The following is a 144,179-nucleotide window of genomic DNA, read 5'->3' on the forward strand; positions in this document are numbered from 1 at the left end:
GTTTAATTTCAAGGTTATTGTTTTCAAATTGACTCCTCACTTCCATGTTCTCAAGAAGATCAGGATGTGAAAGTAATAAGAACAGAAAAGTTCTGTCAGAGGAAAAACATGTGAGGAAGCAGAAATCAAAAGGCTACCTCCCCCCATCCTGATTTATTTTCCCTGGTGTAGCAGTGGGAGGGGGACAAATTCAAGGCAAACCTCTAATAAATTATTCTATACCTAGAAAATTATAACTAGTTTATAAATTGTCCATATATAAAATAAAATTATTGGGGATTCATCCTATAATCAGGGTTATCATCTATTCAAATAAATATAGTAGTATAGAGATTGCTGCCGCCATAACTGGGGAGTATAGAAGACCCGACATTCATTTACATCAACACTATTGCCTTTTCATCAAACTTGTGATCTTATTAAAAATTATATCAAGTTCATTTCCCATAAACCCATGCTAATTGGCCATTATTACATAAACCTCTTTATTAACATATCCTATCAGCCATTCCATTGCTTTTCTGGGTTCAGTTGATGCGGTCATTCCAATTAATACAATTAGGGTTGTTATAAAGAGGATGGCAGTTGATTGTTCATGTGTCCACATGGGAACAAGAAATAATCAGTTTAAATTGCAGCAAGGGAGATTTAGGCTAGATATGGGGAAGACCTTTTTAATCTGACTGTAGTTAAGCATTGGAACAAATTACCTAGAAAATTCTGAAATTCTATGCCTGGAATGTTTTACATCTAGTTGGAAACAGATGAACTTGCCTTGAATAGTGGGGGGTAGTAGCCCCTTGAGGTCCCCTCCAGACCTATTTTTTCTATTATTTTGTGTTTGAGGTGTCCCTTCTTTCAAGCACACTGACTGAAAAATGGCATTCGTGTTGCATCAAGAGTTATGTGAAATAGCAAAGAGCACCCAAGCAGACAGACAAATGGATTTCATTAGCTATTCGTCAGCAATGATAAAAGGCTGAGAATGTGTGTCAAAGATAAAATTACAGGAGCCATTTCTGACAATATGCTATGGACTAATCCAGGTTGAGTTGTCTTTTTATCAGTAATTGTATTTTTTGGGTCATGTCATTAAAGGAGGTTAAACATAACCAACTTTTTAGGAAAGGGATAATTTCACAAGATCCAATTTTTATGTGCTATGTTTTTGCTCATAGGAGTGGATTTCGTCCACCCAAAGTATCAGTTAAACAAGGCATTTATTTTGTGAAGAATTAAGAAGATCAGATTAACATCACATGTTTTCTGTTCTGGTCACCTAAAATTACTTTGCTATTATTTCTAAATGCAGTTAATGTCAAACATCTTAAAGCCTTCTTCACTTTTAGACAAGTTCATGTTTAAAACTCTGCCTTGGTAAGTTGCTGATTTCTTATCTCAAAAAACTATCCTTAGGTAAACACATGCGTTCTTAGCAGCTTTGAAATACATTCTGAGAGGATTAGTTTCCACCTCTTGCTGATAAAAGAAATTCGGCTCTGTAATTACCAGACTCCCTGTCTTCCTCTTAAAACTGTCATTTTTCAACAAATGCTTAAAGACTTATTGGGCTGAAGAATATGAAACTTAGTAATGGCTGAAGTTGGGGGTCCTGGGTTCCAGTCCATGTTCCAGAGGCCGTTTATATATTTTACAGTAAACACTGGTGAACAAAATACTTAAATACTCTTTGGTGCAAGGAGTGAAATACAGGATTCTTCCTCCCAACCAATAGTCTAGAGAATATCTAAGTATGCCATACAAGGTAGAATGGTTTCAATCCCAAAATACCTGTTTCCTGGTAGTTGGGATTGTATTTTGGTAGATGGAAGATTAGTTTCAAACAAAAAACAAAAGGAACAAAAAGGAACCTGAGCATCCCATGTCTTAGAAGGGTATTCTACTCACTGAGTGACTAGCTAGATGTCGGTTATCCCTCAATATGAGGATGATGTCAGCTGGTGGGATGGGGCATTACTGGTGAGTTTTAAGGTGGCTGAGGAGTCCAATGTGTGCTCTGCAAGTTTTTCTACAGATTTGACAGGTGATGCCTGGGCAGGGGGCACAATTTATGGGCAGGATGTGCTTTCCTTTCTCCTCTGCCATTTCTTGGCTTCCTGAGCAAATTGGTTCTCTTTGAAGTGGGCTGTAGCTTGTTGTATGGTACAAGGCCATTGAGACCTGTTACCAGCCACCACTTCCCAGTTTGTAAGGTTGATGCCACCCCTCTTAAGATGTACTTTCACATTGTCCTTGTAGCACTTCCTCTGTCCTCTTCAAGTCCTCTTACCATAACTGAGTTGAGAGAAGAGGATCTTGCTTCAGGAGATGAGTGTCAGCCATCCACATACAGTGGCCAGCCCAGCAGAGTTGATGTTTCATGATCTTTTCCTCAATGTTGGTTATGTTAGCTGCAGAGAGGATGCTAGCATTGGTGCGGGGATCTTCCCATCTAACGGAAAGGATCTTCCAGTGGCAACGCTAATGGAACAATTCCAGGTGCTTAAGATGGTTTCAATACGTTGTCCAGGTCTCAAACCCATAGAGGAGTGTGGAGATTACCACTGCATTGTGGACCAGGATTTTAGTTTCCATCGGCAGATCTCAGTCAGCAAAGACACAGCAAAGCAGTTTTCTGAAGGATTCACAAATCCAGTGTTTGATTTTTACATCAAGACTGACTGACTGGGAGAAGTGGCTGCCAAGGTATAGGAAATGCTCAACGTTTTCCAGGGGTTCTCCACCAATGGTAATTTGGGCGGGGAGGGGGAAAGCTTCTGCTGGGGTGGGCTGATGGAGCACCTTGGCCTTTCCAATATTAAGGGAGAGTCTCGGGCAATGATAGGCTCCTGTAAAAAGGTCCAGAGTAGACTGCAGATCAGTCTCAGTGTGCACGAAGATAACACAATCGTCAGCATACTGAAGGTCGGTGATGTTGATCTTGGTAACTTTCATTTTGCTCTGAAGGCATCACAGGTTGAAAAGCTGACCATCCATTTGATACTCAACCCCAATTCCAGGATGAAGGTGGTCAGAGATAAGAATCAAAATCATAGCAAGATAGATGAAGAAAAGGGTTGGGGTGATGATGCAGCTCAGCTTGACAACAGGTAAATGAGGCTGTCTCTTATCCATTGCAAAGGACTGTGGCAGTCACCCTGTCATGGAGTAGCCTGAGGAAGCTGATGAACTTCAGTGGACAACAACCAAACTTGCTAGCACCATGACCGAAACAGACTTGGGGGTTATGATTAACCACAAGATGAATATAAGCCACCAATGCAATACTGCAGCTGGTCAAGTGATCAAAAATCTGACCTGCATCTACCAATACATCTCAAGCAAGACCCAGGATATCATCCTCCCACTTTATTCAGCCTTGGTAAGGTCACAGCTGAAGTAGTGCATCCAGTTCTGGGCTATACAATTTAGGAAGGATGTGGAAAACTTGAAAAAGTCCAGAGGACATCTATGTGCCTGATCAGAGGGCAAGAGAACAGGTCTTGTGAAGAGTCTGTGGGACTCTTCAGCCTGGAGAAGTGCAGACTCAGGGTTGGCATGGTGGCAGCCTATAAGTACATCAGGGGTGTGCATTAGGATCTGGGGAAATACCTGTTCACCATATCACTCTAGGGGATGACACAGTCCAATGGTCACAAATTCCTGCAAGACCATTTTAGGCTGGACATAAGGAAAAACTTCTGTACTGTCCGAGCCCCCAAAGCCTGGAAGAAACTCCCTTAGAGGTGGTGCAAGCACCTACTCTGGAAACTTTCAAAAAAACCATTTGGATGCTTATGTTACTAGATCCTTTGACCCCAGCTGACTTCCAGCCCCTTGGGCAGGGGGTTGGACCCAATGATATTTTGCGATCCCTTCCAGCCCTAATGTCTATGAAATCTATGAAAAACCTTCCATAAGGCTTCATGACTGATGGAGTTAAAGCCCTTGGTTAGGTCAATGAATGTAAGCAGCTCCTGCAATAAAAATCATGTTGGGGGTAATTTGTCATGGGATTCTGGAAGGATATTTTTGGCAAGGGGGAGTAGGCAATTCAGAAGGATGCAAGTAAGAATCTTCCTGGCAGTAGAGAGGAGGGCAATGTCTCAGTATTTCCCCCACAGACTTGTCCACTTTCTTGAAGATGGTCACAATGTTGGCATTCTTAAAGTCAGGTGGGTCTTCCTCATTAAACCATATTTTGATGAGAAGTTGGTGAAGTTTTTGCACTAGTGCTGTCCCACCAACTTTGAAGACCTCTGTAGGAATGCCATCTCGTCCTGGTGTGTTATTGTTCTTGGTTTGAGTGACAGCACACCACACTTCCTTGAAGGATGGGGGATATCAGCAAGAAATTCTATTACTGGGTATTGAGGCATGAACTCAATGGTAGAGCTGAGACTGCAGATTCATGGTTGGGCAAAATCTTGAAGTGCTTCTTCTAGCATTGTTTAATGGATACACTATCAGTGAGAAGGGTGGAGCTTTCCTGGGACTGCAGAGGAGTTGGGCCATTGGAACATGGCCTATAGCTGGCTTTTATTGCTTGAAAGAAGCTTCTCATGTCACATTGATCATCAAAAATCTGGGTCTCTGTGGTCTTCTCCTGCCACCAGTGGTTCTTGATGTTTCACAGGTTCGTAGTTTCATAGTTTCTAGGGTTGGAAGGGACCTGAGTAGACCACCTAGTCCACCCCCTGCCATGGTGGGAAAGATTACTGGGGTCAAACGACCCCAGCAAGTGTTCATCTAACCTCCTCTTAAAGACCCCCAGGGTAGGAGCCAGCACCACTTCTCTTGGAAGTTGGTTCCAGATTCTAGCTGCCCTGACCGTGAAGTAGTGCCTCCTGATATCCAGCCTAAATCTACCCCCTGCCAGCTTGTGACCATTATTCCTGGTCACTCCTGGCAGTGCGCGGGGGAACAGAGACTTCCCCATTACCTGCTGGTCCCCTCTGACTAGTTTGTAACAGGCCACTAGATCTCCCCTCAGCCTTCTCTTGTAGAGGTTGAACAGGTTCAGGTCCCGTAGCCTCTCCTCATAAGGTCTGCCCTATTGCCCCCCGATCATGCGAGTAGCCCTCCTCTGGACCCTCTCCATGTTGTCCACATCCCTCTTGAGGTGCGGAGCCGAGAACTAGATGCAGTACTCCAGCTGCGGCCTGACCAGTGCTGCATAGAGGAGGAGGATCACCTCCTTGGACCTGCTTGAGATGCATCTATGGATGCATGGCAAGGTGTGGTTGGCCTTCCTGATTGCTTCCCCACACTGCCGACCCATGTTCATCTTGGAGTCAGTGATGATTCCAAGATCCTTTTCTGTCTCTGTACTGACGAGAAGGGAGTTCCCCAACCTGTAGGTATGGTGCCGGTTGTTCCTCCCCAGGTGCATCACTTTGCACTTGTCAGTGTTGAATCCCATCCTGTTCTCATCTCCCCACCCTTGTAACCTGTCTAGGTCCAATTGTAGCCTATAGCTCCCTTCTAGAGTGCCAACATCCCCCCCATATCTTAGCGTCATCAGCAAATTTGAACAGGGTGCTTTTTACTCCCTCATCCAAGTCACTGATGAAGATGTGGAACAGTGCGGGCCCGAGGACGGAGCCCTGCGGAACCCCACTGCCCACATCCCTCCAGGCTGAAAATGACCCATCCCCCACCACTCTCTGGGTGCAGCCCTCCAGCCAGTTGGCAACCCAATTGACTGTGTGGGTGTCAACACCACAGTCCTCCAGTTTCTTAATGAGAACAGGGTGAGAGAGAGTGTCAAAGGCCTTCCGAAAGTCCAGGAAGACTATGTCCACTGCTACCCCTGCATCTAATGATTTGGTGATCTGATCACAGAAGGCCACCAGGTCAGTCTGACAGGACCTGCCACTGATGAACCCATGTTGGTGGCCCCTAAGCATGAAATCCCCTGCTGGCCCCTCATGGATGTGTGCCAGCATAATTTTCTCAAACAGCTTGCCAAGGAACTAAGACTAACTGGCCTATAGTTTCCTGGGTTCTCCTTCTTCCCCTTTTTGAATATGGGAACCACGTTGGCCCTCTTCCAGTCCTCTGGCACCATGCCAGAGCACCATGAGCACTCCTAATGACCTCAGCCAATTCCTTTAGTACTCTACGGTGGATATTGTCCAGACCGGCTGACTTGAATATGTCCAGTCCCTCCAGAAGTTCCCTAACTAGTTCCTCACTAACCCTTGGCCCAGGTGTGCCTCCCCTGGGGCCTGACGGGGGTCTAGCGGGGAGGTGGCTGTTCCGGTCCCTGCTTAGGAAGATGGAGGCAAAGAAATCAGTAAATATGTTGGCTTTGTCATCTGGTGTGATGACCAAATTTCCTAATGTGTCCTGCAGGGGCCCCACATTACCCGGAACCTTCTTTTTACCCCCTATGTATGTAAGGACTTCTTATTGTCTTTAATCCAGGAAGCTAGTTTCATCTCTGCCTTGGCCTTCCTGACTGTCCCCCCTACATCCCTGAGCAACTGCAGTATAGTCATCCCTGGTGATGTCCCCTCTTTTCCATTGGGTGTACGCCTCCCTTTTAGCTAGGAGACACTCCCGGATGCTTTTGGTGAGCCATGGCAGCTTGTGTGCCCTCCTGCTCCCTTTGATCCTCATTGGGATTACCTCTCTTTGGGCTTGGAGGATCGTCTCCTTGAGGAACGACTGCTCTCCTTAGAAACCTGGCTCCCCTCCCCTCTGGGACCTCAGTGCTTCCCTGACTATTCTCCTTAGCTCGTTGAAGTTTGCCCTCCTGAAACCTAGGGTTGCTGCCTTGCTGCAGGCCTTTGCCACCTTGCACTGGATGGTGAATTCCAGCAGGCAATGATCACTGTCGCCCAGGTGGCCGAGCACCCGCAGCCCCTTTGCCAGGTCATCTCCCATGGCCAGCACCAGGCCCAACAAGGTGCCTCCCCTGGTGGGGCTGTGCACCTCCTGGGTTAGATGGAGGTCCTGCATTCTGGCTAAGAACTTACATGAGCGGTGAGACCTGGCTGACTGCTCTTCCCAGCAGATGTCTGGGAAGTTCAGGTCTCCCATGACTACCACATCCTTAGACTTCACTATCTCCATGAGCTGACCTAAGAATTCTTGGTTGAGCTCTTCGCCTTGGTTGGGAGGTCTGTAGTAGACCCCCACTGTTAAGTCTCTTTCCCCTCGACTGCCTTGTAATCTAACCCAAAGCACTTCAGAGTGCCCTTCCTCTGATTCTTTATTAATTGATGAGGATTGATGTCCCATAGCCTCTTCTGAAGTATAGCTTTATGCCAGTGGTCAGTATCTCATTTTTGCTGGTTGGAGGGTTAATTTTGCCAATTCAGAATGAGGTTCTCTTTTGATGAATAAGAGCTAGGATTTCCTCATTATTCTCATTGAACCAATCTTGGTTACAGTAAGTAGAATAACCAATTGATTCAGCACATGCCTTGTGAATAATGTTCCTAAGCTTCTCCCAATGTGCCTGAATGTCCTTAATGTCATCAGGCAGGTCAAAGAACCTCTCAGTAAGATGTTGGTGAGGATTCTTATATGTAGCTTGATCTTGGAGTGGCTTGCAGTTAAATCTCTTCTGCATTCCTTTCAGTGGTTTATGGTGTTGTGGTACAAGCTACATGTCTGTCATTGATCTGACTAAGTTGTGGTCTATCCAAAAGTCATCTGCTTCTCTCAGGACCTGGTTATATTGACATCAATATGATCATGGGCTCCAACAATAATAAATTTAAGAAGGTACCACTGATTGGCGCTTGGGTGTTTCCAAGTGGTCTTATATTTGTCACTCTGTCTGAAGATAGTATTCATGATGAGCAAGTCATGCTCTGCATAGTTGCAGAGGAAGAGGATACCATTGGAATTGACTTTCCCCAACCCCTCTTTCCCAGTGGTGCCACTCCACAGTTCAGAGTGTTGCCCAACTCTTGTGTTGAAGTCACCCATGAGGATACGTTTATCTTCCTTGGTAGTGGCAGTCAAGACTGTGTCAAGAGCACAATAGAACTGTTCCTTGTTGACTTCTTTATTCTCAACTGTGGATGTGTACACACTGATGACCATAGCCTACTGGTCATTATTAAGCTTGAGGTAGAGAATCATAAGGCATTCATTAAAACCCACAGGAAGTTCTGAAAGATGACTCACAATCTTGTTCTTTATGGCAAAGCCAACCCTGTGAATATGCCTCTCTTCACCTGACTTTCCTTTCCAAAAAAATGTGTAGCCACTTCCTTCTTCTTTCAGTTGGCCATCACCAGCCCAGCAGGTCTCATGTAGGGCAGTGATATCAATGTCATATCTTGCAAGTGTTCTAGGAAGTTCTTCTTTCAGGACACTCACTATTCATGGAGTCCATAAGAGTGTGGATATTCCATGTGGTGAATTTCAGTACTTTATTTTGTTGGTTTCAGGTGCAGGTAGAGTGCTCTGACTGGATGTGGCAATCCATATGGGGGCAGGGAGGGGGCTTAAGACAGCCTATGTTTAGGGCATCTTTTCTAAACCCTTCCATGTTCAGAGTAATCAGAAGGGATCCTAAAGAGGACTGCTTAGTCACAGCCACAGCTAAATTGTAATTCTGTTTCAGTAAGTGCAAAATGACCGTCACATGAACACATGTATATATTGTAACTAGGGACTCCCAGAGATCACTTGTCCTGTCCCTACCACCAGTCATCTGTTGCCACAGGACTTGGTTTGTGGGAGATGTTAACATCCTTGGCAGAAGCTTGTGTGTGACATCTTTTAATGTGGTGTAGTGAGTGTGCAAGTAACAACAGGAACTTGACAGGAGGGACCCCTGCACCCAATGACAAGGATGTTCAAGATAACAGTAAACCATATCCTGCTGCAGCCCTCTTCCACCTTCACAGCCACAGAGGACCAGCAGGTCTTCAAGTATGCCTGTTCTGCCTCTTCAGGAGTTTGGACCATTCTTAGTCTGGGACCTCGCCTCAAACCGGTTTGCTAGTTGACATCCTACCAGGAGTACAAGACTCCAGTAGAGATAGCTCTGAAGGTCTTTGGAACACACAAGCGTCTCTACCATGACAAGGTTACAGTCCAAGGAGAGGGCTAGCTAGAAGGACAGGTGGAGTGGCAACATCACTTTCTCTTCTCTAAAGATATCACCACATTACTTCCAGAAATTCAGTTCTATTACCTGAACAATATTTGGAACTTCACAGCAATACTTTTTCAGATAAAGAAGGGTTAAGATATATATGCCAGCCTTGGTAGCAATGTCCTACAAAAAATTATGGTAACTTATTAAAGACCTCTTAGAAAAACGTGCATCTGCAAATACTACACTTAATAAAAATTCCAGTGAGCTTCTCCCTGAAAATCGTGTTGTGATTTTTCTTGAAAGAATCTGTAACAAAAAGAATTGAATATTACCAGTAAAAGAGAATTTGTAATTAATCATTCTATCCTAGCCATCCAGCAGCACCAGTTTTCTTGTGCAGACATTTTTAGCCATTGCAAAACATGACCTTTTCTGTTCTAATTATACCTATAAACTTCATTGTTTAACTGAACTCTTTGCTTTGGTGCATTTTTCATTAAAATGTATATTAAATATCCTTTTACAGTTTCTTTTTTTTTCAAAAACCATTGGTAAAAAGTTGTTGTTGTTTTTTTTATTGATGTGCTTATATTTTCTGCTTTGGATCTTAGCCTCATCGAGGCAAGATCTTAAGATTTTTTGTAATTGTTTGAGTTCTACCATGATGTCTATGGATTCTTAGTAGGTAATATTGTTTCTCACTTGAACCTATTTTTTTGTTGCTGGGCAGTGTATTAGTGAAAAAAAATCTGAAATAACTCTATTGTATAGTTTAGGGAGAGTGTATTCTATATCTACAGCTCTTATAAGTTGCCTTTCACTTTTCTTATTTTCAGGTTATTATGTTACCAAATGTTTAACTGTTCCAGCTGAAATTTTCCATTTTGATGTCTGCCCCAGGGTGAATTTTATTTATTTATTTGCAAGCTTCATTTAACATGAATAAGCTATCTCTAAGAATGTTAGGGTGATCTTGCCCATGTTTAGAAAAAAATCTTACTCTGTATTTAACGAAGTCTAGTACTTCAGTATTATGGAAGATGAACATGAAGCTTGATAGGTTAGCTTAACTGTTTGGTTGCCCTGATACCAGGGCTAGGTCTTTTGCCATCCCTATGGAAATAGCCTAAATTTAGCCTATTAAGACTCTGAAACATGCAAATTTTGTAGTTCAGTAGAGACTGGCTGGATTTCAGGAGCTAAATTCTCTAAAGATTTCATCGGCATTGGATATGTTCCAGATAAGGGCTGAAGGAAATGAGCAAGAATTTTCCATTTTCATAAGGCTGGGGGATACTGTGGTATTAAACACCATAACTGGTGTCTAGGGAGACAGTTTTTCCTGTGCTCTTGATATCACAGAGCTGATTGCTTAGGAGCAAGATGTAATCTATTCCACACACACAAGAGAAGAGTGGGTTTGGGATAAGGATACAGGGGATGGGTGGGCAAAATGTTTTCAAGAACTAAAGGGAAAAATAGAAACTAGAGTGTACTGGAGTGGTTGATAGGTGTGGCAGTGTTGCACAAGGGGCCGTTCGAGCTCCTGGAGGCTAAGTTCCAATTTGGTCCCCAGAAGTGAGTAACACCACAAGCCACAGAGACAAAGCCTTTATTGCTTGCAAGCAGGTTGGCCTGGAGTCATGAGACTCAGATCAAAGCCGACCCCGAGTGCCTATTCTCCATTGCTTATATACTTGATTACAAGGTATTGGGAAAATTCCATTAGCGCAGGCATACTTTGGATTACATAGTTGTGAAATTGGTTGCAAAGTTTGGGACTATCTAGCTGTTAGCTTGTGGTTTGCATTCTCACACAACAGGGCGGAAAGACAAATTTCAGGTCCTGGGTACATTCTTGTGAAAGCATAAAGCGTTAAAGCAAACAGTTTTTAGCCCCCGCTTGTCCCACAGCAGGACCACAGGATTTAGATGCTGAGAGGTAAAAGGAGTTGGAAGGTTGGATAGAAGCAGAGCAGGAGGGAGCCATGCCATAATGTATTTATAACCATAAATGTATTTATAACCAAATATAAGCACCTCCAGACAGAAAAATTGATTCTGAAAATCCTCAAATTCCATGTTTCTCTGCTGTCAGGAAGAGAAACTTCTGTCAGGTGCTAAAATTGCTCATAAAATGAATTTCATGCCCTTTAATGGACAGTTGACACAGGATAACCACCTACTAAGACTGCCAATTACTGTATTAGTTCATGTGATAGAGGCCTAGAGCATTTGTAGATGACATGGGGGTTTAAATTGAAGCAATCATTTTTTAAAACCACTGCTTCAATTTAAAGTGAAGTAAACCCCCATGTCATGTACACCCGTGTCCTTACCTGCCTTTGGCAGTAGAGAAGGGAGAGCGAACTGCTGGTAGGTTGAGCAGTCCCTGAGCTGTGGGTGGAAGCTGGTGCTTCCTCCTGCAGCAGCAGCAGCATCCCCCTGCCCCCCCAGACAGCACCTGCCTGCATGCACTCAGCTCAGGAGATCCCGAGGGGCACCACAGCAGGGGAGGGAAGCAAAAGGCCCCCACATCGCTCAGGAAGGCAGGAAGGCTCCAGGGAAGAAAAAAAAATAAGACTTGCCACTTTTTTTTTTTCCTTCAGTTCAGCCTGCCTTCCTGGGCTCCTGCTGGGCTGCCTGCTGGGGCTGTCTGCACAGCTCCTGAGCTGCCCAGAGGCCGGTGATTCCCTCCATGGCTGTAAGGTAGCAAATTAAATCTCCTTAGAGGTGTTTTAGTTTGCTGTGCCCCAAAGTCATCTAAGGTGCATTACGCCACCAAATTTGCTACAGTGGCTGGAATTAACCTGCAATATGCTGCCGAATTTGCAAACTCATGCAAACAGCAACACCATTAAAGCGTTGCAAAAGGGCATTTAACCCACTTTTATGTGTCATCTGCAAATGCCCGGCTGTAGATTTGAACCTGGCTTATCACTTGTGGAAAAAGCAACATCATTCTACATTATGGAATTTGGGAGAGAGGGAAGGATCAAGGGGTTTTTTTCAACCCAAGAATATTAGGCATACAAAAAGGAAAAAAAAAGGTGCAAAGCTGAAAAGTTAGGGAATGCCTCCTTGCGCATAGTTAAAAGTGGGATAATAGCAGCTAATATCACAGGAGTTTTTGTGAAACACTCAGATACTTTACTATGAGCACCATAAAATATCTATGGGAATTTCTCTGTCCAGGCAGGTTTTGTGTGGCATGTGCTAAAGTCAGTGGTCATACCTTGAATTTAGGGGGATACAATGAAACAATATAAAATTACCCCTTCACTGAATAAGGTGGGGTCATATGCACTAAATAGTCTGTGATGTAAGTGAAGAATCTCATGCCCTGCAACAGGACTGAAATCATATTGTACAGACAACCTTAATTCTTTCTCATTTTCACAACCATGTTCACAATTAATCAGATCTTTAACTTCTTACTAGACCAGAACAAGTGCAACGTTAGATTTAAATTTAACAATTAGATAATTAACAATTGCCTCTTGGCAATTTAATTATTAAGAAAAAATTCTAGCTGTTTACAGACTGGAATGTTAAATGAAAACCTGAAGGAGATGATTTATCAAGCAGATAAACAGGAAATGATCAAATATTCACATGGTAATGATCAAATGATCACATGGTTTTGATAGTTCTATCCTATAAGCACACAAGGACCATAGTGGGTTTGTGTACATTATGTACATTACAGGTTTCCCTTGCCCACTGCAGGGGTTAGGTTCTGGAAAGTTGCTGTGGTTGGCAAACTGTGGTTGGTAAAATTAAAGGCTTATGCAAAAAATGAAGTTAGGGACTTGAATACTACATTCGCCTCTTACTCGGGAAAGGGAGGGGAGGGGAGGCACATGCCGGCTGGCCCCATGACACTTCCCTGCCCACACCCATCTGAATGGCAGGCAAGGAGATCCCAGTGCAGCTTCTCTGCTCCCTGCCATGCCAGGTCTTGAGGGAAGGAAGAAGGGCATCAGGGAACAGGATCCATGGCTGGGTTGGGTCATGGGACAGTCCGAGTCCAGCAGCAGCAGCAGCCACCTGCCCGCACCCCTGGATGAGCCATTGGGCTTGGATTGTCCCAGGACCCAGCTCAACTGGGGGTCCATTCACCAAGAAGCCATGCAGGGATCTCCTCACCCACCGCTGCTCTCCCTGAGCTGCCCCAGTGATGCACCTCCTGTGCACGGGGCTGCTCTGAGGACAGCGGCTATTCCCCAGATGAGCCACCCATGAACCCATCCTCACCCAGCTGGGGCCCCAAGCCCCAAGCACCACATCGCTGAACATCAGCCCCAGCCCTGCCCAGCTTCTTCCCTATAGGGGCCTCCATCCCCCTCCTCTCCCACTTACCTGCTGGAGGTGCTCTGCAGGCTGCCCGGGGCCTTGTTTATATACTGTCCATGCACGTGGCACCCCACATCTCACCACCTTCCCTCCATTCCCTCGAAGCTCCCTTCAGGCTGCAAAATTCACCAGTTTCTCTGGTAAAATGAGAAGGATGTGTGGTTGAGGTTTTTAAAATTTTTTTTGCCAAATAACAGCTAACTTCATTGGAGTCACAGGTACTATACTTCTTATTTTTCTCCTGATTTCTTCATGGTTTTTGCATTTTGCCCTTAATCATGACCTCTAGGCAAGTGAGTGGTGAAGGTGAGCAATTTGTGACGAGGACAAGGAAAGTGATGTCCTTGGAAACAAAATTGGAGTTGTTGGCTCATCTAGCACATTGAAAGAGTGTGGCAAATGTAGGGAGGCATTTTCATGTGAATGAATCCACTGTGAGAAACATTAAGAAAAGTGAGGCTGCTATTAGGGCTAATGTTGTGCGTGGTACACCAGGAAGTGCTAAAGTGACTTTTATGCTGTGCGATCATAGCTTAGAAAAAATGGAAAAAGCTCTTAGCATCTGGATTGAAGACCAGACACAGAGGAAAGTGCCTTTAAGCAGCCAAGTGAGAAGGCAAAGTGAATTTATGACCACAGCATCCAGACTTCGGGGGGTGAAGGCACAAGTGAGCATATAAGTTTTCAAGCCAGCAGGGGGTGACTTCAAAACTTTAAGAGGAGACATAGGCTCCACAGCGTGAAGCTTATGGGGGAATTGACTTCAGCAGGCCACGTCGCCACTGCCCAGTACCTACCTGAGCTGAAGAAGCGGATGAGGAAAAGGAAGCTATATGGGGATCTCCTCACCTGCCACTGTTCTGCCCGCATTGCCCTGGCAACATGCCTCCTGCACATGGGGCTGCACTGAGGGCAGCCTCGTGGGGCTGCACACCTCAAACCAGTGGCAGGCACAGGAGGTGCATTGCTGGGGAAGCACGGGGCGAGCAGCAGCAGGTAAGGAGATCCCCGTACGGCTTCTCTGCTCCCTGCCATGCTGGGTCATGGGGGAGGGAAGCAGGGCAGCAGGGAACAGCAGCAAGCGGGCCTGCTGTTCCCTGCCTCCATGGGTAGAGCAGCTCACCACCACTGAGAGCACCTCCAGCAGGGCTGGGAACCACCTCTGGCTGGGGGGGAGCAGGGGCAGTGGTGGGGAAGGAGAGGCATGAAAAGGACCAGGAGGTTGGCAGATTGATGTGCAGCCACAGAAAAACGTGGTTACTGAAAACTGTATACCGTAGTAGCCAAAATGGTATACAGAATATTAACCATGGATATGCAAAACCATAGTTGACAAAACCATGGTTGGCAAGGGAAACCTCTATAATATAACTTATCTACACATTTGTCTATGATCAATTAGGGATGTATAATTACAAGCTATCAAAACAGTACTTGCAGAAAGAGCTAATTAGAAATTCAAGTCCAACACTTCAGAGGTTACTTCCTCTAATCTCATCCTTAGGCAATGGAGGCATATCTTTTGTAATTAATTTTGACACTTTTTGACCAATCAGTTCTGGAATAGTTGTCACTCCAGGCTATTTATGTCTCAGTTTCATTGGATATCTTGTAGCTAGTTTTCATAAACTGTATTACCATAGCATAATTTAGCTGCAAGTTTCCATTCTGTTTTTCTTGTACTCTGAATCTATTTTCTTAAACAGATTGAAATGAAATATCATGTAAGTATGTATGTGTATATATATGTGTATGTATATGTATATATGTGTGTACACACACAAACATACACAATATATATAGGGACTCTTGTCTCCACCAGAGTGCATTCACACTAACTGCCCAGCAATCCATGAGGTTACCCCAGTGTACAAGTGGAAAAGGACAAACAGAAGCAGACTTGCTGTATTTAGGGGTGACACCACTGGCCAAAATCAAGATCGAGCTACTAATTTGTTTATATTGCAGATTTGGAGTCAGCACATTGTCTTACTCATACTCTCAGCAATATCTGGCACAAAGTCGGACCTTCTTAGATGCATGCATCTCTAGTGCATAAATAAAGTCAGTTTGTTAATCAACCATAAAAATACTTTCTAAAACTGTAAATCTTTAATCCCTCCCCCACCCCCCAACTCAAACTAGGAACACTTGAAGTTGCACTGGGACTCTGACTAAGAAACAACTACCAGTACTAGAATGTAGTTCTTACAAACATAACTTCATGCCCAAACTATTAAGTAAATCATGATGTAGTACAACAGGCTGTCATTTGCACATGGGTTGCTGCTATTGATGTTAAAGGCATATCAAAAGGCAGAACTCAGTCCAATAAGAGAGTCTGCAAATCAAATATTAGAAGAGAATCTGTGCAACTATTCAGCATCATTCAACTTTTATGTTGAAATAAAGCCTTAAGAACTGTAATTTATTCTGTTTTGTTTGGAGGGTATGCGTGCCCAAAAGATTGCAAAGAACTTTTTTCCAACTATTTAGTTTGTCTAATAAAAGATATCACATCTACCCAAAGACCCTTGCCTGATTAAAAATGTGGTATCCAAAGCTGAATGAACTACTCCAAAAGAAATGAGAGGAATGGCAAGTACAGTGGAATCTCTTCACTGTTTTACAAATGTCCTCAGACCTGACTATGTCCTTGGACCAACATAGCTACAACCAACAACACTGCAATATTTCTAATTAGGCATTAACAAAGAGGAAAAAGTTCAGAAGACAACAACAAAAAAAGATTAAAAGCTTGGAAACTTGGACCTATAAGGAAAGGTTAATAGAAAAGGGCAGTCAGACTCACAAAAAGGTGAAGGGAGATATAACTTTCTACAAATGGATAAAATGAACTAGGATCAATTAGCTGTATGGCCACTGTGCAAGGAACAACAACAGTAATCTGCAACAGGGAAAAATTAAATTAAATAAGACTATTGGGTTTGCCCATGAGGAAGGCTCAGAAATAAAGTGTCGTATTACAGGCTCTCTTTAAACACCAGTAGGCATTACAAGTTACCTTTAAAACATTCTAAAGACACTTTAAACTAGAGCATCCATATTTAAAGGAAGTTTAAATGGAGCTAAATATTAGGGCTGTGCAAAATTTCGCTGGCTGTTTCGATTCAACACTGTTTTGACTCATTTTGAGCTTGAAACAGCAAAATTGAATCAAAACAAAAGGCTTTGAAACATCCTCAAAACAAAATGAGGCTAGTTGAAACATTTAGAAAGTTTCCAAACATTTCAAGTTTCGAAACAGCCAAGAGCCAGGTGGTGGGACACAGGGAGAACCAGAGCTGTGCTCCCAGCAGCAGCCAGGAGCGCAGCCCTGGCTCTCTCTGCCTTCCGCAGCCAGACTGCAGGAAGCCAATCACAGAGCAGGGGAAGGGAACTGAGCCCAGGCTCATTTCCCCTCCCCAGCACTGTGATCAGGCTGGGGAAGGGAACTGAGCCTGATTGCCCAATTCCCCTCCCCAGCTGTATGACTGGGCTGGCGAAAGGAACTCAGCCCAGCTGAGCTGACTTCCCATCCCCAGTGCTATGATGGGGCTAGGGAAAGGAACTCATAGGGCTGGGAATAGGAACTCAGCCCAGCTTGGCTGAGTTTCAATCGCCAGTGTGATCACAGCTCGGCTGAGTTCCTTTCCCCAGTTGGATCTAGTGCTGGGAAGGGGAACTGAACTATTGGGCTCAGTTCCCTTCCCCAGCTCCCTGGTCCCAGGCAGCAGCACCAGGCTTCCCTCCCTTATCTGGCAGGCAGATTGGGAGCCCACAGCCCTGGGAGGACTGACACATCCTCCGCAGCCCTCCCGGGGTTGCGGCCCCCATCTGCCTGCCAGATGAGAGAGGCTGTTTCAAGCTTCCCCATTATAGCAAAAAGGCGAAACATCGAAACAGCGTTGAAACAGCCTCACTGTTTCGATGAAGTGAAATGGAACAGCTGTTTTGAATCAAAATGAAATTCAAAATGAAATACTGTTCCGTCAAAACCTTGAAAGTCAAGTCAAAATGGAATGGTGTCATTTCGCACAGCCCTACTAAATATCCCCTAAGCATCTTAAAGTTACACTGCTTCAAGCAAGGGTTATATTAGAGTCATTTTACCCAACTTGACCTAGGGTATTGGTAGTCTGGTCCTCAGAGGTACAGCAATCAATTTTCAATTATGCAGCATCCCAGGATGTATGATGTTCACCCTCTCTACCTGTTTCTACTCTCCCAAGCTCTACTGCCTAGGGAAGGGGCAGGCAAAATACAGCCCACAGGACCTCTAAAAAAAATTAGAAAGGGTATATTTATCTGCTTCTGGTTGCTTGTCCAAGATGACAGGAGCCAGGGGAAGCAGGACCCAGGGGAAGCCAACAGGACTCACCAGCAAGGCCAGCCTGGCACCTCCCCATACCCAGCCACATCCCATCCCCACCCCCTCAACCAGAAGTCTCTGCCTGCTGCAGCTTTGGGGCTGCTCCAGTATCACATAGCCCCTGGCTGCATTACTGGACCATGGGAACATGGGGCCAGGAGAAAGAGAGAGAGAGAAAGCGTGTGTGTGTGTGTGTGTGTGTGTGTGTGTGTGCGCGCAATGAGGTAGGGAGAGAGAGAGAGAGATTTTTTTATAGGGTGAGTCCCATCCCCCCACCATACACATGCACCACCCCCCTTGTACAGCCATACATGCAGACCCCCACACCCACCCTCCTCCTACACCCCCCAATTCCATACCCACCTAAACCCTCTCCCACACCTCACATGCCCACACATTAACACTCCTCCAAAAACCTATAGCCATGCCCCCCACCCACCCACAATATACAAGAGTAAGACTTCATTTTAAGCTATTTTGCAGTCACCTCTGTGTACACTATGCAAACACATGTCAATCTGGACAAAAATAGTTTGGAAATCAAATTAATAAATGCTGTACATATTTTCTTTTTAAAATGGAATTTGGTATTTTTCTGGTTCCAAGATGGCAAAACCCCTTGCTGAAAGGACTACTTCTGAGAGCAAGGGGAGGGACTTCTTGTAGAAAAGGTCAGGGGTTTGGGGGCAGGACTTCTGGTCACAAGATGGTGACCAGGGCCAGGGCACATATCAAGGGCTACCAATGCATCCCTCAACAGCTTGCCAAAAGTCAGTAAACAGCCCTTCACCCAAAATAATTGACCGCCCCAGCCTAGGGGTGGCACTGATCCCGAGCCAACACTTACTCCAGCCCATTTAGCACCACAATGCCAGCTCCAAGGACCCCAGAAGACCCATCTGGGCACCTAGGCTGGGGACCAGCCCTCCCCTAAAATGGCTAAGCCTTTGCCTCACATCTGGGTGGCTCTACCCTAGCCAGGAGAATTTCAGGTGTGGGGGGAGGAGGCTGAAGATTACTTCCCCAGCTTCCTGTGTTCTTAGAGGGCAGAGCTGCCTAGTCCTGGGAGGTATGATTCCCCCAGGGTCACTGCAGTTAATGCCTGGCTGTACCACACTGGAAGCAGAGCCACCAGGAAGAGAGAGGCATGCTTCCCCAGGCTCCATACTCTCACTATAGTTAACCTCCCTGTTCCACGCCTAGAGGAGGACCAGAGTCCTGGCTCCTGGCAACACCCCTGCTCACAGAGCCCTCTTGTAGCAAGCCACAGGTGTGCTGGTCTGAGACAGCATTAAGCTGTCAGGCTGTGGTGTTGAACCCAGGCCCCTGTCCTGCCTAGCACAGCTGCTCATCCTGGTCTGCCATCTCTTCAACAAAAAATGAAAGCAGAAACGTGTCCAGACCCCTCCATCTGGTCCTGTATTCTGCTGCTACCAGATCCCTGGAAAACTCTCCAGACACCTGAACTCACTTGCACATGGACCCCAAATTTGGCCTGACCTTTTGGATACCTGAACTGATTCTGGTTTGATTTCTGGATACCCAATCCAGCTGGCCTCCTGAACTCATGGTCTATCGGACCCTCTGCTTTAAGGGTCATGATTTAACTTATGAACTTCCAAATATTCTTCAATTTTACTTGCAACAGTTCAACTACCTTTTGGTTTGGCATATATATATGACTGCACATGACCATGTTTCTGATGGGAATGTCATAGCCTAATATTGGTGGGGGGTCAACCTGTGACATGGATGCCAGAAGTAGTTGAGGCAGCTCTGTGTGTGGCACCTCGCATATGAGAAGACAGGCACCTCAACAGCTAATTGGGCAGAAGAAGGGGAACAGAGTAGCACTGAGGGAGGGAGGCAGGGCTAATTTGTGGCACTCCTGCCAAAAAAGCTAGGACTCATTGGTGCAATGTCTCCTCTTGCATCTTCACTATATAATAAATTATCTTATTATAGCTTAACCAATCTGATAAAGCCAAAGATGATTCTGTGTTTCTGGGTTGTATGCAAAGATTTGCATAGCTCAGTAAAACAAGAGACAGGTTTATAATACGAGACTACACCTGTTGTAAAAAAGAAAGAACAAATAGGTGCATGTATGAAAAAGGAACATTTAATAGCTTTGGAAAGATTATTTATACTATTGACACTTGAAAGAGGTGCTTTAATACTTGGTATGAAAGGAAAATAATTAAAATATAAATGTTACCCACTGCTTAGGTTTTTAAATGGCTCTAACTTTTCTTTGATTAAGTCAGAAAGTTTTTAAAGCCAATTCTTGGATCAATGGGAACTTCTGAAACCAACTGATAAAATACTAAGTGGTGTATAATTTTGAGGCCTCTGCAAGTGTCTTAAATAAAGAGAAAAGACAGTAAATGGATACATGAAAGGGCCATGTTGCTTTGTCTGACATCACTGATACAATGACAGCTTGACATGTTTTTAAAACATTTGTCATCAGCTATTATAGTTCTAACAATGCTGCTTTGAAAAATGTGTATTAGAAGTATTTAAAAATATTTACAGAATTCATTGCATGCAGCTTTGTATATATTCAACAATGCACCACTCACTTTTTGTTGTATTTTTAGCTGTCATTACTATAATAAGCACTAAACCTGTATTTCAAGATAGTAATACACACCATACAGTAATTTCAATTTCTGTGTTTTATCACATTTGGACACATTACTAATACCCTGTACTAAGGGTGGGGTTAGGTGTAACTTTTAGCACATAGGGTATGGTCTAAAGAAATCAAGAAATTGGGATCCTATGACCCCAGCAGACTTCCTGCCCTTTGGGCGGGGGACTGGACTTGATGATCTTCCGAGGTTCCTTCCAGCCCTAATATCTATGAGATCTATGAAATCTATAAAATAATAAAAATGCTTTAGATCGGGGTACTACTAATTCAGAATTTGTGTAAATCTTGTCATAAAATCTGATTTTGAGATTATTAAGTCCCTGTGACAACAGTTATAACTTTCTGGATGCATTAGATTCCCAGGACCCTCTTAAAACTCTCTCTATAATATTTTGGGATATCTGTCATCTTGGAGTTTTTTTGGTGTAACAGTGAAGATTTGTCCATTCAAAAGGTCTACTGCAAAAACAGATAATATATATATAGGACAGATTGATATTAATATGCAAACCACTCAGCTGCCTAACATGAAGTATCACATTTAACATATTCATATCAGGCTTCTTAGACATTCTGGGGATGATAGTCATTACTTGCTGTGCCTGTGCCATATTATGAGCATATTCCAGCAAATCAAAGTGTGTCTGCACACTCCACTTATTTGAAATCTGCACAGCTATTCTGAATAACTAAGATATGTGCCAACCATATTTGTGCAAAAAGGCAATGAATTCTACTATAACTATAATGCAGTCCACTCTTAATTAGCTGTTTGTCTGTAAACCCAATTCTGAAACTTTCCATCTTGCAAGTAATCCTTATTCATACAATTAGTTTTATTGCCTCTTTTAGTCAGTATTTTTGATGAAACCATCAGAATCAATGTTGGCTAGTAATATGTTTAAGTGCTTCTACGGTCAGTGTGGTCTATTTGCAAGATATATTTTCTGCTGTTGAAAATAGAATAACTATTATAAGATTGTTGCCTTATAAGAATAAATGAATCCTGGTGAACATAAACATGATATTTACATAGGTATGGGCATATAATTAGCAACGCATATTGATTGGTTGTACCTATAAAAGTTAAACAACAACAGATCAAGACAATACTTTACTTTCATGTTATTGTTTGAAATGCAGGAAAGTCATGCATGATACTAACTTTACCCTTGCATTACCTGCTCCCCAAGGAAAAGGTTCTGCTGGATTTTTGTCATTTTTATTTCATCTTTCTTAACATATGCTATAAGAGAATAATTCTCAAAATAAGAAAAGGAAAAACATTTCTTATACAATATCTTGAAGACTGAGCTGAATATAGAAGCCAGGGATGTAACTGTGTGGAGAGGGCATCTGGTTACCTGGGAGAAGTGCTGGGGGCTTCTGTGAAGAAACAGAAATGGACAACAAAGATATAAGCAGAAAAAAACCTGTTATGATATTACTGTGTAGAAGTAATTGGCTTACTTGACTAGAAAAACAGACAAAGACCAGGCGTGCTGATACTGCTTAATTCAAATGTTCTGAGATAAGGAATCCGCATTCCTGCATTCCTTGGATTATCTTGATATCTTGCCCTGTGCATTCCTGCATGCCTTGGGTTATCTTGATATCTTGCCCTATGCATAGATAGTTTGTTTAAGTAAACTTCCTACGTTTCTGTGTAATTTACTATTGTTTTGTTTCTCCAAGGTGTATTTTTTATCCCTTTCTCTGTCTTTAGTATAAATATGCTTGTAAACTTAGAGAGTCTGAGAAATCCTTTGAAACAGACAAGTGGGTGATTCCCCTTGCTGTATGGAATTCTCCCTGAAAGAAAAGCTGGCTCTGTCAGTTCTGGTTCAACCACAATGCGAAGTTTGATTTCTTCCACAACTGGCTTCTATGAATGATATAGTAATACACAGCTTTGTAGTTAAAAGGAAAGGTAACATGGCATTGATGCTAGTTTTCAATTTCATTTTCCAAATAGGGCCATTAATCAGGTACACAATAATGTTGTGGAAGAAATCAAACTTCGCGTTGTGGTTGAACCAGAACTGACAGAGCCAGCTTTTCTTTATTTAGAGCTATACTGTGATCACAGGGAGAATTCCATACGGCAAGGGGAATCACCCACCTGTCTGTTTCAAAGGATTTCTCAGACTCTCTAAGGTTACAAGCGTATTTATACTTAAGCCAGAGAAAGAGATAAAAAATACACCTTGGAGAAACAAAACAATAGTAAATTACACAGAAACGTAGGTCGTTTACTTAAACAACTATCTATGCATAGGGCTATCCCAAGGCATACAGGAATACTCAGGGCAAGATATCAAGATAACCCAAGGAATGCAGGAATGCGGATTCCTTATCTCAGAACATTTGAATTAAGCAGTATCAGTACTTCTGGTCTTTGTCTGTTTTTCTAGTCAAGTAAGCCAATTAATTCTACATTCCCTAATGTTTTTTTTATTTTTTTTTACAAGTTAGATATTTATAGCCATTAGCCTTTCAACTTCTAGTTTTTCCTTTCTCTTTACTTTCTGCTATTTCAACATACAAATTATATACCTCATTTCTAGTTGATGGTCTGTTCTTCATTGGCTTAGTAGTATGGCTTATGCAACTTTGTATTATCATAAACACTAGGTATACTCCAATAAAAACAATAAATAATATCAACAAACTATGAATGACAGTAGAGCCTAAGGAACTAAAAATAGAGCTAAACCGAGAATTCAAATTCCAGTTATCTGACTTATGCAATTTAGCTGCTTCTTTTTTTTAATATGTTTACTTAAATCCTGGATTTCTTTTGAATTATCAGGAATATAAGTACAGCATTCTTTACCTATTAAAGCATAGACTCCTCCTTTGCTGGCTAGTATATAATCTAATGCAAGTTGGTTTTGCAGTGTCATTTGCCTTATTTCCTTCATTTCTGTATTTATTTTATCAAAACTATCAGCAGTAGCATTAACAATCTTTTCCAGAGATGCTGCAACTTTCTTTATCTCGGACATAGCTAAGCCTGCGCCATAGCTGGGGAACAATATACCCCAAATCTTTGATTTTCTGTAATTCCACAAACATTGCGAATTCTCCCTTTAGGTAAATGAGGTCTCATAGTAAAAGCAGGATACGCTGCGGAGACATAGCATGTTCCTCTGCAACCAGAGGGAAGATTTTTATAGGCCTTATCTCCACATACAAAATAGTGACCAGCTAATGCAGTATAACCACCTGTATTACAGTGTGGGGACATCATGCATTGCGAATAATAGCCTGAAAATTTACCTGCAGGGGAGTAGTTAGATATCCAGGAATTATTAGAAAACCAAGCACCATTTATTTTAAATTCTACCTCACACTTACCGACTCCTACTGCAACACGAGATCCATTACAGGTCCAACAGAACTTTCCAGGGGTGGCATAAACTAATCGTACATATTCAGACCAGTTCCAACTTACATTCTGCCAGGTTTCATTCCCATGAAAATTTGAATAGGAAGGGGCTAACATTTGAGTTGCATTCAAGGGTGCCGGTATCATGGGTATTCCTCCAGTAGAATAGATAGGGACATGACTACATATCCAACAACGAGAGACATTTAAATCTATTCCAATTTGATTAACTAAAGACAAAAACACATTTTCATGAAGTGATCTTCTTTGTCGGTGCAGAAGTGTAGTTTGGTTTACAGAGTTTCTTATAACTGATGAGTCAAGTTCATATAAGATGGCCCCAAAAGAAATACTGAGAACTATCCAAATCACGACTAACCAATTCCACCTCGGGAACCAGGAACTAGGTAGAGGCCTTTTTCCTGTCCTGAAGGGCATAGTGGTGTCGTTGGGGCACATCCTCTTTGCTATGTAGTGGCAAATCCTCTTCGCCAGTAGGCGCTTGGTTCACTACTGGTCTTGAGTTCTCCTGCTGGCAGGCTCTAGGCTCACTACCAGTCTGTGGAGGCTGATTACAAGATTGATATGGAGAAGACTCTAGGTCTAATGGGGCTGATGTTTTCTTACTGTGTGAAGCATGGATCCATGTCTGGAGTCCATGACACTTTATTGCAGTGTTGGTGGTCAGGAGTACCTGGAATGGGCCTCTCCAGCGAGGTTCCAGCGATGACTTTCTTTGATGGACTTTTACATGGACTCAATCTCTAGGCAGGATACAATGGCATGGCTCACCTGGTTCTTTGGGGAGAGCTGCCTGTACCTGTGAATGAAAAGCCTTAACACACTTCATTAGTGCTTTACAATAGTCTAGAATGGTATCATCAAGTGAATGTATATCGCAAAAGTGGGAAGCAACAAGTGGTGAGGCAGGGAGCCTCCTGGGTCTTCCCATTAGAATTTTATGTGGGCTAAGCCCAGTTTTTCAGTTGGCAGTAGATCTTATACTCATAAGGGCTATGGGAAGTGCATCTGGCCATTTTAGGTGAGTCTCAGCACAAATTTTGGCTAGATTATTTTTCAGAATGCCATTTTGGCGTTCTACTTGACCCGAGGCCTGCGGATGGTATGGGCAATGAAAGTTCTGTTGGATCTGCAGGACTTTGCAGACTACTTTCATTATTTGTCCAGTAAAATGAGTTTCTCTATCAGAGTTTAGGGATAAAGGAATACCAAACCTTGGAATAAAATCTCTGAGCAACTTTTTGCTTACAGTTATGGTGTCAGCTTTTCCACATGGGTAGGCTTCTAAACATACATACAATAACAAGAACATATTCATAAGAACAACATTTCTGCATTTGAATAAAATCTAATTGTAAATTTACAAATGGTCCCCAAGGTGGGGGATGTGCTGCCTTCTTTGTTTTTACAGGCTTTAAGGAGGTAGATGCCAAGAGCAAATCATCAACATATTGCACAAGCATAGAATTTTCTTTAAATATTATGTCATCTAGATCTTTTTTTCAAAATTTGAGAAAAGAGAGAAGGGGATTCAGTATAACCCTGGGGCAATCACGTCTAGGTATACTGAAGTCCTTGATAGGTAAATGCAAAGAGAAACTGGCTATCAGGGTGTATTGGAATAGAAAAAAAATGCAGAACACAAGTCAACAATAGTAAAATAACAAGCTTTAGGGGGAATACAGGCCAAGATAGTAGCTGGATTTGGTACAACAGGAAAAGTAGGTAAAACTGCAGAATTTACCGCACGGAGGTCTTGTACAAAGCGATAGGTATTCTTTCCAGGTTTTTTTACAGGAAGAATAGGCATATTACAAGGGCTCTTAGTTGGGACAATGATACCTTGCTTTAAAAGGGCAGTTATAACAGGGTGTATCCCTTCTTCAACTTCTGGACGTAAAGGGTATTGAGCAACTTTGGGTAAAGGCTTAGCTGGGTTTAATCTAATTTTTACAGGCTGGGTAGTATGGATTTGTCCTATTTCATTAGCATGCTGGGACCAGAGAAACAGAGGGACAGCTTTTATGATTTCTTCTGGCAACATAGAAAGATCAGGGAACTCAGGTTCAGGAGGTGAGCTAGCTAAAGCGGCAAGTACTGCTATCTCATTATCACAAGGGACATCTAAATAAACACCATTAGGAGAACAATAGATAGTACAGCCGAGTTTACAAAGCAAATCTCTGCCTAACAAATTAACAGGAGAACAAGGACTAAGGAGAAAGGCATGTTGATCAGAAACAGGACCAAGAGAAACATGTAATGGTTGGGAAACAGCATGAGGAACTATTTGATTTGAAATTCCCACAGCATTTACAACAGCAGAGGAGAGGGGAGTTGTGGAAAATTCTTCAGCTCGAAGAGTAGAGCAGCTTGCACCCATGTCTACTAAACATTTTGTAGAGATGCCATTTATCACGCAGGAAACAAAGGGATCATCTTGATTAAGTGGGAGAAGTGGGGCTGTGATGATGTTACTATTGATGGGGGTCCCCCTTTTGGTGCACCTTTCTGTTTAATTCCTTTATTTGAGATTTCAGTTTCTCTTAGGAGTCTTTAAGACTCCGAACTTGAGATTTTTTTTTTTCTATTTTATTTATTTTATTTTATTCTGACATCTTTTGGAAGCTTCTTTATATTAATAAAAAAAAAATGTGTCCCACTGAGTCTGTGGTATATTACTACTTTGTAACTTAAGGTCTCTGTGGGGATGAACAATTTTACTTAAATCAAATGTTCCCTCCAGGGAAAACTGCCGGCTAAAATCATCTCTGGTATACCAATTCCATTTGTCTAGAAACTTACAATTATGGCCATAGTGTGTGTACATGTACAATGCTGGAGTCCCTTTGGGCAGAGCCGGTATGTCTTTTAGACTCTCTGCTCCCCATATCTTTAAACTCAATTCACACAGGTCTTTCATACAGGAATGGCTTATTCAGGGTGTCCGGTCAGGTTGTGAGATTTGCTAGTAGCACAGAGATGCTGTGGCTAATGTCCAAAGACAAGACCCCACTGCAATAACAGCACACAACGCAGTTACTCACGGTTAGACACGGCTCATTTATGAGGGTGGGGAAAGGGTAAACCTGTCCACTGGGTCACGAGGTTCTGGTTGGGTCCCCTTGCATTCAAAACTGCCCTTCTGGCCAGCCTTGGGGTGGTTGAACCCAACCTTAGTCTCAGACCTGGTCAGTGGCTCATATTTCTCAGTTCACACAAGGGAATTTCTGTGTTGAGGCACGAGGTTCAAGAGCATTTCTCAGCCTTGGTCAACGCTTATCATGGAAAAACATTCACACTCTAAGAGTTTCCACCTTGCACCCTTGCTTTCGAAGAGCACACAGAACAAATCTGGTGTCTTCGGGGCAGCTGCACAAGGTTTCTACTTCTGGCCTCAGAAAGACCTCACAGTTCTTTACAGAACTGAACTCAATTTATACAGGGAAATACTTTCACTGACAACAGCAACACAGAGTCTTGACTCTTAACCTTGAGTCTTAACCTTGACTCTTAACCTTTCTACTTACCGTTAATACTTACACAGTGGGTCTGACAGTTCTGGCAGCAAAAGTTAGGATAGAGTGAGCCTCAAGTAGTGAATCAGGAAGACACAGAAACAGCCTCTCACTGAAAAGCCCCAGTAGAGATTTCAAAAGGTCTCTTACCTTGGTTTGGCGCCAGGGCTTCAGTGAAGAGATGTCTGTGTCCCAACTGATCACACCGAGCGTCTCTATCAGAGTCACGGCACCAAATTGTGGAAGAAATCAAACTTTGCGTTGTGGTTGAATCAGAACTGACAGAGCCAGCTTTTCTTTATTTAGAGCTATACTGTGATCACAGGGAGAATTCCATACGGCAAGGGGAATCACCCACCTGTCTGTTTCAAAGGATTTCTCAGACTCTCTAAGGTTACAAGCGTATTTATACTTAAGCCAGAGAAAGAGATAAAAAATACACCTTGGAGAAACAAAACAATAGTAAATTACACAGAAACGTAGGTCGTTTACTTAAACAACTATCTATGCATAGGGCTATCCCAAGGCATACAGGAATACTCAGGGCAAGATATCAAGATAACCCAAGGAATGCAGGAATGCGGATTCCTTATCTCAGAACATTTGAATTAAGCAGTATCAGCACATCTGGTCTTTGTCTGTTTTTCTAGTCAAGTAAGCCAATTACTTCTACATGGTAAAAATAATTTTGCTGGTCTTATACAAGCATCTCAACATGTGGCATAGGAAGAAACCAAGCATCCATGATGAAAAAATGCAAGATGCTCCACCTTGGGAGATAAAACCCACATCATACTTATAGGCTAAGCAGTGCTACACTCACTAGCACCATCACCGAAAGAGACTTAAGGGTCCTGATTGATCACAAGATGAACACGAGCCACCAATGCAATGCCGCAGCCAGCAAAGAAAATAAAACTATAGCTTGCATCTCCCAACGCATGTCAAGCAAGACACAAAAAGTCATCCTCCCACTTTACTCAGCCTTGATAAGGCCGCAGCAGGAGTACTGCATCTAATTCCACACTTTAGAAAGGATGTGGAGAAGCTTGCGAGAGTCCAGAGAGGAGCCACGCACACAAATAGAGGTCAAGAGAACAGGCCTTATGAGGAGAAACTGACAGGCATTATTCTCGTCAGCTTGGAGAAGCAAAAGCTCAGGGGTGACTTGATGGCAGCCTATAAGTATATAAGGGTGTGCATCAGGAACTGGGATAACATCTGTTCACCAGGGCACCCCAAGGGAAGACAAGGTCTAACAGTCTAATACTACTGGAAGACTGTTTTAAACTGGACATAAGGAAAAACTTCCTTACCATCCAAGTTTCCAGAATCTGGAATAGACTCCCCCCAGAAGTGGTGCAAGCACCTACTCTGGATACCTTTAAGAAACACTTGGATGCTTATGTTGCTGGGATGATCTGACCCCAGCTGACTTCCTGCCCCTTGGGTAAGGGGCTGTACCCGATAATCTTGCTTTAGCTTTTATTTTCTCAGAGCAAACTTTACTAACACACCTAAAGTTCTGCTACTGAATTTGCTCCAAGGCAGTGCCATCTTGTCTGATGTGAGTGTCTTGGCTGGGGTGGAGAAAATGGCCAATCCAGCTGGTAGCCAGAGTCCATATCCCAGCAGGCCCTGGTGACCCCAGCCACAGCTGTGCTCAAGGCTGGGGTTGCCATGGAGACCAGCCCCAGCCACACTGGCAGGAAGCACAGCAGAGCAGGACAGGGGGCTGCTTGGGAACTGCTGGGACCTTGTGATGGGGGCAGCATGCTCTGGAGCCAGGGCAGAGCCATGATCTGTAGCCTGCATGCTCTGGGCAGGGGTGCACAGGCAGGAGATTGTGGTTCTGCCCCTATTGCAGACCAGGCTGTCACTGTTGCAAGGAACCAGGGCAGAGCCATGATGCCCTGCCTGCACATGCCTGCTGGGAGCATGCAGGCTACAGATCGCAAGCCTCCCTCATGACAAGATCCCAGCAGCTCTGGAGCAGCCTCCTTACCTGCTCTGCTGCGCATGCTGCCAGCATGACTGGGACTGGTCTCCATGGCAACCCCAGCCTTGCACTTTCACAGGCAGCTGCAGCTGGGTCTCCATGGAGACAGCCCCCAGCCATGAGCAGGGGTAGTTGGGAAATGGAGTGCACTGCCCCCCAGATCCAGGTCCTGGGCAGGACTCTGCCTGTTCCTGGTCATCTTCTCACACCTATGGATGTTTGGGATTAATAAATTTAATAAGTTAATGAAGGTACGCCGCTTTGGAGTGCCTTCGTCTAAACCTTCATGTAAGAAGGGTTCATTTGTCACACAATTGGGCATTTAATAAATCACTCTGTAGCCGTGCACTTCTGTGAGTACATGGCTGTGGAGTGCCTGATTGTGCAACATAACATCACTTCTGCCAGTGCCTTCAGTCTATATGTCTGAGTTCCTCAAATGTAAAACAGGGATGAATACTTGTTTCTCTTACAGGTTGTTTTAAAGATAAATATATTATGGTAGCGGGGCAATATAAGCATGGCAATATAAGAGACACTGCAAGCATATTGTATAAGTTAATGCATTCAGATAAATGACAGGCTTAAACCCTAAGAGAATGAGAACATTTTTTATATACTTAAACAGAATTGCTATTACATTCTCTCCCTTCATACCTTCCTGTGAAGGACTTCTGTAGTGAAATACAAAATGTCCTTTGATTCCCCTTTTTTTTCCTGGATGAAAGAATCACAACACAAATCAAAGCAAACAGGATGCAAAACCTGATTAGCCAAAAAAAGTCAAAAGCATCCATCAAACTTTGTATAAATCATTCTAATTTTGTACATTCTTAAAAAAAGTAATTTCCAATTCAAACTCTAAATTATTTTTTATGTATCTTAAAGGGGAAAAAATGATAAAGGACATAGATTCGTTCACCCTGTTGGAATGATTTGTGATATGAAGGAAAGGCCACTTTAATTTTTAAATCTGCAACTCATTTCTAAGAAATGTCTTATGAACAAGAATTAAAGGCTCATTAGGGTTAACTAGCTCAAACTGTAAATAGTAATTACACCAATTTCACTAACTTCTTTCAGTAACTATAATAGCAAGTGGCATGCAGAAAAAAGAACAAATGAAGAATTGAAGGGGTAATAGGATGGAATGAGATGTACAAAGAGAAGAAGAATGGGGAAAGTATTGTGAAGCAGATTATCTGACAGACAAGCTGTCAGTCCATGAAGAAGTAACACATTAAATCTGGGTACACTGGTACCTCAGAACTAAGAAATCTTCTGGGCTGGAAACTTGCCATCAAGGTACATGTAACAGGCCCTGTAGATTGCAGGGGGAACTGCAAAGCTGTGTCAGGACTATCATATAGTGCTAAAAATCTAGCTTGCTAATAAGCACATCAGACTTATAAGCTTACCCAGGTTTTAATTAAAATCAATGAGGGGGAAAGAAACTTTGGAAAACTAAGACTACATAGTTGCAGTTTTCTGAAAATTACACAAAATACATCAGAGATGCTTGGATCAAAGATGGCTTCAGAGCTGAGCTGGGTCAGGTCCTCCTGCTAAATGGCATACAAGAAAAAACATTCATTTTCTGGTACCGTCACAAGCAAAGCCATGAGACAAACAGTTCCTGCTCCAAGAAGTACCAAGGACTCAGACACTGAAAATACATGAACACACAATCCTTTATTTAGCAGTATTGCTTCGTCTGAACAGCTCTAACGTCCTGACTGCAGGACCAGTCTCATCCAAGATGAAAGCCAAGGAGGGTATTGAATAGGGGATCAATCACTCTAGATATCTGGCTAAGTGCTCTCGCTCAACAGCATCACTTCTTCCACTGTCAGAGACAGGATACTGTGCTAGGTGAACCATAGGTCTAACCCAGTATAGAACCTCGTAGGTTCTTATGTCCAGTATTACGGGCTGAATGCACAAACTTTTAGAGTAGATCCATCACAAAACGATCAATAGACTAGCAACTAAGAAAGACAAGTTCAAAATCCCAATGAATTAGATAACTAATTCATCCTTTCGCAAAACTAGCAGAATTTGGGCCAGATCAAAAGAAGGACTTGGGTGGACTTCAGTCATCTACATCTAAAACATAAGTAATAATAATAATAATATGCCCTGCTAATTGGTTGCTTTCTCCTAAAGACACTTGTACTTTCTAGGTGCCTCTGCAATGAACAGGCTCCACAAACACAGTGCATACCTTTTACATTAGACAGATACTAGGGGGAAAAATCAGAAATAATTCTGAGACCAAAAGCTGGAACTCAGGACTTTCCCTCCCTGCTATAGATTTAGACTTCTTTTCACTCGCTTACCTTCTGGCCCTATGAATATTGCAATGTTTTTGTTGTTCATAGAATCATAGAAGTAGGGTCAGAAGGGACCTTGTAGATCTTCAAGTCTAACCCCTTGCCTGGGCAGGAGAAAAAACTGGGCTCAAATGACTCCAGCCAGGTAGGCATCAAGCCTCTTCTTAAAGACCCCCAGGGTAGAAGCCAGCACCACCGCCCTTGGAAGTTGGTTCCAGCTCCTAGCCGCCCTGACTGTGAAGTAGTTCTTATGGATGTCTAATCTAAACTTACACTCTAACAACTTATGGCTGTTATTCCTTGTTATGCCAGGGGGCGCTAGGAGAAACAAGGTCTTTCCCAAATCTTTCTATAAACCTAGTGAGTTTATAGACTGTCACCAGGTCCCCCCTCAGCCTTCTCTTGTGAAGGCTGAATAGGTTCAGGTCCCACAGTCTCTTATTGTAGGGTCTGCCCTGTTGTCCCCAGATCATGCAGGTGGCCCTCCTCTGGACCCTCTCAATGTTGTCCACATCCCTCCTGAAGTGGGGCGCACAGAACTGGACGCAGTACTCCAGCTGTGGCCTGACCAGTGTTGCATAGAAGGGGAGGATCACCTCCTTGGCCCTGCTAGAGATGCACCTGTGGATGCACTACAAGGTCTGGTTAGCCCTGCCAACCATGACCTCGCATTGTCGGCCCATGTTCATCTTGGAGTCAATAGTGTCTCCAAGAACCCCTTCTGCCTCCATGCTCTCATGAAGGGAATTCCCCATCTTATAAGTGTGCTGCTGGTTACTACGGCCCAGGTGCAGCACCCTGCACTTGTCAGTATTGAAACGCATCCTGTTTTTGTTAGCCCACCCCTGCAACTTATCCAGGCCTTGCTCCAGTCCCACTTCTCCCCAGGTCAAATATGACCTGTCAACCACCATCCTATGAGTACGACCCTTCAGCCAATCTGCAATCCACTTAACTGTGTAGGCATCAATGCCACAGTCACGTAGGTTTTTAATGAGGATGGGGTGGGAGACAGTGTCAAAGGCCTTGCTGAAGTCCAGAAAGATTACATCCACGGTAACACCTGCATGCAATGCTTTTGTGACCTGATCATTAAAGGCAATCAGGTTGGTCTGACATGACCTGCCCCTAATGAAACCGTGCTGGTTGCCCTTGAGCATCATCCCTGAAGCTGGCCCATCGCAGATGTGCTTCTTGATGATCTTCTCAAAGAGTTTCCCTAGGATTGAGGTAAGACTGATGAGCCTATAGTTCCCTGGGTCCTCCCTCCTCCCTTTTTTAAAGATGGGGACCATGTAAGCTATCTTCCAATCATCTGGCACCTGGCCCAAGCACCATGAACGCTCATAAAGCCATGCCAAAGGCCCTGCAATAACCCCTGCTAGCTCCCTCAACACCCTGGGGTGGAGAGCATCTGGACCCGCTGATTTGAACACGTCCAGCCCCTCCAGAAGCTCTCTAACCTGGTCCTCCCCAACCTGAGGTCTGGAGGAGTTCCCCTTGAGTCCATCTTGCATTACGGTGGGGAAGTCCTGGTCCCTGCACAAGAAAACGGAGGTGAAGAATTGGTTAAAGAGGTCTGCTTTCTCCTCTGGTGCAACCACCACATTGCCCAGAGAATCTTGCAGGGGCCCCACATTTCCTGGTGCTTTCTTCATCCTCCCTATGTATTTGAAAAAGTACTTTTTATTATCTTTGATTTTGGATGCTAGTCCTAGCTCTATGTCCACCTTAGCTTTCCTGATAGCCCCCCTGTAGGCCCGAGCAGAGGAAGTATACTCCTCTTTGGAGATAGCACCCCCCTTCCACCGGTTGTACACCGCGTTTTTGGCAATCAGGCATTCCCGTATACCCTTGGTGAGCCAGGGGGGCTATCAGGCACTCCTGCTCCCCTTGCTTCTTCTTGGGATGGTCACCCCTTGGGCCCGGAGTATCGTCTCCTTAAGGAACAACCACTCATCTTGGGCACTGAGTTCCTCTGCTCTCGAGAACCCCAGTGCCTCTCCCACTAATCTCCTCAACTCATTGGCCCTCTTGAAGTCTAATGCTACTGCCCTGCTGCAGGCCCTTGACACCCTGAGCTGGATGGTGAATTCCAGCAAGCGATGATCGCTATCACCCAGGTGGTCAAGAACCTGGAGGCCCTTTACCAGGTCGTTGCCTGTGGCCAGGACCAGGTGCAACAGGGCATTTCCTCTGGTGGGACTGTGCACCTCCTGAATTAAGTGGAGGTCCTGTATCTCAGCCAGGAGCCTTTTGGAATGGTCCAACCTGGCTGACTGTTCCTCCCAGCAGACATCCAGGTAATTTAAGTCACCCATGACAACTACATCCCTTGCCTTAAATGCCTCTGCAAGCTGGCCCAAAAATTCCCGGTCCAGCTCCTCCCCTTGGTTGGGAGGTCTGTAGTAGACCCCCACCATTAGATCCCTCTCCCCATGGCCCCATTGTATCTTGACCTGGAGCACTTCCTCTTGCCCCTCCTCTGACCCCATTCTGCTGGCAGAGGATGTGTATTGCTCCTTGACATAGATTGCCATACTCCCACCTTTCCTTCCTTCTCTATCCCGCCTGTAAAGCCTATAGCCCCTAATGCTAACTGCCCAGTCGTGGGATGAATCCCACCATGTTTCTGTGTCTGGGTCTGAACCAGCTATTCGGAGGGCGAGTTCCTGCTGTTTATTCCCCATACTATGAGCATTGGTATATAGGCATTTAAGGCCTTGCCTAGCTGTGTATGCCACCCCCTGATTCTGGAGACTGTCTGGACCCCTGTTTCTTACCTGGGCACTCCTTGCATTTGTCATGTGTCTTGCTTGGGTGGTATCTCCTCATCTTCTGCGGCCCCCTCCCCCGGCGAGGCTAGTTTAAAGCTCGCCATACGAGATCAGCCAACCGGGAAAAGAAGACATGCTTGCCTTTAGGAGAGAGGTGAAGCCCATCCCACCAAAGCAAATCCCCTGTCCGAAAGCATGTGTCATTATTTAGGAAGGCAAGGCCTGCCTGGCGGCGCCAACTGTGTAAGTGCCGGTTGACCTCACCAATGCAGGCCTATGTTGCCGTCCCTGCCTACTCACCAGAAGAAGAGAGGAGAATACCACCTGCACCCCCGTCTCCTTAAGCTTGTCCCCCAGAGCCTTGAAATCCTTCATAATGCGGTCAGAGTTGCCCCTGGCCATGTCATTCGTCCCCACATGGATGACAACAGTAGGGTACTTGTTGCTGATGCAAGCTGGGCCCAGGTAGGAAAGAATGAGGTTTCACTCAACCATAGACTTGAGAGATATGGGATGGGAGTTTCAATCTCTTCCCAGTGAAAGGATGTAGAACTGAGGTTTCATCCTCCCACCTGGGTGCTATATGTAGTTATGTAAAAATGGGCAACGAGACCATCCTATTTAAAAAGACTGAGTCCTGCTGCTGCCTGCAGAGATGCATTCCAGGCCATGAATCTCAAGTGGTTGGAGATACCTCCCTTGCAGCTCTGGCTCAGGCATATAAGTTCCAGGAAGAGGCAGGAAGTCAGACGTGCCGCTCTCCAATTTGTATTTCTGATGATTAGCCAGCTCTAGATGCCTCCCCATTGAGCATGGGGATTTTTTGGCTTGCTCTTCTCAGGTGCCTCACTTCCCAATACATAGTATTGAGAACCCACATGTCTGGGTTTTGAATTCCGTGTCCAGGGAGATTTAATGTTAAAGTGAAATATACATAACTAAACCAGGCTCTTGCCAAACATGGAGTCTGACCACTTGTGAGAAATGGCTAATAGAAAGCATTATCAAAAGAGAGAAGATGTGAAGCCATTGTGGCCAAAAGAAGGTAAGGAGAGAGTGACAAAGACAGCATTGGTCAGTGTGATGTGTAGCTTTGTCACACAAGTAGCCTAATGCTCTTTGTAGGCAGCATGGCAAAAGGTAGTTTTAAGGAGGCATTTCCAAAGCAATGAATATAAGTTTCCCTCGATTTATGCAGTGCATGCATTCCCAGAGAACGGTGCATAAATCAAATTTGCATAAAGCAAACCCACTTTGTAATGTAACAAATAGGGATAGGTTCCAATGGCTGTGAGGGAGGGAGGGAGGGATGGAGTGAGGCTGGGAGTAGGGAAGGGACAGGCCACACTAAATGCCAGGAACTTCCTGGTGCCGCTGCTGTTCTGGGGGCACATGCCCCTTGGGAAGAGCCTGTCACAGCCCCCAGCCCGCAGCCCTCCCAGGGCGTGTGGAGCAGCAAGAGGCACACCCCCCACCCAGCTGCTCCCAGGGCCACTGCAGCAAGGGCTGGAGTGAGTGGGGCACTGGCCTCATGGCCCATTCCCCTCCCCCCACAGACTTACCTGCTTGGGCGGGGGGGATGGGAGGGGAGACTTTGCCAATCATATAGGATTGAATTTACCTCGCATATAATGAATTATGGGTCTAAAAATGCTCATCACATAAGAGAAAATTCACATATACAGAACCTGCATAAATCAAGGGAAACCTGTATATTGTGGTTTATGGGGAGCAACTTTGAAGTATAAGGGGCATCACAGAAGAAAACTTGAAGCTGCTTGTTTGACATTTTAACAAGGAGGCTGGCATTTTGGGTCTATCAGAGGGAAAACTTGACCTTCAAGTACTGAATCATGAAATATACACCATTAAAGTATGACTAGGAAAAACTGTTTGACCTGGGAGAAAGGAAAGTGATACTACCATGCTGTTCAGCAACCTGTCACCAGATCAGCAATGGAAAGTAATGACAAATGTATGTAAAGGATCAATATGCAGTATATTTTTCCTGTTGGGTCAGACCAGCCCCTGACAGATAGCTGAGGAGACTTTTTCTTAATCTGGCAACATTTGGAGCTGTTTTGGTCAGGAGCAGGTCCCAGCCCCATGCCCCAATCAAGTGACCAAGGAACAGAACTTGGAAAGAGTAGGAGTAGGTCCCAGGCCCCCACCCTGATCTGCTCACTGCTAGATGCCCCACTAGAAGATTTGGGCACGGGGCAGGAGGCAGGGGGCTGGGACCTGCTCCCTCCCTGCTGCAGTTCTTTCCAAGTCCTCTGTCCTTGATTGGAGAGCCAGAGCCAGGAGCTCCCTGCTGCTGGGGCATGGGGACTTTGACTGCACTGCCCCGGCAGCAGGCAGCCCCTGGGGACAGGATGTAATGTCCCAGTGGCCAGAAGACAACTGTCTTCTGGCCTGGTACTCCCTGCCAGCCCCTGAGCTAGCACCCAGGGGGAGACTAGAGCTGTACATTCTCACTGCAGGGCCCCAGGAATTGGGGGCAGTTTGCTGCCATTAGCAGCAAATCTGCTTCTGCTTCCCCACATGTATAGACACCTGTGGCCTGGGAGCATTTACTCATGAGTAGTTTACTGATCCTGGTTCAAATGTATGTACAGATGTGCCCAGTTATACCTTAAATTTGTGAAACAGTAATTTATTTTTTCTTTAATCTGCCCCAAATCAGTTATCTTCATTTTAGAACAAGAAATAGAAGTACCTTTATTCTTTTTCTTTATAAGAAAATGTGATTTTGTGTTCCAAGCAGCTTCTTCCTTTTTCATCAAAGTTTGTTTCAACACATTGAGTTCACAGAGTTTTAATTACCTATAATATAAAGATTAGGCATGGGGTCATAAAATAGTGCCAGAGGTTAGTCGCTTATTTACAGCATGCAGTTTAATCTATCATAGGGTCTAATGAAGTAGACTTGACTGAAAATTTGCAGCAAAACAGATTTTTGTCAGAAAAAGACAAAAAAAAATTGTTTTCTTGATGTATAACAAACCACAAGCAGGTTTCTATCAGAAACTTCCATAGTTTACTGCTGTTTGGGCTCATGGTTAGGTCAGAAGCCAGACTTCCATCCTCTGCAGCTACAGTCATCCATAGGGACTAGACCTTGATGTGGTATCACAGAAGTTGTAAAATCCAAGGCTCCAGACTATCACAGGGTTTCAAGGCTCCTGCTAAGGAACTGTGAGACTCAAAGCCTTATTAGCCCAAGCTCTTGCCTTGGCTGGACTCTGGATCCATAACTAAGAATGTGGACGCCCTAAGAACTCTAGCCCAAGCACCCTAGCTTGTGCCAGGGCTTTCAAGTCTTTCAGACTCTCTGCCATGGATCTGGAAGCTTGGAAGCCTTAGGAAATCTCAAAGTTTTTTGTTGCAGGTCTGGGTGCCTCTAGATGCCAGCTCTACTCTGACTCCCAGGCCTTCTAGCCTCTCAGCTACCCATCAGCTCACTCCGACTGACTGGGATGTAGGAGCCTAGATGCCCTGGGAACCATGGCTGAGCCAATACCTTAGGGCTTGAATTCCCCAGCTGTTTCATTTCAGCATTTTCTAAAATAAAACACGCTAATCATTTCAAAATGGTTTCCCCCCTTCCCCCCCCCGTGGGAATTTTGGAAGGTCTACTTCTATTCTGAGATGGAACAAAAATTATAGTTTTAGAATTTTAGAATTTCCCACAGAATGAAATTTCTGACTTCCAGTCAGCTCTACCCGTACTTCCCCATAACGCTCTCTGACTGATTTAATGCTCCTCAATAAAGGATGCATGTGGGATTTTGAATCCAAGGCATGAAGGAATTCTTTCAGCACTGTTTCATATTACTTCAGCCTTGAATAATTAGTCTGTGGTCCATTTTCTTCCAACTACTTACCATAATCCTTGGTAGACAATCATCAACATCCACTGAATTTTTATCAGGCTGAATTTATTTGTTGTCCCAGGCAGAACATGAAATAGTTATAGTAATATTTCATGGGAAAGAATTGTATTTGATAAAACAATCTTTTGCTAGGGAGTAAACCCACATAAATGTAGTAAGGAACTATACACAGAATGTCATACTTCAGATCAGTGGGTGTGTCTACATGAGACACTACATCACCATAGCGATAAGCTACAGCAATAAAGCTCATTGCTATGGCAATGTAACAACTGCAGGCACAAACTGTGATGCGCCTCGTTGCTACTGTGCGGTAGGGTCAGAAACAACCTGTGTGCTGCTGGGACTGTGCAGTTATTGGACAGTCATTTAGTACCTGCTTTAGTAACAACTGCACAGTCGGGCACGTGTGTAGATGCACCCAGTATTTCCTAAATATGGAGGCCTGGAGGTCTGATTTTTTAAAAAACCTATGGTTGCTTTGCCTTTCTCCAAGAGAGGGAAGGGGACTTAAAATGTACCAAAACCTTTCTGTTTAATATTTTAGTTTATGATACATATATTACTTGTTAGTTAGCTTTACTGAGCTATTCTATAATGTATTGTTACTGTTTTGGAAAGAAAATATTCATGAGTGATGTTTTGACTCATAAAGCACAGTCTGACAAATCAATCAAAAAGGCCTAAAAGAGCTTCATAAGCTAAAACTTATCTACTTAATGTTTCTCTAATACCTAATACAATTGCATCTGTAATACCTTTTGCCATTTTTCCATTAACAGTATTTGAATGTCTTATTTTTCCCATTATTTTAGTTAACAATAGTTAATACACATTGTAAATTCCTTTTTCAAGAATGTTCTCTTTTTTGGGGCTGCTCCACAGATAGGACTTCAATGATGTCCAATCATGTATGCATAGTGCTCTCTTCTATCATAAAATACATGAGATCTATAATTTCAGCTTTGATGCATGGCTGTAGAAGTGCTGAGATTAAAAAGCCTTGAGGTGATGTTGAGTTCATTATAGGAAACTGGCAGTGCTTCTTCCACCAGATAAAAGAAATTTAATTACTGGCATCTACAGGAGACAGTTGTGTCTACTTTGAATGTTATGATTTCTTTTATAACCTAGCTGGTTATAATTTCCGAGCTGTGCAGTCTTCCCAAATGGATAGGGTACTTCAGTCAAGCTTTTCAGCAAGAAATCATCATAACAGAAACGTCTTTTCTTTATTTCCTTATCACAAAAATAAATATGAATCTGCTGCGTGAAAGGTTTCTGAAGCCTGATGGCAGAATTTCAAAGGCCTTATTTATTTGAGATTTTGAACAAAATTCACATTGTTTATTGCCTCTGTTCATTGACTCTTTGTCTAACATAGAAGAGAACAGAATCAAAATCTCTGTGGGAATTTGTTTATTTTATTTATAATGTTTAAAGAGTTCTTTATCATCATAATTCTACAGCTTTATAAATGGATTTCATTTTGCTCTAAAAGAAACAGCAAGGCACAATCAGAGTCAGCAGATAAACATCATGCCCGATAAATTAAATGTAAAGAAAAATGCAATCTGATGATCATGTTTTCCTAAAGAAATCAGACTTTTACATTCAGAGCTCTCTCTTCAAAAAATAAACAGAATCAATGGAAGTCCTGTCAAGAATAAAATGAAGGACCGATAGTCAGAAATTGACTACAAACTTACAATCCTTACAAACTATAGTGCAGGGTGAAATAAATGGCAATGTTTTGTTACAAGATGCATGCATATGTAGTTGTATATATTCTTTGCTTTTCCTGGGATTCTAAAAATCATTTTCCAAATCACTCTCAAAAGAACCTAAGTGCTTTGAATGAGGATGGACTTAAGCATCTGTTTACATTTTAAGCACTGAGCTTTGCTGTGTTGTAGGTATAGTGGCAGAATGATTAAGCCTTTCACTGGTGTAATATATGTGTGATTTTGAAGCCTGTTCTGAACTCAGTCCAAAAGCTGTGTGTGGTTGACCCAGCTATGAAAGGCTACTAGCCAAATCCTTTTCTCCTTTTCACTTATTTAAATGGTGATTTTGTAGCTGCATAATTAAGTTTTAATACATCTACATACTTTGGGATTCAGAGTAGCCATGCTGTCCTCATACTATGCATATTCAAAAGCTTCATTATCTCCCAGGGGGGATGGAACTGCCAAGGTCCACATGTAATGCCGGTCAAGTCTTGTAACTTTAGCTATAGAAAAAACTTAAATATTATAGCTGGTGTTAGATGCTTATTGTTTGGGGCACTTGCCCTGGAAGTAGGAGATAGGTGGTAGGCCAACTAGGGGTTTAAATCTGTATTTCCTGCTTCCCAGTAAAATACTCTAACCAGAACACAGGTTAGGCATTACCCAGAATACCCCCAATAGAGGTCAGATACAGGCCTACAGGTGTTATTTCCCCCATGAACCAAAAGCCAAGGTATTAACAGATACCACATGTATTTTATTGTGCTTATACATTTTGTTGTTTTATAGACAAAAATCTTACATTTTCCCAGGCTTGTCAACCCAGACCAAACTGACTAAGCTATGACTTTGGACAAGTAGCCCCTCAAACACTACTCAAATACAAAAGATGACTGAATTTTTACATTAGGGTCATTTACAGTGCCTTAAGAAGGCAGGGTGAATTTGCTCCTTACAGAGTGACCGTGTGTATATATGTGTATGTGTATGTGTGTATATATGTGATGGGCTAGCTGGTAGTGATTTAGCCCAGGGGTTTTGAAAGGGTAAAAGATGATTCAAGGGCTTGGGATTCCCTTTCCTCACCAATCAGGCCCCAGAGACCCACCCTCCATGTCCCCTGATTGGCCCCTTGGTTCACCTGGACGGGGATAAAAGGGGCAGTGCAGCTTACTCAAGAGAGACCAGCGAGGGACCACAAGGAAGGAGTTTCAAAGAGCTGGCAAGAGCTGGGCCAGTGGGGTAGAAGCAGTTGCCCCAGAAGAGCCTGAAGGAGCAGAACCTGCAGGCAGCAGTTGGACTCTTAGCAGTGTGGCATGCGACTGGCAGGAGAGGTTCCCCACTGGGCTCTAGGGTCCCCTATGAGAGGCTGCAGCCAGCAGGAGAGGCTTCCCAGCTCCAGCAAGGATCTGAGCAGTGACCTGAGAGGTTCCCAGCTCTGCTTCCAGCTCCTCCAAAAGAGGCCAGGCAGCTTAACATGAGGCTGGGACTCCCAGAAGGCCAAGATTCCTTGCAGCTTGGTGCAGTGCTAGCATTGGGGGCTGTGTGGTAGTGCTCCTGCACACCCTGTGGGAGATCTGAGTTCAAAACTGAGCTGGTGTGAGTGAAGTGAGAAGGAGAAATTCTTGTTGCAGTGGAAAGGGGTCATTGTGCTCTCCCCCCCTCTAGGTACTTTGGCCCTCTATTCCTTCTTATTTGATGTTTTGTATTTTGTGCCTTTTATATTTCGCCAACCAGTATTGTTTGTTCTGCTGTTTGTGTTTTATATTTTGTTAACCTTGTCTTTTGTCAACTAGATGAATATGTCTATGCTTGTGTCTAACCCTTGTTGAATCCTGCCCCCTCGGTGCATTGTAGTGTCCCCTATACCCCCTGGTTTACACTGGTTATGTTCCCAGTACTGTTCTCTCATTAAAAGGTATGTGGTTAAGTCCCCATTAGTGATCTGGCTCTGCTCCATATCGGAAGAAGAGTCCCTACACCTCCCAGAGCACTTGTGCACCTGCTCTGATCCCTTCAAATATATATATATATATATATAAATTTCATAGATTTCATAGACATTAGGGCTGGAAGGGACCTCGGGAGATCATCGAGTCCAGCCCCCTGCCCATAGGGCAGGAAGTCAGCTGCGGTCATAGGATCCCAGCAAGATAAGCATCCAATTTACTCTTGAAGGTGTTCAATGTAGGTGCTTGAAACACCTCCAGTGGCAGACTGTTCCAGACCTTGGGGGCTCGGACAGTAAAGAAATTCTTCCTTATGTCCAGCCTGAAACGGTCTTGCAGGAGTTTGTGACCGTTCGACCTCGTCATCCCTTGGGGCACTCTGGTGAACAAACGTTCCCCCAGATCCTGGTGGTCACCCTTGATAAACTTATAGGTGGCCATCAGATCACCCCTGAGCCTATGCTTTTCCAGGCTAAAGAGTCCCATGGCTCTCAGCCTGTCATCGTAAGATCTGTTTTCCTGACCTCTGATCATGCGCGTGGCTCTCCTCTGGACTCTCTCAAGCTTCTCCACATCCTTTTTGATTTGTGGAGCCCAAAACTGGATGCAGTACTCCAGCTGCGGCCTCACCAAGGCCGAGTACAAGGGGAGAATGACGTCCCGGGATTTGCTCGAGAAGCATCTATGGATGCAAGCCAGCGTTTTGGTCGCTTTACTAGCCACAGCATCTCATTGCAGGCTCATGTTCATCTTGTGGTCAATGATGACCCCCAAGTCTCTTTCTTCTGTAGTGCTATCCAACGTAGCACTGCCGAGCCTATAAGGGTGCTGCAGGTTTTTCCTGCCAAGGTGGAGAACCTTGCATTTTTCGGTGTTAAACACCATGAGGTTCTCGTCTGCCCATTTGCTGAGCTTGTCCAGGTCAGCCTGGATCACCCGCCTATCTTCTGGTGTGGATGCTTTGCCCCAAAGTTTGTTGTCATCGGCGAACTTGGCCAGTCCACTCCTGACTCCAATGTCCACATCTTTAATGAAGGTGTTGAACAGGATGGATCCCAGGACAGAGCCTTGAGGGACCTCACTGGTCACAGGGCACCACGATGAGTGACTGCCATCAATTACAACCCTCTGGGTCCAACCACGGAGCCAGTTTCCCAGCCAGCGGATCGTGGTGGAGCCAAGGCCACACCTGGCCAGTTTGGCCAAGAGGTGATCATGGGATACCAGATCAAAAGCTTTTTTGAAGTCAAGATATATGACATCAATCTCTTCTCCCTTGTCCAGGTGATAGGTCACCTAGTCATAGAAGGAAATGAGATTGGTCAAACAAGACCTACCCGCAACAAACCCGTGCTGGCTATCCCTTAGAATGTTAGCCTGGGCCAGTCCCTCAAGGATGGCCTCCTTAATAAACTTTTCTAAGATCTTCCCCAGGATAGAAGTCAGGCTAATGGGCCTGTAGTTAGCCGGATCCACTCTCCTCCCTTTCTTGAAGATCGGCACCACATTGGCCTTCTTCCAGTCTTCGGGCACTACACCAGAGCACCAGGAGTTTTCAAAGATCCGTGCCAGGGGCTGAGCTATGATGCTCGCCAGCTCCTTGAGTACACTGGGGTGCAGATTGTCAGGGCCAGCTGACTTGAAGGTATCCAGCTTCTCAAGGTGTTCCTTCACGAGGTCAGCATTTATAGAGGGTGGGTGATCCCCATAACCTGGATCTCCCTTTCCCATAGCAGGCATGGGCATCCGATGGAACTGATGAAAGACTGATGCAAAGTACCTATTTAATAGGTTGGCTTTTTCCTGGGCGTCAGTTGTCAGTTGCCCCATCTGGTTTAGCAGGGGTCCAACATTGCCCTTGCTTTTCCTCCGGCTCCCCACATATCTGAAAAAAGACTTTTTGTTGTCCTTGATGCTTGAATCTAGTTGGAGTTCAGTTGCAGTCTTGGCTTTCCTGGTTTGCTCCCTGCAGGACCAGACCAGCGCAGAATAATCCTCCTTGGAGGTGAATCCTGTCCTCCATCCTTTGTAGGCTTTCCTTTTTAGCCGCAGGAGGTCCGCCAGGTCCCTGGAGAGCCATGGGCCACTTGCACTTAAGGACAGTGCATAACTGAGACTACACAGAGTGTCCATGATCCTTTTTCTTGCTCCATTCCAATCCCCCAGATTTGTGAAAGAGCACCATATTTGGTTTGCTTACCTCATAGTAGCAAGGAGTCCAGGCATTGAAGAACTTCCTGTCCCTGTCCCTATCCCTGTCCTTTTCCTTGTCCCTGTCTGTACTCACTTGCATTTGCTAACCCAGATGTGCACCAGTGAAACTATGTTGGGTTCATCTTCAGTAGCTGTTTTCATGCCTACTAGGAACTGAAGATGTGACAGTGTATGCAGCTGCAGGAGCCTTGAGTGGATTCACTTGCATGCTTCTTAGTTAGGAATGTACCTACTGGTAGGGACAAGGATGGGAGTGGGGGACTTGCTGCTGCCACATGGCCCACTGTAGCCATGAAAAGGAAATGCAATCATATCTTCCTTTGGCATCGTTTCAGTGCTGAAAAAGGCTTTACAGAATGAAACAATGCACAATCGAGAACACATCACAAGAAGGAAGAAGTACAAATATCAGTAGAGTTCAGTGAATTCAAGTTGAACAGTCCTAAAGTGAATAAACTGCAGAGAAAGACAAAGATGTACAAGAAGGTATAATAAGGTTTTCAGGAAGATTAGATGAAAGAGCAGACATCACCTCCACCAGCAGCTGATACTGAATTTTTATGTTAGTATTCTTTGTTACTTTCCTATTAATATGATGTGTCTGAGCAGTGTCTCTAAAATAATTTCAGTCAAGCCTATGCATGTGAAATGGGCTTCTGGTGCTAGTGCTAGTGTCCCAAGAGACTGTTTAAATTCTGTAAACACTTTAGCCTGAAAAGGGAATTTAGAGGTTATGCAGATGAGATTGGAATCCATGTGAACTTGACAGACTTTGAGCTATACTGCTCTGAATGCATGGGCTGACAAAAAAGGAACATGGTATCTAGCTGATTTTAGGTGGTGATAGCAACACATTTTACCAGCTGGTTCCCATTGAGGATCCTGGATCTTGCAGCTGTTGAATTGTTTGCATAACTGTTAGGAGGTGCTCATACAGGAGCAGGTTAACACCTTTGAAATACTAGATAGAATGGCAAGTCAAGAGGCAGAAAAAAAAAGAATCTCTCCATCATTATTTGTGTCCACTGGGGAGACTACCAAGATATAGTTCAAGTGAGACAGAACCTGGTTGCACTGGATCTGGAACTGGCAATGTAGACAGGGGTCCATGCTCAGAGGCAAGCCGTGAGAAAATCCTGCTTGCAAAGACAATTTAACAGGTGAATTCAAAACCTGCTGGTGAAGGGAGATAACATACTATACAAATTTAAGCCAGTTTACACATAGCAATACAAGTCTAGAAGCATAAATTGAGGTTTCCTTGAAGATACTGGATGTTAATTCCCAGATTCAAAATAAATCCTTTGTAGAAAATGCAAATGTTTGCAAGTAAAATAGGCAAAAAATGGATAATATCCAAATGCAAGCTATTAATAGTCATGTCAGAGGTCATTAAGAAAGGGCTATTTCCTTAGGATTCCAGGCCAAATGACATTTGCAAGCAATGGAGAAGCAAAGGCTGCTAGAGATGGAAATGCATATGCAATATAGCCACCATCAGCAAGTATTATAAATTCCTTGGGAACAGCTGCTATTATTTGTCTGGAGACAGCAATGGATGAAAAACCATGATGTTGGACTCAGGATCCATGAAAAGCTCCCAGTTATTAAGGGAAGAAAAGTTTGTTCTTCAGGAATTAATTGATGCCTACTAATCATAAACCACTTCAGAGGATAAGATAAATGCTGTTTCCATTGAACTTGGGCTCTCTTGATGAAATTGATGTTTGCTAGGAGGGACCAATAATTCTAGTGCTGTTGTATTGGGAATGTATTTAATCCAAGGCCTCACAAAAACTCTTGCTGAGTATAGGTACAAAGAAACGTGGATGCTGGAGGCAAATCTTGCAGCTTCAGGGATGTCTTTGTTAGGCCTACCAGCTAAATGAATTGTTTCCTGTGGTGGCTCAGGCTAAAGTTATGGTGAAACCAAACTAATATGCATTAAAAATGGAAGACTGTTATAATGAACTTGTAGGAGTGTTTTAATCTGCAAATATCCAGCAAGGATCTCTGTTTATCACAGCTCTGTTTAAAGTCAGGCCAGAGGGTAAATTCTATATAAAAGTAACACATATGATTTACCAAGAGGTACAACTAGTGAAAAATTAACACCAGAGAGAGAGTATAGTGCAGCTGGTGTTTCAGATGGCCAAAGGCCAAGAGCTATAAAAAAGGGTTATTCAGAAAAATAACCAGAAAAAGAGGTAAGGGTTGACTTGATGAAAGCATTCACAGAATACAATAAAAGATGGCAAGTAGATCAGCAGCATTTAAAGTAAGCTAATGTATTCAGAAATAATGAAGAGCTTGGAAGATATGATATAATTCATTAAGGAATAAGTAACCACACAAACAAAAGTTGAGGAACAACCAAATCAGTAGCAGTTCTTCAGAGAAGGATCCAGGGGTTACAAACTGTATATGATCAGTAATGTCACAGTGTTATAGAAAAAAATGAAACATAGTGGGATATATAAATGGGGAATGTCATATGCCAGGGGTTGTCAACCAGGGGTTCATGTAGTACTAGGAAAGGTCACAGGGGGTACATGTGGGCAAGCAGGGATGGAGCGTGCCCCGGGGCATGGTGCTTCCCTGGGGCATTCCCATTTGCTTACCCAGAGGAGGGGGAAAGGTGCACCAGGCACCACTGGCCCCATCCAGCGTACCACAGTGCCTCCCCACCCCCACCCCAGCTTGCTCTCCTGATTGGCTGCCATGCTGCCTCCATCAGCCAATAGCTGGTGGGAAGGAGGCACCCCTCTGTGGATGGATGTGGGGCAAGGAGCTCACATGCAGTGGCCACTGCTGCCACCTACCACCCTCCACCACTACCTCCCAGAAGCAGGGCTGGGGTGGGGCAAGGGCAGCAGTACCTCTCTGCAGGCTCCACAGGTGCCACCCGGCTGGTCAGATGGGGGGAAGGGGGCTCGAATGTGGCAGCAACCACCACCGCTGCTGCCACCCACCACCCCACACCACTGCCCACCACCCTGTGCTGTTTTCCCACAGCTGGCTGTTTGTGTGGCTAAGCAGGCTACTGAGGGGTGGTGCATGATTGGCAAGGAGCAAGGCCCATCAGCAGTCCACAGAGCCATACATGAGACTAGCCATGGAAAAGTGGGGTGCAGCAGCAGTGCAGGGTGGTAGACAGCAGCAGTCATATGTGAACATCACCCCCCCAGCCGGCCAGCCACCACATGCGAGTTCCACCTACCCCCCTGGCTGCCTGCCGCCACCAGAAGGAGTACGCTCATTTTAAAAGTTTGAAAGACCCTGTCATATGCAAACATGTTAAGTTATCTTTCCATTTTGCTCACTACTAAAGGCCTCAACTAAGTACTATGTCCACTTTTGGCCACCACAGTTGAATAAAGTTGTACAGAAATTAGAGAGAGTCCAGGAGTCAGTAACAGAAGTTATCAAAGATCTGGAACAATTTTTCAAATACCTAACCTTTGTGGAAAGTATATGGGTTTATTTGGGTTATTTGGTTCAGAGAAGAGAAGACTGAAGGGAGACATAAGAGTCTTCAAATCTGTAAAAACTGTTGCAAAGAAGATTGTCCATATTCACTGAAGATAGAATAGGAAATAATGTTCTTAAGTTGCTGCAAAGGAAATTTTATTTTATTTATTAGGAAAAAGAATTCTAGATAGATATAAGGATTGTTCAATCTGGAATAGATTACCAGACAATATGGATTCCTTCACTGCTGGGGGCTAACTTGATATTCAGGTAGCATAGGTGATGTGATGAAGTCACATCTAAAATACTTCCCAAAAGGTTAGTTTTCCAGAAGATAAAGAAATAGGTCATCAAAGTAAGCATGCCAAGCTAAGGTACCAAAAGAAGGAGAAGTATGTGCTTATCTAAGAACGAAAGTAAATATGGTTACACAACTGGAAGAAACCATTCAAGAAAAAATCCCAAAGGAAAAATTGAAGGGACTTTTTCATCAGTAATTATGGATTACTGATGAAAAGAACTTTGGAACAAAAAGAAAGTGCTCTTCTCTGTAGTCAATCCAAAGACTCAGTGAAAGAAAGGGAGGAACAAACATTTAAGAAACTCAACAACCATTATAAAGGGATATTGAAAATAATATCTTAGCAAGTTATTAGAGAGTGAAATAGGAGACCAAATGTGGAGAAGGCATTGCCAATATATAGTCAGTAGGCCTGTGCGAGTAGGCAGATTTTTGATCTGGCTTCAGATCTGGCTGTTTCAGATGCCAGGAATATGATCCGGAGCTCTGGACTGGGTTCCCACTCTATCCGGCCAAAGCAGCTCCTAAGCTTCAAAGCCCCCTCGGAGATCCAGCCATAGGGTGTAATGGGGAATCAATGAAATATCTATAACTGTTGTTTTTTGTCCCATTTGCATGAAACTTACAGGGATGGTAGCCTCTACTGAGAGCATAAAGTCTGCTAAGTTTCAAGAAGATCAGTATAGGGGTTTGGGGGGAGCTGTACCCCAAAGTATTTCAAAGGTGTTAACCTGCTTCTGTATGAGCACCTCCTAACAGTTAAGCAAACAATTCAACAGCTGCAAGATCCAGGATCCTCAATGGGAACCAGCTGGTAAAATGTGTTGCTATCACCACCTAAAATCAGCTAGGTACCATGTTCCTTTTTTGTTAGCCCATGCATTCAAAGCGGTATAGCTCAAAGTCTGTCAAGTGCACATGGATTTCAATGTAACCCAAATTCATGAAAACAAAATTCATGCTATATACGTATTACACCACAGGGAGGTGAAAACTGTAGCAGTGGTGGCCCCTGCCAAGTTTCAAGAAGATAGGTGCAGGGGCTTGTGGGGAACTGTACCCCAAATTCTTGAAAGCAAAATTCATGTCACGTCCATGTGTTACAACACAGGGGGGTGAAAACTTTAGGGATCATAGCCCCAGGTGAGGCCAAAAAGCCTGCTAAGTTTCAAGAAGATCAGTGCAGGAGTTTGTGGGGAACTGCACCTCAAGCTGCTGACAGGCAAAACATTGACATAGATGACTCTGTGTATCTTAAGGTTCAGCAGGCTGGAAACTGCATGAGTGGTGGCCCCTGCTGAGGCCACAAATCCTGCCAAGTTTCAAGGAGATAAATGCAGAGGTTTGGGGGGAACTGTGCCTCCTAGCTGCGGACAAACAAAACTCGTGACATGGGTGATACTGTGTGTCTTCAGGCGCAGCAAGCTGAAAGCTGCAGGTGTGGTAGCCCCTGCTGTGGCCATGAAGCCTGTCAGCTGTCAAGGAGATAGGTGCATGGCTTCTGGGTTCTGGGGCCCTGCACCTCTAGCTGCTGACAGGCAAAACTTGTGACATGGCTGCTTGTGCAACTGACTGTCTCTGTCTTGAGCCAGTTGATTGCCTGTATTGATTCTTTCTTCTCCTTAGTCTCTGGTTTTGTAGATGTTAATTGTTGCTAATTAACTGGTTACATTAGCTAGCAACTGTGTATTGAGCTGGTCCCTGAGTGAATCATGATTGATTGGTAAATGGTAACACAGGCCTGGCTTAAAAGACAGGCCTGCAGTAGTTCCTCCCTCCCTCCACCCCCCGCCCCAAGACAGACACAGCTGCACAAGCACCCATGTCACAAGTTTGGCCTGTCAGCAGCTAAAGGTGCAGGGTCCCAGAACCAGAAGCCCTGTACCTATCTCCTCAACAGTTGGCAGGCATCGTGGCCTGAACAGGGGCTAACATCCCTGCAGCTTTCTTCCTTTTTTCCTGTCAGCAGCTTGAGGTGCAGTTCCCCCCACACCTCTGATCTTATCTTCTTGAAACTTGGCGGGCTTTGTGGCCCCACCAGGGGCTACCACTCCAGCAGTTTTCCCACTGTGTTATAACACATAGACATGACATGAGTTTTGCTTTCAGGAACTTGGGGTGCAGTTGCACCAATCCTCTTGAAAATTGGCAGGTATCATGCTGTCAGCAGAGACTACCATCTCTGCACATTTCATCCAAAGTAGACAACAAAGATCAAAGTTATAGCTATTTCATTGATTCCCTATTATACCCTATGGCCAGATCTCCGAAGCGGCTCCAAAGCTTTTCCAAAGTGCTTTGGAAGCTCCAAACCACTTCAGAAAGCCTAACGAAGCCAGTGCTTTAATCTATACATGCTGTTTCAGACAATGAAGCATCCAAAGCTTCTCCAGATCCGAAGCGTGGTCTGAAGCCTTGCACAGCCCTAGTAGAACCAAAACACATGGTTTTTACCTCAATGGTGGAAAGTTATACTGATCAGTGTAGGTGGCACCTCCAACACTTGGTAGTTGTGTTTGAAGTAATTATGTTTTGTTTTATGTTATCTTTGATCAGAGAAGGCTAGAAGGAAGTTCAATCCTGCCTGTACATGCTGGAGGTATTATCTTCAGGCCCCCTCTACCCATGTGCTCCCTGCCACATGTGCATAACAGGAGGCATGATTGTGAGATTGTGCATTCGATCATATTGTACCTTTTTGCTGATTCATGGAGAGCCTGATCATGGACTCCTCCTGCACCAGCAAAAACCAAGTTCCCAGGGCTAAAAGCCCCACTCAGTTGAGTGACTCCCTGTTGTGAGGGCCCCTCACCACACATCCTCAGGGATGGATAATCCCCACAGCAGTGATCTCCCTGCTGTGGTGATGAATGAAACTCCCAGAGCCAGAGGATCACCACAGAGAAAATCCCTCAGCCCCAGGATTGTGCAAAACCTCCAGGGCTGGAGAATCACAATGATCTTCTGGCTCCAGGAGTTTCTTACATGCCTGGGGCAGGCAATTACCTAGTGGCAATCTGCTGGCCACAGGAGTTTTCTTGCACCTCTGGAGCAGTGGGATCACCCTTGCAGTGAACCACCAGCCCAAGGGGTTACCCACACTTTTTGGAGCCCTAGGGATCACAGCTGTTGCAATCCCTAAGGCTCAAGGGTTCATGAAACCCCTGGACTCAAGATTGTGGCTGGCATGATTTTTAGAACTCAGGTGAGTGAAAACCATGAACGCTAGAGATCATGGCTGCTGTGAACCCTAGGGCTCAGAGGTTTTACACTGTGCATGGTACACCATGCTACACATGCAAATTAAAGCTTGATAGCAACCAGCTGTAAAGTTAGTACACATTTTCAAGATCTAACATTATAGTTGGTTAGAGCATTTGATTGTGTGATAGATACTTTGCACATGTAGCTGGTCTCTAGGTAATTGAACAATTAACCAATTAATTGTGCAATACCTGTAATATTTAGAGGGGGCCTCAGTGTTCAAATAAATCATTTTATTTCTACAGCTAAGATTACAGAAGACAATATGGAGACTGGTGTTGAATGGTAGAAACAACCAGGAAGATTCTTACACCAGTCTTTGGTAATAAGATTTTAGGAAAGGAAGAGACTTGCATTAAACAAGCCCCATCAGAGAGACAAGATAACCTGAGATGTCTGATTTGGACAAGACCTTGAAATAAATTAATAGCCTTTTGGGTAATTTCTGAGGAGTATGATGTAATTAAGAAACATGTCAAAACATCTAGAACTGACACTTGTAGATGCCCCAAAATACAACTGTGTCCTGAAAGCTAGGACAAAATAAAAATGATGATAGTAGCTATAACAAGCAACATATGGATATTAGGCAGAACAGATGCAAGAAAAGGGAGACTGATGTTGGAGTTAGGGACAGCAGAGCTGAATACAAGGGCTGATTTGGGAAGGATGGTAACTGTAATGAAGTTGTGGGTGGAGAGAGAAGGCCATTCAAAAGGATTGGGGAAGTCAGTTAAAAGCAGATGTATCCATTTTAAGGAACTACATAAAATATTAGGAAGTTCCAGAGGAGGCCAGGTATAAGAAAAAACTCAGGACAGGGTGTAAAGAAAATGTTTGGTATAACTAGGAACTGAGGTTATCTTATAATGAAAGAGAGATGAAAATTACAATATCAAGCAAGAGTTAGAGAGTAAAGACAAGTAAAACATGAATGATCCTAAAGTGAAATGGTTTTGCCAGAACTTTAAAAAACGGGAGAAGGGAGTGTAAGGGGGGAGGGTATAATTAAAAATTAAAATATACCTTTCTGGCAGTCTTTTTATACCAGAAAAATAATTCCCAAAGACTTTCTTATAAGTTCCATGTACATTATAATTCAGCCTTTTATCTCTTGTTGCATCTTTTTCTATAATTGTTTTTCCTCTGCTTTTCTGCTGCTTCTTTTATCTGTTAGTCTTTTTATTTCACATTCAGTCTCCATTTTTCTTATCTCCTCATCACACTATATCTTTTTTCCTTCCTCATTTAAATATCATGATTCCTTCTTTCATCTCATCAAATGTATGTATTAAGTGTGACCATGATTTAATGTATGGCCTTAAATATTTATTTCCACATCAGCTTACATAGTCACCTTTACATTGTTAGTCAATGCATATTAGTCAACATTCTTGACTTCAGTTGGAACAAAGTTAGACTGATTCTAAAATGTTCTAAAAATCCAATAACAAAACACTTACATTTTGTTAAATTTCAAAACCCATTTCAATTGGATGATTACCTAAATTGGATTTTAACTCAAACTTAACATTTTGTCTTGTTTTGCTTTTCTGGTTATATATTTATTTAATTGCTTATTTGATAAAGGATTATGATGATGCAAAGAGGTGCTCAGCTCACAGCTCAGTTTGAGAACCAGCTTCACGTAGCTAGCAGTTGAGAGTCTGCCTGGCTGGAAGACTGACAGCACCTGAAACTGCTAAGTGAATTAGGGTGGAGAAACAAAGGCTTAAAAGTTCCAGGAGGAGAATGTGAAAGAGAGAAGGCTAGTGTGTTTGAGCCTAACTTGCTCCTGCCTAGGTTTGAAAAACACCACAGCTTTTGGTTTTATTTGATATTTGCTTTGTTTGATGTGGGGCAAGGGTATCCCAGCTAAAATTAACTAACTGACAACCTAAACTCAAAACTGACTGGCCTTGATAAGAAAGCAGGGCGAGTGACCTACTTATGGATGGTTTCATCCAGTGATTAGAGAATATTTTAGAAGATGTGGGTGGGCTATGCTAGTGACTCTTGATGCTTTCATAATAAGTGATATGATATAGGTGATGTGAGGTGAATGTTTCAGTAGCATTTGAGTACCATGAACTGTATTCTGTCTTTTCTTCTTGCAAATTGCTGCCACAGGGAGGATGCATTCATTCTAACTAGGGGATTAATTTGATTTACATAAATTCAGCATCTGTGAAAAAATAAGTGTAAGATAGACGAACAATGCAAAGACAGCAAAATATATATTCAGTAGTGTCCCAGGCAGCAAAGTAATGCACGGAACTCACCAGCAGTTCGGCATAAACGCATGGGGCAGAAAGAGGAACCCGTGCAGCTCATTAGCCACCTCTTTGTACAATTACGGCTGGCTGGTGACGTCAACATCAGACACCAGCCAGGGGAAATAAAAATGGCGGCCACAGCAGTGTAGGGGGCAGATAGCTGGGAGATGGAGCTATGGCTGACACTGGCGGCAGGGAGGACTCCACGTGCGGATCCTGGGGAGCCTGATGAGCAGGAGTTGACATCGACTGGGGAGAATGGAGCACCCTGACAAAGGCCCCCAGACAACAAAGGAGTGAAAGGCAGGCAGATCGGAGGAAGAGTGGAAGTAGCACTGGGAAACATGATGGGACCAAGGTGGGAGTGCTGGAATGATGAGGCATGGAGGACAGCACGCCAGGAGGCGAAGACCCGGGAACAGCCTGAAGGGGTTGTGATCGGGGCAGGTATTGCTGCCGGAGCCCAGTGTGTTAAGTGATGAACAGGAGTTAGTCTGGGAAGCGCCAAGCGGAGAGGAGAGCTATCTCTGTCTGTAAGGTTCCAGGGGAGGGGAATAGGTTACGGGTCGGTTTTTGTTTACTTGTTTTGGTTTTGTTACCCCGAGCGAAGGGGCATAGGAGACAGAGATAAGTGTCCCTGAGGCGGGGCTGCAGGAAAGCCTCGGCAGGGAGGCCCCAGTGGGGTGAATACTCTCAAAGGAAGGGACCAAGGTGTGAAGGGCTCTAGGGGCAGGCCCACGTGGGCAAGCAGGGTATCTAGCAGCTGGCTCCTAGACGTGGTGCGGAGAATATGACGCACAGGAGAGGCCGTGGATAACAGGGGTTGGCGACACAGGGAGGAGAGAACTTCTTTGGTGACAAACAAGCCTGGAAGGGGCATGACATCTGCCAGTAGATCAAAAGCCACCCGAGAGTGGCTAGTCTAAGCCCAGCGGTCACATCGCAGCTGTACATTAGAGCTAGACAACCAATTTGCAACAACACTATTCAGTAAACCAGTTCTCTTCAAATAGACCATTATGGTTATGAACTAGATTATAGATAGATAAATACTAGGGCTGTGTGAAGTTTCAGTCACTGATTCAATTTGGCAGAGATTCGGCCTGATTCGGCAGCCAAATCTCCAAATCCAAATTGAACCAGGATGCCCTGTAATCTTTCCGAATTGAATTGGAACCCTCTGAATGGATTCAGAGAGATTCAGTAAGATCTGATGAACTGGACATAGACACAGCTTTAAACGTTTTTTCTACATACCTCTAGGTACCAGGTAGCTCATGAATGCTGAGATGGTGGTGTGAATGGAGCGTCCGATGGAAATGTTGGGGGGAGGGTCCCCAGTGCACTCAGCAGTGGACCCAGAAGTGGACCAGAAGCACTTCTGATCCACTTCTGAGTCCTTCTTGGGGCACATGGGGGATCCCCACCCTGCCCCCTTGCCTGGTGTCTGATGCCTCCTTGGTCAGGAGGGTATCTGGGGTCCCCCTGTGGACAATCACTGGGGGGAATGGAAGGGGTCCCCTGCGTGCTCTGCAGCAGACCCAGTAGGACTTCTGGTCTACTTCTGGGTCTGCCTCTGAGCACGTGGGGGGCATCCCACGCTCCTGTGGGATGCTCCATCCACCCCACCATCTCAGCATTCATAAGTCATGCCTGGTACCTTGAGGTATGTATAAAAAACATTTAAACCTGTATCTATGGTCAAATCACTAATTCTCCAACTCAGCATCAAATCTTCAGATTCGGATTTGGCTGAATCAGATCGGGACAGTGATCCAAATTAACAAGTTCAAATCGCTGTCCCTGAATTAGGCTAAATCCAAATCTGAATCAAATATGGCCTGCTTTGCACACCCTTAATAAATACTGCTAAATATTCACATCTCAAACTGATTAATAAAGCAGTGATTCAGAACCAGATCTGCTTTTCTCAGGATTGATCTTGATACACAATAGAAATAATGTCCAGCATGACCAACCTAGGGTGAACTTTAAAAAGACAAGAGAAATGAAAAACTGAGCATTTATCCATTGCAAGAAAGGAAAATAAATTGGAAACTTGGAACCATTCTGAAAAAGTTGGTTCTGTTAATGGTTCAAAGTGGCTCTATAATATGCAGAATAAATATCTACTATCAACTGTAATTTCACTGTTTAAAAAAATCATCACAGGAATAACTTAAAGCAGTGTTTTCAACCCACAAGTTGCAGCCCATGTGACATCCTGCATTACTGTCAGATAACAGATACAAAACATTTTTTAATGGATACACAAGAAGTAAGTCATGTGGATGTGGCCCACATAACACACTGAGAGCTGCACATGTGGTCCACTATGGCAAATAGGTTTAAAGAATGGATAGTACAATTGTATTGCTTTAGTAAATTGTTGAAATGTCTTGCTTGCAGTGAAACTTAGCTTCATGTGTCACAAAAGCAGATCATAACAACCAAGGTTGGAAACACGTTGCCTAACGTCTCATTTGTGCCACCATGAAAAATTTTATGGTGGCACAAAAGCTGAGCAGATTAACATTGGCACCTTGTGTTATGCTACACAAAAGAAAAAGCATCAGTGCAACAAAAAGTGGTAGCAGATTGCCATTGTGTTGTGGCAGATGTCTATTATCTCGATGGTGGAAAAGTACAAGCACCCTGAGCTGGTTGGAATCTTGTGACAGCCTAGGCCCTCAATCCCTTGAAGCACCTGCCCCCTTTCCCTGATTACAGAGAAACACCCTGGGGAATCTTGGGATGCCTGTCTATAAGTGGGGAAATTGAGACTTCCTACTAAGCCAGACCCACTTCCCACTTGTGGATAAGCAGGTCTGGCTGAGCTGGGAAGAGCTTTTCCTTGCCCAGCCAAACCCAGGACATGAGAGAGAAAAGCTCTTCACCACTCAGCCAGGCCCAGACCTGGGGCATGGCTGGGTAGAGAAAAAGACTTGTTTCTTCCTTGCTCAGTTAGACCCTTGTCCCTGTGATCACCAAGGATGGGTCTGGCTGGTGGGGAAAATGGTGAGACGGCATTATCCCTTGTCCAACTCCATGAAGGGTGGAACAAGGGGCAATGTGTGTTTTGCCCAATGAAGCATATCAGCTGTGCTGCATCACAGTGACACAGGTGATCTGCCTTGTTCTGAAATGTCTATTTTTAGCCATAGTGATTTGTCCCCCTATGAGCTAAGCTGTAGTAAGAAAGGAGGTAGGGATGATGCTTCTGTATAAATCTGAAAGTCAGACTCGTACTCAGAACAGAAACCAGAACAAGGAATGAGCTCACACAGAGGAAGTAGCTAACAAATATAAACTTGCAAGTTTCTCATGGGAATAGGCGTAAAATAGTTTAATTGACATATACCTTTGTCATGGAAAATCATGATCACTTGCATCAGTTCAGAAGGCCAGCATCCATGGTTAAAGTTTGTTTATCCTGTCAAGTGTATATGCTCGGGGTGGTTCAGTAACACTTGGGTCCTAATTAGGAATCAGTTCCTACTATGTCAGGTACTGTACACAGATGCTATGCCCCAACAGGTGCATGTACATAGATATGGACTGCTGATTAAAGCTGACACAGAATGCTGTTCTTTTGGTTGCCCCAGAGGTTGTATGTGAAATCTAATTGCTGCCATGTGGAATGTGTGGAAGCTGTGTATATTATTCCAACAAATAGTATCTGCTATCTCAATTTGCCTGTGTGATAGTATGCTGTATAGCTGTGTTCGGTTAAACCAAAGGGCTAAGTAAAGACGGTCAAAAACCTCAGGCTGAATTGATTCAATCATCACAGGTTAGTCTAAGCTGTGTAGATTGAACCAATAAGCAAGTGAACAGACATTCACTTTTGATTCTGGAAATACAGCCACATGCCTGCAGTGGCCGAGGCCAGAAGCTGGGGGTCACTACAGCACACCTCTCTACATGGCTGGAACAGATAGCTTGGACCAAGGAGCCCCCACCGCCCTATGGTGGGGGGAGAGTTTCAGGGGAGGTACAAAGTATCCTGGTATGCTGGGGGACTGGAGTTAACTTGGATCTGGAGAGGATATGGGACAGAAGTTCAATAATCTAATGTAACCTAAATCAGTTAAGTCTGATACTACATCCCTCCAGGTTTATCTTAAACTACTTCTGGCCATTTTGAAAGTGGTTCACACACACTGAACTTCTGTTGTGTTACAGATTTGCACCAGTTTCCAAGCACTTGTACTGGTTTATGTATAATTTCTGTCCCTAGCCAAGAAAACTAAGAAATAATGATGGCAGAGGTAAGGGACTGACACAAAAAGGATCAAGATGCTTCAGGAAAGAGTTGGGGGAGCTATTTATTGGGAAATTCCTCCAGCCTGATACTTATACATAGGGCAAAGTTTACTTTTCCTAGGTGGAACCCAGAATAAAAGGGACACTAGGGGTTAGAGTCTGTTACATTAATAAGCATGTAAGTGGCCTTTTTTAATTTGATTTCCTTTCTTAAATCCCTGAAAATCTATTAGACAATAAGTGGGTGGGTCCCTCCTCCTCTTCCTCATCCTTCTTTTTGATGCTTTTTGTGACTCAATCTTGTAAGGTGACAACTGTTGCAAAACTAGATATAAAAGTGGATTCTCAGGGACTCAAGGAAGGAGGAATAGATCCCACTTTGGCACCCAAGTCCATTTAGATGCTCAAGAGGTAGAAAAAAATTAGCCCTAAATCTTTAAGTATGCTGAGCTAGGCAGGACTTGGGGCAATGTGCTGTATATCAGAAGTTGTTTCAGGGAAATCTCTACTACACAGGCAGCATGGTGGGGAAGTAAGTCTGCCTTTCCCAGTTTAATATGGGCTCAACTGGCAGGCAGAGAACTATCAAAAAGCTGTCAAGGAAGGATTAGGGGAATCATGTTCACAGGCTTTAATTGCTTGAGTGGGGAAAAAACATTTCTATTGAAGAAGCTGTTCTTGAATCACTTGAATCACTCCCTGTCACAGATTTTTAAGGTAAAAGGAAATACAGATGCTAGGTTGAGCTTGTATTGGGAAGAGGTTACAAAAGAGACTGGCTGTTGCCTGAGATCCAAACAGAGGTTGATCTACTTAGTTTTGTCCTTGACAAGTGAAAGAGGCTAGACGGATCCCCTAAGGGATGAACTTATGAGGGATGAGAAGAGGTTTAGTTTACATTGTAACCATGGCAACACCTATTTCTCCTTCCGACTCAAGTCTGGTTTTCCCAAGGATTAGTTCTTGATTGTATTTTGGGAGCCCTGAGCCGTTTTGTTTTTGGGGGGGGTTCACTATGACAGTGCAAGCTTAGTGAGCAAGTAGGGTGTGAAAAAGCAATTTGAGAAAAAATTCTATAATGGAAAGAACAAGTTTATTCAGAGAAGATAAATAACCAATGTTTTAAACTCAGAAGTGTGAAGAATTGTCTGTTATTTCTAAGAATAATTGAAATCCCTGGGAATCCCTTGAGTTAAAAGATTTTTCTTTTCCTGAATCAGTTTTCACATTACTAGTTATAAAACTAGAAACCATATTATCAACTGTGAAACTATATAATTAGTTTCTTTATAGACCTGCAATTTCTGCTAGATAAAATAAAAACTGTCACCAAATGCAGATGCCATTATGAATATGACAGGTCATTTATGGGAAAAAAGGTTGTGTAGAAGTAACATCTGATAATCTGTTGGAAACATTAGCATATAGATAGCTGTGGGATGTGTGAAATATTATCAAAAGAATTCTAATCTAAATAGCTTCAATGTCCAAATAAGATTTAGTATTTTGTTACTATAATGCTTATAGCAATTCAGACTTAAAGAATTTACAGACATAGCACTCATTTGTGAATAGAACCATGCATGCCTCCTCCTTGTTAAAATATCAAGAGCTGTTGAATTGAGAACATAGATTACTGTTATTACCCAAAGATATGTAATCAAGTGTTCAAAGGTGACTAATAATGCTGGACCAAAAAAAAAAGGGAGAGAGGATTTTTGCTCTACATCTTTTTACAGCAGTTGTAACTAATATATATTTATTAGCCCAATCTTAGCCAATGGAATATATATATCCCATTTTTTATACTTGGTGTGTGTGTGTGTGTGTGTGTGTGTGTGTATGTACACACACATATGTATGTGTGTATAATAAATATATACAATGGGATATATATAGTCCATTGGCTAAAATTAGAACCAGATCCAGTAGATCCAGATTAGGTGACTTTCTCTAAATGGAGGGGGAGTATTATTTTCCAATATATATTACATTAAGGGAGAGAAGTAGGAATTTTCTCTCTCCTCAATTTTATTCTATAACTTTCATCATTGAAGTATCTAGTTATTCAGATGAAGAAAAGTAAAGGATGAAAGGTAAAAGACAATAACAAGAACAAGGAACCAATTAAAATGACACATTGTGTCAAGGATGGCTTAAAGAAAGATCCTCAGATCTGTCAATCCCACCTGTTAGCTAGATGCAGGTTCACTGATCTAGACCTTGGATTCAACTGAGGGTCCACCATCTGTTGAGAGTCAAGAGTGTCTTTGCAGTATATGTGTGTGAGCATGCTTATTGCTTACACTCCTAAAAAGCAGTTTTTGATTGCCTTGGATCTGGGTCCTTTTTAGCTTCAAGTATTTTTGTTCACAGTAGAGGACAAATTAGCTAAATCCAGATAATGAGTAGTATCAAAAAGAGGTGATTTTTTGCAAATACAAAATGTCCTTTTCATCCATTAGAAAGAGCATCCTGTGAGGGTGGAACCCCTTTTGGCATAAATGGAACTTTTAAAACAAGGTAGTGAATGTGATGAATTTTGATCTAATACAAGGATGATTTCTGATTCCTTACCACTCTGTGACCCCACAGTTTGTGAACTGGTGGGTCTAATCTAATCAATGACACAATTAGAGAATGAGATATGAATTTTGAGTCTGATTTTGATCCTCCTCTATGTTTAATGCTTTAGCTTCTAGGTCTTATTTACTACATAGCCCTGTTGTCCACCAGTTGTACAATTGACTATGGAATATGTCACTGATGGAGATTTTACGCCCAAGGAGCAGGCACTACCTTTTCATTTTGTTTGCATGCAGGTCTTGATTGGAGCTTCCACATGCTACTAAATGCACTTCCTGCCATCCACATACTAAATAAGCTAAAATGTTTATAGTAGGCTTATACATCTTTTCAGTTAGAAGCATTTTATCATTTGGAAGCAGTACTAAGATATTTTGTCAGATATTAAGCAACACTCGTTTTTCTCCTGCCCCCCACAAAGATGGTAAAATGCTTGCTAAGAAATACCTTGAAAGCATTTGGAGAAAAAAAAACCCCAAGAATCTAAAAGCAAAGCAGACCATTCATTATACATGTATAATTACTTACTTGAGCGTGGAGGTGTGGACCCCGTTGAACTGTCAGTGTGGGTATCCACTGCTCTTGACGAGGTTTAAAGAAAATTTCTTGCCCATGAACCAGTTTCTGTTTAAAAGCACTAAATTCAGATTCCCATAATGTAGAATATAGTGAATGGGCTAAGGAGCTGTCTTACAAGATTGTTGAATGATATGGTCCTTGCTCCACCTCTCTCAGAAGAATGCCTTTTAATTGGGATATATCTGTATACATCTTGGATGAACCATATATTACTGCAGTTCTATTTTCCAAGTTTTCTCAAGCCATATAAAGAAAACAATCTGTGATGTGTATGCTTGCTATAGCGTCTGTTCATGATTTTTATATACAAAGCTATAGGGCCTCCAGATTGTTCTTCTCCAGCCCATCACACCTCATAAAAACTGCAGAAGTCACGATTTCTCTTTACTGATTTAGGCAGCATTTTCTCCATATCTATTTTATATGCAATGGAAACAAAAAGGGCAAATGTTATAGGAACCTAAATAGTTGGGATATATGTAGCTCAAGGTGATGGGTATAACTTACATGTGATATAATGTTCCCAAATACACCTTAAGTCAGAGCCTGTTTTAAATACAAGTGGAATTTAGGGTGCTGTTATAGGTTACCTGTGAAACATCTTAAATCTGTGGAGTGTTATACTGTCATAAAATTAGAATAGTTTCAGAGCAGTCACAGGTTAAGGCTTAATGCCATCTCAGACCTGCACAACTGACTTGTCACTAGAGGGCCTGGCAAGTTGGGGTGTGGGCAGGAGTCAGGACTGCCCCCACCCTTTGTGGGGGAGGGCAGCAAGATGCTCAGAGGCAGGAAAACCAGCCTGAGGTCTGTGGCTGCCCTCTCTCCACAGCAGCAGAAGCCAAGCCAGAACTGAGGGTTAGAGGGGAGAAATCTTGAAAAATTCAGTGCAGTGAAGAGCGGTGGGGAGGAAAGAGAAAGGAATTAAAAAAGAATTAAAACAAATGGTAAATGACCAAAATCTTGCATGTGTCTCATTGAATTGGAATTGGGCTGGGGGTTGGTTTGTGGACAAGAGGGGTCATGGTGACTGGGATGGGTGAGCTGTCCTAACCTGAGAGTTGGCAGGGGAAAGGAATAGTAAAGGCACAAGGCTGAGAACTAGTATGCTTACTGCACGGTACAGAGCATGTCAAGGAAAATCTGAGAACCAAAAAAAAAACTGAGGCATAGTGAAGTAGGTGGCTGGCAGCAGTGGGTAGAGATCATCAGGGGGGTGGGGGCTGGCTAGCATGAGGGATGGGAAGCAACCATGGAGGGAGTATTCTCAGCATCAGCCCACCTTTGTCTGCTTAAATGGTGTAAGGTTATGTAAAATGTTTTTATGTGTTTATTTAAAGCATTTTTATTTGAGAAAGACTGAGCAATCTCTCAGGAAGGCTGGGGGAGCCAGGGGCAGGTCAGGGATAGAAGATCATGCAGGCTAGAAGGGGGATACTGAGACATAGAGGGCTATGCATTCCCATACTGGTCAGGGGAGAGGGGATGGGAAAGAGAAAGTACACATGGCCTGCAACAAACCCTGATGAGCTCTCTTGGTCCTGATCCCAGGTGGCCCCAGCTCCCCCCACAAATTCTCCACTGCCCTGTCCCAGCCTAGGAGAGAGTGGGCTGGTAAGCAGAGCTCAGGTAGCTGCCTGCAAAGACCTCTGCCAAACTGCACCTCCCACCCCTTCCCAGTCACCCCCAAGATCTTTATGTTAGATACAAGGCATGGGTAAGAGCCCTTTGCTTCAGGTAAATTGAAACTTTCCCACATTTCTCTGACCATTTTCCCTTGTTTCCCCACTGGCCAGGTGGGTAGTGTGGGGGGAGGGCAGCTTTCCCTTGAGCATCCCCATGTCATGTCCGAGGGAGAGGGGTGGGTGGGAGGTAGGCCTGGAGAGAGATTCTTCCCTGTCACCACGGATGATGCCCTGTGGGGGTAGGTGGAGCTGCTGGGTGGCAAGACCTTGGACAATGGGAAGCATGCTTTACATGGTCTCTCTGCACTTAAGGTCTGGCCACCCCATGCTATCTCAAAACTGCCAAGCAGAATGATCCTGGAGCCAGGTGAAGCAGGTTTTCTCTGGCTCCATGGTCTCCCTTCATGGTCTTGCCACACTTAAAATGCTGAGAACGGATGGTCTCAGCATGGAGGAGAGGGCGGTGGGGGCGGAGTGGGATCAGTAGAGGTTTGGAAGGTAGAAAGGGATAAAGCAGCAGGGAGCTATGCATCCTGAAATGCTGGAGGGCTGCAAATTGATCCCTATATCTCTGGGGAACTGACTAACAATAATTTATCTCAACCTGAGTAGAATGGTTAATAGATAACCCTCGTGTTAAGGGGCTTAACTTTAAAACTTCTAGCAGGTACTTAGCATAGGTTAAAGCCCTTTATGGGTGCATTGTCCCATTTTAAGTTTCTTTATTACTGGTTCAAAGGTAACCTGTAACACCACCCTTTTCTGATCAAGATAAAGCTACTTTTCTGTATTTTAGAACCCCTTTTTTATGTGTAGACCCTTATTTTTCTTTAATAGAGATGCAGACCCCTTTGGAAATTTTAAATGGAGGTATTGACACCTTTAAATTGTATGTATGTACCCCCAGGGGTCTGTGGACCATACATTAAAAAACACTGTTTTAGATTATTATTAGAGAGTGTTATAAATTAACCTATATTTAGTTCCTGCATTAGGGGTAAAAGCAACTATTATAAGAGCATTTATGATAAAAGTATGTTCTGATTAGGTTAGTAACTATTTTTAGGAAGGTATATTTTTATTAGAATAAGTTAACCTTTCACAATTTTTTAATTTGTCAAGGCAGTAAACTATCATCAAATTTCTTGATATGGATCCCACACACCACCTAATTCCCCCTGCCACCAGAAAAAAAACATTGCTGAATTGTATTGGCAAATACTGAAAAACAGTGGCTATTATGATGGAACTTATCACAATGACTTATGGCCTCCAAATTTACCTTTGTGAGAAGACTGGGCATGCTGTTTATCTAGAATTCTTGGCTCCAATTTATCCCTGAAGCTACAAAGAAAATCCTTAGGACAGAGTAGCAGAAAATGGCAGCTCATGAAAGTAAAGACCATGTAGAAAAAAAACACTTTCTTTCAAGCCAGCATCAATACCTGAGACTATGGCTCTTCCCTGATAAGATCGTCCAGAACAAGACTCAAGTCACTGGCTATTCTAGTCTGATAGTAACAAAATCAAAACAAAAGAAAAACCTTGCACATTGTATGCTATGATGCTCAAAGTGACTTGGATAACTCTCTCCCTTTTGGAATTATGACTATGTACCCACTGTGGGAGTCAAGTGCCTAAGTGTTATCGGGGTGTACCTGGTAGCCATGTTGGTCTGAGACAGAAAGACATACAAAAAGCTAGAGCTCTTTGTTCCAAAATGATACATTTTATTAAACCAACTGGAAAATGGCAAGAAAATGGTCCTTTTCTGCAAGCTTTTAGGATCAAAGTCCCTTCGTCAGGCTGTGGGAAAAGTGTAGATGGTACAAGATGGTCAAAAGTCCCCATAGGTGGAAAATAAACTTCATTTTTTCACAGAGGGAGCTGAAGATGGAAGGCTGTCCCTCTGGGTCCATGAGAATGTGTTTGTGAGCTGTGTTGAGTAGCTCTTTGATGTGTTGATCAGGTAGAATTCCTTCCCTGGAGGTGTCAGATGGCAGGCAGAGAGGTAAAAAAACTTCCTTGTTGTTCTTCCTTGAAGTATTTTACCTCATGGACCCAGAGGGACAGCCCAGATCTTCAGCTCCCTCTGTGCAAAAGTGAAGTTTATTTCCTACCTATGGGGACTTTTGACTATCTTGTACCATCTACACTTTTCCAAGAGGCTGACAAAGGGACTTTGATCCCAAAAGCTTGCAGAAAAGGACAATTTTCTTGCCATTTTCCAGTTGGTCCAATAAAAGATATAATTTTGGAACCAAGAGTTCTAGTTGTTTGTATGTCTAAGTCTTATCAGGGCCTTTCTGCAAAGAACAAAGGAAATAATGGTGACCTCTCCCTTCCTGGCATTGTCAGCTTGTTCTAACAGTTGCCTAAGAAGTGCCCACCAAAGTGCTCTTCTTGCAGTTGAAACCAGGTCCCTTAGTCCTCTTCTATCAGCTATCACTGCTCTTAGCTGTATATGCTGCAGACATCCCTCTGTATTAGCAGTAGGACCACTGGAATCAGAGGCACCATGTTCGTGCTGCAGCCTTGCCAACTTGCCAACCACGGGACTATTAAAGTGTCTACAGTAAATGTTTCTCAGTCTCTTTTACTCTTTTCTTTGCTTCTACCTCTTTGGTCTGTGGAAATTTAAGTATTTATAAAAAAATTAAACCTGACTCTTCCTCATGTGAGTGCCATAACAGTAAGCTATAGTGAGACCCTCTCGTTACTTGCTTGTGGGTATGTGTGCACATGTTTGTGCATATTGTCTATTTCTGCATAAATAATTAAATATGGGGTCAAAATAAAGTGGCTTGGACTAGAAAAATCCACAGGATCCGGACTTAATAAGTCACCCAAGGGCCCTATTGTGGACAGGTTGGTTATCTAATCCCAGATAAAAATCAACTCTGAAAGATCACTGAAAGAAAAGAAGAAAGATACCAATATCATTGTTATGCAATCATAATTTTGTAGTTTTACTTTGTGATTCATTTATTTTTTGTTTTCTTATTTTTTTTATTTTTAGTTCGGAATTTTGGATAGGGAGAATGGAAAAAAAAGTTAGCAAACTGTTTGTAAGGCTACTTGATTGATTTCTCAGTGTTCATGTATACTATAATATCATGCAATACTAAAGAACCTATTAATTTATAGGAAGTGTTCCAGGTTCTCATGATTATTGGACTCAGTCTTTCAAGGAAGGGAATAAATTACTGGTTTTTAAATTTAGGGTATTAGTCATGGGTCTGTGCCTGAATATGCATTTTTCTTGTTCCAGTCTTCAACAAGATCAACCATATCTTTAATAAACAAGAACAAATGGGAAATAAATCCAACAGAGGATTTTGATATTAAATTTAAAAAAGACTACAGTCAATCAGTCTTGACAAGAGGATATAATAGAAGAGGAAAAAATGTTGTATGAATGTTATATGCTGAAAAATGAGAATAAACTGTTCGCTCGTTGCATGAGAACATTGGATAGTGTGAAGATCAACTTTGCTGAAATAACCACTAATACTTATTTCATATGCCTTTCATAGTCAATAGCAATGGATCACATCAGATATGTATAACTTGAATTCTATGGCAATGGATTGTTAAATTATATCTTTAATTTCTACAAGTTCTGGTTTTGGACCTCTGACTAAAAATCCTGTTGCTTTTATGACAGTATCTGGACCTTTAATAGAGTTGGACGAGTTTTGTGCTGAATCTGAGAGGCTGAATTTGGAAATAAAAAAAAATGTTATTTCATGAAAAGAGAACCTAGGTGCACAGTTTTCTTTATTTATTTATATATTCTTTTTCCTTCTCCCATCCAGTTTCTTCCAGAAAGTGGCACTAGCCTCAGTTTAAATCAGTTAGTACTGATTTTTTTTATTTCTATTTCTAATTTGTGAACAACGTTTTGTCCCTACTACATCCATTTCTACAGGATATACACCATAGTCCTCTTCTATCAGCTATCACTGCTCTTAGCTGTATATGCTGCAGACATCCCTCTGTATTAGCAGTAGGACCACTGGAATCAGAGGCACCATGTTTGTGCTGCAGCCTTGCCAGCTTGCCTGCTTGCACAGCTATTGAGGACACAAATTCACTTGTGCGCTAATAGTCCTCCACTGCTCTTCCCTCTGAGAACACCAGCTCATCCCTCAATTCTTCCCTCAATTCTTCCACAACTGATGCAATCAACTTGGGGCAGAGACAGAAGTAACAATGTTCACCCTATTTGGCCACACAAGGCGCTTTATAGCCATGACCAAGCACAAGTGCACAACTGCAGACAGGTTAAAAAATGGCTGAATGGCCGAAAATCTGAAACCTCATTGAATGAGTGTTCAGACAAAGACATGTCAAAATAGAGAGTTTCCTGCATGAACAACTTGTACTTCCTGAGGCTCAGGGGGCACAGCAACTGCCTGCAGGCAGTAGCGGTGGCGGTGGTAGTCTCAGTGGTAGGGGTGTGGCAGCGATGAGCAGGAACCACCTGTAGGCTGCCGTGGTGGTGTCGGCAGCAAGGGGGGAACGGGTGGTAAGTGGCAACTGCCTGGAGATGTTGGCAGCAGTGTTGGCAGCAGCCAATTTTGGGGGGGCACATGCCCCCCATCCTCTCCCTATGCGCTGCCTATGATTTCCTGTAACTACTGTCTGTGCTGACTACCAGCCTGTCACTTTTTAAAATGGGAGGCGGGAAAGGGAAGGGGAAAGAGAGCTAGTAGTTCAGTCTAACTATGAAAGGCATATCCAGCGCCAGCTGACGAACCCCTTGTAAGCTTCCCCTGCTTCCTTTTTCCTCTCCCATTTTGAAAATTTTGAAAACTTGCAGGAAGGAGGGGCCATTGCTAAAGGAAACTGGTTGCAGGATCCCAGCCAGAAGCTAGATTCCCCTCCCCTCTGAAACCATGAATGAACTTCTGTTTGGTCTGCAGGATTGTTGTAACTCAAAACACTTCCTGCAAAGAATTATGAGTTACATCAGGGAGATGCACTTCTGTCTGCACCCTTGGAGAAAAACTGATAATTTTTTGGGCCATATCCTATCCCAACCCACTTGAATCCCTGAAAAAACTATTAGCAATAGGTAGGTGGCTCCTACCTATTCCTTGGCATTTTTTGTAATTCAGTCTTAAGTGTGAGATGACAGCAGTTACAGAAGTAGATGCATTATTGAATTTTCAAGGACTTGAGCAGGGTGGAATAGAATCACATTTAGGTATCTATCTCCAGTTGCATATTTAATAAATGGAATAGAGTATTGCCATTATGTTTGTATTTATTTGGGTTTTTTTTAAAAAGCTGAACTAAACTCATGCATCCTTAGTGTGAAGACAAAGCCCTTAGAATCATCAATACATATTTCAGTATTGTCATAAAAAAGCATGGACAAGTTTTCCCTAATCCGACTGGTGACATTTACTCTGGGCATGGCCCTTCCAAATCCATGAGTTTCACCCAGGTTCTTGTCAGCTGTAATGTTGAACTATGTTCTAGTCCAGCAACCCCTTGGTACAGTGGGCCACTTTAATGACAGGGGGCTGCTTCCACTCGACACATCCCAGTGCTGCTGTTCTCCACCCCTCCTCCAAAGTTCTGACCTGCCACAAAATCACTGCAGACATTCCCTCCTGCAGGTGGCGCAGCTTTGTGAGCCATAGGTTGTCAATCCACGTTCTGCTCCATCATATTTCATACTTTTGTTGTGAATCAATGAGGAAGAAACTGATTTTGAAGGCATATTGTGTTTAGCTCCTTGTCTATTTTAAAAGATAGTTAGTAGTGCCTTTAAATAGCTGTGGAATAAAACCAGAAGTCAGCAGCTGAAACATGGGAATTGTGTGGTCTCCAACCAGGCTTGCTCAGTAGGTGGGCCATGCCTGCTAAGTTAACTGCAATTTTTGCATGGGTTTTGATTTTTATACTGAAGTAAAGTATGTTATGTGAAGGCTATTTATCACTCTGTAATGAAAGGAAACGTGTTTGGAAGAATGTGGTGAGGGAGAATTTCAGCCAACATGAGTAATATTGTTATATCATTTGCACCCAATTCAGTATAAGCTTCTAAAAGTATTGTATCACACTCTGTGCCTGGAACCAATTAAGGGAAAAAGTCCTTTGTTCAGCTAATAATCTGAGAGTTATCAAATGATCCTTCCCGGCCCCATTTAGAAGTCTAAATACCTCTAGCAGTTGAAGTATAGCGCATTTAAAAATTAAAATGATAAATATCACTAGACAAATGAAATTTCTGGTGATCTGGTAGCTTGCCAGTAAACTTTTCTTGTTCATTGCTCTCACTGAGCAGAGAACAACAATGAAGTTGCTGTAATTGGTCAGCATATGGCAAAGTTATGTTTAAAGTTTCCAAGAAGTATTTTTTCTCTGATTCACATTTAAATGATGTGTTGTGCAAACAGAGGGTGCATAACTCAGTATGTGGCAGGAGACAGATGTTACAGCCAACAAGAAATTAAAAGAGTGCTTCAAGTATCTGACTTTGAATGCTTTCTTTTTATTTATAGCCCCCCAAAGTAATAGCACAACTGTGTATGTGGTTTAAGTGGTTTCTTGATATAAGTCGTTTCAGCATTCTTTAATGTAACAAAGCTGTTGCATAAAATACTTTAATGAGTTGCATAAAATAGAGGTTTGTAGCCATAAGTTCTCAGTTTGCTTTATTTACTTGCACCATAATAATGATGGTTCTATTAAACATAGCAATACATGATATACAAATGTATCCATGTGTCAAGGTTCAGTACATTAGTAATAAGTACAGCAGTAAGAAAGTGAGAAAAACACTTATAAATGAACATCTGTGAACTTGTTATTCATTTGGAGACATTGAATAAATTGTCTGAAATGGTATTTAATATGTTAATTATTTGGAGGGAGTTGATTATTTTTTTATAACAAAGGAAGTGAAAAATATTTAATGGAGATGGACATGTTTTTCCAAAATCTTAAACAAAAGATGATGTGATTTGTACCCTTCCTTTTCTCTTGTAGTGGCATTCCTCAAAAATGTGTCATCTGTGGGTAAAGAGGCACAAAAATTAAACTTAATTAAGAGTATTCACCCCCCATGTATCCCATTAGTTGAGGTCATGAACTAAGCAAGTAGGAAGGACCTGATCACCTTCTTGTATCACCCTCTTCATCATGAAATATAATTAGAAGTACTGTTTATTAGGGCTGTGTGAAGCTTCAGTAGCTGACTAGATCTGGTGGAGATTTGGCCTGACTCAGTGACTGAATCTCCAAATCCAAATATAATCAGGAGACCCTTTTATCTCTCCGAATCAAATCAGAACCCTCCAAATCAATCAGAGAGATTCAAAAAGATTCAGTGATTCGGATATAGACACAGCTTTAAATGTTTTTTCTACATACCTAAAGGTAGCTTCTGAATGCTATGATGGTGAGGCGGATGGAGCATCCCACAGAAATGCAGGGCACTCCCCAGCACACTTGGCAGCAGACCCAGAAGTGGACCAGAAGCACTTCCGCTCCACTTCCAGATCCACCGGGGTGCGCACAGGGGGTGCCCCCATGCTCTTCTGGCTCAGTGACTGGTGCCTCCTGGGTCTGGGGGGGGCACCCAGGATCCCCCCACAGCTGATCACCAAGCTGGGGGTTATGAGGGTGCCCCCACACACTCATCAGTGGACTTGGAAGTGGACTGGAAGTACTTCACCACCGAGCATGAGGAGGATGCCCGACATTCCTGTGGGATGCCTCATATGCCCCAGCACTGCAGTGTTCACACCTGGTATGTCACGGTATGTAGAAAAAATGTTTAAAGCTATGTCTATGGCTGAATCACTGATTCTTTGATTCAGCATCAAATCTTCAGGGATTTGATCCCCATTGGGGATGGTGATTCGAGTCATCAAATAGAATCACTATCCCTGATTCAGTCTGAATCCAAATCCAAATTGAATACAGCCCCTTTTACACACCCCTATTGTTTATAGAAACAAAATCTAGACTATCTGACCAACTTTTCCTTTTCCATGGTCCTTCTCCACAACGTGATACAGGCCAAGTGTGTTCAAAAGCCTGAGGTGGAATTTTTAAACCTACCTGAGTTTCTGTAAGCGGTGTAGGTTAGTTTGGGAGCAAACAGAACACATGTTTGCCCTTTGGGGGGGGGGGGGGGTTGTAGGCTGCCTGCCCTGGCCAAGACCACTGAGTTAGGGGTACTACAGTACACCTCCCAGTGGGATCCCTGGGCTGCTGGAGACTGCTAAACAGCCAGATCACACCTGATTAACTGCCAGGCATGTGGGATCATGCCTCTGCAACCTCCCCCATCATGGTCAGCCACAGACATGTCAGCTGCAGTTAGGTAATGGAGGCACCCATGCTTGACAGTCCCCTGCAGCCTGGGTGTGTTGCCTGTGGCTATGCCCATTTGCAAGGGACAGGGGGGTGTCCCGTGGTGCACTCTTGCACATCCACCCAAGAACTTCCATGCATACTCAGACCTAGGGAGACCAACCAGGCTGCAGGGCATGGCCAAACACCCCTTCCCCCTTCCCCTCTGTTAGCATCAACCACTGTGCTGACACAGCTCTAGGAGAGGCCAGGAGAGGGACTGGCTGGGCATTTGGCTGGAGTAGCCAAGCATGGAGTGAGTGGCAGCATGCCTTTCGGTAAGGGGAGCCTGGTGTGGGGGGCCCAAAGATGCCTAGGATGCTGGAGGACAGACACCTAATATGAATCAGTAGGGGATCTGGTACAGAAGTTTGATTCCCTATCTAACCTAAGTTAAGTCTGAGTGCACACTGATCCAGATCTATTTAAGACTGGGTTCCACCATTTTAAACCAGCCTATGCATGCTGAACATCTTTACTGTTACGGGTTTAGACTGATTTCCGAGCACTTATACTAGTAAAAGTATAATGTCTGTATCTAACTACAGTTTATTTTTGGCCACTGCTTAATGAAGCTCCTCAGCTTCTTCCCCTATTCATGGTAATTTTTGAATGTTCCCAAATGAAGAAATGGCAGAAGAATCCATATTTGGCACCCTGTTTGTAAAGAGACTAGTCTTCAACTTCCAGCTCCAAGTTTCCTGATCATATGTACATTTTTGATAAATTACATTTACAAGTGGGAGCTTTGTGAAGGCAAGCACTGACAGTTTTGTACTCTATACTGAAACAGGGTAATTGTAGCTTCGACTACTTTGCATGCTATTGTATGCAGTAGGCTACATTGTGGCCTCTAAGCCACAGACCACATTTCTGGGAAGAACTCGAGAAGAAATAGACCTGAATGCCTCTAAAAACAGTATGGTGGAGTAGCTGCTGCTACACCTTTAACATATTATTCTAACCTATGCCAGGCCTTCAGTTGCCAAATTAAGTTACTTTTCCTGTCCCATTGCTTCTCAGATCTGAACTAATATTTTTCTTGAATGTACACCTCTAACTTGAACCTCCAGGAAAATAATTTAGGGTGGTGTCCATTGATTCTAAAGACAATTTATCTGGCAGGTGTTACACAAAATAAGGACCCAAATCTGTAACTATTTTTTCTTTCAAATAGTCCTAACTAGTATGAGAAGATTGAGTGTCTATACATGTGCAGCGAAGCTGCTCTGATGCACTGTAACTACAGCACGTCAGAGCAGACTCAGTTAACTGCTTCTGCTGGAGTGTGGTAATTAACACGCTCCAGCAGACTTCAGCATCACTTGTATCAGTATCCCTGTGCTGAAAAATGGTGGCAGAGGCATTTGAATTAAAGCTCATTTGATGAGCTTTAGTTGAAGCATCGCCTCCGCCATGTTTCAGCACAGGGACACTGAAACACGTAATGCTCCAGAAACTTTAATTAGGGTGGCTCTCAGAGTGCCTCCCCCCACTTCCCTCCCACTCGCAGAGCACGTATAAATGCCCGTTATTTCTATGACTGAGTTTTCAGACAGGCCTAAAACTGTATCAAAAATAACCAATTTAAAAGAAAAATACTGGCCAATACTTAGCTGAGCTATGCAGCTGATTTTGTACATGTAGAAATCCAAGATATATGGCACTTATTCTGATATTGTTACCTTCATTATTGTTGTTATTTTAATGGAGTCTGATAGTAGTGATTTTTGCATATCACAGCCAGATTTTATACTGAGAAAAGAAGTTTTCCTAGCTGTTACATTTTTAAAACTCAAAATATTGATTTCCGCCCCTGAAAGAAAGTTCAAAAGGAATAGAATTTACAAATCATCTGGAATATGAAAGAAAAGGGAAAGTAGTTCACTACAGAAGAGAAACATCATTGAAAAATAATTTCCACTAGAAATCTTGGTGGGAGGAGGATATGGGGTTTTATTGTCATTTTACATAAAGTGGCATATCCAGATGTCACATAAAAAGATGGAATGTATCTTAATATAAAAGGATACAACACTACTTATCTACCTCTTTTCATCAGAGGCTGAATAAATCAATAGGCCAAGATTTTCAAGAATGGGCAACTGAAGTTCAGACCCAAAATGGAGAGTGCACCCAATAAAACCCATGAGATGGATAACTGTACCCAGGTAGAGACCCACAGTCTGCACAAGTGAATCATAATGATGAACTGGGGCTTTAGTGGTCTAGTTCTCAAAAGGGCTAAGCATTCAATAGTTTGCATGAAAATGAATGCTGGATATTTGGCATTTCTTATAATTAGGCCTCTTCTTGAAGAACCACCACATGGTTTTGGTACCCTGTTTCATAAATCCAAGGAAAAGCAAGAAGAGTTTATATATGTAAGTAGAATTGTTGGGAAATATGTTTGCAGTCTGCTCAAGTGTATTTTAAAATTATCCAAGGTATCTACACAATATTTTCCCTTAGTTTCTTAACTCTAAAAACCTGGATTCGTCCCTTCATTTTTGCCCATAGTGCTTTCATTCACCTAATCTAAATTGAACTGTGTAATGCAGCAAAGTACATTTCCTCTTTGATAACATTGGACTTACATAATGTGCTCTCATTCTAAGGTATTGTGTGAAGGATATAGCATGAAGTAATACTATTTTTATAGATGGGGAAGTAAAATTAAGATAAAAATACTATTAGCTTACTTCAGGGGAAAATGTAAATGCAAGGGTGGAAACTAATTTGAATACTATTTAAAAAACTGGATGGTATGTGCAAAACACACTACAGGACATGGCTGAGAGACTTGTTATTCTCACCCTTTTGTAAGACTAAAAAGGTAATAGACATTACCCTTAAACAGAAGGCATTCCTCTTATTTTTACATGTATTTTACTGCACTCTCAAGATAAGAGCAACTGTTTCACCATCTGTCCTAAACAAAGCTTCAGAACACATGGACACCTTTAAACAAAATCTCATAACCAGATAAAGATATTCATAAAAAGATATTCTAGCCATAAATTAACAAATAAGGGCAGGTTGCATTGTGAGTGTATACAGAATCAAGAGACTTGATTCAGCTGTTGGTCTGTCTGGGTATATATAGACACAATTTTTATGGTGGCAAAAAGGGAAAGCAAATGAATGTCTAAACCATTTGTTGCACCACAAATACCTACATTTGTGGCCTCAACAATAGGTGTTAATAGTTTCTTCTACTTTATTGGACCAGACATCTGTTAGTTTTATGGTGAGAAACCAAAGGAAGCCCAGTGCTTTTCAGTCATCCTGGGCAGGTGCTCCTAAGGCTTGCGGGTCTGATCCTGTATGCACTGGAAATTTTTGTGTAGGATTAGGTTGCTGAAGCCCCAGGAGTGCTGCCTGGCTTTTCACATTTTGGGTGCAGGCAGAAGTGCAGAGCCCAGCTGTAACTCAAAGATTTTTGCAAAGCTTTCTGAATTAAAATGTTACCCTAGACCAAACAGAAGTTCATTGTTATTCCAGGGCTATTCCAGAATCTAGCTAGGGCTGGGATCCTGCAGCTACATTCCCATAGCAATGGCCAGGCTCTCTCCTAGTGCTCACTGTTTTCCAAATGGGGGGCGGGGAAGAACAGTGGAGGGAGCTCATTCTTGGGGCTTCTCAGCTGGTGGTGAAGGGTGGGACTGGTGAATTGGAGCCCCCCCGCCACTTCGGGCAGGGGAGGCTCGAATATACCTGCCCCACCCTATGCAGGGGTGGGGAGGGTAATGAAAACCCCCCAGACCAAATTCTCTCTGCTTCCTTTCCCCGCATGGCACTGTGGCTGAAAACAGTGACAGGCTAGGAGCTCCACAGGCACAAGTTACAAGTTGCTACATTTTGAAACATCTTTATCTAATACCTCATGCAATGAGGGGTCAGTTTTTCACCCAATCTGCCATTTTTAAGCTGTCTGCAGCTGTGCACTGGTGTTTGGTCAGAACTATAAAACACTTTCTGTGGCTAGATCAGGAGAAAATTGTCACTTCTGTCTTCACCCTTGCAGAAACATGCCCCAGATATTCCCTGGGGCACGTCTCTGCATGTAGGGAACACACAACCTGTTGTCCTGCAGAATCAATGGTCAATGTGTTTCACACAAAGAAGTGGATCAGCTAAACCAGGACATAACTCTTTCTACCCTTTGTGTGTCTGTCTGCATGCTGTCTGTCCTAAGTACTTATATGGCTGCCCTCACCATATTATTTAAACATCCCATAATCTTTATCGCATGTATCCTCACGCCAATCTTGTTAGATGCTGTTCAGCTAGATTTCTATGTAAGTAACTGGACCACAGAAGTCACACAGGAAGGAAGGCTGTATAGTAATAGGAGGTAAAGTCCAAGTTGCATCAAAAGCTCTTTTTTCAGTGGATCTTTTCAAATTCATTTTATGAATAAAATGTTTCTATAAAGGTCCTGCTATTTGATTATGAAAATATGGTTATCTTACCAGACGGACTTATGCAACCTTTCTACACCAGGAGTGTTTTTGTTCTTTATAAGAAAATCTTTGAAATCCTTTAAATTATGGTACATTTTCATGCCGTAACAAAAAATATTGTGTTAGAACATCCATTTTCTAAGAACATCTGTCTGTTCACTTGTTCTTAACCTAGCAGGCAAACTAAATCCTCACATCCAGGGAGTTATCAAAAAAAATGTTTAAACATAAATCAATTACCCCGCAGAGATGGTCCACTGCAGGAACAGCCCAGAGATAAGGGAACAAAATCTGTCTCTAGATTTCAGACATCGCCAGCCAGGAGTATTTAGATCAAAGAAGAGATATATTTTGCAGATACTGACCACTTGCAAAGTTTGGATCTGAAACTAGGTTCAGACCTCAAACATCCACATAGATTTCAGGGCACATGAAGTGGAGAGTTAGGTTCTAACTCTGGACTCATGGAATTTTGTTCTCTTAAAAATTAACTTGGCTGCAAAGTGTTATAAGTCTTGTCATGGCATTATGGCTAGGAGGTTAAATAAATTCAGACCATTAACTGACTTATTTCTTGCAACCAAACTTAAATTACATCATTGAAACAAGGTTCTGCAAGGTTCTCCAAATTCCACTTTTTGTCTTAGTAGCCAATATTTTTCAGACTGTTTCAATGACATTTGAAATCTGAGTGCTGGTGACAACATTCAGATTAAGGTAGTGAGTAGTGTAAAAAGGACACTTTTGTGGCTCTACATGTGTAGGCAGAGAAGCAAATGGCCGGATAGAATTTCATTTTATAGATTAACTGAATAACAAATGCATAAACTTTCATAAGCAGCAGCTTACTTCCTCAAATGGTATGAAGGGACTGCAAAAAGCAGAGCTTCTAAGTAGAAAGCAATGATTAGAATAAGGGTAGGGAAGGGAGAAGAGAGAAAAAAAAAGCAGTTAACCCACTGAGGGACATATCTACATGTGCAATTAGCACATAGCAATAAACTCTAATGCAGGTTGCACTGGAGTTGACTGCTTCTGGGCACAGCATCTTCATGTGAACCATAGCTGTTTGAGCTGGAGTGGAGCAGCCCCTGACTGGCAGGGATCCCAGGAGGTGAGACCCAGGCTCCGGGTGGTGGTGTTGGGCAGTGGAGGGCACAGCTGGGGCACAAGGGGGCTAGTGTGGGGCTAGTAAGCCCCAGCCACTGTCTACATGTGCATTTTGGTGCACTAAATGACTCTGCCATAGGATAGTACTTGTCTCAGTCACTACTATCCTAGAGAGAAGTTAATTAATTTACTGTACCCTAATATTGGTGCACTTGTAAATGGTGGCTGTGTGTAGATGAAATGAGAGGTGTGTTTGCATGACACTTTAAAGTTTGCATTTAATGGTGTCAGCTTTTGCAAGCCTCAGCAGCGTATTGCGCATTAATTCCAGCTGCTGTAGGAAATTTGGCAGTGTTGATATGAAAATCGTGGTTCGTTTCTTTGGAGGCTCACGAATAATAATTCCTCAGGTACACATTGTTAGCAACACAAAGGATATATTTGCAAATAGGGTCAGAGTGAAGACAAAAGACCACTCTGCCCCCGAGGAAAACTCCTAGCTAGCTTTTATCTCCGTCTCCTGGGCAGAAACAGGAACTCTTACAACTCATTTCCGGTTCATACAAACATACATGAAATGATGTCACGTCATCCGTCGCATGTGCATTATAATTAACTACTTAAGTATGCGGGGCGGATAGGCATATATGCATTAGCTAATTACGCATGCTCAGAAAAGCCCCTAAGTCATCAAAAGTTCAAATCCTCTCTCTCCTCAAGGACACAGTCATTAGAATCACAATTTCTGTAATCTACATGAGAAAGCAGAGGGAGTGTGTGATTTAGTGTAACAAAGAGATAGTAAGTTGAAGGAGAAGGAGGGAAATGTCCTTGGTGGTGTTTCTCCTTATCAGGTATGAGATACAAACTGTGCAGTTCTAACAACACTCTATTCATTATACATTTTTAATAATATTTCTAACAGTGTAATAAACCTTAAATGACTGGAATTTTAGTTTGCTGCCCCTATAGCTGTGGAGCAAAGCACTGGGCTCTGTGCAGCTCCATGGCTCTGCAGGAAACCCTGCAGACAGCCTATCAGCAGCCCAGAAAAGCAGACTTCACCCCAAGAAAAGCAGCGAGCCTGATCTCCCCGCCCCTTACCCCCCCCCGAGTTGCATGGGGGCCCACTTTAATTTAGGGGCCCTGTTTTGTCTACATACACCCAGTGATGCTTTACTGCAGAGCTAATTAGTCAGCTGTACAGTAGAGTGCATGTGTAGATGCACCCAGGGATTATAAAAAGCTAATCCAGGCATTGGGATAAGAATCCATAGTCCCAGTTTATCCTATACAGTCTGTGGATTGTTTTTTGTTTTGTGATTTCCTATTCAAGTTGGTTTTAAAAGTATTGTTGTCTAAGAACAACTACTCTGAGGTCAGTGATAGAATGTCCAGGAACAATAATGTATTCTCTCACAGACTTGTGAGTTACTGGATTTGATGTCAAATTGGTGTTTATTCATTCTTTCACTTAGCTCGCCCCAAGTGTCTAATGTAGACAGTAAGGGGCTCTATAAACAGCTACTGGCATATATGGGTTGGGTACAGGAGCAGATAAATGAAACGTAGATATTACTATCTGTGCTCTTTGGTCCAATGGCAGTATGGTCTTTGTTAATGAGGAACCACAGGTGCCACCTGAGTCTGCCATCTAAGTCTGGTTCCTTGGTGAGAATAAGATTTAGGTAGTCTGATGCTGGAGGGATACCATTTGAATTTGTGAGCTATCTGTAATTCCAGACAGGTTTTTCCTCCATGGCTACCTTCAGATGGTTATTTTTTCCTATGTGAAGGTCCTTAATGAGGTGTCCAAGGTGCTCAAGCTGGGGACTGTAGATGGCAACCAAAGGGATTGTTGACCATGCATCAGGATTGGTATTGTAGCATGTTGGAGTGAGGTCTGAGTCTGGTCTTTTTTATTTGAGTGGCTATAGTTTTAGGATCGTATTGTAAGTGTAGAAATCTCTGGTAAACATCCTTAAGATAGTCAGTGGGATCAGAGAAGATATGACTAACACAGAGATTGGCTGTAGACAATTGGTCTGGTAGTGTGCTTAGGATGAGAGATGTTGGTGTGGAAGTAGCAGTAACAGTTAATTGGTTTCTGGTACAGTGTGGTAGTGATACAGCTGTTGCAAATCTTTACAATGGTGTCCAATAAATGAATTTACTGGGAGGAGCATAGTATTGCATAGTCAGTTTTCTGGAGGAGTGGAGGTTGTTAAAGTCCTGGTTAATTTTCTCTAGAGATTCCTTCTCATGTGCCCACATGATGATGATGCCATCAGTGTACGTTAGGTGTGTCAGGGGGATGAGAGGGCAGCTGCAGAGCCCTAGTGTCTATGAATCTATGAAAAAAAAGCCTCTACTTACCCTAGAAGCAGAGATGGGGGGGCTCCAGGACCTCCTGGCAGAGCCCCCTGGGCAGCACAAGGCAGTGGGGTATCATCTATGAATTTGGACAGAGTGCTTTCCACTCCCTCATCCAAGTCACTGATGAAGACATTGAAGAGCACCAGTCCAAGGACCAAGCCTTGTGGGACTCCACTGCCCACATCTTTCAAGTCAATACTAACCCATCCAACAATACTCTCTGGATGCAACCCTGTCACAGGCCAGCTGGGCACTGTGAGTATATCAATTTAGTTGCAGACTGACTGAGCACTGCAAATTTATTAGCCACTGGGCTTTTTGGTTCAGGATCAAGGAGGTGATGTTGGGAGGAAAACAAGTTTCACTTATAAAAAAATGAATTTAACTTATAACGACAAAAATATAGTTTGCACATATGACAGTTAGTAAAAAGGTTAAGCTAATAAACAGACAATACAATACAAGTTACAATTGGCAGTGATAATAAAACAGACAAAGAAATTAACCAAGAGTTCTCACTTGGTTAGTAACTTAACGATAGTCCCTCAGTCAGATGCACATCAAGTTGATTCAGCAAAGTTAGGCATCCGCAATCCACGCTGTCAAAGGGAGAACTGGGGGAAGGTCCCTCAGTCAGGATCTGGTCCTCACTCAGGGAGTAAGAGATCCTGGGGCACGGGTCAGCAATGACCTTTCTGTTCCGTCCTCCTGCGGGTTACTTAATATGAGTGTTCTTTTATATCTTATGCTGATTTTTTGGTTATATAGGCATTCATAGTGTAACTTTACAGCTGTTATCCTATGGGGTTAAGAAAGGTGTTAGAAATCATTACCATAAGTTACTGCCCAAGCTTGGGTTTACCCAATAAGCAAATCACACCACATCACTTTGGGATCTGAGATTAACATGTCTCCACTTAAGTTCAACCTACTATGTTAATTATACTTTGTGATTACGTTCATTAATTTTTACTGACTCTAAGCAAAAATGTAATAAATCAGCTATATCTGCGGTCATATTCTTTAGTTCTGCTTTTTCAAAAGTCATGCTGTTTCAAGATCCATATAAAAAGCTATATATAATTCTTGTGGGTTATACTCCAGACTGACAGAAAACAGTTTCATAAACTCTATTTCAGATATCTTCCAAAAGCAAATTCTTTTTGTTATAAGTTGCTTGTTAACCCTTCTGGTTCTGGCCATCACAGACCCCTAAGCCAATTAGCCACCCACCTGACCATGTAATCATCTATGTCACAGTCACTCAGTTTATCTATACGAATATAATGAGATACTATATCAAAGGCCTTCTTAAAATCCAAGTAGATGACATCCACCTCGATTGCTGCATCTAAGCGTCTTGTGACCTGGTCATAAAAAGAAACAAGGTTATTCAGGCAGGATCTACCTGCTATGTACCTGTGCTGGTTGCCCTTTAGCATGTCTTTCCCTCTAGAGTCAGAATGGAGCTAAACTACTGAATGGATTGTAAGATGTTTAATCTCAGCCAACTCTGAACCAAAACCAAGACCATCCTAACCTCAATCATTGAGCTGTAGCACACTGATGATGCTGTAGTCTGTGCTCACTCTGAAGCAGACCTTCAGGCAATCATCAACATCTTTACTGAGGCATATGAGAAAACAAGACTGATGCTTAACATTCAGAAGATTAAGGTCCTCCATCAACAAGCTCTTAATGAGCTCTAGTAATTCAGATTCATGGCACTGCCAACCATCAATCCTCCTGGATCATTGTGTATGCATGAGGGCTGCCTAGATCTTCAATGCATACACCTGGGCAGGAATTTTCAGACAGATGGAAGATGCCCAGACCTGCTATCCTTCCTTTAGGCCACTGAGACAGAATCCAAAGACCAGACTAAGTCCAGATGATTGGTACCTCTATGGCTGTAGTTGTATAAGTGTCTGGGTATCAAACCCAGGTCTCCTAGGTGGTAAGCAATGGTGCTACCACTGAACTACATGGGACCCTGATTCATTGTGGGACTCTGGAGAATGATGAGTATTTTCCATACCTTAGAAGCCATCTCTCACTGAAGGCTGACATCAATGAAGAAATCCAACATTGCCTCAAATACGTAAGTGCAGCCTTCAGACATCTGAGAAAATGGGTGTTTAAAGGTCACTACATCAGATCTGAAACCAAACTCACCTTACTGTACAGAGCTGAGACATGAAGAATGTACTGGAGACACCTCAAGTCACTGGAAAAGTATCATGAACACAGCCTGTGGAAGTTCCTTTGAATTGAGTGGGTAGCCAGATGCACCAACATTAGCGTCCTTTTAAAAGCAAACACCAGAAGTGCTGAGGTAATGATCATCCAACATCATCTTCACTGGGCTAGCCACATCATTTGGATGTCTAATTCCAGAATAACAAAGCTAGTTTTATTCTTCCAGCTCAGTCAAGGTGTATGCATAACTGGGAAGAAAGCACTTCAAGGACATCCTCAAGGCCAGGCTGAAAAAATGCAACATCAATATCAACTCATGAAAGACTATCACCCAGCGCTATCCCAAATGGAGGAAGAGTCTGCTGCAAGAATCTCAGTACTTTGAAACCTTCTGAAAACAACAGGAGATATTAAAACAAGAGCAGCAGAAACAGCGTATCATGAACCAGACCAAGAATCCAGAACCGCCCCCACCCGCCCCCCATGCTGAAACATATGCCTGAGAAGCAATGGACTGTCAATCCTGGATAGGTCTCATCATCCATTTTCTTTCATGATGAATAAAACTTACGATAACTCCTAGTTAGAATACCATCCTGCACAATGTGACTATGGCCAGGCTATGCCAGTTGAATCTATTATGCTTATTTACTTTGGTCCACCATTACATCATAAAAGATTGCAGCTTCTCAGAAAAAATAAAGAACCAGGGCTAGTTGAAGCATTTGATATTGTTAGTTTTTATGTTGAATCAAAGTTTTAATTCCTTGCTCATATTAATGATAAGTGTGACTAATATTTTTAATCATATTTACTATTAGTATTTAAAATTCCTTCCTTCATTTTTTTTATTTTCAGTAAAATAGTTCTTTAAAGACAAGAACATTGGGGGAGGGGGAGGAAGATTAGCTTGGAAAGGTTCATTTTTGGAAAAGCCAACAAAACTAAAGATTGCAGACATGGAACAAAGACTCATTGTACACATCCAGATGAGTGTACACATGCAGGGTCATGCATTTCCTGCAGCACATATTTGTGCTGCTGTTTTGTGCCCCACAGCACACCCTCAATGAGTGCTCTAGTATGCACCAAATTGACCCATGTGGGCTAGGGGAGGCTGGTGCTTGTCCCAGCAGCCTCACCTGGGATTCTGGGGACCTCCCAGGGCAGCATCGGTGCCACTCCAGCTGCACAAAGCCTGGCCAACAGCCAGAGTGTGGCTCTGAATGGTCAGGGTCTGTTTCTGGCAGTGCACACTGCTGCTGCATACACCATGCCATTTTTTTATTTATTCTTTTTAGAGGCAGTTTTAAATTTTGTTACCACACTGCAAATTAGTGAGGTGAATGGTTGCATATATGCCACATGAGTTTTGTGGTGCCTCAAACAGCTTTGAGACACTGCAGACTGCATGTGTGCTCATCTGGACACTCATTAAGGGTGATTATTTCCTTCTGTACTTTTGATTATAATATAAAGAGCTTCATCAGTTCAATTATTTATAATATTATTCCCATTTACTGCCTCTATTGACATTCTTACTTTCACCTGGATTAGACGCATTTCCCTCTTTCCTTCCACATCACTACTTCTCACTTTACGAAAGCATTATTAGTAAAGAAAATTCAGTTTACTTCTGGGATCTTCCTATGGTAATTAAAACTAAATATAAAAGTTTGGGAACTCATACTTCTGTATCTTCTGCCCATTTGATAAATACTGAAAACCAACAAGCTATTAAACAAATATTTAGGTTATAATCCTAATTTATGCATGTCATAATTTTTCTTGTACTTTAAAATGAAAGCAGTCCAGTGACTTCAATGGGTATTCATTACCTAAATACCTTTAAAACCCTGTCTGTAACAGGGTTGCAAGGATTAAATATACTGGTATATTGTATGGTACTTTAATGGTAACTATGAAGTTGGAGATTATCTACAAGGGTTACCAGCCATCCTGTTTAATCCCTGGTAATATTGATTTATATGAGTGATTTATTGCAGGTTTCCTTTATTTTATTCCTGTTCATCTCCATAAACTGTTGAGTCTTGCTTGCCAATATGATAGCTGTTATCTTCAGTTCAGTAGAGCTTTGTCTCATTATTTTATTATCCCCTGCAAAATACTTTAAGGTGATTGGTATGAAAGGTAATATATAAAATGAAATTGAATTCAGTTGATTGTATTATTAAAAAAGAGGATTTGGAAATACTGAGAGATGAGTTCCATAAGAATTTTAAGAGGTTGTAACTTTAGCAATAAAAAGTAAGAAAATTCAAATCTATAGATGTAAGACCATCTTACAATCAATCTTGTTCTACTAGGCATAGTCCTAATTCACTGTGGTGTGCATACTCTCAGACATAAAGCAAAGCCTTAAGTATAGAAGTACTACCTTAGTAAGTCATAGCAGCTGGAGTTTATTGCTCCCGGGTGCTGCAGTTACACATGTACCTGGGACCGCAGCACATTGAGCCAGGGTTCCTGGGGGGTCAGCCTGCCAGCCCAGAGCTGCTCCGACCTGGCTCAATGTGCTGCAGAGAGGCTGGCTGGGGCATGAGAATGCTCCAGTATAGGACTAGCTGGCAGGAGACCTCCCACTGATGCACCCTTGTGCCCCAGCCACCCCCATCAGTGTCTACACATGTGTTGCTGCACAGTAAAGAACTCCACGATAGGATAGTATTTGTATTTACAAATACTAACCTATAGTGGAGCTAGTTAGTTTCCTGAAGACTCACAGAGCCACACATGTTGAGGCTGAGACTTTACTGCAGAGTTAATTAGGCAGCTCTGCAGTAAATGTCTCATGTAGGTGCACCCAGCGAAGGCCTATCTAGTCCAGGATCCATCTCTGACAGCAGCAACTAATGGATGCTTCCAAGGAAGTGTTAGAAACAGATCATATATTCTGACCCTTGCAATGTTCTCCCAGTCAGTAGCATAAAATTATATTCTAATTACTATTTTAATACTTTTTTAACTCTGATCTACTGTTGATCTCTGCACCATTCTATTCCAATGTTATGTCCAGTGTTATGTAAAAAAATACTTCCTGTTGGGTTTTTTGTTTGTTTGTTTGTTTTCTATCCCTTCTATTTGATAATATAAAAAGTAGGGGGTGATATCTAAATAAGTTATGCAACATAGTAATTTGATAGAAAGCTATCATACTCCCAATCACTTGTCACTTTTGCAAGCTAAAGCATCCTAGCCTTTTCAGTGTTTCCTCATATGGATGTCATGCCTCATATGGAACCTGATCATCTCTGTTGCTCTTCTCTGAACCTTTTGATACATGGTTGACAGCCCAGAGGTTGCAAGTTTGAGGCCATAGCAGAACCACTCATGGTGTGGCCTGTCAGATTCCAACAAATCTGTGAATTATGTTAAATACATTGTCACAAGGACCTAGAAAAGGACAAGGCTTACCCATGTACTTACTGACACCCTCAAAGTATTCTAGCTAATCTGTGACACATTATTTCCCTTAAGAAAAAAAACATATTGATTCCTTTTTATTATAGATTCTGCTAATTTGTTAGAAACAGAAGGTATTCACTACACTATAGTTCCTGAAATCACACTTGAAGCACCGTTTTAAGATAGTATTATATTGACTATCTTCCAGTCCTCTTGTCATCTCAGTGTCTTATCCCAATTCTTCATATTAATCCACTAGGAAGAACAGATTTGATGTGAGATTCTGCCCAATATCCTTTGCACTAAAAAACAATATACGAATTCATTTAGCTTCTCTAAATGAATGACAGGCTACAGCCTGTCTTTCCTAAGTGCATTTTGCTCATGTAATAGCACCACTCATAGAGCTTTTTTGCTTTGATGTACTACAATATATATATATTATTAACTTTTATGTATTTAGTATCATGTTCCTTCAATTATTTTTGGCCTGCCTTATTCTGGTTTTACATTTAACTTGCCAGAATTTCAAGTCTTTTTGTTTTCCTCCTCTGAGTATGGCTGTCAATCTCACTGATACCAGTGAGCTGAGTCACGAAGACTCTTCATATTATGCTAATGCAATGGGGTTTCATTAATTGTTTATACATTTTCTGTTCAATTAAAGTGGCTACTAAGAACATGTTATATTAAAAGTCTTGAGCCCTGATTCTTCTCCTATGGAAGACAACAGGAATATTGCTATTGTCTTCAATATTATCAGGATAAGATCGTTAGTATTGATGTTAGCTAAAATACAAATAGAGTAAAAGAATATATTGATGTTTGCATAATGCTCTGAACATGTAACATGATACATAATACTAAGCAGTTATAATTTCTATGTGTTAGTACTTGTTGTATTAAATCAAACATTATTAAAATATAGAAAGCCTGCTAATGCCACAACACTTAAAAACATATGTTTGTGCAAAGACATGCATCCTCTTTTGAAATCTGCTTGGGATCTTCCTACCTGCTGTGCTTCATTTTAAAATCCAATGCTATCATTAAAAAAAGAAAGCTGTTTCCTCTTTCATCTGTGCACTCTATTTTGCACCAATTTTCATCAAAATCTTCCACAGCTCCTAGTATAAATTGATCCTGTATACTCCTAGTTAACCTGTAGACCATGCAAAATATCTTCTTTTTGTTGAATGTTTTAAAACCTTGGGCAATGAGAATTCTAAACACCCAGAGCTAAATCCATTTCTAGTGCAATTCAATTGGCTTCAATGGAATTGTACAAGGAACGAGGTTCACTCTGAAGGTCTATCCCTTTTATGTTTCAAAACACCTTTCTTCACTTTGGCATCATATGCAAAATTCATTTTACTAGATATGCTAGTTAGACAGAACTATATAGTCATAGGTAGGGGAACTTTTTCTCTTTCGCTGAAGTAGGAAAAATACGGGGTAAATTCTAGTTCTGATCCAGCAGCGCTTATCTAGAGGAAATACTTAATACCTTCATTGTGAGTTTGGAATGTCGAAGGTCTGCAGGATTGGGTTCTTTCTTTGATTTTCATGCAATTTATAACTGGTGTATTAACTGTTTTGTGTAAAACAGACGAGAGTGTATAATGCTGCTGTTTCTTTACTTGTTACATTTATGGAATTTTATAAAATTGTCCAGTGAATAATAGTTAGTCTTATTTGCCAGGAAGCTCTTTCTAATATTTTATGGGTTAGAGAGCTGGTGTTTGGTAGTGAGTGCTATCAGTTCATATTTTCTTATTAGTTCAGAGCTGGGTTGGCTTTCATGTGATCTTGATAAATCCTAGGAATTGGGCCCATGATATCCAGATCCAGATTACTCAGAATTTGAAAAGCCTCAGATCTAGACTTTTGACTTGGCCATGTAAAGGTTATATGGGGAATATTACAGCTGGACCCAGATTCAGATATAACATCTCTTCAAAAGATTGAGGATCCTCCCTGAAAGGTTTTGCTTTGGTCTTTTCTCTAAAAGATATGCTTTCATCACTCATGTTAGATCTTTCCTGCTACACTGAGCCATGGTAGCAAGGGATCCATATCAGTGCCATTTCAAGAAAAGCAGTGAGAGCGATTCCTGAATTCTGTCACACAAAAGGACAGTATAAACTCTGGCACCATTCCTTGCAACTTGTCTCACTCTGGGTGAGTAGTAAGCAGACAAGTAGCAGTCCCTACTATTTTCCTACTTCCTTTTGGTTCTCTCCTTCCATCCCTATGTTTTTACTTCTTTTCCCTTCCCTTCATGAGCAGAGTATCTTTGCACTATCATAGCCAGCCCTCAGGCAGTCCATGCAAACAGGGCCGAGACTTGTTCTTCCTCATCAGTGGATTCCTAGTTAAGAAAACAGGCACATTTTTAGCCTTGATTGTACAAAATAAAATGTCTTACCTAAAGATATTACCCATGTAGAAAACAAGCTCCAGCTAGTTTCTAATACTGTAATGTCATCGTGACAATGTAGTTGTGTTTCTTCAAATTGTCCTGTGTTACAAGGAGTTACCACAGACATACTGTACAAGGTATTCCATGTGCGCAAGGCACGTTAGCTTGTCATTACTTTAATCTTAACATTTCAGTGCCAACCTGATTTCACAGTCCTAATTATAAACAGGATCTCAGTTGGAGTTTAGGACTACAGAATCAGGTCCAGTGTCTCTCAAAATTTAAAAAAATACATCTGCAAATGAATAGAAATGTAAAATATTTTGCCTCATATTTGCATTTTAAATGTTTTTGTATTAATACTGATGATAGCATTAAATGGCATTCCAGCCTGCTCCTGTGCCCTTAGAACCAAAATATTGATGTCCATTTTAGTTGAAATAACATAATTTTCTATTGCTAAAGAAATGCTTATTGAAGTTAGTATTCTACTTTTTCGACAGCAGTGAAATATACCATTTCAGGATTATAGGATCATTTTTGTATTTACTGGTGCTGTGGGATACTTGGCAAAAAATGCCATAGTATGATGCAAAACAAAATTCCATTTCTCTCTCTCATGCGCGCTCATGCACTCACACTCAATTTTTATGAGTGAACTCAAATGAAGGTTGCAATGCAAAGGCACTGGTCAGAGATTAAATTCATGGTTTTAATGATATAAAAAGGTGCTGGTATATTTAAAACACATGTATTTACTTTGTAAACCAATTAAGCATGCCTTCATGCACAATTGTTTGCTTTATATATAGACAAACCACCTTAATAATCAAGGCCATAGACAGACATTCATTTCTTACCACAGCTAATTACTAGGAAATCTCCTGTGCAAGAAATCCTACTGAGAGGGAGTGTACAGGTGTTCCAGTCCACAGCCACCCTCTCTTCAAGTAAAGGCAGAGGGATAAAGGAAGGGGAGAAAATGTGGAGAATGTAGCGAGAAGCCTCTTCTCTCTAAATGTTCCCCAGACCAGGTTCAGCCTAGTCTGGGGAACGCACAGGGAACGTTTTCCTGTCACTCAACTCCTCTTGATCCCAGAAAGGAGTGGAGCAGTAGCTGCTCCGCCTGTCTACCAAGACCTGGGTTAGCCTACCTTCCCCTGTTGCTCCACTCCTCCCAGTTCCCATGACCTTACAAGAAACTCTCATGCAGACAAGATTTTCCTTGTTGAAGAGAAAGATTTCTTTTCTGGATCTGGCATGTTTCCCATAGGAGAAACTGCCTGAACATCTGTATGTTCCCAGTCCCAATGAGAGAAAGGTATTTCTCCTACTAGAAATATAATGCCAACTCACATCCACAGTCAGACAAACTATAAGATGACCTTTATGGGTACGTTCCAGACACACAGAGTAACCCCAACTTTTAAAGGTACCATGGAAAAACAAGGCATGAGAATATGAAATGTGACCTGTGCAACTTTTAGTAACTGGAATTACCTATTTAATGACAGAGTTTTTTCTAGCCCCGTGTTACTGGTCATTATGGATTACATTGGGCAAATATGTATTATATGGAAACTTCTGAAGAGAAGAAAGTATCATATTCCACCTTTTTGGTTTTCAGCTTTTTGCTTTCTCAGAGGGACTGAAAACTTGTAAATAAATATCACTTTCAAGCCATTGGGAGGAAAGAGTATGTATACTGGGAACAAAATTGCAAGATTAGCCATTTCTGACTAGCATGTAAGACACTAACATTAATGATCATTTATAGAAATACCACAGAAGAATAGCCATGACCAGCTGTGAAATGAACCAACAGCTTTGGCTCTGCCAATGATTTTTTTTTTTGTAGCAGCAGCATTGCGCAGCCTTGCCATTGCAAAAATCCACATGCCCATTATTTTATTTGACTAATAATAAAACCCTGTGGTATAATCAAAGTGCAGCAGTATTTTTATATTTTTATACTATTTGTAGAATTTTCTGCAAAACAGTTGCTTTTTATTTTCTTTATCTTTCCGCTGAAGAAGCCATAAAGGATTTAATTCTGTTTGCATTTCTATAAATCCTTATATTACCTAGAACCTTTAAATTTGGAGCACAACCCCAGCCTCCAACCCACTTCTCATAAAGATTTTTTGTTTTGCTTTAACCAAATTCTGGTTAAATCTAGTGCAATAAAAATCACAATGCAACATTTATGAGACATACTGTCCAAACATTTTTTTAATGTATTAAAATGCTGTGTGAGATTAAACATTTAAACTCATTTTAAAGCTTTCGCCAAACACATTACACAACATTCAAAAGAACAACCAAATAAATTTTTTTCTAAATGTCCTAAATGTCTTCTCTAAATGTCTCTTCTCTACGACTTAAAAAGAGGACCCAAATCCTTTATTAGGCTTGTAACTGCTAACAACATGTTTATGTAACCCTTCTCCCAGGTACTGCACAGCAGTAACAAAGGCTGTGTTCAAGTTTAGGGGGTTTAAAACAACTTTTCAAAGTCAGATTGAGCTCCCACCCAGAAACCTGGCAAAATAAAAGTTTAACTATAAGTGAATGTTAAGCTAAAACAGGTTTTATTACAAGGAAACAAGTAAAAGTAGCAAATATATGACATTAAAGAAAATGTAACTATTGAACCTTAATTAAAACCCAAATAGATCATAGCACTGGCAAACCAACTGAGGGAGCTTCCACTTATCCCAGTCAGTTGGGCAGGAGATTTAACCCAGGGTCATTTTCTGAGAGCTCTACCACATACATCAGCCAAGGTAGCCAAGGTTGCTGCTTTGCTTTCAAGGCTCTCCCACCTACAGTAGCCAAAGTAGCAAGTCAAATAGCAAGACCCACACCAGTACTGCTGCCACTCTGATGCCGGGGAGCACTGCTAGATGTGATGCTGGTGGCCACTGCTCTGGTTGCTCAGGAGTATTGCTTTAGCCACTAGAGGTGTGTGAAATGGGCCCAAGCAGATTTGGATTTCACCCAAATCAGGGACAGTGATTAGATTCATTGATTCAGATCACTGTCCCTGATTCGATTCAGCCAAATCCAAATCTGAAGAGCTGATGCTGATTTTGAGAATCAGTGATTCGGACATAGACACAGCTTTAAATTTTTTTTCTATATACCTAAAGGTACCGGCACAGCTTGTGAACACTGCAATGCTGGGGCAGATGGAGCATCCCACAAGAGTTGGGGGAGGTGAGGCCTTCATGTGCTCAGCAGTGAACCCCAAAGTGGACCGGAAGTACTTCTGGTCCGCTTCCAGGTCTGCCGGGGAGCATGCAGTGGGGGGGCACGCACTTCTCCCAGCTCAGCAATTGGCTGTGGGGGGACCCTGGGTGCCCCCCCAGACCCAGGAGGCACCAGTCGCCAAGCCTGGGAGATGCGGCCCCCCCCCCCCCCCCCATGCAAACCCAGGTGGATCTGGAAGCGGAATGGAAGTGCTTCTGGTCCACTTCTGGGTCTGCTGCCGAGTGCACTGGGGAGCCCCCCACATTTCCATAAGACACTCCATGCAACTGGGCATTGCCACACTCATGAGCTGCCTGCTACCTAGAGGTATGTAGAAAAAACATTTAAAGCTGTGTTTATGTCTGAATCACCAAATCTTTCCAAATCTCTCCAAATTGATTCTGAGGGTTCCAATTTGATTCTGAGAGATTAAAAGGTCCTCTGATATAATTCTGATTCAGAGTTTCAGCTGCCAAATCAGGCCAAATCTCTGCAAAATTGAATCAGAGACTAAAGCTTTGCACAGCCCTACTAGCTACCACCTCCAGGAGTCTTTTCTACTCTTCCAGGGTCTCAGCAGCTTCTTAGCACTGATGGGAGTTTCTCTTTTGGACCTTCCCCTCTTTTCACTGTCTCTTTCACCCTCTTTTCACCATCTTACCACCTGCCCTACGTCACTGGTACGTTCAAGGACTTTTTCAGCTCTTTTAACTATGGTGACACTCAGTCTTTTCCCCTAAATCTGCTATAGTGTGCTGTGATCAGACGCAGGTTTACTTCAAGAAGTTGATCCATTAACAACATTTGAGTGCTTACAAACTTCACCATATTGGAAAGGTGGGTTGGTGACAAAATCTGGTCCACCTACCCTTTCTAATTCTACACTTTAACCTCCAGCAGTATAACTCAAACTCATAAACAGTGAAAACAGGCACGGGTAGCCCCTCACAAGCATACTAATGAAGGTATGCAAATGAAGAATACACAAAGTTACAATTATAGACCATAACCAGAATTAACTGTGGAGAACATAATCAAGGTTATATTTATATTCCACAGCACATATAGTGTACAAAGGACCCTCCTTTACATAGGGCTCTTACAACAAAAAAATAAATTTAAGCCATTGCTTTGTAGCTATATGAAAGGCAGAGGATATCAGTATTTCACAGGGTAATATGAAAAAATAGGGCATCTACAAATCTCCTAGTGTCCCCCTCTTTTCTTCCTATTTGCATAAAACTTCCTATGTTTTCATATCCTTTGAGATGTGTGTACGTTTTACACTCATTTTGATGAAAAAGTATGAGTGTGTGCATGTCTAATTTAGCTATAAAATAAATTAAAATCAATATGAATGTTTAATGAAGATTGCTCAGAGTGTAGTTGGTTTATAGGTGCCTTGAATATATACTTAACTGATCTGGGACAGAGGGAGGAGGATAAGGAAGTAGATATTAGTGTTTCTTTATTGCCTTTATTGGATGGGAGAGAAGCAATAGGGTGCAATCCTCTAAGACCTGTGTGCATACAATTGCACTCGTTCTTCAGAAAGTAAATAATGATTTTTTTTCTGAATTATATAAAATATATAACTGAGTCAGCTACTGCTACAACTACCAAAGCTTTAATGAAAATTTTTATGGAGAAAGACCTCTTCCTCATGGCCCTTTAGGCTGTTGGCAAACACTAATTTAGTGGCAAGATGGGATCTGATCTCAGATCCCAGCATTCTCATGTATTCCCATGTGACACATGGATGCCAAAACATGTGATTTTTTGGGTCAGGGATAAAATTTCTCTGATCCTTATTGTGTACCAGTTCAGGGAGCCTAGCATCAGGAACTGGGCCATGATGTCACACTTCCTCCAACCCCCTTTCAACTTGCTCATGCATGCCACACAGTGCTGCCCAGACCTTTGCTGGGTAAAATTAAACCCATGTGTGGGGCAGCCTAGCACACAGCCTGTATGATAGAAGATCAGCTTGACTTAGCAGGGAATGCTTCAGTAAACTAAGTCACAAAAAGGAAGCTTGTAAGAAGTGGAAACTTGGACAAATAAATGGGAAGGAGTATAAGAGCATTGCTCAGGCTTGCAGGGATGAAGTCAGGGAGGCCAAAGCGCAATTGGAATTGTAGTTCTCAAGGGGCATGATAGGTAATAAGAAGGGTTCTATAAGTATGTTGGTAGCAAGAGAAGAATCAGAGAAAGTATGGAATGGGGGAGGCAATCTTGTGATGGGGGACAACCTTGTGATAGAGCATGCAGAAAAGGCTGAAATGCTCAATAGGAGTGTGCAAAACAGGCTGTACTCGATTCAGATTTGGCCCAAGTTGGGGGACAGTGATTTGATTCATTGATTCAGATCACAGTCCTGATTCGATTCAGCCCAATCCAAATCTGAAGATTTGATGCTGATTTGGAGAATCAGTGATTCAGCCATAGGCAGTTTTAAATGTTTTTTCTACATACCTCGAAGTACCAGGCATGTCTTATGAATGCTGAGATAGTGGGGTGGATGGAGCATCTGACAGGAGTGCGGGGGAGGAGGCGGGCTGCAGGTTTGGCAGTGGACCCAGAAGTGGACCGGAAGTCCTTCCGGTCCACTTCTGGGTCCACCACCAACCACGCAGGGGACTCCCCCACATACCCAGCAATTGATTGAAGGGGGACCCCGAGTGCCCCCCCAAGACCCAGGAGGCACAGTTGCTGAGACAGGAGGTGGGTGTGTGTACCCCAGTGGACCCAGAAGTGCTTCTGGTCCACTTCTGGGTCCACTGCCAAGTGCACTGGTACCTTGAAATGTAGAAAAAGCATTTAAAGCTGTGTCTATGTCCAAATAATCAAATCTTTCTAAATCTCTCCAAATCAATTCAGAGGGTTCTGATTCAATTTGGAGAAATTAAAGGGTCTCCTGATTCAATTCAGATTCAGAGACTCAGCCACTAAATCAAGCCAAATCTCCACTGAATCGAATCAATGACTGAAGCTTCACACAGCATGAGTGCTCAATGCCTTCTTCACCTCAGTCTTCACAGGCAAGGTCAGCTCCCAGACTACTGCACCAGGCAACACAGTTTGGGGAGGAGGTGCGCAGCCAACAGTGGTGAAAAAACAGTTTATGGACTATTTAAAAAAGCTGGACTTATACAAGTCCATGGGGCCAGATGTGATGCACACAAGGGTGCTGAGGGAGTTGGCTAATAAGATTGCACAGCCATTGGCCATCATCTTTGAAAACTCATGGCAATTACAAGAGGTCCCAGATGATTGGAAAAGGGCAAACATTGTCCCCATATTTAAGATGGGGAACAAGGAGGATCCAAGGAACTACAGACCAGTCAGCCTAATCTCAGTCCCTGGAAACATCACAGAGCAGATCCTCAAGGAATCCATTTCTAAACACTTGGAGCAGTCAGCATGCATTAACCAAGGATAACTCATGCCTGAACAACCTGATTGCCTTGTAGGATGAGATGACTGGCTCTATGGATGTGGGGAGACATGGGGATGTGCTATCCCTTGATTTTAGCAAGGTTTTTCAATATGGTCTCCCACAACAGAGCTAATTAGTCCCATCACAGCATAAGATGAACACACTATTAATTAGAATTGTTAAGAGTCAGAACTAATCAGACAATCCACAGCACTGCATGAATGCAACTATATTGCTTCTGGTTGAGGGACAAGAGGTGGCCTATGATGGGATAGAAGTAAAAAGACATGGAAACCCAGGCTGAAATATATGTTGATGAAAATTGTAAAATTATTCGTATTTCTATTTTTCACAGGTGGGATTCACAGTATGTGTTTGCACCAATGTACCGGGACTATGGATTGGGCTGGATCAAGCCAATGGGGATAGCAAGGGAGTATCTGACCAGTTCACTAATGGATAGGTATTCAATCCTGAACCCCACTTATTCTTGGATATATACCAATCAAAAAAAGTCAAATTAACAGAAATAGCTTATCAGTGTCCAGGCTAGGTAAATGAATTAAACAGAGATGAAAGAGCCTGAAGGTCCCAACTGATAGAATCACTCCCTATAATTTCATTGCTGGAAAGGCCAATTTGGTAAAATTACAATGGATACTTGCAAACAGTGGGTGCATCTACATAAGGTGTTTACTGCAGAGCTGACCAACAATTAGTAAATATCTCAACATTTACACATGCACCCCTATTAGGGTACAGGAAACTAATATACTTTGTAGCAGGGTAGGACTTTTAAATACAAGTCTTACCATACTATGGAGTTTTTTCAGGCACAGCAACACATGTGTAGACACTGACCCAGCTGGCTAGGGCACAAGGCTACTTCAGTGCAGGGTCTGCCTGCTGGCTAGCACTACTCCAAAGCTCCCATGTACCCCAGCCAGCCCTTCTGCAGCACATTGAGAACATTGAGCACTGTTGGAGCAGCCCTGGGCAAAACAGCGCACCTGGGAGCAAAAAAAATCAGGAGCAATAAGCTCTGCAATTTAGTTATGTGCACTTGTTGCACTTGTAGATGCAGCCAGTAAGGGCACATCTGCCTACCTGTTACTAGGTTCTTGGTTTTATTGAATTACTGTATTTACCATCTACTACTCACTGTCAGGTTACTGGTCAGGTAAAAGGTTTTGGGGCAATCTTGGCTTCCCTAAAGAGACAATGGGTTTTGGTTTATTTGTTTTGAATATCAGTACTTTGCTGCAGACTATGATTTTAAACATATAGCTGTGAGCTCTCAGCCATTACCCAACTCAAGGTAACTGCCAAGTGGAACAAGCAGTTTAAATTGAAAAGAGGATATTACAGCAGGAAGATCTACTGTTCGCTCTCAGGCAGAACCACTCCTACAATAGCCCATGGAGTTAGCCCAGCAAATTTCTTAATCTGAAAGTAAATCCAAACCATCACTCTGAGGAGAGAATTTATAAGGTAAATGGCTGGTGCAGTGAATTCTCAGGCAGGAGGAAGAAGACAAACAAGCTAACTGCTTTTTAAAAGGTGAAAGAGGCTTAAAGTAAATGAAACAGCACTGCTGAGCACACCTCAGCTGTCATCACAGAAATTTCTGTCCAGAGCTAGTCCTAAATAAAACACAACAAAGATTTGGGTAAACAGATTTCACAGAGCAAGCGATACCCTAAATGATACTCCAGATCTTGCTGCTCACTTAAAATGAGAAGAATAGCATTATTTGTATGAATAAGGAGATAATTAATATAAGTAAAGACTAAAGAGCTAGTCCCCTACAAAATATCTTCCTCATATAATGGCCAGGTATCAGAGGAATACTAGGAAGAAGTGGAAAATGTTCAGAGGTTCATTTAATCAGGCAGAAATGTTTTCTATGATTACCTTATCAGACACAAGTTGCTCTAACTTGAAATGAGACTCTCTCTGTATCCAATGTAACATTTTGAATCTATCCAAGCCCGAATCATATGTGATTTATATTCATAAAGAGTGAAGCTATCTGTTGCCAATCATGTGACAGAGTATTTTATGGAACCAGTAACAGGGATGTATTATTCTTATTTATTTACAACTCGTCCCAAAATGTGTCTTCAGTAAATACAACAGAATGTTTAGAACTGAGAGGTTTATTAAAACATTAATGTTAACCTTTTCTACCAAATAATTAACAACAATAACTTCTTTTATTTCATACACAATTTCCTACTGTCAGTCACTGAAAAGAAATGTATTCTGTAATTCAAATTTGTGTTTCCTGTCATTTTAGGCACACTGCTGCTCATGCATAGATAAAGAATCTATTCATTTCTTAATGCATTCCAAAAAACTTAGCCTGACCCCCATAGCTATTTATTCCATTCTTCTTTACAAACCTGTAATTAATTAGCAGTAGAGGCAGATCAAATGGTTTGGAGGTTCAAATAAATGCAAACTTTTATCTGTTTAGTTAAAGTTTACCAAATTTGTCCTCAATTACCCAAACCTCTAGAATCAGTATAGCCATACTGGGAAATACAGGCTTCTATTATTTGTGACTCCCAGCTGACCTAGAAATAATATTTTGGCATCACAACTATACAGGATCACTTGTGTGAGTAAAAGTTACAGAATTAGGCTGTCAGTAAACATCAAGTAGTATTTGTTTCCCATCTCCAGTCTCATTCTGATATTTGCATCAAATTAAGTAGAATAAACAATTAAAAGGAAGAAATAGCCTTTGTCTTTTTAGGCTGTGTTTAAATGTTATTAGTAAGCCTTATGTCAATTTTTTTTTTAATTTTGTACACAGACATTTTGATTGAGTTCTGTATAACTGCTCTTTTTATTAGCCTGTTAGACTCTCTGTCCTCTGAACATAAGAAATACAGAAACAGATACTCTGATGCTTGAATACTAAAGCAATAAGACCCTGAATCAGAATGTATATAGCAAGAGAAAGATGCAAAGAAAAATCTGAGAATGGGCTTAGGGAAATGTATCTAAAAGTTCCTTTCTGGTTGGTCTAAGTTGTGAGAACCTACATATATATATGTATAGGTATCTATATCTAGATAGGTAGATATAGATATATAGATAGATAAGAGATATTTATATCTATCTATACATATAGATATATATCTATCTATATTTGCATGTACATATATGTATGTATGTATGTAGGTGTGTGTGTGGAGAGAGAGAGAGATATTATAATACACATATACATATATAGGTACACATAAAAGGGATCTTCTTTTCTAAATTGGTGCAGCATCAAGTTTGCTCCTATGAAACAAGTCTGGTAAGGGGAGAAAGTAACATGCTTGTACCCTGCCCAGCAAATAAATAGCACAGATTTCCAAAAATGGAATTTGTATATAGACAAGTTACATCTGGTAGCTAAATAAAACAACAAAACAGCTCCTGAAATGTGTCACTTCATTAAAATGCATTTTTCACTTCCAGGTGTGACCTGAAGAACGCATTGCATTCAAAAGCTTATCTAAAAGTGGCATCACACATTCAACTTAAAATTTAATAAAGGCAGTTAAAATGTGAGCAAAGGTACATTCAAGCAGTTTAGTATGTGCTACATTCTATCATGGTGTTGCAAAATAGCTACCTTCTAGGAGTTGATTATCTTATTGTATTAACCATAATTCATACATACTTTAGCAGGTCACAACATTCCAGTGATTTGCAACTGTTGCAAATAAACATGTGGCTACATCCTTAGTCTATCCCAGCCATGCAGGTGGTCCAATAAAAGATACCACCTACAGAAATCTGTGCCTCTCATAATTCCTGGACCATCCTGGCAAAAAGTTTACTTCAGCAGTTATGATTACAGGAATTAGGGAATTGCCACTTCAGGGCTGTGGTCAGTCTAGCATAGTGTCCTGCCTCTCATGGTTGTCACCTGAGTATCTGTGGGTACATACAGGCATTATATTTAGCTCTACCTAACCAGAATTAGATTAGTCTAAATGTCCAATCGTGTCGGCATTCAGAGGGTTTAAATAGCTCAAAAAATGGTGCACCTTATCTAAATTAATACTAATTTAGATCAAGGCTGGGTTAAACTGATCTAGGAAAGGGTTAACCTAATCTCCTAAATGCCTGCATGCTTTTGTAGAAGAGCCCTGCAGCTGGGAAAGCCCAGCTGCTCACCCCAGCCCCAAAGCTGTGCTAGTCTTATGCCCTCGACCCTCCCCCCACCACTAACTGGGCTATTTTTCACCCCCAGACTCCTCTCCCCCTGGCCTGGAAGCCCTCCCCTGCAGGCCTGCCTTACTCCCCCCCACCCCCCCACTACAACTTGAGTTACTTACATTGGGTTCCACACATGGCTTCTGGGAGTGGCAAATATCTATACATGCTGTTTCCCATCTATGTTTAGACTGCATTAACCTAGACCAGATGTACCAGATGGCTGTATGCACCAGAACAATTTGGAGAAAGGAGTGAAACAGCTTGTCACATCCACAAAGATTTCTTTCAAAACTGACAAGGCCAAATCACCTTCACCTTTAAGAGCGAAAGTAGCCTTAGTTTCTGTCCCTTGCTTCTACCCCCATAGAGTTTCTGATTTTTTTAATGAAAGTCATTGCTTAAAACAGTGGTTCTCAACCTTTTTAGAGTCAAGACACCCTTCAGAAAATGCCAGCTCTTATTTTTCACTCCTTTTTTTTTTTTTTTTTTTACTATATAGCAGTTCTGTTGCAAAGAACTCAGACCAGAAGAGATCAGAATGTTTTTGACACAATGGATTCCTATTTGATTTTCAGGGAAACCTAGATAATTCATGAGTCAGTGTTTGCACTCTTAACAGTGTTCATATTGTGCAGCACCCTTGAAAAGATCTCAAAGCATTCCAGAATGCAATGGCACTCTGGTGAAGAATCACTGGGATAAAATGCAAGGACAACATTTGAGGGAGTAGGAATAAGGTCAGAACCATGTAACTCAGGGGCTGTGCAGGAAGCCCATGCAGGCAGCCTGGTGGCAGCTCATGCAAGCTGGCTCCACTGAAGGAAAAAAAAAGTGTTGAGCCTGATCTTTTAATTTTTTTCCCCCCAAAGCCTGCCTACTTGCCTGAGCCGTGCAGGGGCCCAGTGCTGCAGTGCCCCCCTGGGACTGCCCGGGCTGTGTGCCAGCAGGTAGGTTTCGCCTGAGGGGTGCCACTGCTGCCATGAAGGGAAGCACCAGCACGCCTGCAGCTCACAGACGGCTCAGCCTGCTGGCAGCTCACCCTCCTCCCTGCCCCGAATGGAGAGGCAGGTAAGGATTGGGCCCCCACCCTTGCATACACACCACAGAGGTTTAGTTTGGTTTAATTCTCCCTAAATTGAAGTGGTGTTTTTAAAAAAAACACCATTTCAATTCAGGGAGAACTAAACTGAACTAAACCCCTGTGGCAGATACAAGCAGCCCTTGATTTTCTCTCCTCCTATCCCCTCATATCTTCTCTTCCTGGCTTCCCAGTGTGTCAGCTTCTATAGCAGAGGTAAAGTGTGACCCTGAACCTGCCTAGTCTATGGCCTGGTGACTAGAGCACTATTCTGGGATGCAAGAACTATAATTCAAAATCCTACTAGCTGATAGGACTGAGAAGCTAGGTTTTCCAATCCCTTGGCAAGTACCTTATGCAAAAGACCATTGGGTAAAGGATTTTCTTCCTGCCTCCCTGCTGTCACCTATTATGGGTTTTTTTCCTACTAATGTTTCAGGGACTTCTATGGAATTGTCCCTCTTTCTGGAATAGAAGAATAGAATTACAACAGGGTACAAATTGCAGAACCTTTCTAAATATTCTTAAAAGGTTAAGTCATTTGGAGGGGAGGGATAGGATCTAAAATTAATGTAAGCGACCCAACACGTCACTCACAGGGCTCATTTTAATCAAGTAAATAAATCTAAAATGGAGTTGGATTTGGCTTATTTTCTGAATCCTGAAGGTTTTGTACTGAATTTTTAATTGAAATTATTTCCATTATTCCTATAAATGTATAATATTTATTTGGAATCCTGCTAAATTCCTGAAATCCATCTTGTGGAAGGGAGTTGCACAGATTAGATGAGTGTATTTGAAATTAATTTTCTGTTTTAAATATATTACTTTTAATGAGTTGTTGTTTTATTCTTGTCTTATTTACAAGAGTAAATATGTATTTTCTATGCCATTTAGTATTTTATACACTATTTGGTCCTCTCTCGTGGATCTTCTGCCTACAGTAAACAGTTCCAATCTTTCAAATTTATCTTCCTATGAAAATCTTTGCATGCTGATTATTTCCAGTGCCTGCTTCTGGTTCCCTTTCAGATCTGCTATTTCCACATCATTTGAGATGCGATGACCAAAACTGAAAACAATGTTCAAAATAAGTGTATACAGTACTATCAATTTATTATAATGCAAAAAATATTGTTTGCTTTATTTTCTATTTCGGCCTTTATACATTGCAGGGTTTTTTGTTTGGATTACTTAATAAGCATCAAGCACCAAGGAAATAGTTACATTAGGCTGTCCATAGTGACACCTAGATTTTGGTGCTGGGTAGTTATGGTTAATTTAGGAACTAGGATTATGTGTAAGCAATTTAAATTCTTCCTTAGGAAGTGCATTGCTATTTATTGGTCAACAATGGTTTTCATCTTCTATCAGGCAAATGATTCACTTTGGGTTCTGAGGTCTCTCTGGAGAGCTATAGTCTTGACTAAATAAGTATATCATCTACAAGTTTTTACACCTCACTGTTTACTCTTATATATGTAATTTTGAACAGCACTTGGAGTAATGCTCTTTGGAGGACATGATTGTTAACTTCAGCCATGTTGAAAATTCCACATATATTTCTTTTCTGTATTCTGTTACCTATCCTATTTCTAGTCCATGATAGAATTTCACCTCATATCCCATGGCTACTCAAATTCCTGTATAGCTCATTTGATGGACATTTGTTATACACAGAACAGGCTAGAGATTTTCCACTGCAATAATTTTCCAACAGAAAAAAAGCCATTTCTGCAAAATTGAAAATGATTTTTCTGATAGGGAAATCTAGATGACACGCTAACATTTGAATCAGCTTGGGCTGAAAGAGAATATTCCAGTTTACATTTAACTTTGAAACAATCCAATACAATGATAAATTGTGTTTCCATATCAGTGCACTGACTTGTAGAGTCGTAGGTCATTCTCCCCTGCATGCCTAACTTCCTAAACAACTACATTGCCTGTAATGGAATGCAAAGCCTTTCCTGACCAAATTATATCTGTTGTACCATATACAGAAATGTAGTACAGCCAAAGGGTCTGCCTATAGGGAACATCAGGCTCCCAAACTGCAATTGACATGAAGCAGTGTTCTGCAACGGGAAAATTGGAGTTGAATGTAAACCAACTCATAAAGAAGTGTTTCAGATTAGTACAACAAGCAGATATTTCTGAAACTTTTTTTTTTTACTTTCCCAGCCCAGTTTGGGATATAAACAAATGTTAAACTGTCAAATTTTCCACTAAATGAAAATTCTGAATATCATTCAACCCTCGTCAAAAGCCTTTGGAAGTAACATGAACTGCTTACCCTGTATACCTTACTTTGCTCTGAGAATTCTTTTAAGATTAGAGATATATGATTTTTCCTTAACAAAAGCTTATTAAAGTTTTCTGAATATGGATATTCCCTGAGGCTGTAGGACTTCATTATACAGTGATCATTTTACATATATAACTTGAGTTATTTCTGGAGCCTACACCTGTCTAGACATAAGACTGAGAGTGGCCTTGCTTTAATTCTACCGTGCATGGGTTCTTATGCCACCTTTATCACTTCAGGCCTCTGACAGACATGGGGGGAAAAAACACTGTGCTTTACCGGAAGAGGCACCATGTCAGTCTGAGCTGGCTCACCCAGTGTCTATATAGATCACAGACTTCAGAAGGGTTTTTTGGTGCTATCATAACTGATTCAATCAGCTGTTAGATAAAAGCACCAAAAAGCCCTGCTGAAGCATACAATCTATACAGACACTGGGCGAGCCAGATCAAGTTGACATGGTTCCTATTCTGGTCATGGGCTGCACTTTGTGCAGGGTGCACCGAGCTAACTGTAAAGCACCATTTATTTGTTTTTTTCATGTCTATCTGCAGCCTTAATACCAGAACTGTGAGGGTCTCACAAAGACAAATGAAGCTTCAGCATGGAAAAAGAATAGAGGGGCCTGTTTTACATAGGGCTCTGTTTAAAAGAAGTCCTTTGCTGTGAAGTCCATTTAACAATATAGTTAACATTTCTCAATTATATTTTGTTCTCTCATCCTTTTCCTGGGCAGAGGACTGTGTTTAATGTGTAGCACATTGGTAGAGGTTTGATTTTTTAAAATCTTTGTGCTCTTTTATTGTGCCCTAGAATGAGCTACTTTCAGAAATAACTGTTCAAAGTTAGACTACCTCATCTTACAATTGTTCTGATTAAAAATGACTTTAATGTAAAAAGTCCCACTGGATTTTTTTTTTTTTGTATTTTACATTTTTATCAGTGAAACATCACTATCAGAATCTATACCATTAGGGGTACAGAACATAGAACGACAGTGGACTTCCTGAGTCATCTGGTCAAGTCCCTTGCTATCACAAGCAAATGCATCGTATCATTCCTTTAAAAAATTATCAAAATCCATTTAATTCCCCAGTAGTTTAAGCATATCCTTTCCCAGAATTCCAAGCTTGTGAGAGCCCCGGGATTTACAGTCACACACCTCAGTTCTCATGATAGTGGAAGCAAACAGACAAAAGAATAGAACAGCTTTATGCTTAAACCTGCCTCAATTATTTCACCACTTCTGAGCATTCTTTGGGCTCAGGTTAGAGTCCCCCAACATGTCCACTTCTGGCACATGGCTTCTTTCCCAAATGACGGAGTTTCCTTCTCTTACAGGTGGGCCCACAGTTCCTCTCTCCTGCTGAAGCCTTGGTTTCTGGCTTGCCCCTGAGTTTTCAAGGTTCTGTATTAATGACGTTAACACCTGATCTTTTTGTAACCCAGGTGGGGCGTGGCTGGTACCCCCTCTTCAGTTGAAGGGCTGTCAGCAGGTGCGTGTATGCTGTGGGAGTGTGACTGCCTAAATGCAAGCCAGCTCACCTCCTTTCCCTACAGAGCGGAGCAGAGCAAAGCAGAGACCAGGGTCACCCAGTAATGCCTAACTATTTACAGGCTTAATTATACAATATTATATAAAAACTTAGAAACATATAATTACACACACACACACACACACACACACACGTTATAAATCTAGGTTTACAAAGACAATAACTCTTGTCAGCCCTGCATTCAGGCACAGGCCTTGATCCTCTGTGACCTTCCAGTTAGTATGCAGCTCTGCCCTCCAGGCAGCAGGCATGGAAACACTCAATGATAAAACACAGGTTAGACAGCACATCAACAAAGGAGAATCTGGTAGTGATGGGACAATAGCAGAACATGCACAGTGATACATCAAATGGGATACCAATACATAGTGATAACCAATACAGTGAATTCAAGTATAGAGTCAGGGTTACACTAGCAGACCCTAGTAGCAGGCTAAATAGAGCAGCTTACAATCCTCTCATAATGCAACATTAAAGACACAAGTTTACAGTGAAAATCCCACCAACATGAGGAACCAGAACACAACAATGGCACAGCAGCTGTGCCCCAAGAAGAAATGGTACCAGGGGAAGGAACCTGCTACCTTAAGGGAACACCATCACCCTCCCCTAGGCCATGACGAGGAGGGGCCCTGTAACCGTGGAAACTACCCTTTACAAACAGGGGCCTAGGTTCCTCTCTACTCCCAAAGGAGAATTATCCCCGCTTCTCCTCAGGAGCTTCCCTTTGATCACCCAAATGGAGGAAGCCCCTCTTCCCCTGTGGAAATCTGATTCCCAGGGAACTCACGACTCCCAGCAGCTTTTGATGGGCTAGGCTCATCTCTGTCTGTGAGATGGATACAGAGTGTCCTCCCTTGCTAGGGTGGTCACCCCATCCATTGCCGCTTGCTACAGGAAGCCCCAAGCTGTCTCGTGCATCTCCCAGGCCTGTCAGCCCTCTCCCAGCCCTGTTCACCGAGGGCTCCTGCCTCATGCAGGGTTGGGGACCTGCACCGCTTCCTGCAGCCGCCAACGTCCCGTCTGCTTCTGGACCCTATTCTGGGCACTTCTGGGGCAGCAGCTCCACCCCACTGGTCAGCTCCACCAGCTCTTCTGCAGCCCTCTTTGTCATCCTTCATTGAAGCCACTTGTGTGCTGGGCACGCTGGCTTTTTATCCCTTCCGGGGGTCCTGCCCTCAGATTGGAAGCAAACCAAAGGGAAAGCCTGAGGGACTAAATCCCCTTCAGGTCCTCTTCTTCACTTCACCCCTGGGTTAGGGTGGGGCAAGCCTTCTTCCTGCCTTCTCCTGATTGGTGGGGAAGGGAAATGCCCTGACCAGTTGGCCTGAGCCATCTGGCTGAACCATCAAGCCGGGATACCACCAACCAGCCTGCCACATTTTTGGTCTTCCACCTGGAGATTTTCACACTCTAGCCCCGAGACTTCTGCAGAGAGTATGGTCAAAAAAGGTTTTATATAGGATGCATTTATTTCTTTAATTTCCTCAGCTAAAACCTAACCAGGGCTGATAGTTTTAATGACTGACCTACTAATGGATGTGGATGGACATGTGAGAAAAACTCCCCTGCCACCTTTGCACATGAAGTAGAAAACAAAATTACAGTTATAAGACATAAGGCTAAAAACAGACCATAAACTCAAAATTGAGCTAATAAAATGCATTAATACAGTTCTACCAAATCATCACAACCAGTATGACATCAGAAATAATACCTTGACATTCAATAGTTATTTTGCAAATGTGAGTTTGCAAGAAACATTTTTCACAGACATCTGTTTTTCCTCAATGTACGTTAACTCTATAGTCAGATACTGATTGATAATCCCTGAGAAACCACAGAATTGTGAAACAGACTTCAATGGAAATCAGCATTTTGTATGGATCTAGCAAAGTTTAACACCCCGGTCATCTATTTTCCAAAGAGATGGGTATGCAAAATATTAAATTTCATCCAGTATTTAATTTAATCAAGGAACCATAACTTAAGTTTAATCAACAATCTCAACCCCTTCCCATATTCCAACAACTATGTTATATATATGGTCGGAAGTAATAAATAATGTAATACAACGTAAACATTAAACCAACTGTGATTATCATAAAGTCATTATAAACAAGGAACAAAAATTGGAATACATAGTAATTTTCTACATTTTTCATTCCAGAAAAAATGAATTGGAAAATTTCTATCAGAATCATTTGAGTGAAAGGCATAAAATTTGATCATATGAACAAAACAGGAATCATAGGATCATAAGAAAGAAGGGCTGTAGGGGAACTCATAAGGTCATCTAGTGAATCTAGCCCCTTTCTCAAGATAAGATCAGCTCTGACAAAACTATTCCAGCCAATTGTCTATTTAATCTGTTTTTGAAAGTTTCTAAGGATGGTGATTCCACAGCTTCTCTAGGTAGCCCCTTCCAATACCTGACCCCACTCAGTCAGAAAGTTCCTTCAAATCCCCAGCCTAAATTTCTCCTGAAGCATTTTGAGGCTGTTGTTCCTAGTTCTTTCCCTACAACCACAGGAAAAAACTCGCCTCCATCCTCTCTCTGTATTCTCCCTTCAGATATTTGGAGACCATTATGAAATCCTGTCTCAGTCTTTTCTTCTCCAGGCTAAAAAACCCTAGTTCTTTCAGCCTTTCCTCACAAGTCTTGCTTCCCAGGCCCCCAGTCATTTTGGTTGCTCTGTGCTGGACTCCTTCCAAACTGTCTACATCCTTCTTAAAGTGTTGGACCCAAAACTGGGCACAATACTCCAGGTGAGTAGTTCAGAAGACAGCATTGGTCAGGAAAAGGATTGCAAAGTATGTTCCTCTGCTTGTACTTTCCTGGGTGCTACCCCTCTTTCTTTCGCTCTTTCTCCTCACATTCAAATTTATCCCACCTGTAGGATGAGATTTAAAAGTGTCCTCCTCCTGCCCAGATTCTTTTGCAAATCAGCAGCTTTCTCGGGAGGGAAAATGTTAAAAGAAAAATAAGCAGAAATAAAATAATATTCCCATGACATTTTGTAGCACAGCATAGTATCCTTTGGGGACTAGATCCAAAGCTCCGCGGAAAACAGACCATCCACTGCCACAGTCATTGGATTAGACTCTATATGGTTACAGCCACTTGAGAGCAAAATATTATACCTTTACAATAAGATTGCATTTTCAATACCTTCCTTACATTTATTGAAATAGATGAGAGCACTGTGTGCCTCCTGTGTTAAGACAGTGACTTTAAATTTATTTGACCATTAAAACAATTCTAATGCTTTTGTTAAAATTGGGTAGTAATTTCACTGTTCAGCTAGCTACAGTGCTGTTTAAATGGTTAGAAAACATAATACAGACTGTCCTCCTACCCAGATCCTTTGCATTTCACAATCTAATTCTGAGATCTGAAAGTTCACTTGTTTGAATTAACAAATTGCAATGAGTCCTGAACAGAACAAATAAAAACAGGTCACCATTGCAAAGTGTACATTTCAGTTACCTTAGAAAAAGACCTTCAGAACCTGTAATGCATCCTTCATACTTGTGAAAGAAATATTATACTCACCCTTCATGGGTGAAATATAATATATTTATAATGACTCATTGAGCTACACTCAAGCATTCTGGAATGGCAGAGGTAACTGGGCTATTTTTTTTTCCCCAAGCACACGAGAAAACAAATGAAACATGCAAAGCATGAATCTTCTGATCATTGTAATAGGAAATTTAATACGCAATTTACCATAATGTTTTGAAAACCCTGACTTCAATTAGGGAAGCACTAACAAAAACTTGCATATTACATGATTTGGTTCCTTCTGTCAGCTTTCACTTTAAAGAAAAAAGGTTGCATTTTACATGTGGTGTGTCATTTTATTTCATGTTCTAGTGAGCCCTAGTTATCACAAATACAGATATTAAAAGCGGCATTCCTTGGCAAGTTAGATATTCAAAGCTCCTGACTTTCAGTCGCTGGGTTGAAGTCCAAGTATAATTCAAATACGGGTCTCAGCTGAAAGGGTAGAATCACCATGGAAAGTAGAAAAGAAAAAAAACAAAAAGTATTTGGGAAGAGGGTGGAAGAATGGGCTGATATAAAAAAAGAACTCGTAACACTGCTGAAAAAGCACGTGAAGCCTTTCCAACCAAAATTTGCTGAGTTCGGAATCATGTTACTGCCATTTTACAGTTGATAAGGATGATTTAAGTGAGTTGAAAAAAATAAAGGCCAAATTTGCAGCTGGTATAAATCAGCTCAGCTCTACTTGACTAATGTTGTCTTCTCTTCTAAGAAGGCCACACACGTTCTTTTTAACAAGGAGGGAGGGTGCCTATGGTATATGCTCCTCAGGGGATCAGGGTGTTTGTTTTGTATGTGTGCTGGTGGAGGGGCCAAGCTATCTCATCAGCAAAGATATGTTACATGTTGCTTTCAGAAGGACAACTAAAACTTGCCAGGATTGGTCCTGATTAAGTCCATGATGAGGGTGTCTGGAAATGATGTACACACATATAGCACTCATTCACTTACTGTAGCACTGTCCAACTTCTGGCCCCTGGCGGAGGGCCACATACTTTGTGGGCCACAGTTACAGGGGCTGCATGAGGCGCAGGCCACAGATCTGGGGACAGTTTGCTGGGTGGATGGTCCCCCCAGGTTCACTCCCACTGTACAAGAAACCCAGCACCCCTCCTTCCCTTCCATGCACATATTGCCTGGCTTCCCTTCACTATGAGGGGAGCACACCACCCCTTCCAGTGCAGGCAGGTTGTTGTACACAGTAGAAGCAGCCTGGCCCCTCCACCAGCACGCATACCCGAGGCTCCCTCCCTCCCTCCCTTCCACTGTGCCCCTCCCCTACCCTCCTCCCCCCCCGCTCAGACACAGGGGCAAGACATAGGAATCAGAGGATTAAGCATGAGCCTGAAGAACCTAGTGCCACAGCAGGAACAGCAGCAAGGTAGAGAATGGCAAGAGCCTACATGCTACATGCTAACCCTTCAGGAGCTTCATGTGTTCTGTGGGCTGCCAGTTGGTCAGCCCTGACTCAGAAGATCATCATCTCAAGCAATGAACAGAAGGGAACCTGGCAGCAACCCTGGCAGCAATAATTTGGTCTGGAGTGAGGCTATTCATGAATTACCACTGGAGGCCAACTGATCTAGATAAAAATAAGCAACACTGGGTACTATACATGATAATGTTCTATCTGTAAATCAAGTAAGAAAATTATTATTCTATTCATATAAAAAAAAATCATTTTCCTGACAGTTAGTAGAGATTCACTTTCTGTTTGTGAGAAATACTGAATCACTATTCTAGCTGCCACCTGTAAAAGTCAGTAGCACTGTGAGGCTTGAATCATAGAATCAATGAGTCAGAAGGGACCTGGACAGGTCATCTAGTCCGACTCCCTGCCATGGGCAGGAAGGAGCACTGGGGGTGGCAGGGGTCATAAGACCCCAGCCAGGTGCCTGTCCAGTCTCCTCTTGAAGATTTCCAGGAAAGGTGAGAGCACCACCTCTCTGGGAAGCCTATTCCAGGCTCTGGCCACCCTTACAGTGAAGTAGTTCTTCCTAATATCTAACCTAAACCTATCCTCCCTCAGCTTGTGGCCATTGTTCCTGGTGACTCCAAGGGGGGCCCTGGTGAACAGACTTTCCCCGAGTCCCTGCTGCTGGCCCCTGATAAGGTTGTAGGCAGCCACAAGATCCCCCCTCAGTCTCCTCTTGTGAAGACTGAAGAGATTCAGGTCCCTCAGCCTCTCCTCATAGGGGTGGCCACGGAGGCCCTCAACCATATGAGTGGCCCTCCTCTGGACCCTCTCCAGGTTCTCCATGTCCCTCTTGAAGTGCCGCGCCCAGAACTGGACATAGTACTCCAGCTGCAGCCTGACCAGCGCCGCATAGAGGGGGAGCAAGACCTCTCTGGACCTGTTAGTGATGCCCCTGTTGATGCAGGACAGAGTGCAGTTGGCTCTGCCTATTGCTTCGTCGCATTGGCGACTCATATTCATCCTTGAGTCATTCATGACTCCAAGATCCCTCTCTGCCTCTGTGCTGCCGAGAGGGTCAGCGTCTAACCTATAACCATAATGCTGGTTCCCTCTCCCCTGTTATAGACACTTATTTTGCAATACAGACATACTTTTAGATGACTTCATCAGTTAATAAATGTTGTATAATCTGTAAATGTTTTCCTTTAAAGCTGTGCAGGGCTATCTGATTGCCACATTCCAGTGTTTAGATAGATATGTGCTAGCTCTTGCAAATCTTAACATGGAAGTAGTTCCACTGAAATCACTGATGGTATATTTCATGTTTATAAGGAACACAAAAATGAATAAAGGTCTGTGGGACTCAGCTCTAAGTAGGACTCAGCTCTAAATGGGTTAAACATGATAAAATAACAGCACTTTAAATAATAGAAAAATATTGTTTATTCATTTATCATGCAAAATGTGCTTTGATTCTGTTCCCACTGCAACCAGTTTCATAGTTTCATAGTAGTTTGGGGTTAGAAGGGACCTGAACAGATCATCTAGTCTGACCCCCCACCACTGGCAGGAGCACTCGCCGGGATCACATGACCCCAGACAGGTGTTCATCCAACCTCTTTTTGAATTTACCCAAGGCAGGAGAGAGGACCACTTCCCTAGGAAGTTGGTTCCAGATCCTAGCCACCCTAACAGTGAAATAGTGCCTCCTAATCTCTAACCTGAACCTTTTCTCCAGCAGCTTCTGGCCAATGTTCCTCGTCACCCCAGGTGCTGCTGGGGGGAATAGGACCCTTTCTATTTCCTGCTGATGTCCCCTAATGAGTTTGTAGGCAGCCACCAAATCCCCCCTTAGCCTCTCCTTGCTGGGCTGAACAAGTTCAGGTCCCTCAGCCTCTCCTCATAGGGCCTACCCTATTGCTCTCCAACCAAGCACTCTTAAGGCAGGCCACATCCTTCTTAAAGTGTGGTGCCCAGAACTGGACACAGTACTCCAATTGTGGCCTGACCAACATTGCATAGGGGGGGAGTATCACCTCTCTGGACCGGCTTGAGATGCATCTTTGGATCCACAACAAGGTGCAGTTGGCTTTGCTGGCTGCGGTCTGGCATTGGCAGCTCATGTTCATCTTGGAGTTAATAATAACTCCAAGATACCTTTCCACCTCTGTGCTCACAAGGGGGGAGCTCCCCAGCTTGCATGTATGCTGTGGATTCCTTCTCCCTAAGTGCAGCATTTATCTACATTGAAGCCCATCCTATTACCATCCACCCAATTCTGTAGTCTGTTTAAATCTAATTGCAGCCTCTCTCTCCCTTTGAGCATGCCTACCTCTCCCCACATCTTGGTGTCATTGGCAAACTTGGACAACCTGTTTTCCACCCCCTTGTCCAAGTCGCTGATGAAGATATTGAACAGTGTAGGCCCCAGGACTGAGCCCTGGGGGACCAGGGAGCCTGCAGATATCAAGTTTGAATATTGTGAACTGATATCAATGAGATCAACATTGGACCGGGCACATTGGTCCTCAGCTGCAAATTTCATTAGTTTAATTCTGCACTTCACTTAAGTGAGAGAGATGCAGACCTATGTAATCATGACTTTTTTTTGCTAGACAGACATTTTATGCTATCTTTGTACTACATCCTTTCAGCTGATTAGATTCAAGAAGTGAAGATTATCATACAGTATATATTAAAACCAATTGTTCAGTCATCTGTTTTTTCATGGACCAGCAGAATTAAGCTCCTTCGTCTTGTCAATATCTGACAAAACATCTAGATGGCATCCACATATAACATTCCTTTTTCTATAACAACTGGAAATATTGCACATTGTGCAAAACATATCATCAGAAACATGGAACATTCATTTTCATTCTGTACTGCAGAAATTGGAAAGAGGTAAAGATATTTCCTAATTTAGAATCTGCTTTTGTCTTCCTCAACATTTTACACTCTGTGTGCTGTAACTCTTCCTTTAAAGCCTGTCAGGCTTGTCTACAGAAGCATCTCCCCTAGGCAAGCAGGGTAGCCAGACTTAACCTATTCAAAAGTCAGGAATCAGGAAAAATCTCCAATTTAAGAGGATGGTGATCTGCAGATTTGAACAGTACATGTATTTATTAATAAGTCTATATTTTGAGGGCAGGAAGGAATATTGGGTCCTTTCTTTGCACCCTCCATTTGCCCACTTCTGAATGCTTTTGCTCCCTCAGGCATCTGAAATAAGGAACCTTCCTGGCAGATGAGACCAGTAAAAGCCACAAAGGAAAAAAGGGAAATAAACCCAGGGGCTTAGGAGCAAAGAAAGTTCCCACTTGCTGAAGCATTCATCCCTTGGAAAAATTGTGCCCTTTTCCCTTATGTTTTCTGTTATTTGCCAGTGGCTACTTCCATGGCCTTTTCACAGGTTCTGTCTGCAAAATCAAAGAAGAGGTCAACTGGCTCTAGATGAACTTCTACTTCCAGCTACCTCCTCTTTTCTCCTCCCTGGCTCAGAGAGATGGATTGCTTAATCACAACTACACTTCTCAGAGTTTTCTGTTTACATGCATGGCAACTTAAGGAAAAAGCACTATAGAAGGTAATAGAAGATTATAACTTTCATATGGAGTTGTTTGAACCATCCTATAGAATTTAATAGAAAATTGTACCCTTCTGAAAGCCTTCATAAGACAGCTTTAAGAAAATTTATTTATCTATTAAAAAACGATTTCTCTAGACCTATCTAGTAGTTGGAAAGGCTTTCCTTTTCTGGAGTCTTTTCTATGGGACTTTATTAGTTTCATCCCAATTCAGCTTGATAAGAAATATACTTGTGCTCATGCACACGCAAGCATGCACATGTGCAGACACACACACACACATCACAGCATCTAAAAAACTGGGAAACAGTCTGTGTTACATATTTTGTGAAATCATAGATTATTTTAAATGACTGTAGAGCCCACCTTGTAAAATTCAAAATTTATCAAAAGTTGGGTTGTTTATTTCTAGTCTCAGCCTGTGAAATAAGTGCAAAACAATATCATGTTTTGCCCAGAATTTGAATGTTAAAATGCATTTTTTAATTTTGAAGAAAACTGCTTAGTAAGATATTTGTAATGCAAAGGTCTACAAACATATTCTATCAATGTGAAAAAGAAAAAGAGAGAAAAGATTAAAACAATTATATATTTTACTGCACACATAATGTATATGAGCTTTCAGTCTTACAATATTTGTAAACAAGTTTAGAATGTATTCCAACCCTTTATGTGTTGGAAGTCTGTATAAACTCCCATGTTAGCACAAAGAGTATCAAGTCTCTTGCTATGACTATAATAAAAGAAGCAAATAGATCATGCAGAGAACTCCACCATGATGCATAAAGTCCCCTAGCTCTACCTAGTGGCTAGAAGGGAATATAATGTTTTCACCTGAACAGCTGCTTAATGCTTTTGCTGGCATTTAGAAATATAATGCAGAGGTATATTTTTCTTGCATGTAGTTATGACTTCATGTAAAAAGATCTCAAGTCATTCTGCAACCAACTGTGTCATTTTAGTGAAGTGCTTGGTTTCCCTTTGCATACTGCCGAGTAAAAGATTAGAGCTCATGAATAATATTAAATAATATTTGTACCATTTAAAGGGCCTCATCTTTTCTGGATCATATGTTTTTAATTTTTTTGCTAATATTTTTACCAAATTTCTATATATGCTACACCATGTTAGATATTATATGTTGTATATAAGTAAAACATCTATTTAAAAAATACTTATTAGCTACTAGCAATGCTAAATACTTGTGTTGGTGTTTAGAACATTTTAGATTTTGATCTACTGGTCCTTATTTACTGTACCCTGAGGCCAACAATTTCAGAATGACTTTGGATACCTCTATTTTAAATGCTCAAATTTCATAGATTTCATAGATATTAGGGCTGGAAGAGCCTTCACAAGACCATTGGGTCTAGCCCCCTGCCCAAGAGACAGGAAGTCACCTAGGGTCAAATGATCCCAGCAGGATAAGCATCCAAATGTTTCTTAGAAGAGTCCAGAGTAGGTGCTTGCACCATCTGTAGGGGGAGTCTGTTCCAGGCCTTGGGGGCTTGGATAGTAAAGAAGTTTTTCCTTATGTCCAGCCTGAAACAGTCTTGAAGGATTTTGTGACCATTGCACCTTGTCATCCCTTGGGGTGCTCTGGTGAACAGGTGTTACCCCAGGTCCTCATGCACACCCCTTAAGTACTTAAGACTGCCACCAAGTCACCCTTGAGCCTTCACTTCTCCAAGCTGAAGAGTCCCATGGCTCTCAGACTCCCTTCATAGGGCCTGTTCTCTTGCCCTTTGATCATGCACGTGGCTCTCCTCTGGACTCTCTCAAGCTTCTCCATGTCCTTTTTGAATTGTGGAGCCCAGAATTGGATGCAGTACTTCAGCTGCAGCCTCACCAAGGTTGCGTACAATGGGAGGATTGTTACACAAATTGCCAATTGCTCAAAACATGAGTGAGACCTCATAAAAGGGGATAAGGCAAAATGCCGCATTTATTGATTACATGGATTAGACATAGAGGTTCGGACACACCATTCATATAGGCACACACAAATCATCACGCACAAAACTTACATGCAGGCACACACAAAACCACCATTCCATTCAGACATTATAGTTACCAGCAACAGTTCAATAATAGCACTGGCCTTATTGGGAGAAGATACTGAAAGCAGGTAGGGTGGTTATTATGAGAGAAAGATCCTGTATATAACAGCTTGGAGTGGGGTAAAGCAGACATGTCTATGCTCCAACAAAACAGCAGTTGAGAGACAGACTCACCCAACTTGGCATTTTTGATGTCTTCTCTTATAGGGATTGGCATCCTTTGTTTCAGTGGTTTGAGGTTTTTCCATACCCAACTTCCATTTTTGCAGTTGTTCTTCTTTTGCCTTCAGCTTATCTCAGCCTTGGAGTGTTCATGCTGCCCATCTGGCAGGATGGGTGCATTCCTTCTCCGTGTTATCTTCTTTGTGCCCTAGACCTGAAAGGGCTTCTTCAGCCATTCATTAATTAGTTTACTGACTGGTAACTTGTATTTGGTGCCTTGTTGCTTATGTAAACAGTTAAATCTTTTTCTGTCTATGCCATTCTCTCACCATTCACCCTTTTACACACACTCATACATAAAGGCTATGCAGAGTTCATTCACTTACATCAAGCAGAAGAATACAAAATGGAGTTTACAAGTTGCTTACAGGACAAAATTAACATGGTTACATTTCACTTCTATTACAATCTGTGTTAACATCAGCTACATTAGTTCAGTTTCTGCTACAGGATGACATCCTGGGACTTACTCAAGAAGCAGTGATGGATGCAAATGTGGATGCTGTTCCCCAAAGTTTGGTGCCATCAGCAAACTTAGCCAGTCCAAATCTGACACCAGAATCCAAATCCTTTATAAAGATGTTAAAGAGTACAGATCCGAGAACGGAGCCTTGGGGGACATCACTGCTCCGGTCATGTTGAGTTTCATGTTGATTCAGTTCCGTCAACTACAACTACCACCCTTTGGGTCCAACCTCAGAGCCAGTTCCCCAGCCATCAGACTGTAGTGTAGCCGAGGCCACAGTTGGCCAATTTTTCCATAAGGACATCATGGGACACCAGATCAAAGGCTTTTTTAAAGTCCAGATACATGATATCAACCTTTTCCCCTTTGTCCAGGTGATATGTCACTTGGTCATAGAAGGAAATGAAATTGGTGAGACAAGATCTACCTGCAACAAACCCATGCTGGCTGTTCCTTAGAATGTTGCCTTTAGCTAGACTATCAAGAATGGTTTCTTCGATAATTTTTTCTAAGATATTTCCAGAGATTGAGGTATTGTCCTATAGATCCCCTGGTCTTACTTCTTCCTTTTCTTGAAGATAGGCATAGCATTGGCCATCTTCCAATCTTCAGGTACTTTTCCTGAACACCATGAATTCTCAAATATCCTTGCAGTGGCCACCCTATGATGCCTGCCAGTTCCTTAAGCACGCTTGGGTGCAGTCTATTCAGACCAGCTGATTTGCGGGTGTCCAGCCTCTCAAGGTGTTCCTTCACTAGGTCAACGCCAATGATGGGTGTATATTCACCCTCACCGTAGCCATCCCACATCACGTTAGGCAGGGATTATGAAAAACTGATGCAAAATACCCATTCATCAGGTTGGCTTTTTTCTGGGTATCAGTTGTCAACTGTCCCATTTGGTTCAGCACGGGACCAGTGTTACTCTTGTTTTTCTTCCAACTCCCCACATATCTGAAGAAGGACTTTTTATTGTCCTTGATTTGTGTAGCCAGTTGGAGTTCAGTTATGTCCCTGGCTTTCCTGGTTCACTCTCTACAGGTGCAGCCCAGTGCAGAATACTCCTCCTTAGCAATGCTTCCTGTCTTCCATCCTTTATAAGCTTCTCTTTTTAGATGTAAGAGCTCCATGAGTTCCCTGTTGAGCCAAGGACGTTGTTGTGCCCTTTTACTACTTTTCCTACAGGTTAGGATGGACATCCCTTGTACTTCCAGGATCACTCCCTTAAGGAGCAACCATTTGTTGTGAACTCCCCTCCCAATCAAGTCATGGCCTCTTAGGGCCTTGACAATAAGTCTCCTGAGCTTATCGAAGTTGGCTTTCCTAAAGTCAAGGATTTGTGTATCGCTGACTGACTTGCCAGCTTTGTGATGGATAGTGAAGGTGATCAGCTCACGATCACTGTCTCCCAGCTTCTCTTTGATTCTTAGGTCACTGACTAGATCCCTTTTGGCCAGTACCAGGTCCAGCAGCGCCTTACCTCTAGTCAGCCCATAAACTGGTAGAGCTCATCCGCATGCATGAGGAAGCTTTGTGACCAATTGGATTTGACTGAATACTCTTCCCATGAGATGTCTGGGTAGCTGAAGTCCCCCATGACAACCATGCACCAAGACCATGCAGCCTCAGCCAGTTCCCTGGTGAATTCATGGTTGAGCTTTTGTTCCTGATTAGGAGGTCTGTAGTACACTCCTGCCATTGTGTCTCCTTCACCATGTTCCCCTCATATTCTAACCCATAATGTCTCCAGCCTTCCTCTATGTGTGCCAGTCTCAGCTTGTAGGGACGTGTAGCTATCCTTGATGTGTAGCTACACCCCAAAGCCTTCCCGATGGCACCAGTGCTGCAGTCTTCTGTTAACTATCTCAATTTGTCTCTCCATCCTCAGCCCATGACCTGTAACCAGAAGGACCACAAAAAAAACCCACCTGTGCCCCTAACCCTTTAAGCCTTGCTCCCAGAGCCCAGTAGCCATTCATGACCCAGCTAGGATTACTCCAACCTGTGTCATTCATGTCCACATGGATAAGAAGCATGGGGTAGTGGTCAGAGGACTGAATAAGTTTTGGGATCCTCTCAGCTATGTCCCAGATATGGGTCCCTGGGAGGCAGCATACCTCCCAGGCTAAGGGCAGCAGATTGCTCACTCTGTCCCCTTCAGGAGGGAGTCTCTCACAATGAAATTGAGACAGTCTTGATTAGATCTCCAAAAGTGCTGAGCACTCAGAATTCCAGCTGAAGTCAATGGAGCTGTGGAAAACAACTCAGTACAGTGGAAAATTAGCCCCAAGATATCATACCTTAATTAAAACCGTAGCTTTCAGAATCAATGATTGCTCTGAAAATCTGACTCTAAATCCAGACCAGGCCTTGATTTTTTTGTCTTAGTGCTGCATGGACATCAGGTCAGCCCTATGGTTTTCTATGGCAGGCTGATCTCTAATCTGGGGAGCCCCAGTGGGCTACAGGTCATGATTCCCTTTTTGGATTGGAATAGCAGCACCTCTGAAGTTCCTTTTCAGTTAATCTTGAATGTTGTTATCACAGCCCTACTAACAATGCTTCACCTATAGGACATTAATCAGGTTTCTGTATGAGAGTAAAATACTGGGTGTTTGAGCTTTAAGCTCCCTACAGCTGCATAATCTTAAGCACTGTCTCCTCATTTGGCCTCTCTACCATATGCCCTGGTGACAGGTCTTCTGTCTAATTCCCCTATCTGGAATGAGGACCAAACAGTTTGATTGCCTCAGGACCTCAGGACCAGTGATGACTCTCCAAAACTCTTCAGCACACCCTTGCTCAGAGCTCCAGGTGTATGGGTGTTCTAACTTTATACATAAATAATAATGGAAACAAACACACACAGAGGATTTGCAAACCATTACAACCCCCCCATCCTTTTTTGACTTTAGTAACATAAACATTTGCATTGATTTCCATGCCTCATTTCCCCCACCTAAGGCATTCTTTGGATCTAGGTCTGAGTCTTCTGTGCAGTCCAGGATTTCAATTTCTTTACATGGCTCCTTCTCCACATCTACTTTGCTGCTTCTTTGGCTGGTCCTGTAGTAAAGAAATCCCTATTCTATGAAACAGGACTCCTCTGCTCTACCACTCCTTCTTTTCTACCTTCCCTGTAACAAGACAGATTGGATAGACAAAGAGGACAAAGAAAAGTGAGGAGAATTTCTACTGTAGCTGCTGACCTAGCCCTGGAGGAGAGAGGTGAACAGCCTTAAGAAGAACAAATGTGAGACAGAGGGCTTCAATGGAAACCCACAGGTAGAAATGATGAGGACTCAGGGAAAAAAGGGATGAACAGATTTGGGGCTCCAGGCTAGCCTGGATCTGAATGCAGTGTCTAAAGCAATGATGCTCAACCTTTTGGCCTTGTGGGCCAAATGAGTGGCAAGGGACTGGCCCACAGGCTGGATCAGACTCCACACCCTAGGATCAGGGTTGCACACTGGGATCCAAACCACACTGCCTGCACCTGGCACTGCATGCAGGGATTGGGGCCCTAGACCCTGTGTCACCTCTGCTAGGCTCTGCAGACTAGCATCAGAGCCCCAGAGGCCCATACCACCTCTGCTCAGCCCCCATGCTGGTATTGGGTGCCAGTGAAACATCAAGATGTCAGGATCGGGCCCCATGCCAGCCAGCATGCTAGATGTAGTGTGTAGGACCACAGTCGACAGGGCCCAGGGACATGTGAAAATCTCCAGGGACCAGATGACAAGGTGCCAGTGGTTGCCAAATCTGGCCTACAGGCCAGGGGTTAAGCAACCCTCATCTAGACAAAGAAGATTGATTTAGAGGTTAGGGAAGAATTAACTAATAGACTCTGACTGTTACGCTCTTTCAATACTAAAGATACAAAATCCCCCTTAGCAAGCAGGCATCACTAATTCTTAGGCCTGTGCAAAGCAGCTAATATTTGCTTCAGATTCAGATTTGGCCAATTTGGGGGACAGTGATTCAATTTGGTGATTCAGTGTCCTGAATCAATCTGGCCAAATCTCCAAATCAGCCAGGCCCATCCCCCACCCACTCTCCCAGCTGGGCAATGGCTCACGGCACTTGGGGGAAAAAAAGCCCTATCTCAGCTGGTGCTGCTGGGCAGGGGGCAAACCCTGCTTCCCCCCACTGCTCCACGATGCATGGGGGGCTCTGCATGATCCCTCTGACCACCCCCCGTTCCTCCAGTCCCTCTCCCCCATGGCTGCCCTGCCCACCTCACCTTTGGCCCTTTAAGAAAAAAAAAAATGAGAAAAACCCCCAAACTCACCAGGGAGTGATCCCTGCTGCCCCCCCTGTGCCCCTGCCACATGAGGGGGCTCTGCACAACCCCCCTGAAGTGCTGAGGACACTGTAGGAGCTGGTGAGTCCTGGGGTTTTTCTCATTTATTTTCTTAAAGGGCCAGAGCTGGGGTGGGTGGGGCAAATAAAGGGTGGGGCTGGGACAGCAGGAGATGGTCAGGGGGCTCATGGCAGAGCCCCCCATGCAGCATGAGGCAGTAGGGAGCAGCAGGGATCGCCCTCTCCTCCCGGTAGCACCCGGTGAGTGGGGCTTTTTTTTAAGCACTGGAAGCTGGGGCAGGTGGGACAGACATGGGGGGGCTGGGGAAGTAGGCGGGCATCAGGGGGGCTAGGGAATCAGGCAAGGAATGGGGCCTGGCAGGGGTCCCCCATGGTCCCATCCCCTTCCTCCAACCCCTCCTCCCCTGCCCCCTACTTACCAGCTCCAAGTTCACCTGCAGCTCCCTGCGGTGATCACTGGGAACTATCTGAATCACTGAAGTTCTACAAGTCTTTTCCAAATTGATTTGGAGAGCTTTGAATTGATTCAGACCTTTTAATTAGTCCCCTGATTCAATTTGGATTCAGATATTCGGCCATCGAATTGGGCCGAATCTCCTCCGAATCCAATCACCACACAAAGCTTCACACATCCATACTAATTCTCTTTCCCAGATGGGTAAAAAGCAGTACTAGTTGAACACTTGACTGAAAACCACAACATAATCATTAATTTTAATAAAAATGTAGATTGGGGAAATTCTGGTTCATGAATTTCATCTTTCAAGTTGCAATATCATAAATAGATATATAACATTCATTCTACATTTTAAGAATGCATTTGAAATCCTTTTACATGCTAATAACCAAATTCATCTGCTTTTTGTTTTATTCAGACATCAGGAAAATGAAATGAGAATGAGATGTTCATTGCATCCTTCTTACTAATATGAGCCATTCCACAACTTGTGTAGGACCTTCAAACTGAGAGAATGCAATGATGAGCACATGGGTTACATTTGAAGAACAAGCTGAAAATTGTTTCAAGAAAATTAGGCAAAAGGAATATAACCCCCTGTGCACTAATTTGGATGTTTCATTTTGATTTGTAAATCCTTGTATGGTTTGAGATCCACTCTCTTGTGCATTGCCACAACAGCTGAATAGCTGAACTGTATTGTCATCTTTTCTTACATACAAGAAGCCCACAAAGAAAACATGCATGTTGTTTTTGAAAGGCAGAATGTAGAAGAAAAGATTTTTCTGGAGTCATAGCCAACTGTGTGACATATCGCAAGTTCTTCTGGAAATAGACAATATACTGGAAATGCGGCATCCCAGGAGACAGTCCGGGTGAGGTAGCAGAAACTTCCTGATTTTTCCAGTTCACAACCCTCATCAACATACTACCAGAAGCTACAGTGCCCAATAGCTACTGTATTGGTGAGAGGGTTAACACAGGACTCTACCCCTTTGCTTGCTAAGCAAGGTGCAAGTAGTAGCCATCTTGGAAGCTGCACTGTACACACAGTGTCTCCAGGCTTGCTTCTGCTCCAGCAAAAAAACAAAATCAGCATCCTACTTAAAACACGTACCCCATTTTGAGGGGCTAATTTTTGGGGGAAAGGTGTATATGGTATGTGAGTAAATACATTCACTCACCTTTCAAAGAGAAAGTCAGCACACAATGAAATTTGTCCCTTGAGTATGGATCAAATCCCCCATTGTTGAGTATTTTATAATTATACCTAGGGACTGGGCAGCTTCTATGCAAAGGCTGTATAAGTACTCTATATACCATCTGATCAGTGTATTTAGATTACAGTCTAAATAAACAAGACAGACAAGTGTGGGAAGGGAAGAAGAGGTGTAAAGAGACGGAGTAACTGTGACAGGTTTAGTTTACATGAGAATAGATTGCCCATCCGGCTGTTATCAGCAAACCTTTCTAGTGAAGATACAGTTTATGCCAGAATAGATTATACTGGCTCTCCCAACAAAGTAGTGCTGTTATTTTTTTGCCAGTGTAACTGAGTCAACACTTAAGACTCAACAAAAATATTGTTGGTTGGCTGTGCAGACCTGGCCAAAATCATTTTCTTTAGTAACAGATGAGATAAATGTTGTCATATAGCATGACAGAGACTCGAGAATTTCAACCACTTTCTCCTACATCAAGCCCATAACCTGTCCATGGTCACAAATCAAGTCAATGTCAGAACCAGAAAAAGACATTGCTGTCTAGTGCCATATGTGCACACATGTGAATTCCATATATTCATTCATATTTGTGTTTTAAGATAAAGGAAACAAGGATTATGATAAGTAGACTAGAGAATGGGGTTATCTTTGCAAGGGGTGCTTGCGAAGATCTTGGCAAGATAAGCTGCAGAGGATCTATGACAAATGTCTAGCAAGCTGGGGTAGAGACTGGCTTTTTTGTTTTGTGCTTACACAATGCATAGTACAGCAGATCATGACTAGGGGTCTTGTGGTAATGTTGTCAATAGATCACCAACGTTAGCAATGTTAGTTGTGTGTGGCTTTTAAGTTTTTTTGCAAGTGCACTTAGAGCTTGTTGGTTCAACTTAAGATTATATAAGAATGTATTAATATTTAAAGTTTGAATACAAGGTTATATTAGAGCTTTCAAGTCAATGATTTTACAGTTCTTTCAAGAAATGTACAACATGAGAAAGGCTTATTAAGCTAAAAACATTTGAAACTTTCTTTGAACATTTTCACAATTCATATGGGGTTTTTTTTGTCCTTTGGTGAGGTTTTGCAGATATGAAAACTCTCAATGTGTGTTCATGTCAGTAATTTATTCTGCATAGATTGTCATTTAATTGAATTGTAACTAGCATAGTTGTTGAGACTGCACCCTCAGGACCCTTTGAAAATGAGAAAAGAATGCTTCAGATTGTTTCTTCTTGATTAGAAAAAAAGAAGTGTGAGTGTGCTCCACAGATTCTGAAATGCTGAATCCTTTTGCCAACAGCACCAGGTAGTCGTGCATAATGATTAGGAACTGATTAGAAGTTTATTAGATAGTTGACATATTGCAAGGTATTTACCTGCAGTGTTTCAGTATATCTGGACTGAAGATGTGATTCTGATGACAAATATTTCTCCTCACTATTGTAGAAGATCATGTTATGAACGCACAAAGAAATTAAATGCTTTAGATCTTTAGCTGAGATGTTCTTGTGGGGTTGTATTAAATATTTCTATGATAATTCACTCTTTCAGCCAAAGGATAGAATTTCACCATTTCTCTTTATAAAAAGCTTTTGCTTAAATCAGAAACAGTTCAGAACAGAGAGCATGTTATGGTTAAGTGAATAAATCCATACCATAAAATGACAAAGCTGCCAAAATCTGCCCTCTTGCAGTGCATGTGTGTTATAAGTATAATTTAAGGACAGTATTTGGCCCAGAGTTCGTGGCATTCAAATCCAGTCACTTCATTCAGATAAACATGGTACAGTGAGAATCAGTTAGAGATTTATGTGCTACATGGTTTACTTCTGATTTCACAGGGTGTAAATTCAGAGCAGTTCCATCGTACTAAGTGGATTGGCTCTGGTATAAAAAAACATAAATGAAATCATAGTCAAGCCCATTAGTTGTTACATACAGTTAGGTTATTTTGGGAGAAATTTGAAATGGGAGGATACTGTGAAGTTGTGATGTTTCCTAGCCCAAGTTCACCCTGGGTGCACCCTTGAGACATACTTCTTGTGTGATTCCATACCTTTTTCCCCAAACTCCTCTCTGCTTTCTGATGCTTGAACACTGAGAACCAGCTGAGGTTAGCAGAGGCCGGTTCTTTGGCCTCTGGCATCTCAGCCCTACCTGTGTCACTCAGGCCTTGCCTTTGGCAGAGGGAATTTTCTCAGCTAGAAGGATAACACCTTTGTCAGGTCATATGCTTAGAAAAGATTAATCCTCCTTTCTGTGTAATGGGCCAGATACCTTGGAAACAAATATCATTGACATTTAAGTGGTTTGTAAAAATATTTTTAAATGATTTATTATAAAGAACAAGAAAACATGTAAGACATCAATAACTGTATCTTGAAATACAGACAGAAAGATATGAGTAAACAAACCCCCCAAAAATCAGAACAATAACCTCTTCTTGTCTTGTACTTTAAATCCAAGGATGTAGTCTCTAGCCAGTTTCAATAGGTTGAAAAGCAGGCCATGCCTCTGACCTTGCTGTCAGGGCCCCTCCTGCAAGATTTCCTGTCATTTTGCTTTTCTCAGCTTGCCTTAGTCAACACAGTTACCTTGTACCCAGGAAGACTGAAGACCATTCCATTCTCTCCAGGCAAGCTTACAGTTGCCCATCTGGCCATTAATATAGACCCCTTCATTTCTGGAGGGTTCATACTATGCCAGTAACTTAATGCCCTCCCACCTGCTCCCCATCCCAAAGAAATGTTTACCAGAGCAAAAATCCTTCCTCATCTAATTAAGACCAGGATCATAAGTGCATCCTTTCAGATGTGAACATTTGTTAATCCAATATATAGTCTCTGTTTCAAGGTATTACTTTACATTTTAAAAAGAAGTATTCTTGGATAAAATCACTGTTGTCTTGTGATAGCCTGGCTCCTATGACTCGGAGCAGATAGGCAAGAGTGATGAATCAACAAACCCTGTGAATTAATAATTCTCAGCAATTACCTCTATGTGAACAGTTGAGGGTAACTTAATTACTATCTCACAAAGCGCCCTTGGTTATATCAAAATTACATTTATATAAAATACTATATACAGGTTTGCCAGGTTGGCTGACCTGCTCCACCGGGCTTTAAACTAAGCCCACCAGGGGATGGGGGGACTAATGCTACTGCTGGTCCACAAAGGATGAAGGACTAGAACCACCACCAAGGAGGAATATTCTGCTCTGGTCTGCACCTGCAGACCACAAACCAGGAAATCCAAGGCTGTGATGGAACTCCAGCTAGCAACAAATACCAAGGAAAATAAAACGTCCTTTTTCCGATATGTGGGGAGCTGGGGGAAAAGCAAGGGCAACGCTGGACCCCTGCTAAACCAGATGGGGCAACGGACAACTGATGCCCAGGAAAAAGCGAACTTCCTAAATGGGTACTTTTTGTCAGTTTTTCACCAGTCCCATGGGACAGCCCTGCCCACTATGGGTCAGGGAGAATAAGGTGAGGGAGATTCCCTGCCCTCCATCGAAGCTGACCTCGTGAAGGAACACCTTGACAGGCTGGATACTTTCAAGTTGGGTTACACCCAAGGGTACTCAGGGAGCTGGCAAGCATCATAGCTCAGCCCCTGGCATGGATCTTTGAGAGTTCTTGGTGCTCTGGTGAAGTGCCTGATGATTGGAAGAGGACCAATGTCGTGCCTATCTTCAAGAAAGGGAGGAAAGTAAATCCAGCAAATTATATGCCCATCAGCCTGACTTCTATCCTGGGAAGGTCTTGAAAAAATCATCAAAGAGGCCATCCTTAACAGACTAGCTGAAGGCAATATCCTGAGGGATACCCAGCTGTCACAGGCCAGCTGGGCACTGTGAGTATATCAATTTAGTTGTAGACTGGCTGAGCACTGCAACTTTATTACCCACTGGGCTTTTTGTTTCGGAATTGAGGTGATGTTGAAAAGGAAAGCAATGACAAGTTTCACTTACAAAAAATAATGAATTTTACTTATGACAACAAAAGATATAGTTTGCACATATAATAGTTAATAAAAAGGTTAAGCTAATAAACAGACAACATAACAATATAGATTATTGTTGGCAGTGATTGACAGTGATAATAAAACAGATAAAGAAATTAACCAAGAGTTCCCACTTGGTTAGTAACTTATCGATAGTCCCTCTGTTAGAAGATGCACATCAAGTTGAATCAGCGAAGTCAGACGTCTCTGAACTGGGCTGCCCAAAGGAGAACCGATGGAAGCCCCTCAGTCAGGATCTTGTCCCCTGTCTTACAGGGAGTAAGAGAGATCTGTGAAAGTATGGGACAGCAATGACCCTTCTGTTCCGTCCTTCCCAAGGGTTACTTTGACGTGCGTGTTCTTTTATATCCTAATTATGCTAATTTTTTAGTTATATAGCATTCATAATATTACTTTATAGCTGTTATCCTATGGGGTTAAAAGGTGTTACAAATCATTATAATAAGTTACTGCCCATGCTTGGGTTTATCCAATAAGCAAATTGCAACATAGCATCTTCAAGTTTGAAATTAACATTACCCCGCCTAAATCCAGCCCCTTCAGAACTCTCTGACTATGCTTTTTTGAGATGTTATTTTTTTTTAATGTACTGGATAAGCTAGGCAGTTGAATCCAGGTTTTATCATCATCAAGGCTAAATTCTGAGTGAGAAAGAACTATTAGGTCAGCTAATTTCATAGCTATAGCTTTGTCTTTGTGGCCTAGTCAGTTCACAGGTTACATTTGCGGGTTACAAAAATACAAGCTTCATATTGGACAAAAGTTCCAAATGCCTCCAAGAAGTATATATTTATTACTTATTAATTTCTTTGGTTCTGGCCATCACACCCAGCATGGGTTTGTTGTGGGTAGGTCTTGCCTGACCAATCTCATTTTCTTTTATGACCAGGCGACTTATTACCTGGACAAGGGGGAAGAGATCGACATTGTATATCTTGACTTTAAAAGCCTTGGATCTGGTCTCCCATCATCACCTCTTGGCTAAACTGGCTAACTGCAGCCTCGACCTCACCACAATCCGCTGGCTGGGGAATTGGCTCTGTGGTAGGGCCCAAAGTGTGGTGGTTGTTGGGAGCCAATCATCTTGATGCGCTGTGACCAGTGGGGTCCCTCAAGGCTCTGTCCTAGGGACCATACTTTGTAACGTCTTCATCAATGATGTGCATATTGGTGTCAGAAGTGGACTGGCCAAGTTTGCCGACGACACCGAACTCTGGGGTAAAACATCCACATCTGAAGATAGGAGAGTGATCCAGGCAGATCCTGACAGGCTCATGAAATGGGTGGATGAGAACCTGATGGTGTTCAACACCGAAAAATGCAAGGTTCTCTACCTTGGGAGGAAAAACCTGCAGTGTGCTTATAGGCTCAGCAGTGCTAATGTTGGTTAGCAATTCTGATGAAAGGGATTTGGGGGTCATGATTGACCACAAGATGAACATGAGCCTTCAGTATGATGATGCAGCTAGTAAAGTGATCAAAATGCTGGCTTGCATTCATAGATGCTTCTCAAGCAAATCCCAGGACATCACTCTCCCGTTGTACTCGGCCTTGGTGAGGCTGCAGCTAGAGTACTGCATCCAGTTTTGGGCTCCACAGTTCAAAAAGGATGTAGAGAAGCTTGAGAGGGTGCAGAGGAGAGCCACGTGCATGATCAGAGGACAGGAAAACAGACCTTATGATGAGAGGCTGAGAGCCATGGGACTCTTCAGCCTGGAAAAGGTCAGGCTCAGGGGTGATCTGGTGGCCACCTATAAACTTATCGGGGTGCTCATCAGGATCTGGGGGAACATTTGTTCACCAGAGCACCCCAAAGGATGACAAAATCAAATGGTCACAAACTCCACCATGACTGTTTCAGGCTGGACATAAGAAAGAACTTCTTCACTGTCCAAGCCCCCAAGTTTTGGAATAGACTGCCACCGGACGCCATTCAAGCAACCACTTTGAACACCTTCAAGATGCATTTGGATGCTTTTCTTGCTGGGATCCTATGATCCCTCCTGACTTCCTGCCCCTGGAGTAGGGGGCTGGACTTGATCCTCCAGGGTCCCTTCCAGCCCAAATGTCTATGAAATCTATGCCAAATTATATTTAAATCAAATACATCCAGGTATAAATATGACAAAACTAAAACCCGCTTCACTCTATTGACAAATACAGACCAAAACCCACAGAAGTAAATCTGATTTAGGAAAATATTCATGCACATTATACAGTGTGTGTCTACATGTGCATTTACGCTGGCTTAAATTTGCTGCACAGTAAGCAGAAATAGGCCAGTGTCTACACATTCAGGCATTAAAGCTCATTAATGCTGTGTGTGGAATGACTTGGCACTAAAGTTAGTCCCATGTCAGTTCACACACACAGTGTTACTGTTCAGTAAGGTGTCTACATGTGTGTTACTGTGCAGTAACTAAATCGGACATAAATTTGGTACCTGCATGATGCAAGTATCAAATTTACGCTCACGTCAGCACAAGTCACCATATTTACTGCACAGTACAGGTGTGTATATGTAGACACGCACCCCTACTGCACACTAATTTTGGTTATTGTGCAGTAAATGTGCATGTGTAGATGCACACAGTGAACCCCAAAGGCAACTTTGTTCTGGGATGAATTCATGACATACACATTAAAGGTGATCTCAGAGAAGACAGAAAGCTCAGAGCATAGGGCACTTCACTCAAATGAAGTTTTAGGCATCAGTTCCATTACATGATGTCCCAGGAGGACACAAGTGGAGATTCCAGAACACCCCATCAGGGTAGGACCCAAGGCTGGGGTAAGCCCATGGAAAAATGAACCCGAAAACTCTAAAAAGGGCACTCACTTACCTCCAGCAGAAAAAGCCATGCTGTGCTGAGAGGAACCGCCAACGCGATTCATCAGCTGCTTTTATTTCAGGTTGAATAATTATTATCAGTGGTTCATGCCCCACTTTTCAGAGTTAGTGGTACCACTCACAGAGACCCTGAAAGGGAGAAGAATGGAGGCAATAAAATGGACCGCCAAAATGAGACATAATTTTAAGCTCTTTAAGAAGGTGTTGTGTGAAGACATAGTGATACACACACCTGATTTTCACAACCTTTTATCTTACAGACAGATGCCTCAGAGACAGCTATAGGGGCTGTCTTGACACAAGGAGACACAGGGATTGAAAGACCCATGGCATACATAAGCCATAAGCTACTCCCTGTGGAGACACGGTTTGCCACCATAGAGTGGGAATGTCTGGTGATCCAATGGACCATGGAGCATTTCCTCTACTATCTGATGGGGAGGAAGTTCAACTGTATAATGGACCATGCACCCTTACAATGGCTAAGCAGGGCCAGAACTGATAATGTCCACGTAACCCAGTGGGGCCTGGCCTTGCAACCTTTCAAATTTCAAATACTACACCTCCCCAGAAAAAATAATGTTGGCCAATTTTTTTTTGTTCATGTGCGAGGCTGGAGACAGACCACCAAACATAGTGAACCAGATAACAAGGAAACAAGAGACGCCAGGTAGGGAACTGAGCCAAAGACTCGGAGTGCCCCAAGGCATCTTAAGTGAGAGGTTGTGTCCCAGGGGGACACAAGTGGAGGTGCCAGAACACCCCTTCAGGGCAGGATGCAAGGCTAGGGTAAGCCCACAGAAAAATGAGCCCAAAAACTCTAAAAAGGGGGCTCACTTACATCCAGCAGAAAAAGTGGCATTGCGCAGCGCCAAGAGGAACCACCGGCATGGTTCACCAGATGCTTTTATTTAAGACTGGAGGCGACACTGGGGGATGATGTCACCAGAAACCACCACCCAGTAAATTCAAAAGCCCACAGCAGGGAAATGGCAGGGGTGGCAGCTAAACCCAGGAGAGGGTGTGACGCTGCCCCCCAGGCCACAGGCTCACCATGGAAGGGGATCTGTGAGCGCCCGGATGGGGACCCACCAGAAGGGTCCTGGATCTCTTAAAAGGGTAAACACCCAGCTCAGCAGGACAGCCAGGCCCAGGAGGACAGTGTCAAGAGATCCTGACGATGACAGATGCTAGACCTGTGAGTGGGGTGGGCTGTGGCCCGAACCCCTGCTGTTCTTTTCTTTTCTCCTTCCTTTTTTTTTTTTGCTTGGTTTACATTAGTTTCTTGGAGGGCACTCAGAGCCCGAACCAGGGAAGCATCTCCATTTGACCTGAATGGTCAAGGAGAGGAGTGGATGCAGCCTCACTGAACCTGAGAGCACAAGGATCGGTCCCACACCCCATAGACACCTGGGGTGAAGAAAGACAACAAGGGACAGACAAGAGGGGACACGAGCAGGAAGGAACATCAAAGAGACAAGCTGGTGATCCATCATTTGGTCATTCTGAAGGTTGGCATATGGCTAGGATGTAGGGGAGGTGGAGCCCCAAGAAAGCCCTCAAGGGGCAGCGCCTCATCCGCAAGGTCCCACAAGGGAGAACCCCAGTACTGAAAGGAAGATAAAGTCATGGCAGGAAAGTTTAGGGGCCTCCCTCAGGGTCGAACATAACCCAGCACCCATGTCCCAGGGAAACATCCCATGGACGGAAGTGGAAGCATGCTCTAAGGCTGCTAGAGAGCTCCTACACCAAACCAGACATGTACACATGATTTAATAAATGTTTTCAATTCTAATTTCTATTATTTTATTCTTTGCACTGTAAAATAATGCAATAACCAACTTTGGTTTGTTTGTTTTTCTTTCACTTATATCTTTGAAACTAAAAAGTTCAAGGCTAAAGCTCAGAATTTAAATCAGCAAAAACTGAAAAAATTAAAGTAGTGATAACTCAGCCTTGTTGCATAATAGTATTAAATATAATACTATCAAATTATCTACACAGTGGCGCTTGTGAGAATTTTGCCTTTACTTTGCTCAAATTCTTGTGCTCTTAAATTCTTACCCATAATGTCAGCTCACCATAGCCTTTTCTTTACTGACTAGACAGAAATTCATACAAAATTTGTCTGCACAATAAAAAATTATTCAATGAGTTTAAAAAAACAAACAAACAGTATTCCTTTAAAAAAAACTTCCATCATATTATTCTTGCATGTTACCATGAGGAATGGCTAGAGATTAATTCATCTAAAACCCTGATAAATGATAAAAATCTAGTCACTCATTATGCACAAAGTTGGCAGAACAACACTCAGAAGAAGAAAGGACAAGAATGCATGATGAAATCTACAGAGGATTTTGAAGTTATTTTTACATATATTGGAACAAGGATAATTAATAATAATGATGAGGATAATTAATAGCTATGTTTTTGATTAATATGATAGCAGATACTAAAAATACTAAAAAGTCATAATCCTGAAAGAAAAATTGCATAGTAAAGACACAAGTTACAGACAAAAGACCATTGTAAGAAAATGCAATTTTTCTTTTTTTGTCTTTCTAAGACCAGGAGCAATCCAAATGAAGGGAAATAATTGAGTATAAAAGCAATCTTGAAATTCTTTTCTTCCTTAGTAGGTGGCAATTAGATTTTATGATTGTTTTAGGCTTGGTACTCCACTGTTTCATAGTTTCATAGTTTCTAGGGTCGGAAGGGACCTGAGCAGATCATCTAGTCTGGCCCTCTGCCATGGCAGGAAAGAATACTGAGGTCAAATGACCCCAGCTAGATGTTCATCCAACCTCCTCTTAAACACCCCCAGGGTAGGAGCCAGCACCACTTCTCTTGGAAGTTGGTTCCAGACCCTAGCTGCCCTGACCGTGAAGTAGCGCCTCCTGATATCTAACCTAAACCTACCCTCTGCCACTGCTTAATCATCCTTTTTCTTCATGTTCTCATCTCCACTTGCATCACTGTTGTAGTAAAAAAAAATATTTTTATGGTTCTCTCCTAAACATATTCACTTGAATAATTTTGCATTTCCATTGAAAAAGCTACAGTTATTAGTGGTACTTCAGTTTTTGCAAGTCAGCAGGAGATGCTTTGGAAGTTAAACTTTAAACTGGTTTCTCCCATAGCCTAGCAACTTATAACAAATAGACTTTTTACTTTACTATCATCCTTGCATGTGGAATTGCAAGAATCACATGTACAAAAATAGACCACAGATGTGAATGCAATAATGCATCTGAAGCAGAAGACTAATTTGTTAAAATCAGACGTATAAAGACACAGTAGACATAGTGGCTTTTACTCTGATACGATTAGATCTCACAAGCTGAATAATAAGGAACATTTTGCTGCTGCAGGAAATAGCAGTATTCTCTTTGAGCCATAATGGGGCAATTTCTGGGGTAGGAGACATAGCACTATTCAAGAAGCCATTCTGGAATCAGAAATAAGATTAAGAATGTGACCACTTTTGACCATGAGATTTCCTGTGCTACCTTTGGCTGCTAGCCCCAATGTCCTGGCCTAATTCCAGTTAGAATAAATTTGTTTGAATTGGGTCTATCTACATTTTACATGATAGGGCTGTTGTTTGCCACACAGGTTTCTATTTTTTTAACATAGATACATAGAAGAATCAATGAGTCGGTAAAGGTCAGTAGCACTGTGAGGCTTGAATCATAGAATCAATGAGTCGGAAGGGACCTGGACAGATCATCTAGTCCGACCCCCCTGCCATGGGCAGGAAGGAGCACCGGGGGTGGCAGGGGTCATAAGACCCCAGACAGGTGCCTATCCAGTCTCCTCTTGAAGATCTCCAGGGAAGGTGAGAGCACCACCTCTCTGGGAAGCCTATTCCAGGCTCTGGCCACCCTTACAGTGAAGTAGTTCTTCCTAATATCTAACCTAAACCTATCCTCCCTCAGCTTGTGGCCATTGTTCCTGGTGACTCCAAGGGGGGCCCTGGTGAACAGACTTTCCCCGAGTCCCTGCTGCTGGCCCCTGATAAGGTTGTAGGCAGCCACAAGATCCCCCCTCAGTCTCCTTTTGTGGAGACTGAAGAGATTCAGGTCCTTCAGCCTCTCTTCATAGGGCTGGCCACGGAGGCCCTCAACCATACAAGTGGCCCTCCGCTGGACCCTCTCCAGGTTCTCCACGTCCTTCTTGAAGTGCGGCGCCCAGAACTGGACACAGTACTCCAGCTGCGGCCTGACGAGCGCCATGTAGAGGGGGAGCAAGACCCCTCTGAACCTGTTAGTGATGCCCCTGTTGATGCATGACAGGGTGCAGTTGACTCTGCCTATTGCTTCATCACATTGGCAACTCATGTTCATCCTGGAGTCAATCCTGACTCCAAGATCCCTCTCTGCCTCTGTGCTGCCGAGAGGGTCAGCCCCTAACCTATAACCATAATGCTGGTTCCCTCTCCCCAGGTGCAGCACCCTGCGCTTGTCCTTGTTGAACCGCATCCTGTTCAGATCTGCCCACTTCTCTAACCTATCCAGGTCTGCCTGGATGCGGTCCCTGCCTGCCAGTGTTTTCAATTTTTATAGACCCTTTGTGGCATTAGCTGAGAATATGACTTGATATTTTTAACCTCCTGTCCACAGAGAATCCGCAATTTGTTTTGTACTGTAAAATAGTGTTTATACTCTAAACTATTGATTACTTAACAATCTGATGGCTAACAGAAATCCCTAAGTACAAGGACAAATTCTGAAGTCAAATTATAGAATTTCATAGACATTAGGGCCGGAAGGGACCTCGGATGATCGAGTCCAGCCCCTCGCCTAAAGGGCAGGAAGTCAGCTGTGATCATAGGTGTCACGGAGTGGGGCGCAGGGGTGGCCGTGATCCCGCTAACGCCCCCTGCCGTGTCAACTTAGGTGATCCAACACCCTCTTATCCTCATCTGCCACGCCTTTGATGGTAATTGGTTCAATTAGGGAGGCTGCCTTTATCTCCTAAAACACAACATAAGTTGACCTACCCCTACTCCGTATGGGGTGCCTCAGTGCACCCCACCTGAAGGACTAATGCATGCCTCCAAACCTCCCCTTTAGCACACTCCAAGCCTCGCAGCTGTACCGGACAGTCTTTTGTCATATATTCGCCCCTCTGTTGAGCTCTTATCGATCTAGCCCCTACCTGGACGTCAGCCCCTCTGTTGGCTTATGCCGTGCACCTGCCCCTCTCTGGGACGTATACCGTGCGCCCGCCCTTCTCTGGGGCTTCATGCTGGTTGGGGACTAATTGCTCACTCCGGAGCCTCTTGTTCTGATCGGCCCTCTCTGGGGCCTGTGCCACGCTGCTCGTGCTACCCTCGCCCTCTCTGGGGCCTGTGCCATGCTGCTTACGCTACCCTCGCCCTCTCTGGGGCTCCCACCCTCTCTGGGGCCTATGCTGTGCTTCCTGCACCCCTCGCCCTTACTTGGGCTTCTCAAAGTTGGGCTCAGGTGGCCCTTTCCCCACCTGGCCCCAGACCCGCCTTCTCGGGCCTAGCTCGCGTGCCTCACGCGCTCGTTGTCCCCTCTGGGGCCTATGCCGCGCCTCTCACGCTCGTTGCCCCCTCTGGCGCCTATGCCGCGCCTCTCAGGCCTTGGGGCTCAGGTGGCGCATAGCCATGCCTGGCCCCCTGCCCTTCTTTGGGTCATTTGCCCCACTGGGCAAAATACTGCCCTCACAGGCTCGGATCCGAAACCCCGCACACCGCGCCTCTCTGGCGCTCACTCACCGTGCCGATTCCGGCACTAACCACTGTGCCCTTACTGGGCACCAGGAACCCCCAGATTATTGGGGAGCTCCTGTGAGGCCTCCTCACACCCCTACAGCCTCACCCGGTCCTCCAGTCTGGTGTAACAGTAACCAAACTAAACCATAAGCCTGCTGGCCATAACATAACAATAAGCCTCCTGGCTAAAGCATCTATTCTAGGCCCACCTGGCTCTCTCGCAAGGCCTTCTAATCAGGGTCTTCTCAACCCTCCCCATGGTGCAGCCCCTTGGGTGGTCAGTGTGCACCGCTCACCTTTGCTCCGCTGGACTCTCCTGCAGAGCTCCTGCACCTCAGGCTGCCAGACAGGAACTGCCATCTAGGCTTTGGCCTAGCTGTTTATAAAGGTCTGGCCCTTCCCCCTTTTTGGCCATGTGACCTGCCTGGTTGCCCCAGCAACCCACATGTGTGCTGCTTCAGGGATCTTCAGCAGCCCTATTCCTACTGCTAGTAGCAGGCACCCCGGGTGCCCTGCTACAATAGGATCCCAGCAAGATAAGCATCCAATTTACTCTTCAAGGTGTTCAATGTAGGTGCTTGAACCACCTCCCACGGCAGGCTATTCCAGACCTTGGGGGCTCAGACAGTAAAGAAATTCTTCCTTATGTCCAGTCTGAAATGGTCTTGCAGTAGTTTATAACTGTTCGACTTTGTCATCCCTTCAGGTGCTCTGGTGAACAAACATTCCCCCAAGTACTGGTGGTCACCCCTGATAAACTTGTAGGTAACCATCAGATCACCCCTGAGCCTGCGCTTTTCCACGCTAAAGAGCCCCGTAGGTCTCAGCCTGTCATCGTAAGGTCTGTTTTCCTGACCTCTGATCATACATGTGGCTCTCCTCTGGACTCTCACTCAAGCTTCTCCACATCCTTTTTGAATTGTGGAGCCCAAAACTGGACACAGTACTCCAGCTGCGGCCTCACCAAAGCTGAGTACAAGGGGAGAATGACATCCAGGGATTTGCTTGAGAAGCAACTATGGATGCAAGCCAGCATTTTGCTCACTTTACTAGCCGCAGAATCACATTGCAGGCTCATGTTCATCTTGTGGTCAATGATGACCCCCAAGTCTCTTTCTTTCACAGTGCTAGCCAGTGTAGCACTGCCAAGCCTATAAGGGTGCTGCAGGTTGTGCCTCCCAAGGTGGAAAACCTTGCATTTCTCAGTGTTAAACACCATCAGGTTCTCATCCACCCATTTGCTGAGCCTGTCCAAGTCAGCCTGGATAGCCTGCCTGTCTTCAGGTGTGGATGCTTTGCCCCAAAATTTGGTCCCATCAGTGAACTTGGCCAGTCTGCTTCTGACTCCAATGTCCACATCATTAATGAAGATGTTAAACAATATGGGTCCAAGGACAGAGCCTTGGGGGACCCCACTGGTCACAGGACACCACGACAATTGACTTCTGTCAATTGCCACACTCTGGGTCCAACCATGGAGCCAATTTCCCAGCCAGTGGATCGTGAGGGAACCAAAGCCACAATTGGCCAGTTTTGCCAAGAGGTGATCATGGAATACCAAATCAAAGGCTTTTTTGAAGTCAAGATATATGACATCAATCTCTTCTCCCTTGTCAAGGTGATAGGTCATCTGGTTGTAAAAGGAAATGAGATTGGTCAAGCAAGATCTACTCACAACAAACCTGTGCTAGCTATCCCTCAGGATGTTGGCATCCCCCAGTCCATTAAGGATGGCCTCTTTAATAAACTTTTCTAAGATCTTCCCCAGGATAGAGGTCAGGCTGATGGGCCTATAGTTTGCTGGATCCACTTTCCTCCCTCTCTTAAAGATAGGCACCACATTCGCCTTCTTGCAGTTTTCGGGCACTACACCGCAGCACCAGGAGTTCTCAAAGATCTGTGCCAGAGGCTGGACTATGAAACTCACCAGCTCCTTGAGAACCCGGGGATTGTAGATTGTCAGGGCCACCTGACTTGAAGGTATCCAGCCTCTCAAGGTGTTCCTTCATGAGGTCAGCATTGATAGAGGGCAGGGGATCTCCCTCACCCAGATCTCCCTGTCCTGCAGTGGGCATGGGCATCCCGTGGGACTGAAGAAAGACCGACGCAAAGTACCCAGTTAATAGATGGACTTTTTCCTGGGCGTCATTTGTCACATCTAGTTTAGCAGGGGTCCAATGTTGTCCTTACTTTTCCTCCGGCTCCCCAAATACCTGAAAAAGGACTTTTTATTGTCCTTGATACTCCAATGCTAGTAGGAGTTCAGTTGCAGCCTTGGCTTTCCTGGTTTGCTCCCTGCAGGACTGGACCAGTGCAGAATATTCCCCCTTGGAGGTGAATCCCATCCTTCATCCTTTATAGGCCTTTCTTTTTAGCCTCAGAAGGTCTGCTAGATCCCTGGAGAGCCAGGGGGGCTGCTGTGCCCTCTTACTGCCTTTCCTCCAAGATGGAATAGAATTAGCTTGTGCATTGAGGATCAATTCCTTGAGGATCAACCACTCTTCTTGAACTCCCCTCCCCCTGGGGTTGTGGTCCCTTAGGGTCTCACTGACAAGCCTCCTGAGCTTGTCAAAGTCAACTTTCCTGAAGTCAAGGACTTCAGTGTTGCTGACTGACTTCTCAGATTGACGGCAGATGGTGAAGGTGATCAGCTCATGTTCACTGTCACCCAGCTTCCCATGGATCACTAGGTCACTGATTAGGTCATCCCCAGTAGTCAGTACCAGGTTGAGCAGTGCTTTACCTCTCATTGGCCCGTAGACTTCTTGAGTCAGGTAGAGGTCATCCACACACAATAGGAAGTTCTTTCAACTGCTCAGATTTTGCTGAGTGGTCCTCCCATGAGATGTCTGGGTAGCTGAAGTCACCCATGACAACCATTTTCCTGGAGCATGCATCCTCAGCCAGTTCCTGGGTGAACTCCTGATCAAGCTTTTGACTTTGGGTGGGGAGTCTGTAGTAGACTCCCACCATTGTGTCCCCTGTGCCATATTCCCCATGGATTTTAACCCAGAGGGTCTCCAGTTTTCCACCCTGGCCACCAACATCAGCTTGCAGGGATGCATAGCATCCCTGCACATAGAGAGCTATGCCCCCACCCCATTTTTCTACTCGATCTCTCCTGTACAAGGTATAGCCATCTATACCTGTGGTCCAGTCATGGATGGAGTCCTACCAACTCTCCGTTATCCCTATGATGTCATAATTATTTGGGTTAAGCAGGAGGATGAGTTCCTCCTGCTTATTCCCCAAGCTCCTGGCATTTGTGTACAGGCAGACAAGTGTCCCCTTGGAGGCTCTTGCCTTGCCCACAGATTGTACTAGGGCTGGGGTAGGGATGGGCTCCCTTAAGTGCCTTGGCCTGCTGCCTTTGCAAGTGTTGCTCAGCAGGCCAGCACTGGCAGTAGTCCCCCTGCCCCACAGTGGGCTTAGTTTAAAGCCCGATGGAGGAGGCCACCTCTTCCCAGCAGCTCGCTGCCTCTCTCACCAAAGAGCGGGCTGTGGTCATGGAAGACAAAGCCTTCCCGATGGCACCAGCACCACAGTCTTTTGTTAGCTACCTGGATCCTCCTCTCCCTCCTCATCCCATATTCCAAGACTGAGAGAATCGAAGAAAACACCACCTGTTCCCCCAGAACCTTTAGCCCCACTCCCAAATCCCTGTAGCACTTCATGACCCAACTGGAAGCACTCTGAGCTGTGTCATTGATGCCCACATGAATAAGGAGCACGGGATAGTTGTCTGTGGGCTGGAGGAGCTTGGGGATCTTCTCCACAATGTCTTGGATGTGGGCCCCTGGGAAGCAGCAGAGTTCCCAAGCTAAGGGATCGAGGCAGCAGATTATCCCTCAGTCCCCCTCAGGATGGAGTCTCTCACAACAAACACTTTACATTTTGTCTTGGAGAGAGCAAGGACTGTAGCTGCAGTTAAGCCTGTGTTGCCTGCGGGAGCTGGCAACTCAGCAGGCTCTGCTAGAGCTGCAAGGGGTGGGTACTTGTTGCTAAGCTCCAGCAGGGCAGAGGCCTTGGTGCAGAGGGCCTTAGGGCCCTTGACCACCTTGGTCCATCCCCTTGACTGGACAGAATGGGAGGTCCCAGAGTCCTCCCTTGTCCTGGAGGGAGACCATGGTCTACCCTCCGGCTCCTGGGGGAGGAAGACTCCTACTGCCAGGCCCATCTCCTGCTCACAGTCCCTGATGGCACGCAGTCTCAGGACTGTGGCCTGGAGCTCCTCCAGCTGGCATGCTGGAGATCCCAAAAGGGAGCAGACCCCACAAGGGGAGGTAGCCATGCTTCTGGGCCCCAGAGCCTGAAAAAGGGACAGGCAACCCCCGCAGCTGAGAGCCAGGTGCTCTGTCTGTGTGAAGCCTGGAACCATCGTCTCCATCTGGGTGGCCATCTCTGAGGTGCTGGGGGGGACCGCAGACCCTGAGGGGACCTGAGGGGTGTGGCTAGTGTCCATCTGCGGCATGCCACTGGTAGGTGGGCTGGGCCTGAGTCTGCCTACCCTAGGGGGCTTGCAGGCAGGGCCTTGGGCCCTCCTGCGCAAATGCCGTGCTAACTCATGCACCAGCAGACAAGCATGCCTGTTTATGCAGTGTGTTCGCGTGGCTCCCTGGGGGGCTGGGTGAAGTAGGGGCCTGGGCAGGGTGAGACCTAGCCCAGCTCCCACTCAGCTGCCTCCTCCCACTCTCTAGGGGTTAACCCCCTCCCACCATAGACCCTGCTTACCTCCAGCTGTGCTGAGGGTCAGCGAGGGGCTCCGCAGCTGCTGGAAGATCTCTGGGGGGCTTTGGGGGACCGGGGCCACAGCATGCTTTCACGCACGCATCTCTCACCGCTCCCAGAACCTAACTTCACTGCTCCCAGAGCCTAACTGATTAGTTTTTCTTCTCAAAAATCTTCTTTTGAAGAGTTAGGAATTTGAAGAAATCAAAGAAATTTGACTTTAGGTTGAGTGAAGCCTGCATGATTTTCTCCATTTCTCCTTCTCTTTCAACATATCATTGCTATGTGTAGACTTCAAAGAACATGCGTTGTATGGGTACCTCATCCACATAATATAATAAAAAACATCATAAGCAAACCATAGTGATTAAGTGCCAGATCCACTTCAGTTTTTTGGAACCTACCCTTACATCTTGGAATGTCTGAAAGTTAGACACCTTATTCTGGGAAGATATTCCAGCTTGATTAGGTTTAGGTGCCTTCAGCAGATGATCCAGAAAGCTCTGAGGTACCTAGCAGTAACACTACGCACACGGTTGTACCTAAGTTTCCACCCCTCCTCAGAGCTTTGTTGCCTGACTCAAGCTGCATATTCAGCACCTCCATTTTTTTGGGATCCAGATTCCCTAGTCTTCTGATGATTGGCTTCAGATTGGTTGTCTAGGGTTAGAGCACTTGTTCAGGAATTGGGTTATCTGGTTTCTGCATCCAACCCATCTTGAAGTTACTCAAGCCCACTTTTCTCACTTTCCAGAAGAGTTCTCCAACCAGCAGGCTTCTCAATAGCTTTCCTGAACATAGAAGAAAGAGCCTGACTATAGCCTGGTGGTTAAGGCATGAAGCTGATTAGAGGAGAGATCTGCATCCTGCTCCTTGCTCCTAAGATTATTTCTGCTTTTTAACCGATAACTTTTTAATATAAAATATATTAAAAATAAAAAATACTGTCAAAAATGGGTAGGTCCACCATCACCATCATTTTTTCACTGAATTATAGTATTATTGATTTAAGCCAGATGTGCTACCTACCTCTGTAGATGTAGGTACCTCTCCAGCGCCAGCTTGGATTGCAATGACTTCAAGCAAATGTTAGGTGCTTAGTGATCAAACTGGATCCCTTCTCACTATGATCAGATAACCAAGTCTAGGAAAGTTTGCCATTTAAAATGGACGCCTCACCTGGGCCCTACTAAGATTTGTGGTTTCTGCAGGAGGACCCATATACATCACACTTTGGGACTTAAGGACCTACATTTTGCCTAAGTCCATTTAAGCACTTACTAAACCAAAGAAGATCTGGCTTCTTGTCATAATTACTAGCCAGACTGGAATCTTATAGCCTGTTCTTCTTTTAAGGGCTTCTGTCAACCCTGGAGAATCATGGTTTACTGCCTTCCCTATCTTTAAGTAGAGTGATATGATTTTACCAGAGATACATAGCTATGTTAGTCTAAAGTCAGGCAGAAGGCAGGGAGAGATACACCTTATAGACCAACTAAATCAGAGATGCATAAACAGCAGTTTTCTTCATCATTGAGGAATGTAGGGATTATAAAAACCTAACCCAGGTAATGGGATAAGAATCCATGGTCTTGATTTATGCACACCCACCCGACCACATATACCCCACACCTCCTACCCCACCTCCCTTGCACACACTTATCCCTCCACATACCCCTACCCCCATACATGCACCCCAATACCCTTCTATCCCCTCAATCTACAGGTGTAGGACTGTATTTTGAGCTATTATGCAATCACCTCTCTATATAGTGTGGGGTATATGTGGTGGGGTGGGTGTACATATGTGGTGGGGGTGCCTGATCACTACGTCCCAGGAGCCAGCTGGGGGTGGGGAGGGATGGGGTCAGGGGGTTCGTGCAGCCAAGCTCAGGCAGTGCAGGTGCAGATGTGGTCCACCCCCCTTCACATCTGGCCCACAGATGCCCCTGCATCATTCTGCATGGGGCCAAGCCCTGCCTACTCCTGCTCATACCCACCAATGGTCCCTGCCCCAGCCCCAGCCCCAGCCCCAGCCCCAGCCCCAGCCCCAGCCAGTGCACAAAGTTTCTTGGCAGGACTCGCTCCCTTTCACTCACTCAGCCCCCTGCAAGTGGGTTCATCATGCCGGGCAGGTGGAATGAGTGGAAGATGGCAGGGAGCTGGAGCCCCATATGCTGGGGCAGGAGTCACCCAGCTGCAGTTTCCCCCCTGCCTGTCACAACTTCCTCACCTTACCTGCTTCCTGGAGCAGTTCAGCAAAGGCAAAAGGAAGAGGAAGATTAGCCCATGGTGGGGAGGGTGGAAAGGCAGGGGATGAGCTGGAGCTGCAGCCCCACTGGGAAGCTGTGTGTGCTGGTCTAAGCCAAAACTGTCCAATGTGTCCAGACATGAGTGAAGCATGCGCTACAACAGGTGGGATTGGGCAGGGCTTAGCCCCATTCAGAGCACTGTGGGAGCAGCTGCAGGCCTGATATAATCAAGTGATGGATGCCTGGCCACCTGTGGACCAGATCAGTTGGCAAGCTAGATCTGGCCCTATTTTGCTCACCCCTGGTTTAGACCAGACAATTCAGTCCAGTCCACAGATGATTTATTGATCTACATTTTCACATTCACGTTGTTTTTTAAAGTTTTATTACTGAGATAAGCAATGGAATATCCAGGGAGATTAATATGTTCTGCCACATGTTTGTGTGTGTTATTGAAATAGATTTCAAACTAGTGTTTGTACGTTTTCACTCACAGGGATTGCCTCATCTGTCCATTGTAGGCAGCAGAGGGGCACTGTCACATATGCCATCAGCTGTTTACACTGAGAGAGGAACAGGTGAATGAACTTTGGATGTTAAAATACATGTTCTTTTGTCTAGAAAAATGAGTGGTCTTTCCCGAGATCTTGATGAGGCAACATGGCTGACATGTGGGTGTAGAACTAGCTCATGCACCTTGTTGAAAGTAGGTGTTAGTATGTCCGCTACTAGAAAGACATTGTTTGAGGTTGGGGGCTGTATAAACCAAGACAAGTTTGTCCTCCATGAGTACCTTGAGATGTTTGTCATTTGCTAGTTCAGATACTAGAGAAAGTCTGGCAACCAGCAGAATGGCATTCAACATGAACTAATATCCTCTGTTTCTTCGCTGAATCAAACTTTGGTGAAGCCAAATTGCTTTCAGCTAAATAAAGTTACACTTCTCAGCAAGATATTAAGCAAGGCTGCTGCAGTTAGAGTGCTTGCAGTACCCAACCTAGCCCAGTATATTGAAATGATCTTTTTTTTTTTTTTTTTAAATCAAACCTGATCATTATGATTTTCCTTAGGTGAAATATTTTTTGGACTCTTCCCTTCTCCTGAGCTACAGTAATGTTGCAGAGTGTTGTAGTTCTATGGCCTTCACAAGGACTCCCCACAGTGGCTCTGTTCCTAGGCCAAGTCCTCTCTCTCATGATGCACAGTGCTGCCTTATACTAAGACAATTACTGAAACCTGCAGCACAGGATGTCTTTGAGAAATATGAAGGTAGTAAAGTACACTTGGATTTAAATATCAGGAACTGGTGGTCAAACCTCTGGTTAAAAGTTTATTAATACACATATTCCTAGCCTTAGCAATAGACATAATAAAAAATAGTCCAGTGAACTCTAGATACACTGTTGCTTCTTAAATTCACATAACAGCAATGTTTATATTTAGCTTCAGACAACAGGCAAAATGTAAGGCAGTCAGTGGGCAGTTGCTTTTTCATTCCACACATTTTATTTTGTATATTGCCTTGACCTAGTAGTGAAATAGTTTCTACAAGGTGATGCATAAATCAATTATACATGTACAGGCCAAACATTCTATGATCATTTCAGCTTCTTGTATACTGAACGGCGTTCTTGGAGTTCCACTTGAAGGACCTACTTTCCTGTCACCAGGAGAAGCAAATGGTGATGATGCAGGATTCTAGATTTGGTCTGACATGTCGGACCAAACAGTGAGCTGCTATCTGTTGGCACTGGATTTATGACCCAGATACCTTGTTCTGGGTGGATCCAAACTCTCAGACCAACCCTGACCTCTCTGTTCAATAATAGGCAAATTGTATTGATACACAGTTATAGCAGATAAGAATGATACAAGCAATCTATATCTACCAGTCCCCAGACTCACAGAATCAAGGTATATCTGGCCAGTACACAAACTTCACTAAGATTCTCTTTTATCAGATATCAGCAGCCTGGAGGTTGGAGACCAAGGGCAATCTCAACCCAGTGGGGTGAACAAGACAGGCTGGTGGTATGCCCTCTGCCAATAGTGGCCATACGTTCCCTTCTCAAGGACTCTTTGCTGCTCTGAAATCCCTCCTTTTGTATTCTTTGCCTCCTCCTGATGACTATTTATCTTTGGACATCATTGACTGGTCTCCTTGTGGTCATCATACTGCCCACATTCTGTCCTGTCAGCATGGTCCTTTGTTTTACAAACCCACCACATGCACACATCCTAATTTCAGCTTTTTTCCTCCAAACCAGAAATCCCAAGGACTCTGCAGCTGGGCACTGTGACCTGACCAATATGGCAGAGTCCCTTATCTCATGTTATGGAACAGTGTGGTACATGTCTTCAGTTTCCCAGCCTGTGTGTCTGCTTGTTACTTGCCTATGTTAGACACAGAAGGCCTTGAACAAACTGTCACAAACAGGCTTTTTAGAAATCAATTAACCCTTGCCATTGCCCTGGACCATTGCTGTAACGCATATCTACTTTACCTACAAGCCAATTTCCAACAGCAAACCTTTAACTACCATTTTCTAGCCATCACAATATAGGATTTCTGTCTGTGGTCTGTCTCCACTATGGCGAACAGTATTAGACTAACCACTTCATAATATATTTAGCTTCTTTAATAATTGTCCAGTGAAGATCACCCAGGCACTTATTTGATGAATGCAGAGAGCACATCATCAGAACAGCGAACATTCTAACTGAGCTGTACCAAAAAAAATAAATAAAATAATTCACAATACAAATCTGCCACTGGCACCTAACAAGTCCGCAAACTTTTGAGTGAATGTGATTTCCTTGTTACTGTGTGGACACTAGATAAAAATAAGATCAATGCTCCTTCTGAATGACAGGAAGAGAAAAAAAAAGTGAGCTCCTTGAAGCAAAGATTAATTAATATTACAATTGTATACATTTGCCTGGGTTGTTATCCAAATGTCAAACAGCATTTTCACTCTTCAAATGAAGCACTGAGACAGGAAGATGAAGGTAGTATTTCAGAGGTGAGACAATCTGTGTGAAATGTCATTGAAGACTTTAGATGCTTAGAAACATGCTCTGGGAGTGGCCGGAGGGTGGAGGACACTTTAATTAGAGTGGCTCTGGAAGCCGCTCTAATTAAAGCACCTGAAGCATTACCTATACATCTGTATCAGCATCCCTGCACTGAAAAGTAGTAACAGAGGTGAGCAAAAGAGCTCGAGCAAGCTTTAGTTAAAGTGCACCCGCCACCGTTTTTCAGCGTGGGGACACCGATACACATGACATTGAAGCACAGTGATTACCATGCTCCAGCAGACTCAGTCAAGTTTACTTTGATGCACTGCAATTAAAGTACATCAGAGCAGCCCCACTGCATGTGTATAGAGGCACCCCTTGGGTTTAACAGCTTTGGCCAAAGCTCCAGCAAGGTTAAATTTCTGAGCATATGGATGACTGGTCTCTCAGTGTACCACTGGGTCTGCTTTTCTTGACCCTCAAATGTATGACTGTAGATCTCTCATTGTCCCCGTTTTGTGCATTCTCCTTCTCAGGGCTTTCTTTTTAGAATGGCAGGTAAACTAGTCATCAGCAAAAATATGTTCATAGGCAATGTGGGGGAGCTGGCCATAACTGAAATGAATAATCACGTGTCTCTATGCAATTATTACTAATATAAGGTGCTCCTATTGGCTGACATCATTTGATACAATTGTTGGCCTTGCTTCAGGGTCAGAGAAACCTTTTGTGCTCTGGGTGGTGATGGCTCATCAATATATGTTATGCCTCAAATCTCTGAATACTGTTTTGAAGTATGGTTCCACAGGAAACCTAGGCCTGTTGATTCCAATTACCTCCTCACTGCCTGGTCCCACTTCAGGTACCCAACTGAATAAGTGTGTGAACATCCAAGGATCATCAAGCTTAAGATCTTACTGCCATATTTCCTGACCCACATTATCATCATTGTTTCTTTGCCTTGGCTCCTGCTGCTCACCTTACGTATTTATTTCTAGGAAAAAAGTTCTTTTTTATCTGCATGAACCTCTTCTTCTCCTTCCAAATGACTTTCAAGGTGGCCTTATGAGAGTTTCCAGTACAGATACTCATCAGACTGTATTTTCTTATGAGGAATTGATGCATTTGTTTTCCATAAACATTCTTCCAGCTAAAAATCACCACCATTAATGTGTGCCAAAAATACATAAAAAGGGTGAAGAAAGGGAGGAATAAGAAGAAAAACAAAAGATTGTGGAGGGGTTTATTTGCAAGTATTGTTTTAAACATGTTAGAGTCTTTACTCAGTGA

At 43.1% G+C, this 144,179-nt stretch overlaps 1 pseudogene; it reads right to left on the reverse strand.

Moving 5' to 3' along the window:
* Window positions 1–4,008: 4,008 nt before the first annotated feature.
* On the reverse strand, window positions 4,009–116,280 carry LOC149872793 (uncharacterized; annotated as a pseudogene).
* Between the last annotated feature and the right edge of the window lie 27,899 nt (window positions 116,281–144,179).

The sequence above is a fragment of the Crocodylus siamensis genome, chromosome 1, assembly GCF_052110815.1.
Source record: "Crocodylus siamensis isolate JL-2025a chromosome 1, ASM5211081v1, whole genome shotgun sequence".
In the NCBI taxonomy this organism is placed as follows: domain Eukaryota; kingdom Metazoa; phylum Chordata; order Crocodylia; family Crocodylidae; genus Crocodylus; species Crocodylus siamensis.